The sequence below is a fragment of the Stegostoma tigrinum genome, chromosome 20, assembly GCF_030684315.1.
Source record: "Stegostoma tigrinum isolate sSteTig4 chromosome 20, sSteTig4.hap1, whole genome shotgun sequence".
NCBI classification, from domain to species: domain Eukaryota; kingdom Metazoa; phylum Chordata; class Chondrichthyes; order Orectolobiformes; family Stegostomatidae; genus Stegostoma; species Stegostoma tigrinum.
The window spans coordinates 51,605,273-51,749,451 of NC_081373.1; the positions used below are offsets into that span (position 1 = coordinate 51,605,273).

A 144,179-nucleotide genomic window follows, 5' to 3' on the forward strand; every position below is an offset into this window, starting at 1 on the left:
GGATGTAGGTTGATTTATTTGCTGCCCTTGTCTTTTTAGGAAGCAGAAGTCACATGTTTGGCAGGTGAAGTTAAGGGGTTTTGGTAAGTTGCTGTAGTGCATCTTGTCGATGGTGCATATTGCTGTCACTGTCAGTTGTGGAGGGAGTGCTGATTTAAGTGGGTTGCATTATCCTGGATGATTTCTTTTGGGTGTTAGACCTGCAGTCATCCAACCAAGTGGACAGCATTCATTCTACTCATGAGTTATACCTTACAGATGGTAAGCAAACGAGCATTAGGAAAGTGGGGTGAGAGATACTACACAGTTCCCATTATCTGACCTGTTCTTGTAACCACGATGTCTCTACGGCAAGCTCAGTTCCCTGTCAAGGGTGAGCTGCTATGTTAATAGTAGTGAATTTAGTGGTCAAGTTCTTGAATGTCAAATGGTGATTTTTTGACCATTTCCAGTCATCTGATCTATGTCTGGTATGAATGTTACTTGCCACTTGTGTCTGTAATATCCAAGTCTTGCTCTACATGGACACAGATCATTCTGTTGTTTGAGGTGTTAAGAGTAGACTGAATATTTTGCAATTATCAGCAAATTCTCTGCTTCTAGCCCTACAATAAAGCATGATCATTGAGGAAGTATCTGAAGATAGTTGGGCAATACACTGCCTTGGAGAGCTTGAGGATTGAGGCCTGTGACCAGTGGTGTTTCATAGACATTGGTGCTGGGTACACTTTTGTCATTCACATAAATAATTTTGAGAGTATAGGAGGCATGGTTGGTAAGCTTGTGGATGACAGATTGGTATAGTGGACAGTGAAGATGATGATCTAAAATGACTAGGTGATTTTAATTAACTGGGTTAATGGCTGAGTGGCAGATGCAGTTTAATTTGGATAAATGCAACATATTGCCTTTTTGTAAAACCAAACAAGGCCAGGGCTTGTACAGTTAATGGTAGGGCCTTAGGTAGTGTTGTGATACAGTGACCGAGGGTGTCAGGTACTTAATTCATTGAAATTTTCATTACAAATAGACAGGGTGATTAAGGCATGCAGCATGCTTGCCTTCGTTGCTCAAACTTTTGAGTGTGGGACTTGGGATGTCATGTTGAGATTATACAGGACGTTGGTGAGGCCTTTTTTTTGGAGTACTTTGTGCAGTTCTGGTTGCCCCACTATAGGGAGGATATTTAAATTGGTGAGGATTCAGAAACGATTTACCAGGATGTTGGTGGGAGTGGAGGTATTGAGTAATAAAAATAGGCTGGCATGTTTTTCACTGGAACATAGATTGAGGGTTGGAATTGTCGAGATTTATAAAATCATGAAGGACATAAGGTAAATAGTGAGGGTCTTTTTCTGATAGTGAATGGGTTCAAAACAAGGGGGCATAATTTTTTAAGGTGAGTGGAGAAAATTTTAAGAAGAATGGGTAACTACTTCTTACAGTGGTTTATATGTGGAATAAACTGCCAGAAGTCATGGATGCAGTGCAGTTACAATTAAGACATTTGGATAAATATGTGAATTGTAAAGGTTTGGTGGGATAGGGACTAAATGCAGGTAAGTGGAACTAGTTTAGTTTGGGAATATAGTTGGTGTGGACTAGTTGGATTGAAGGGTCTGTTTCCATGTTACTTACTATGACCCACATGGAAATTATTGATTTCCAATGACTACAACCGTCAGCTGTGCTTGCTCTGACTAACCACTGGCAGGGTTTCCCTCGCTGACTTGAATTGTGCTAGTGCTTCTTAATAGACTCAGTCATAGGCTGCCTTGATTGCTCTTTCTGGCATTTGGAATTCAGCTCTTGTCTTTCTGAATCAACATTGTGATATGATCTAGAGCTGGATAGTGTTGAGAGGTTGGTAGCACTGAGTAAATGCTGCTTGAGAATAATTCATTTTGTTGACTATTTTATAATCACCCTGTTCAGAGGTGTTACAGTGTACCTCTGAAACAGGTGGGACTTGAAAACAGGTATGGACCTTGAGCCCGTTTTAAAAACTGGGTCAGTGGTGTAAGTCTCAGTTGACAGCCAATTTTGAAATTTAATTGTCAACTTCTAAATTGAAATGGTTCTCAATAATATGGCACAGCCACTTCCAATTTGTTTTATACAACCGATGAAAATGAAAGTTTACAATCTGAGGTGGTTAAATCTCACTGGAAAATCATTTCTTGGGGTTCCTCAGCCACTGGTAGCTAGAGTTGGATTTTGGCTGTTTATTGCTACCATTTAATTGTTGAAGGTGCACCCTGCTTCCATTTGATTACTTCTGTGTGATGATTTGATTAAGTTTGCAGAAATTGAATCTGCATCCCGTGTGGGCGTGGTAACATGAAAGTAGCCTGCTCTCTATGTGGATGGTGGACAAACACAGCAGGAAGAATGCTTGAATGTCCAGTTTTGGTGTTTTCATTTTGAGTAGAGTTGATTCTTTTCCCATATCAACTCATTTCTGCAGCTTCTGTTATTTGAACAAAGGCCTACACATCAGTTTAGGAGTGGATGTAGCCAAGTTAATGAAGATGTACCAACTTCACACAGTAGACTTACAGGACTGGTCCACGACATCATTAAAGCAAAACTTTTTGCATTCACCCAAACTACATTCAATGTGATCCTTGTTTTTATAAAGCACATTAATATTGCCCATCATCATCATGGCTGCAATTGGTATGTCTTCAAGATGTTGGTATTTAACAGTAAACACTTAAGCTCACAATAAAGCTTGTTTTCAGCTGTGTCCATTTGTATTTTCGGAGACCTTGGCTAAAGGCATTTTTCAGTTTTTGCAGAAATTAAGTATATTGGTTTCTAATTTCACTTTCATTCCATGGAAGTAGTTTAAAGTTTTTTCAAATGGAAAAGTAATGCATCCCCACTCAAATTGTATAAATCTGAGCTATTTTTCTGAATTAGACAGCTTTCCTTTTTCAATTAAATCTGCGACAATTTATGCTTCAATTAAAATGTGAGGCAGATGCTGTAGTGGATGTCTAACAGAAATTAGGATTTAATTTGCTGGAGAATATTATGTTGCAGAGCTCACTTTTCCCCATTGCCTGCCCGCCTGCCTCCCTAACCCCCACAATGTTCTCAAGTTTCTACTCCACTTTGTTTATTCCCTCAGATGGCTCCAATCCTGAGCCTTTCATCCAAACAGCTGGGGACAGTGCTCGGTCACTCTAGTTCAGAGGAATAAAAAAATGTCTAGTGCCACTGTATCTGTCTGACCCAGTACTGGCAGGTGGTTTTCAGATTCACTAGGATCTCCTCACCTTCCAATAGTTCCCAACTATCCTGCCATTGTTTCAGCCCATGCCATTCCAATCTTGCACATTTAACTCTTCAGCTTCTTTCTTCTGTTGTGAGTAGTGATTAATATAGTCCAGCTGTATGTGGGTGACTAATGGTTAAATTAATTGGACATCTAAGGCAAAGTTGATTGCTTTTCTACACCCTCCCTACGAAAGCAATCTACAAATCCAGGTAGATTGAAGCCACAGGCGGACAAGAGAATTGGAAAGTATAGGATTTAAGGCAACAAAGAACCTGAATTGATGACTGCAATGTCAAAGTATCGAAACACAATAAAATTGTATGGATTCTGTTTTCCACTGCTTGATATTCTTTTCTGAGGAAACAATCACTTCTGAGGAGAATTGTTTTTGTGGTTGTAAATTTCCTTTTGAAAGTTAATTGCATTTCATTTGGAAATTTGAGTATTCAGATTTTTTTCATCATGTGATTGAATCAAGCTTCATTGACCACTAGATGTCATGGTAGTGCTGTTGTTAAAAAAGTGCATTTGTATGCAGTACTTTTGATTAAAAGCTACTGGCAATTGTATTGAAACAAGTCTGCAAGTGTTGGTCCAAATAATGTGTAGCAGTTTGAATCATTCAAACTTTGAACATATTGCGTGTGTAATGAATGTTCTTGTATTACAATTGGATATTTTTTATTCATACAGTCAAATTTATTTTCTCCCATAGAATTACAGTCAGCAGGATTTACTTTAAATAATCGGCCATTTTGACAAGATAGGTAAAGTGTAGAGTCGAACACTGAAGTATAAAGTGGAACAGCACAAGGGCTTGGAAGAGTTGGTCTTGGTAGCTGAGGATTGTCAGCACTTTGGGACATTGGTGATTCTACAGTCTAAACACTGTGTAGTTTATGCCTCGCTGCATTGGGAGCAGTGTTGTGATTTTGCTTGTGAATAGGTACATGGGTAGGTCTGTGCATCATGATGAAGGCCTGTACTCTCAGTAATGTCGACCATCGAGCATGCTGGCTCCTGGATAATGTTCCCAATGGGAGGACTCACTTTTACAAATTGTGGAAATATTCAGGGCTTTTCATTTGTCTGGTTAGATAACTGGGCTTAACATTTCTATGACTTTGTGTCCATCTCAAACTGTTGATACTGTTCTTGAGATTCTGACAAGATTTAACCAGTGGAGCAGTCCCTTCCAAGCCTCTAAATTTTAAACCAAAATGTAAATGCTCAAATAGGAGCAAGTTGTCAGAACTCAGGGCTGCATGTGACTTGTCAATCATAGCTGGATACCCAAATTTAGTGAATGCTCAACTGAAAAGAGCAAACTGTGGGAACATTTTCTTTCCATTCATTTGTGGGATGTTGGCATCGCTGGCTGGCCAGCATTTATTGTCTATCCCTATTTGCCCTTGGGAAGGTGATGGTGAGCTGCCTTCTTGAACCGCTGCAGTCCACCTGCTGTCGGTTGACCCACGTTGCTATTAGGGAGGGACTTCCAGGAATTTGACCAAGCAACAGTGAAGGATTGGCAAGGTATTTCCAAATCAGGATGGGGAGTGGCTTGGAGGGGAACATGGAGGTGGTGGTGTTCCCATATGTCTCCTGCCCTTGTTCTTCGAGATGGAAGTGATTGTGGGTTTGGAAGGTACTGTCTGAGGATCTTTGAATTTCTTCAGTGCAACTTGTAGATAGTACACACTGCTGCTACTGAGTGTTCGTGGTGGAGGTGGGTGCTTGTGGATGTAGTGTCAGTCAAGCGGGCTGCTTTGTCCTGTACGGTATCAAGCTTCTTGAGTGTTGTTGGAGCTGCACCCATCCAGGCAAGTGGGGAGTGTTCCATCACAGTCCTGACTTGTGCCTTGCAGCTGGTGGACAGGCTCTGAGGAGTCAGGAGCTGAGTTACTTGCTGGTTACCTAACTTCTGGCCTGCTCTTGTAGCCACTGTGTTTATGTGGTGAGTCCAGTTGAGTTTCTGATCGATGATAACCTCAGGATGTTGATAGTGGTGGATTCAGTAATGGTAATGCCATTGGACGTCAAGGGGTGGTGGTTACATTGTCTCTTATTTGTAATGGTCGTAGCCTGGCATTTGTGCAGCACAAATGTCGCTTGCCCAATCCTGGATATTGTCCAGATCTTGTTGCATTTGAACTAAGCAGAACACAAAGCCTCAGACAGAAGTGAAGGTTGCAGATATTATTAAAAACTGAATAGAGATGTCTGTGGGTTATTTCTTGGGAACCTACATTTTTTAACTTTACAAATGACAGTTAATGTAGTTGCTGAAAGCTCCTTCCTCATTCTCTAATTTACAGGGCTGGGGAAAATAAAAATCACAGTATGTTTTTAACGTACATATTCTTAAGGTCAATTCCTGACCACTCTTATCTACAGCTCTGGCCCAAACCTAAGAAAGTTTGAGGCAGTGTGCTTTAGGAAGGAAATTCCACCTGGGATCTTGGTGGCCAAAGGTGTGTCAGGTCCTGTAAAAGGCACTAATGATGGAGCAACTACAATTATGAAAGTGCAAATAGTCCATATTGGAGGAGCACATGAATCTGATATCTGCTATGTGTCATATATGCTTTCTGTCATGATGCAATGATTCTATCTCTAGAGAATCATTTATTTGTAGGATTATTGAATAAGGAGGGGTGAAACTGGAATAATGGGAAAACAATGTTAAAATCAGGGTGATACTTTGTCATGCTGCTTGCTGATACATGGGAAATTAAGCAGAGATTTCCTACAATGGAAGTTGAAGCCATCATTTATTCATTCTATTGCTTTGTCTGGACGCAACCAGTTCAATTTGAACTTAATAAAATCTCAGCTTACTGCTTGTGACATCCCTCATCTGCATCCTGTCTTAGTTCATCAGTAGCCTTGTTCTTATACATAACTCCAAGACACTGTCCAATTCATCTACCATCCCTGTAGCTCACTGAAGTTCTGAAGTCATTAACTGTCTCTCCAGAGGCTGCCAGACCTGCGGAGTTTCTCCAGCATTATTTCTGATTTCAAGTATCCACAGTATTTTATCCTTGTAATGCATTCTAATCTGGGACAATGCTTCGATGTAAGACTTTCACATTGTTTTCAAATTTCTCCATGGTCTCATCCCACCTTAATTCTAACACCAGCCCTGCATCTGCGAGAACTTTGTGTCATTTCAATTCTGGCTTTTTGCACATGGTCAACTGTAGGCTTTATATTAAGGTCAGGCCAGGTCCTGAACTCTGAAGTTGCTGCTTTAAATTGCTCCATTTCCAACTTTTCCTCTTTTATAATACTCATTAATGCTTACCTCTTTGGCCAAGTTATTGGTCACACACCATTCACATGCCCTAGTGTAAAGTTTGCTTGATGCTTTGGAGGCATTTTCAGCTGTTTTATTACTGTAAACATGCTACAGAAATGCAAGTTGCTGTTTTATAATTATGACATTGCAAAAGTTATTTTTGATCTGTATCAACAATATTCTAGGAAATTTACACCATGGTACTGACTTATTGACAATTTGCTATTTATAAAGCAATCATTCTTGATGTTTGCTTTGTGACTCATGCACATTTTCTTTTAAAAGAAACAAACTACACTTTAATCATATTGTCAGTTTGTGATTTTTATCCATCCTCTCAGTGCTGGGGTCACTGGTCCTATAGAAATCAAGGAACGTAATCAAGGTGTACGTAATATTAAAAAAATTGTAGAGGCGAGACAGTGGATGTGTAAACGGGCTTATTGACTGGTAGGGAAACAATATTTTACTTTACCTTAAGTCAAAGGTAGATGTTTGTAGTCAAACAGTGTGCTAACTTGGTAAAGACCTCGTCCAAGCCTGCATGACCCAGTTACAATGTTTCTGGGTCACTTTCCATAGCTTTTTGTTTGCTGGTCTGAATTTTATGATCTTATCCAGTTGTGCGGGAGACCAGAGCTTTTGAAACCCATGGTGCGAGAATAAATGAGGGAATGTTGTGGGAACCTAAAGAGCTTGTGGTCCATTTAATAAAAAAAAGTGCCCAAGGATGGACAGTTTTAAGCACTGGTATTGTATATTCATATATACTTTTTGCCCATAAGAAAAATAATTAGAAGTACACTGAATCCAAGAGGCCCTTTTTGTCCTTTCAGGTAAAAGTAAAAGCATGCCTAGGTAGTATCTGAAGAGCAGTGTTAACTTGCCAATGCTTTTTTCCTTCAATCGATACTGTCAAAACCAGATTACACCACTTATCTGATTGTCTGTGTGACCATGATGTGTATATCCCAACTGCTATTGTTCTCTCCCCCGCCCCCACCCCTGCCATTACAACAGAGACTACAAAAGTTTAATGGACAAAAGCACTTTGGAATATCCTCCAGGTCACCAGAGACAAAGATTTATTTGACAACCATTTCTATCAGATTGTGCTAATCAGTTACAATATTTTATTTTAAAAGCCATTTTACAGATGTAACCTAGTGACAATTTATTTCGTACAACTGTGATAACCAACAGCACAAATATTACTTATGTGGAACGTATTTGGTAAGGAAATTATAACAAATGCAAAAGAAAAAAAAATCAGATTCACTTTAGAAAAAAAGGTGTGCCATTTCACATTACCACCATGATACAGTCACAACACTTAATTTTATTGATGCAAAAATTAAAGGTCAATGAGGAGAAAGGTAGAAGGCAAAGTAAACTGCAAACCAAGTGAACCCGCCACTTGGTGCCTGGAGCCAACAGTCTCTAATTTGATGTTACCTTAGGTATTGAAATGTAATTACATGCAGAAAACATTTTTGGCAAAAATAAGATTGAAAACAACTTTAGTACATTAAATATAAACAAAATGCTGGAGATCAGTGGGTCAGTGGACAGAAACGGGTGACCTTTTTGTTAGAACAGTTCCACTGGTTTTAAAGACCTCTGTCCTGAAATATTAAGTTTGCTTCTCCATGGATGCTGCCTGACCTCCTGAAATTTCCATTTTTTAAATGTTAGATTTCCAACATCCACAGTATTTTGCCCTGGTTTTAGTACATTATTTTTCCACTGCCTAAAATAATTCAATTCACTCAAATCTCAAACAGATCAAAACTTTATTGTTAAATAATCCATAGCTTCAAATTTTTTGTAAGCTAATATCTGGGGTATATAGTAACTGTGCAGTAATAACAATTATAGTGAGATAAATCAGTATGACTGGAAAGGTACATACAAAGAGAGCAAACTGTTGAGTTACTCGTGTGTATTTAGGTCCATTCAGAAGCAAGTCACTTCCTTTCATGGATTAATTACTAAGCCCTTCTAGTTAAATAGATTTACTAGAAACTAAATGACATTTTTCTTTCTATTTTATTACAACAAAAATTATATAGCCAACACCAGTACAAAAATAATTAAATATTTATTTTGAATTAAAATGCAACAGTGGCAATTCTTGTCACCAACAAATGAAGTGTCACTGTTGACAGGTAATCTATATTAAAAGTGTTTTAAACCAATCTATAGGCACCACATGAGACCAGTTTGTTACAGCAAGCATGTGTGTTTTTTTTGGACAAGAGAGGGTTGTGCTTCAAATGCAACAATGATTCTTTAAATACACGTGGCAGATTATCCCAAGACAGCCAGCCGTTTGTTTTTACAGTAAACAAGAGAGTTGAGACAATTACACTTGTGGGATTTTAATCTACCTATTAATGCACAGAATGTCTGATTGATTGCTCGGAGTTGATTTCTCCTAGAGATTTCAGGCAACTGCAGAATGGTGCCAGAAGCACCACCTACGTTTTGAGTGATGCTTGTGTAAAGCAACCTCATCCTTCTCACGCTCCTTTTTCACTCGCTGGTAATGGTCTTCTTCTTTAAGGTACCACACAGGCGGCCAACGGTGCTTTTCAAAGTACTCTTGGTTTTCTAGTAAATAAAAATAAAATGAGTTATAAATCTGAATAGTTTATCTGAAAGTTAAGATTCCCATATACAAATCAATTTAAAAGGATGATAAAAATGTTTTTGGTCAATGTAATGAGAATGAAAACCATAATTGTACACCTGTACACAATAAATACTGGGAGCTAGAGGATTGCTGTCTGTAAAGGTTGACCCGTACTTGTAAAAATACGGCAAAGTAATTAACTTAGAAGTATACTTGTGGCAAAGGAGACCAGCCTGCTGTGCTCTCTGCAAGATGAGCTCAGTCCCATACCCTTGCCTGATCTCCGTATTTCCCCATAGCCCAATGATTCCTTTTCACGTGCTTCTCCAATTCACCCTGAAAATCACAATTAAATATGATTCCAACACATTTTCAGGCAGCACATTCTGGATCCTAACCATCCAATTAAAAAAAATGTTTTGAAGACTGTTCTTTAACTTTGATTGACTCTCGATGACCAATTCTTGCTCAAAACTAAAACTACCCAATGGTACAAATCAAGCAAGTTAATAAATATAAATAAAGTGACTTTGAATGTTGATGATTAAGCTATATTTGCTGCTGGTCACTAATGGAGGAGGCAGTTGACTCCAGCAGTTGAATTTACAGAAAACAATTAAATCCAGTTAAACAATGCAACAAGTCTGTCGTGTACATTAGATTGTTGATATAACACACATTAGTCAACAAAATGGAGATCATCTCCAAGGTAACCATTTGAAGAAGAAGGGAATGATCTTTTGCAGGTGTCTTGGACACATTCAGTTTCCATGTAATTAAAACTTTCAGTTAAATAAACATGAACTCAGTTCAGAAAGGTACAGCTGCCAGTGTAACCAGAAGAATCTTATCTATTTACTATTTAACAGAAACAGCATAGATAAAAAGGTAAAGTAAAGGTCACTTCTGTTATTGTGCTGTCAGCTTTGAAGGTCATTAAAACAAATTCTACATGAATTTACTTGTCCACTGGATTTTACAGTGAGGTTATGGCTTTGTGTAAAAATTTGAACCATGAGTTGATTGTTTAATTATACTGAACATGACAAAATATATTGTTCCCTTATTTAGCAGGAAGTCTCCTTTTCTGTAAACTATTGTCTAATGAGACAGAAAACAACGATGAACAATCTACCACAGTTGTTCTCAAGCTCAAATGTTAGAGACCTAGAATAACTAGCTCACTGCAACATTCATGTCTGCAGCCATAGTTGAGGGAACTTGTAGCAGAGAGAGAGTTAAGGAGGCAGGTGGCTGAGCATCAATCGAGAAGAATCTGATGGAGCTACACTGAAGTGAATAGCTAATTCCCTGTCACTCTGCAACTACTTTGGTGCAACACAGGTTGTGTTATTCCAGCAGATCCAATGCCCACATTTCCTGTGAATGTTTATGTGCATCAAGATACTGAGAAGTGGAATACACTTCCAACTTCAGTCATTCCATATTACTGCCAAACACACCTGGGTAGGGTATAACATATACTAGATGTGGATCCACGTTAGCCTTAGCCAGCATTACACTAATCTAACCTCAGATGTGTTGCAACAAGCTTATATTATTTTCCAAGCTGTCACAACAAGATATCACCTATCATCTTGGTTCTCAATAAGAATAATTTGCTGTTGACTTTGATTTTTAGTTATGTGCCTCATAGCATCTAAACAGTTTTACATAAAATCAACAAACAGCTGCTTTATTCTAATCAGTCTGGCTTAGATTCAAATACAGTGCCTGGAGGTGGAAGAAGGGATTACTAAACCTTTATATTACCATGTCTCTGAAATTTAATTAGTCATATGAATAAACCAGAGTAAATATTTAGTTTCTTACCAGGAGATATTGCCTTTATCTCTTTCCTGAACTTGTAGCAAACACTGTTGTAGCTTGTACAAATGTGATGCAAACACCAAGCTGCCAGTTGATGTGCATTATGAAACTACAAGTATACAGAGAACGGAGATGAAGTTTTAAGATCTGCTATAACATGTATTACATAAGATATCTATGTAAAAATGCTTATGCTTATATGAGAAATGGCCTGTGATTGTCCCAGAGGAACTACTGAAACTTTCCTAAAAGTGATAGTTATTCTTCAGTCTCTGCATATTTGGAACTGGAGTAACAACAGTCAGACCATAATTTACATCAATAAATCAGGTACAAATGTAAACTTAATACTATGACAATTTGAAGCAATGGGCCAAAAGGAAGTAAGTCCTTATTCAATCAACTAACATCATCATAGGGAGAGACAGAGCAGCAACTGCCAGGACATGTTTGTTACAGCGAAATATTTAGTCTGTTGACAACACGTATAATGACAGAAGAACATATACAAAGTACAGTGTAGTAAATTTGCAATGCTATTCTGTACAAAAATAGATCACAGGCCAATTTACAAATGTAAAATCATTCCAAATATTTCTGAGAAATAAGTTAATATACTATTCTATAACAAAAATCTTGGGATTTATATTACCTTGTTCATGGCCCATGCATTCTAGTTAGAATGTAACTTATAGCTTTATAAATTAAAGTTTTAATTGTAGAAAATGGAATTGAAGCGGCAAGGTCTATTACACTTAAAAGGATGGGGTCATGTTGCTTTAAGAGGCTAACAGCTTAAAAAAAGTAGCATCAGAAAAAGCAAGTGGGCTTACCGAATTGAAAACACACACTACTTACATAATGCCAGTCCAGAGAAATTCTTGTTTGGAGAATTAAAGTTAAATTTGTTAAATGCTTTGAATGAAATTTGAAAGTCTATAAACCCCATTTGCTTCATCAGATCAAAGAATAAACTATAAATGAAGGATAATAGTCACGATGAGATTAGCTCAGAGCAGACTTTTTCATCATGAAGATGAGTAGCATTTAAGATGATTCTCTGGTTTCAAGATGTCTGTGCTTTAGTTGGGAAGTTAGTTGCATTTTGGAGCTGGGAAATTGCTGAAGCAGAAGAACCACTGTCCTTACTAGATGAAAGACAGTTAGAATTTAGGCAAAGTCACAGGAAACGATGGCTCCATGTCACAGAAAAAGATTTAGGCAAAAATAAGCTCTGTAAGCTATAGATAGTTCCCTGTAGCTGAAAGTGAAACTTAGGAACCTACAGTATTTACTGGACACAGCTGAAAAAGATTGGAGCTTAGAGAAATTAAGTGGCAACTCTGTTAAGCCAGCTATTTGCTAGAAATTAAAGTTGTGTTGATAATTAGATGTAATGGAGTAGTTGGGGAAGCAGTCAAAATTGGAAAGGCTGTAGGATGATCCAGGGCTAGAGTTACAGAGTCATACAGCAATACAGCATGGAAACAGGCCCTTGGGCCCAATCTGGTCCATGCTGACCATAGTGCCCACTCAGTTCCAGTTGCCCACATTTGGTCCATATCCCTCTTAAACCCTTCCCATCCATGTACCTATCCAAATGTTTTTAAATGTTGCTATTGTACCTGTCTCAACCACTTGCTCCAGCAGCCCATTCCATATACGCACCACTCTGTCTGAAGAAGTTGCCCCTCAGGTCCTTCTTAAAAACGTCCCCTCTCACCTTAAACCTATGCCCTCTAGTTTTCAATTCCCCATCACTGGGAAAAAGATGATATGCATTCATCCAATCTATGCTCCTCATGATTTTTTGAATGCCTCAATAAGATCATCACTCACTCTCCCATAGTTCCAAGGAATAAAGTCATATCCTGTCCAATCTCTCCCTGTAACTCAGGCCTACTAATTCTGACAACACCCTTGTAAAATCTTCTTTGCATACTTTCCAATTTAACTATGTCTTTCCTATAACAGAGTGACCAAAACTGTATACGAAGTGCAGCCTCACCAACAATTTGTACAACTCTAACCTAATGTCCCAACTCCTACACTCAAAGCCTTCATTGGTCACGGCAATCTCTGCAAGGATTCTAACTCTTCATCTTCAAGGACAACCAAGTTTCAATGAGATTTAGTAACTCAGTGTCATTAACATTTGGCTGGGATCTATCTGGAACATGTTAATCATTTGAAGTGCAGTTTGTATGATGTTACACCAGTTTGTTAACTTATGTTCATTCTGATTGTTAGAGTCTAAGATAATTTAGGATCGTTATCTTATTTACTGATTTATTTATTATTCCTTATACTTGTTTTGTTCAAGTTTGTATAATAAAGGCTTTTCTTGACAATTTAATTCAATCCTGGAATCCCACTGCTTACTTTTTGACTTAGTTTTTCCAAATTCAATTCTTTAAAAAGGTTATAATCTGGCTTGACAGAACATAAAGATCCAGCTTGTCCAATATTCCCATAACTGAGTTTGTAAATCGGCGATCTCATCTGGTACCATCCACGATTCAAAAGCACAGTTGCTCTATAAACAGAACTGCCAATGCTCCTGAGATGCTGCTTGGCCTGCTGTGTTCATCCAGCCTCACATTTTATTATCTTGGAATCTCCAGCATCTGCAGTTCCCATTATCTCTGCCAATGCTCTTTCAGTTGTGGAAAACTGCTACTGTTCTCCCACTAACTCTGCCTGCTGTTAAAAATCATACCCCTCAAAACTGGTCAGTCACTTTATTGTTTGAAGTGTGGCACAGCAGGGGTTCTGACAACAGAGGTCTCCTAAATTGTTTATTTTGGAAGGGAGAACAAAAGAGCAGAGCATTATTTAAACAGAGAAAAACTTTAAAGCTACAACACAAAGGGACTTGAGGTTACTTGTGCACAAAGCACAGAAAGTTAGCACACATGCACAGCAGGTAATCAGGAAAGCTAATGGAATGTTGGCCCTTATTTCAAGGGTTGGGGTAAACTGTAGAGAAGTCTCACTGCAGGTGCACAAGTGGTCTCACCAGCCCCATCTAGAATACCATGAGCAGTTTTGGTCCCCTTATTCAAAAAACATAATTATTTCTTTGGAGGCTGTTTAGAGAAGGTTCATTAGGTGCTGAGGGATTGGCTTATGAGCAAAGGCTAAACAGGTTGGGGCTCATTGGCGTTTAGAAGAATAAGAGGTGATCTCATTGAAACATGATTTTTAAGGGATTTGATGGATGATTCCCTCATAGGAGAATCTAGGAACAGAGGCCATAGTCTCAGGGTGAGGGAGCATCAATTTAAGACTGAGAGGCAGAGGAATTTCTTCTCTCAAATGACTGAGTATTTGGAACTCCTTGCCATGGGGCGCTGTGGAGCAGAGTCTCCATGTGTATTTAAAGGCCGAGATAGATAGATAGACTCTTGCTCAGTCAGGGAATCAAGGGTTATGGGAACGGGCAGAAAAGTGGACATTAGGAATACCAGATCAGTCATCATCTTGTTGAATGGTGGAGCAGGTTATGGGGAGTTGCGGGGGGTGGGGGGGGGGGGGTGGTGAATGACCTACTCTTTTATTGTTTTTTAATAGTTTAATCTCAGAGATAAAAACATTGACATACAAGGCATGGGCATCCATACAACTTACTGTATTTCCTGGATATCTCCCTCAGAGGGGGCATGGGAGTGGCAGGGGTTGTTGTGAAAGATTGGGGAGCACCTTGCCACTGATTCGATGTGTACAGATTTCAGCTTTTTTCTAAGGTTTAAAAACTCAAATATTTTGCATTTACTTCATGGAAATCAGTCACTCTAAAACTGTTGTCTTTAGAAAATCAAATTTGCAGGCCTCAGTTGTAGTGAGGCTACTGATACTTGAGATTTAGTTTTTCTTTTTCATTTTACACATCTAAATGTTATGGTTTCAAATTTCAGTCCTGAAGATCTGCAGCATAAGATATTGCAGAATCCCTCAAGAATATCAAGGCAGCTCTCACTAAAGAGATTAATAAAAGGAAATTACTGCAGTTATCAACTGTTACAACATTGCAAAACAACTTACACCCAATGAAGTACTCAAGATGTAATCACTACTGCAAATGTAGGAAATGTGGCAGCCAATTCATACACTTGTGGATAACTCTTCTCTGAAAAAGTGCTGTTGTATATTTTTAAATCTAGCTGAGAACCCTTGATTTAGCAAATCATTTAAAACACAGCACCCCCAACAGTGCAGCAATCCCTCAATATCACAATGCCTACTGATTCCACATAGTAAGACATTCATTGCCAATAAATCCCAAGTAACATGCTTCATTTTGCCTTCTTATGGTATTGAGAAATAGTCCAAGAAAGAATGATTAAAATTAGACTTGTATCATAATTGGTTTCTTAGTGCTTTATCTACCATAAGGCTTTATACCAGCTGTCACTAAAGTTCAATAATGTACATCACCGAGGAAATGACCTACTTGCGCCAGTTCCAAGTATGTCAACACTTCCCCATCAATATCATCACCTTCTTTTACTGATTTCAACAACTCCTGCACAGCATATTGTTCTGTAAAGGAGCAACGTAAACAATTACATTACAGAGAAATGGTAAACAAACACAAAATTACTCAAATATTGATTAAATGGAATATAGCCAAATACCATCAAAATAATCTAGAATGTTTCCATCCAGTACATGATATTAAGGAAGTCATTTGGTGAAAAAATGTTTCCAAATCCTCCAAGGCAAACATTGATGAGGTAGGACCAAACAGAATTTGATCTAATCTCTACCTCCAAGCATTCATTTTCCTGTTTTATTTTACAGATGGAATAAATGGATCCTAACCTCCTGTTATGTTACAATTGGTCTCGACCAGTGCAACATTATTTTTGGAAGACTAGTGGTAAAATATTTATTCTGGCAGTCAGAATTATTTCTTGCCTAATGCGTTAAATGGCTTCTTGTCCTTTTTTTAAACACTGACCTGTCAGAGCCACAAAACGTGGAAGGCACAACCTGTTTGCCAAGACAATCAGCTCAATCGGGTCAAGCTTTGAACTGAACGAGAATTGGTTGGTGTACAGGTATTCCAGAACTGCTTGCATGCAAGTCTTGCTTGTGTTGGGAAAGTAGACCTGTAAGTAAAGGCAACATATTTTTATATGACCAAACTTTGTTCTCAAATGCTGTAGAATATATTTGTGTTAATGAAAAGTATTTATATAATATCATATAGATGAAAATCTGCACCAAAAATTTGAATTAAAATCAATTTACAAGACCATCATAAATCTATTCTGTGCCTTGAAAAATGCTAAGACTCCTGCTTTATTACATTTTTCAAATTGGTAATTACATACTTATTGTATCAGATTAAACCAACGTTTGCTAACAGCTGTATGAGAAAGGAAGTTGGGAACTGGAATGCATTACTTGGGAGCATTACTTGGCAGCTGGTCTGCTGGCAGAAAGGACAATTTCTATGCATGTGATTGCAACAATGAGAACCTGTACATATCTGCAACACTTTACATGGAGTTTCTCATGTTATTAAGAACAGTCTAAACAGTTACTGTCAGGAACTGTCTATGGTAATAATCTCAAATGATATCCAATTTTGTTTACTTGAAATGTGATGAGTGTTTTTGCTGCAACCATCTATTCAGGCAGTGAATATCAGGCCCTATAGCACCCTCATGGCTCCTTGTTATTAACCTCTCTGCAAGGGAAAAATGTCCTTTATAATTTTAGGAGCTTCAATGAGAACTCCTCTTTATTCCACAAGAAATGAACTCAGCTCATCCAACCTTTCATAACCGAAATTCCCCATTCCTGGCTACATCCTTGTAAATCTCCTCCGTATCCTCCAAAATGTGATCACTTCCTTCCTATAATGAGATTAATGTATACAATACACTGTCTGTGCTCTAACCAGTGTTCCATACAGTTCTAACAATCTCCCTGCTCTCAGACACTGAGCCTTCACCAGTAAAGGAAAGCTTCTCATGTGTTCTTGACTATCTCATCTACTTGTTGTACTAACTTCAGGGATCTGAGAATACGCAATCCAAGACCCCACTGTTTCTCTACACATCTCAGAATATGGGCACCTACTGTGTATCCCTAGCCTCATTTTTCCTCTGCCAATGCATACACAAGGTTCTCTACATCGAATTTCATTGCTATATTTTTTCCTATCTAACCAGCAGCATTGATATTTTTGGTATAACATGATGTAGAGCTGGATGAACACAGCAGGCCAAGCAGCATCAGAGGAGAAGAAAAGCTGATGTTTCGGGTTGAGACCCTTGTTCAGTAATGAAGAAGGGTCTCGATCCGAAACATCGGCTTTTCCTGCTCCTCTGATGCTGATTAGCCTGCTATGTTCATCCAGCTCTACACAGTGATATCTCAGATTCTCCAGCATTGGCAGTTCCTACTATCTCATTGATATTTTTACCAGTTTTCTTCACTGATCAACAACATGGCCAATTTTTGTATCATCTGCAAACTTCATAATCATGTCCCCTACATGTAACATTACATCATTGATGTATACCACTAAAATCAAAGAATCTAGTATTGAGCCTTGCAAAACTCCATTGTAAACGTCCTTCTAGTCACAAATCTGACTTCCAACTTTTTTCTGAATAAGACATGGCTATCATTGGCAAAGCCAGCAGTTGTTGTTCATCCCTAATTACTTCAATTCGTCGCCTTACTAAACCATTTCAGCGGGCAGTTAAAAGTCAACATATATAAAAATCAATACGTTGTGAATCTGGAATCACACGTAAGCCATACTAGGTAAGATTAGCGGATTTCTTTCCCTAAAGAATGTTAGCAAACCAAGAGGTGATAGTTTTATGGTCACCACTACTAAGACTACCTGTACATTCCAGAATATTTGATAATTAATTGATTTTTTTTAATCAGGTAAAAGCAAAATTGGTGACGGCGGTACAATGATTGTGGTCTACATGGTTATTAGCAAGGCATTTGACAAACTTCCACACAAGGGGCTGGTTAAGAAACAAAAACCTTTGGACTCCATTGTAGAACAGCAAATTGGATCTGAAATGACTACGTGGCAGGAAGCCACTAGTAGGTTTTTTTATGCAAATAGAACGCGACTGGAACCCCAATGGGATTCTACAGGACTCAGGACTTAGTTCCTTGCTTTTTGTAGTTTATATTAATGATTTAGAAACAAACATAAATGCAAAAGAAAAACCAAAAGAATTGCAGATGCTGTAAATCAGGAATAAAAAACAAAAGTTGCCAGAAAAGCCCAACAGGTTTGGCAGCATCTGTGAAAGAGAAAACAGAGTTAACGTTTCGGGTCTGACATTTCAGGGTCAGACCTGAAAAGTTCACACTGTTTTCTCCTTCACAGATGCTGCCTGACCTGCTGAGCTTTATCAGCAACTTTGTTTTTTGTTCATAAATACAAAAGAAGTTAGCAGATACAAAACGTGGGCATGGGTGTGACAGTGAAGAGGAAAGACTGCAGGCAAATAGATAGTCTGCCAAGTTGGACAGAAAAGTGAAAAATGAAATTCAATCTGGAGAATGAGAAATATTTTGGGAGGTGCAACAAAGCAAGGGAATGCTTGCCAACGGAAAATGCTTAGTAGTATAAGAAAGGAGTGCAGAGGAGGTGCAGAAGACCCTTTGAGCATTCTTCACAGAACTTTAAAGGTAGCAAATTAGGTCAACCAGGTGGATAAGGCAGCATATGGCACGCCTTTCTTCTGGTATAGAATACAAGAGCAACAAGGTTATGCTAGAACTATATTCAAGACGAGTTAGACAACTGCTCAAGTACTACTTGCAGTTTTGGTCACCACATTACAGAAAATGTGCAATTGCACAGCACAAGGTACAAAGGAGTCCTATGAAGAATGAAAATTTTTAGCTACGAGGAAAGATAGAATACGTTTTGTTTTCTTGACACAGAGGAGACCGAATAGTAACATATTTAAGGGGTAGCAAATTATGAGGGGCTTAGACATAGTAAATAGGGATAACCTATTTATCTTAGTAGACAGGTCAAAGAATGGAGGGCATAGAGTTAAAGTAACTGGTAGAAGGATTAGAGGAGAAATTGAAGAAACATTTTTGCTAAGAGGATGACAGGATGTTGTCAGTGTGCACAGCCAAACCTTCTACGTATTGATATTTACATCTTAGTGGGTCTGGCTGGTGATACACAAAAGAATGTAATGTATGGTAAAGAAACCTTTAGGAATGTATGTCTTTACTAATCAACTGTGAATGAGGCAGGAAGGGCAGATTAACCGATTTTGTTTTCCTTCTGCTCAAATTAAAGCTTTTGGTCGTTAGTTGTTGACTTGTTTGACTAGTTGCAAGCAGATAGCTCTCCAGTCTGTTCCCTGTACTCACGTTTGAAGGGGTCTCTGAAAACATCTTTATCATAGTAATCTTCTACAGCATCAGGAAGTAATAGCCCTTTCTGCTATACATTTTGCAGGATGCAGTAGTCTACCTTGACATTAGCTGTAGTGCATCTACCCTCGCTTTATGAAAACTTCAGAACGTCCGTAGACAGCTTTATTGAAATTCACAAACTCATGGCCTCAATATGTCTATTAGAGTCTTATTGGCATCATAAGTTTTCACTGTACAATGAGCCCTGTTCACCAAATAATTCTCCTAAAGTTCTAAACTATGAAGAATGATAATGGTAGATTGGATTATGACAAAAGCTTCCTGATAGCTTCTAGTGGAGTGGGCATTAATATGCGCGACAAGATGATTGGAATCACACACACTAACTGGACATCTACTGAATGAAAGTCTTACCTGATCATAAGCTGGTGTTGTTGTATGAAAATTTTAACTGGACACCAGCTCTCTTATTCGCCCTTTCTACTTGTTAGGAATCCTGCCATTCTACTGAAGTAGACTTTCACTGTACTGTTTCTCAAGTACTAGGTCCAAGGTGATAAACTGCAAGGCCCACTTAAATAGTACAGTGACTTTTTAAAAAAATAAGTGTGCTTGTGACTAACATGACAGAAGTCCCTTCAAGAAACTTGAACAATTTCAATAGCAGCAACTAAAAAAAACATACTTAGGTCACTTTCCCTATTATAGACAATGTTGTTCTCTGATGGAAGTGGGCTGCAGGTATTCAACCGGCAGCTGGCTGGACCTCCAAGGCAAGTGAAGCCTTCTGAATCAAAAATCTATAAGGCATTCAGAGTCCATAAACCCTGAGGAGAGAGTACTGATGATTAAAACCACGCCTTTTCTGCCACACTGTAGGAGCCTCAAATGCAGCAACTTCCACAAACTCCTCTTCAAACACAGGAACGGAGGGATTCCCATCTGGAAATCCATTCCCCAGCTCAGCAAGTTACTTTCTCAAGCACTCATTATAACAAGTTAGGTAGGAACAAGTCTTCATAGGAATTCTAGGGCAAGAATCAATGAAGTGAAATCACTGAGTAAACAGTTTCTGCAGTCTCCAGTTAGAAAATCCAAAATGGCCTCTCCCTGTGATATGCACCACTTGGACAGTGTTGTGCTGCTGATATTGAAGCAGTGTCTAAAAGACATCAGGTTTAGTGATGGTATTGTGAGAAAACTGCACCAAAACAGAGGCTCCATGGGCATCTCTACTTGTGTCTCTTGTGGGATAGCAGGGAAGCAATGGAATCTGAGAGGACTGTCCTCTCGACCACCAGGTTTTAATGAGATTTGTAGTGCAAGGATTTTGGGAACACTACTGAGGCAGCAAGACAATGGTGGTATATTTCACTACTTTTAATACCTCAGTGCAGCTTAAAAGAGATGAAAGGGAGAGAGAGAAAATCCAACCCTGGACATCAGGAAGATACTTAGCATCACAACTGAGCTTGGTTCCTTCTTTTCTATGTAATTAAACAAACAGAAGAGGCCATAACTAGGAAAGGAATTGTTGGAACTCCCCACCACAGAGGCACAAAACTAACTGTAGGCATTCCCACCACTACATAAACAAAGGTAGACAAACAGGAGGCTGGAGGAATACAGCAAGCCAAGCAGCATCTGGAAGAGAGTAGTTGTCAACGATTCAGAAATAGCTCTTCTCGAGGACTGCTACCTGACTTCCTGTGTTTTTCCAGCCTCTTGTTTGCCCACTTTGCATTCCAGCATCTGCAGTTTTTTTTGTCTCTACAAAAACAAAAATCAGCTAACACAGGGCAGGCTCTAAAAATCTTCCCTGATCTGCATTGTTCAGGTGCTCAATGTATTATGTGGGGAGCCTCGAAACAAGTTACATACAATACAATGTTAATCCTTTACTCTAATTTACAATACAAGATTACAACTAGTGCTTCTTCTCTAAGAATATAACGCTCATTGCACTAACCTCTTTGTTTGAGCTCTCCAGAAAAGACCCTCCAAACATAGCTGCCATCCACTCACAGCTAGAAATCAACAAAGACTTGTGGCCATTAATACTCCCATCTTCGAATTTAAGCGTTACATCTGCCATTGAAAAGTAGAAAAAAAATTGTTGCTAACATTGTAACTGTAAAAATCTAAATGTAAAATAGCACATTCTAATTGCTTTCTTCCAAGCAGTAGTGACAAGAGATAATTGAATTCTGCATCTGGTACATGCTATAAATACTTGAGATTGTTCGTCCTCAGACACCATGGCACCAAGAATAAAATTATTTAAACAAATTAACCTCTCAACATTCCATCCATTATCATGACTGATATTTAATACAATGCTTAATATGCAAGGAATAGAATTTTGCATGTACACGGTATTCCCTGAAAACTGCACTGTTTACTTGATGAAAGGTCAACTGTGTCCGTATGGTTTTTATCTTGTTTGCTAAATGCTTCTAATGCTTAAGTGAAACCAAAATGCTGCGGACGCTGAAAGGCTGAAGTAAAACAAGAAAATACTTGAGAAACTTAGCAAGTCTGGCAACATTGGTGGCCAGAGAAACTAAATTAACATTCCAAGTTCAGGCTGTTTGAAAGAGTTTGATTCCAAATACGAGTCAAATCAAAAGAAAAAAAGAAAGGATCAGACTGTATACAAGTAAGGTAAGCAAATCACTACAAGCCTCTGGAAGCATTGACACAATAGCTGCAGTATTGAACCAAGTAGTTCTTTCACATAACTTGCATTGTTTCACTGGGACAATTGTGTCATGGACTGTCACCCATATAGCTACATGGTATTCTTCAATTATATAAACAAAGTATAACGGGGTTCCTGAGGTGCAGTGGTAGAGTCACTACCTCTGAACCAGCAGATCGGGTTCAAGCCCTCCCTGCTCCAGATGATGTAACGACATCTCTGAACAGGTTGATTAAAGTATCTGTTAGCGAGCTTTGAGAAGATTTGTAGCTCAGGTTGAGGTTCTGGATCTAAGTTTGCTCGCTGAGCTGGAAGTTTCGTCACCATTCTAGGTAACATCATCAGCGAGCCTCTGGTGAAGCGCTGGTGTTATGTCCCACTTTCTATTTATGTGTTGAGGTTTCCTTGGGTTGGTGATGTCATTTCCTGCGTTGGTGATGTCATTTCCTGTTCTTTTTCTCAGAGGGTGGTAGATTGGCTCCAAATCAACGTGTTTGTTGATGGAGTTCCAGTTGGAATGCCATGCTTCTAGGAATTCTCGTACATGTCTCTGTTTGGCTTGTCCTAGGATGGATGTGTTGTCCCAATCAAAGCGGTGTCCTTCCTCATCTGTATGTAAGGATAGAACATATAGAAAATTACAGCACAGTACAGGCCCTTCAGCCCACGATGTTGTGCCGTGGAATATTCCTAATCCAAAAATAAAATAGCCTAACCTACATTCCCCTCAATTCACTGCTGTCCATGTGCAGGTCCAGCAGTCGCTTAAATGTCACTAATGACTCTGCTTCCACGACTACCACTGGCAAACTCTTCCATGCGCTCACAACTCGCTGGGTGAAGAACCTCCCTCTGACGTCTCCTCTATACCTTCCTCCTAACACCTTAAAACTGTGACCCCTCTGGGCAGTCAATCCTGCCCTGGGGAAAAGTCTCTGGCTATCAACTCTATCCATGCCTCTCATTACCTTGTACACCTTGATCAGGTCACCTCTCTTCCTCCTTCTCTCCAGAGAGAAAAGTCCGAGCTCAGTCAACCTCTCCTCGTAAGACAAGCCCTCCAGTCCAGGCAGCATCCTGGTAAACCTCCTTTGCACCCTCTCCAAAGACTCCACATCTTTCCTATAATAGGGTGACCAGAACTGGACACAATATTCCAAGTGTGGTCTCACCAGGGTTTTGTAGAGCTGCAGCATAACCTCGTGGCTCTTAAACTCAATCCCCCTGTTAATGAAAGCCAAAACACCATATGCTTTCTTAACAACCTTATCCACCTGGGGATAATCCAACTTTGAGGGAGCTATGCACTTGAACACCAAGATCCCGCTGTTCCTCCACACTGCCGAGAATCTTGCCTTTAATCCTATATTCAGCATTTAAGTTTGACCTTCCAAAATGCATCACTTCGCATTTATCCAGGTTGAACTCCATCTGCCATTTCTCAGCCCAGCTCTACATTCTGTCAATGTCTCACTGAAGCCTGCAATAGGTCTCAATACTATCAACAGCACCTCCAACCTTTGTGTCATCAGCAAACATACTAACCCACCCCTCAATCTCCTTATCCAAATCATTTATAAGAACTGCAAAGAGTAGAGGCCCAGGAACAGAGCCCTGTGGGACACCACTCAGCACTGACCTCCAGGCAGAATACTTACCATCTACAACCACTCTTTGCCTCTTGTCAGCCAACCAGTTCTGAATCCAGACACCCAAATCACCCTGTATCCCATACCTCCTGACTTTATGAATGAGCCTGCCGTGGGGAACCTTATCAAATGCCTTGCTGAAGTCCATGTACACCACATCCACTGCTCGACCCTCATCAACCTGTCTCGTGACTTCCTCAAAGAACTCAATAAGATTTGTAAGGCATGACCTGCCCCTCACAAAGCCAGGCTGACTCCCTTTAATCACACTATGCTTTTCCAAATAGTCATAAATCCTATCCCTCAGAATTCTTTCCAAAACCTTGCTGACCACAGATATAAGACTGACTGGTCTGTAATTTCTAGGGATTTCCCTATTCCCTTTCTTGAAAAGAGGAACAACATTTGCCTCCCTCCAAACTACAGTGTAGAGCGAACAGTCAAAGAATGGCAGTTTGTTGTTGTTTTCCTCCTCTTTTGTGCATTTTATGCCAGCAAGGATATTAGTAATGGTCTTGAAGGTTTCCTCTAATTTGTTTCGTTCAGTGTTGACAAAGGTGTCATCCACGTAGCGGACCCAAAGTTTGGGTTGGGTGGTTGGCAGAGCTGTTTGTTTGAGTCTCTGCGTTACTGCCTCTGCTAAGAACCCTGATATCGGAGATCTCATGGGTGTTCCGTTGGTTTGTCTGTAGGTTTTGCTATTGAAAGTGAAGTGGATAGTAAGGCATAGGTCTACTATCTTGATGATGTTGTCCTTGCTGAGGAGGTTGGTGGTGTCTGGTGTGTATGTATTTGGTTCTTAATACACATCAACAAACAGACAAAACGTGCCCAAAAACCATAACCACTCTCCCCTACATCAAAGACATCTCAGAAATGACTGCCAGACTACTCAGACCTCTTGGCATCAGGGTAGCCCACAAACCCACCAACACACTAAAACAGCAGCTAATGAACTTAAAAGACTCTATACAGACAACAAGCAAAATGAACGTCATTTACAAAACACCTTGCAAGAACTGTGACAAACACTACATTGGACAAACTGGCAGAAAGCTAGCCACCAGGATACATGAACATCAACTAGCCACAAAACGACATGACCCACTATCACTAGTATCCTTACATACAGATGAGGAAGGACACCACTTTGATTGGGACAACACATCCATCCTAGTACAAGCCAAACAGAGACATGCACGAGAATTCCTAGAAGCATGGCATTCCAACCGGAACTCCATCAACAAACACATTGGCTCCAAATCAATCTACGATCCTCTGAGAAAAAGAACAGGAAATGACATCACCACCCCAAGGAAACCTCAACACATAAATAGAAAGTGGGACATAACACCAGCGCTTCACCAGAGGCTCACTGATGATGTTACCTAGAATGGTGTCAAAATGTCTGAAAACGAACCTTCCAGCTCAGTGAGCAAACTTAATCCTAAAATATCTGTGAATGAAGTTCACAATATTAACAAGCAAGAGGTGGCTCCGGGCCCTGCCTGTCCCTGGGAATCCGTGCCAGTCTGCATGTCGCAGTGCTACATGAATGAATTTCTCTCCACCCTAACCTTCTGAAACCAAGGTCTGACCTTACACAAAGAATGAAGCAGAGTAAACCAGTGGAGGAACTCTCACATAACGACATTTCAGACGTAATTTGAAAGTAATACACAACATCAAGCTGCACACTGGCACAGTTAGCATTAAAAATCAAATGGAAACCTAGCCAGATTTTTGCTGGGTAAGATTAACATAATCCTGCTCCTCAATAAGATCATGACTGATCCAATTGTGGCCTCAGCTCCATGTTCCTGCCTCCCCATCCTTAATTCTTTTTGCCTTTGATCATTAAGGGGGGGGAAAAATAGTAGTACAAGCAGAAACATAAAAACTCACATTTTTAGATTGGCTTTTAATATAACCAAACTGCCCAAGACATTTTACAGGAACATATGGAACACAGATAGCCAAAGGATAGGTCAATGAAATAGGTGTAAGGGCCATCTTAAAGGAGGGAAGTAAAGTAGCATAGCAGATGAGGAATACAAGGACAGAATTCTAGAGCTTAGGATCTAGGCAGGTGAAGGCACAGTCACCAATATGTTTCATTAAAAGTGCAGAAGTATGAAAGGCTAGAGTGAAAAACAAAATATCAAAAAAAACAAATAAAAGTTTCACAAATTTTGTTATCGGGTCAGATTGAATCAATAGACAGTGAAGAATGATGTTTCTTAAAACATGAACATAGCTGGCTAAACTTCAAATTGCTTTAGATTTTTCCAAGATGTTTTTCCCCAGAATAAAGCTTCTTTTTGCTGCCTGTTAGTCTAATATGAGCAGAATTACTTATTGAAAATAACTACATTAACCATCAAACATTACCTGCCCTTGTAAATACAGGTTTGAATTCAGTAATTTTAAACTTAACAGGGATAGACCATGTTTTTGTTTAAAAAAGTGTTCCAAGGGAATATGCAGAAGGTTAGAAATTTGAAAACCTTACCAGAAAATGTTCCCTTTGCTAAGCATTCCTTTATTCGGTTTGCTTTCCTGACATGAAATGCTTTTGTGATCTCCTGATTCATAAAGGCTTCTTTATTTTGAATATTTTCAACCATCATACGCAAATCAAAAACTTCCAAAAGCTCTGCTATTTGTGCAATTCTCATTAGATCTTTCTCGTTTTCATCCAGCTCTCCTGTGTACAGAAAACATAATACAGCTTCAAAAGGCCCCGGCTGGATTGAATGGTCCATCTTAACGACTGTCATGAGACCCATCCTCTTTGTTACAGGGTTCTCCAGGTCTTCTTCATGAATATGGTTAAAGGCTTTGCTCCACAAAGACAGCGACCTCCCAGACAGTGTTCCCTTCTCTTCTAAAGATTCATCCTCGTGCATATTCATTTTCAAAGTGCTATCACTCTTAGATGTCCTCAGAATGGATGGTGTTGAACCAACACTGATCTCACTACTGTCGTCATCAGTGTCGAGGCTTAAAGTCCTCATCAAATGGTCTTGGCCGAGTTTTACTGGTTTCTCATTTTTCTTATTATGTTTCCAAGATTCAGCAGGTAGATCCAACAAAAACAAGTCATAAAATTTTGATGATGAGGTAGCCAGGTACACCTTGTGAGCATAGATTTTAACCTGGTTCTGGAGTACAAACATAACATCAGCACACAGTGGATTGTCGAGCAGATGGCTCGGTTTAAAAGCACTCACTGGATTATCCGGAACTTTCATTACTGGAGGTGGCGGTTTAGGTGGTAGGAATGGTGCCTGCAGTAAAGGCTTCTGCACCTTCTTTAAATGAGATTTCCAAAACTGAAGATGTCGCCTAGAAATCAGTGCACCTCTGACGGCATTATCAAATACATCCTTGATGCCAAACTGATCAAACACACTCGTTTCATAATAGGGAATCCCAAGTTCTTTGGCTACTTCTCGGCCTTTTTCAGGAGGTAAAATGTCATTGGGTTTTATTGGTCTAGGGTGTAAAACACAACATAAGGAAATTATTTCAACTGTATATTTGCTAACAGCTTCCTGTTTTTAAAGCACTGAAGAAATTTCTGATAAGGTGGTATATAAATTGCAAGGTTTTCTTTCTTTCATAAAAGCTCATGCTTACTGTTAATAGTGATACCAACTTAAATGGAAGCCAAATATATTGCAATAATTGAAAATCCTCATTGCACTTGACAGATGAGTTAATAATCTTCTGAGAGATATATGGCTTGGTTGGGAAGGTTCTGCCATTCAACCCAAAATAGTAGTATTGGTATTTATCTTCCACATATCATTTCCTCAACCACGTACAACAAATAAAAAAAAAACTCTTCTCTGGATAGAATGGAAAAGTATTCATTTTCTCTTAAGTACAGTACAACTTCTGCAACACAGCATGTTGTGCATTTTCTCAGTTTATTCTCTATTGTTGAGCGACATATTGCTACACCAAATAATAGTCATATTATATATAACAGAAAGAGCACACTTCACAAACTAGATTTGTGTAAATTTAAGCTAGTGACAAGTAATGAGTCTATTTTGATTAAATATGTTAATATTTAGGTGGAGAGCAAATTGCAACATTGTAAAAGTATGTGTGCAACAAACAATTCCAGCAAGTTTTCAGAAAATATTTTAGAGTGTTTTTCCAAACACGGGAGACTAAGCATAATCTGTAAGTAAAACAAGGAAAGGCCACTTTACACAAATGGGGACAGAGGCTCATTCCAAATCAAGAAAGGCATTATGATAGGTAGCAACATATTTCAATTAAAAACTGTAAAAATCACATGAAGCTGTATGGACTGCATAACCAAAATCTTTAAAACATATACATATATCCACAGGTTAAAAATATTGTCAAAAATCACAGCCTCACAACCCTGTATTTAAAGGGTTCTTTCTCTCAATTGGAAAGAATGTATTTATGCTTCCTGAAATACAACACTTTGAAATACCATACAGTACACATGCGCTGAATATTCTTCTAATCAAAGGTGAAAAATGTACCTTTAAGTAGTTAATATCGCAAAACCTGAGAAATTAGATAATTCAATAGAAGTTAGTATAACAAATGAAATTAAATATAGTAATTTACAGGTAACATGAAGTATTAAATCAATTTGTCAGTGAAGATGCACTTAATACAGAATGAGAAATGTTACCACTGGACTTGTGGAGGATCCAAATGTATTATCCTGATGCAACAAAAAAAGGACATGTGGAGTCTCAGTAAATTTCAGACTACCTAACATAATTAACTACAGTATAAAAATACATGGTTTTCCAAAGAGCTTCTTTCAAACAGCTTGCAAGATTCATGCATCTTACGATACATCATGTAACTGGTCTCAAACAAGTTAGCCGTTAAGTTCAGGTAATTCCATCAGCAAACTTGCCTTACTACCTACTACAAAGCTTACTTAGCAAAGTTGAAGCTTATGTTCAAGTCACACTGAAAATTTGAGTGACACTCTTAACTTCCTCGTTTCCTAATAAAATTCACCATAAATACATTTTTTGGCCCTCGTTGAGCAAATTCTAACAATCCTATTAAAGGAGATTGCTTTGGCTCTATTCTGTTCAGTGCAAGATGGTGAGCTTGTACAGTATAAGCACCACGTATTGTTAAAATTGATCAAAATTGTATTGGTGTCCTAACTACACCAAAGGACCCTCAATGTAAGCATATTGGTGAGGCTCATTCCTATTTCTGTCTGGAGAACTGGATGCCTAATTCAAGATCCTTTGCAAAATTGTAGCAGGACCAAAAATAATCAGACTTTAGACAGAAGTTTCAATTTTGTAATTTCCATTTCTTGGTTCGATCTGAAAAAAGTTATAAATTAACCCCGATAACTGTATTTTCTGGCTTCAAATGGGTAGAGAAATTCAGATGAAAAATTGGCTGTTATTTGTAACTTTAAGCAAATTCTTCTGACATTGTGACCGAAGAGCCACCAATGCATGTTAACAACCTAGATAAAAGCCAGATTTGCACAGACCAGTTGTTACGTGAGAGCAGGCAGGATGTTAGGCGGCTAGGATTAAGTAATTTGGTTTATAAATCGATAACTGGCTTAGGAGTCTCTCAAAGAATGCAGGGATATTTTATTCAGAGACCGAATAAAGGCCAAAAATAACTTCTATTATGGTCAGCTGACAAAGGCAATCAAGCCACCGGAAGGTCAAGTGAATTTGCTCATATGCATTTCTATTAATAGAATGTGTTGAAAACCTTCACTGCTCAACAATTAAAAGTTTCAAATTCATCTTCAAAAATCAGCTTCTTTAAACTTCAAAGAGAAAGCTGATGTACACCAAAGAGAATCTTCCAACATGCACACCCCCTTCCACTACTTAATTCCACAATCAGCAGATTTTCACCAGATTTCTGGCAGTAGTGAAAATCATGCCCACACATTTTTAAAACATATTTATCGAAGTGGACGGTGGAAGTGTCAGTCTAATATTATATAAAGAACAGCAGTTCTGACAATACGGTATTCAAGACCATGTGTTCCAATCTCTGGAGTGGGATCTAAATCAATAACCTTTAACTCATATACAAAAGGGCTACAGCTGCCACCACTGAAGACCAGGTTTACCTGGCCTTGAACATTTCCACAATTCCCTTGGTGATATGCCTCCTTAACCCCTCTTAACCATCCCACATATCTGATTCTGGTCCATTCAACCAGTCCAATCAAATTGCCTCCTCCATTCTTCCAGTTTCCTCTCTCGTGACCTAATCCAACAATCTTCTGACCCAGACATAGGAGACCAACACCACAGTGAAATCTGACACTTAATACAAGGTATGTCCCAAGGTGCTTCATAGCAGGAAAAGTAAAAATTTGGGCATCAACCCAGAGAGAAATTAGGAACGTGGGCTGAAAATCTTAATTATTAGGTTTGAGAAGATCTTTTAAAAAATTGAGGCAGACGAAGCAGTTTAGAGAAGGAATCTGAGGGAGTAAGACAAATGTGGCTAAAAGGTTTTGCTGCTAATGATGGGAAGGAAGGAAGGAAAGTGGACAAAGAACTGGGCTCAAGAAACTGATAATTTTAGGAACATAAAGGATTTTGGAACCTGAGAAGCAGGCACTACAGGAAGACTGCCAAAGAACTTATGGACAAAGGACATAATTTCTTATACACATACAACCCCTTGCTAACATCACTCAAACTTCTGTCAACTCTTCATTTTTCATGCTGTTTATCGAACATCAAGTACTGGATGAGCAAAGGGTATCAGAGATAATGGGAACTGCAGATGCTGTAGAATCCGAGATAACAAAGTGTGAAGCTGGATGAACACAGCAGGCCAAGCAGCATCTCAGGAGCACAAAAGCTGACGTTTCGGGCCTAGACCCTTCATCAGAGACGGGGATGGGGAGAGGGTTCTGGAATAAATAGGGAGGGGGGGGAGGCGGACCAAAGATGGAGAGAAAAGAAGATAGGTGGAGAGGAGAGTATTGGTGGGGAGGTAGGAAGGGGATAGGTCAGTCCAGGGAAGACGGACATGTCAAGGAGGTGGGATGAGGTTAGTAGGTAGGAAATGGAGGTGTGGCTTGAGGTGGGAGGAAGGGATGGGTGAGAGGAAGAACAAGTTAGGGAGGCGGAGACAGGCTGGGCTGGTTTTGGGATGCAGTGGGGGGTGGGGATGAGCTGGGCTGGTTTTGGGATGTGGTGGGAGAAGGGGAGATTTTGAAGCTGGTGGAGTCCACATTGATACCATTGGGCTGCAGGGTTCCCAAGCCGAATATGAGTTGCTGTTCCTGCAACCTTCGGGTGGCATCATTGTGGCACTGTAGGAGGCCCATGATGGACATGTCGTCTACAGAATGGGAGGGGGAGTTAAAATGGTTCGCAACAGGGAGGTGCAGTTGTTTATTGCGAACCGAGCGGAGGTGTTCTGCAAAGCAGTCCCCAAGCCCCCGCTTGGTTTCCCCAATGTAGAGGTAGCCACAACGGGTACAATGGATGCAGTATACCACTTTGGCAGATGTGCAGGTGAACCTCTACTTAATATGGAAAGTCATCTTAGGGCCTGGGATGGGGGGGGGGGGGGGGAGGGAGGGAGGAGGTGTAGCACTTCCTGCGGTTGTAGGGGAAGGTGCCGGGAGTGGTGGGGTTGGAGGGGAGTGTGGAGCGAACAAGGGAGTCACGGAGACAGTGGTCTCTCCGGAAGGCAGACAAGGCAGATGGAAAATGTCTTGGGTGATGGGGTCGGATTGTAGATGGCGGAAGTGTCGGAGGATGATTCTTAAAATCTACCCTGATGGTTTTCAGTCAACTCTTCTCCTGTGCTTTTACATGGCTCAGTGATAAGTTTTGTTTGAAAACAGCCCTGTGAAGTGCCTTGGAACATTTAACAATATTAGAAGGCCCAAATTTAAGCTGTTGTTGTCATCGTAGAACGAAGAGGCCTATCAATGACAATCCTAACATTTGGTTCATGGGATTGCTTTTACTGAAAAATAACCTGCTGATAATGAAGATTTGCCATTTTTGCATGAATTAATAATCTGTGGTCTCTGGGCTTTCTTGCTCACGATACTCCTAGACATCATATCCAACAACCTACTGATGCGTGAAAGCAAAGAACCATGGCCATCTAGAAGTTCTTACAATTAAAGGCAAGCATGGCACATGTAGCATTAAGAATGCTGAGTGTTCCATTCCAAAGCAAGTTCATTCCTTTTGCGTTTGAAAACTGAAATCTGTAATTCTTCTCAACAGATTCCCAGCACACATTTTCAAAATGAGTGAGAAGTTGACCACTATATCAATGTGATTTTACAGCTACATACATGCTGTCTCATGGAACCTATAGGCTTATCATAGGCCTGCAGCTGGTTCATTCATTTTACTCACCCCTTACCGGCAGCAGACTTCTCATGCAAAATCCCATTTTAGACTACCTGGAATAAATAGTCTCACACCTCTTAACTTGTGTATAGGTAGTCAGAAAAAACTACCATCCCTTCCACTATTGATGTAGGAGGACAATGTGTGAGCTTATGATTACTGTACAAGAACATGGAGGAAAGGTTCTTTCAAAAAAATGAGGTGACAAGATGTAGAAGACAATTTTCTGAAATACTGGTTTTATTTGGAGTGTTCCCGTTTCCTGAATATTGTACAATGGAGTCAAAGTTGTGCATTGCTGTATTTGACTGTATAAATTAGTCAATGGTGGGGAAGACATCATTGTCCACATTTTGTGCAGATTATTTGGGATACAAGAGATGTAGAAAATTACCATAGTGGAGAACGTGAAGCAAGATTGCAACTGCTTGGAAGCTCATTATTGGCTCAAGATGAATATGCTGCTGGCTGCAGCCCCTGTTAAGTGCAGAGTGCTGCAATGACTGTTTGCTGTATTTGATATCTGCAGAATGCAGATAGCAGTGATGAATTTGGCAAGCACGGATACAGAATCTGGATGTTGGGTTTTCTGGACTCATGATTATCATGTCCAGAATGAGCGCAGTTTGTCCAATGTGAACAATCACGTGTAATAGGAAAATTTGATTGCTAAGGAACTAAGTTGGTCAAGCAACTGATCAACTCTTTCACTGATGAATGTCCTGTTGGCTCGTCACATTTTGTTGATGGCACAAATAATTGTACACTAAATCTTGTACACTAAAAGATCCAAACATGCCCCAGTCAGAAATGACTCATAGCAAGTTTTGAGAAGATTTGTAGCTCAGGTTGAGGTTCTGGATGGGAGTTTGCTCGCTGAGCTGGAAGGTTCATTTTCAGATGTTTCATCACCATTCTAGGTAACATCATCAGTGAGCCTCCGACGAAGCGCTGGTGTTATGTCCCGCTTTCTATTTTATAACACTACATTGGACAAACTGGCAGAAAGCTAGCCACCAGGATACATGAACATCAACTAGCCACAAAATGACATGACCCACTATCACTCGTATCCTTACATACAGATAAGGAAGGACACCACTTTGATTGGGACAACACATCCATCCTAGGACAAGCCAAACAGAGACATGCACGAGAATTCCTAGAAGCATGGCATTCCAACCGGAACTCCATCAACAAACACATTGATTTGGAGCCAATCTACCATCCCCTGAGAAAAAGAACAGGAAATGACATCACCAACCCAAAGAAACCTAACCAGATAAATGGAAAGCGGGACATAACACCAGCGCTTCGTTGGAGGCTCACTGATAATGTTACCTAGAATGGTGATGAAACATCTGAAAACGAACCTTCCAGCTCAGCGAGCAAACTCACATCCAGAAGTGACTCATCTATTGTATACTTCATTAAATGTGGCACATTGGCTGGGGTATTTGTTTCTCTTGGCTGTTACAAATTTCATGGTACCTATATTGTATATCCATTTAATAGGTAGGATTGAGAGTACACAGGAGTGAAATTGTTGCTATCCCAGCTTTCACCAAATAGCTGCCTTCCAAATTTTGAAATTGATAGCCAGGGGCCTCCCAAGCATAAAGTTAATACTTTCCTGAATTCATTTCTCTCTCTTTGTACTTGCTCATGTATTCTCTAAAATGTAGGTAATGGCTGCACTGTAACAATGTAAACAAAGTGGGGGATACTTATAAACCTCCTATCCCTAGTTCACACAGACTAAAAAAAATTCAAAATGTAATATCACTTGCCACCTGATTCAAAACAAGCATACCATCTTCTTAAAACATATATAATTGACGTCTACACATTTTCCAGAATCTAGCAGTTTTGAGATACATCAAGATAGTAGCAGTAAAGAAAGTCAGTCTAACTTCAGTGATGGGGAAGCTTCTAGAAACAATTATTCAGGATAGAATTAATAGTTACAAAAAAAAGATGAGTTGCTCAGCAAGAGTCTGCATGGATTTCTAAAGTGGAGATCATGTTTAACTAACTTGTAGGAGTCTTTTTTTGAAAGAGGTAACAGAAAGTTCAATGAGGGTATCACTGTTGATGCAGCGTATATGAACTTTCAGAAACTTTTTGATACAGTGGCACACAAGAATGGAAAGGAAAGTTATAGGTCATGGAATAAAAGGGTCAGTACCAACACGGATACAAAATTGGCTGATGATTAGAAATAAAGTAATGGTCAATGGATGCGTTTGGGCTGCAGGAAGGTTTTGTAGTGGCACATCCAGGGAGCAGTATTGGGATCCTTGCTTTTCCTGGCGTATATTGATGATCTAAATCTTGTTATGCAGGCGGAAATTTCAAAGTTCGCAAATGACAAAAATAAAGTTCTTAATGCAGGAAAAATAATGTGCAATATTACTAATGGCACTCATTCACCTAGAAAGTTAACCCAAGCTTTTCTTGAATACCAATAAAATGGGCTGGCCAAGCATTTAACTAGGTATTCAACGTCTTCAGCACATTTCAGAACAATAAGAAAAAGACTTTGCACTATTCTGAAACAGAATTCCGGTCTGATCCATTTTTATTTTTCTCCAGCTTATCTAATTGGTTCTACTGCCACAGCCAATTGGGGAAGCAGCCCTTAAATACACTGTTCAAATTATACTTGAGCACAGTAGGGTTGACAGATCACAGAAATCTGTAAGGGAGGTACTAGACTAGGAACTCAAGTACATTGCAGTGTTGTTAGTGATTTAGGGATGGGAGAAATTAGTAGGAAAGTGGGTGCAAAGTAAGAAGGAGGAAGATGAACTGTTTTCTACTAAATAGGAAAAATATGGAGAGATCAAAGTTATGAAGATCATTAGAAATAGAAGGGGTTTTATCACCATTTTTCTAGCTTTTAATTCTGAGGACTCTGCACTTAAAATATTAATCAGTCTTTTGTTCAGATGTTCTCAAGTCTGTATGTTTGCTTCCATTTATCACCAAGCTATCACTAACAGGTGAAAGACAAGCACAAAAGTAGTGACTAATAGTGATAAAACCCCTTCTATTTCTAATGATCTTCATAACTTTGATCTCTCCATATTTTTCCTATTTAGTAGAAAACAGTTCATCTTCCTCCTTCTTACTTTGCACCTACTTTCCTACTAATTTCTCCCATCCCTAAATCACAATTTATTCTAATAAATTTGTCTAAAATGATTTCCTTTTCATAAAGCCATGTTGACTCTCCTTGATTAGATTATGATTTTCCAAATGTGCTGCTATTACTTCCTGGATAATGGATTCTGACATTTTTTTCAACAATACATGCCAGTTTTAATTGACCTAAAGTTTGTTGCCTCCCTTCCTTTTGAACAGAAGTGTCACATTCGCAGTTTACCAATCCCCTGGCACTTCTCCAAAATGCAAGAATTTTTGTAAAGTTACAACTAGTGCAATCACTATCTCCTTTGTTACTACCTTCAGGATACTAGGATGCAAGCTATCAAGATCAGGAGACTTATCGGCCTTTAGCCCCGTTAGTTTGTCTAATACTACTGCTCTAGTGATGGTATTTAATTCCTTCCCTGCATTCTTTACTATTAACAAAATACTCAGAGTATCTACAGTTGAAAAGATTGATTTAAAGTATCCATTTAACTCCTCTGCCATTTCCTTGTTCCCTACAATTATCGCCCCAGATTCATTTTCTATGGCCAATGTTAATGTTATTTTTACAAAGTAAGAGAGAAATTAAAAAGCTGTTATTGTCAGTTTTTATATTCATTGTTAGTTTGCCCTTTTAGTTTATTTTCTCTCTCTTTGATATGTTTTTAGTCCTCCTTTGTTAGATTCTGAATTTATTCCAATTTACAGGGCAATCACTGACTTTGCCTCCTCATATGCTTTTTCCTTCACCATAATACTCTCCATAACTTTTCTGGTTAGTTGGTTTGTGTCTCTGGATGACTGAAATAATCTTTGTCTATCATCCAACAGTGTTAATTTTGTAAGCTCATTATGAACTGTCTTTGAAAGTCATTAAATCCATTAACTCCTCCTCTGTTGTTCTCCTCTTCTCTAAGTTGCTCAAATGATGACAGCTCTTGCCTGTTTTCTAGTTTTTAATTCTGAGGAGTCTGCACTTAAAATATTAATCAGTCTTTTGTTCAGATGTTCAAGTCTGTACATTTGTTACCATTTTTGCTATATTATACAAGAGTAGGAAGCACGCTATTCAGTTACAGTATGATGTAAATAGCAAGAGCTTGAAAAAAATCTTGTGACTGTGGACTCAAAACTTAACAGGGAAATGTCCAATTTCACACCCAACCCGGAACCTTACCTTCCAAGAGTGCACGTTAGAAATTTAGGCATAGATGAGAAAATTGTGCATCATACATAACCTCATTTCTGGTAGACAAGCCAAATTTTCCAGTCTATACAATCACCCAGTTTGACCTACATGTGACTCCAAACCATAACAATGCAGCTGACACTTAACTGCCCTTGAAATGGTCCTTCTGAAGAAGGGTCCAGGCCCGACACGTCAGCTTTTGTGCTCCTGAGATGCTGCTTGGCCTGCTGTGTTCATCCAGCTTCACACTTTATTATCCAGGGAGCCACTCAGTTGGGCAATTAGGCACGGATAACAAATGCTGGCTTCATAAGTAGCACACATATCCCATGGTATAGAAAAAATGTTTCGCATTCACTTTTAACCAAGGCATAAGTTAAGCTTAAAGGAAACTCTGGAGATGTTGGAGACATTGGCTGCTTCTGAGTCCTTGAAAAGTTTGGATTTTCCAACACTGAGAGGAGTCAGATGAGAAAGGAACTTATGGAACTATGAAATATTTAATAAAATAGAATAAGAAAAATATGGAGCACCATTATAGCTAAACCTCAATGCAGAACAAAGGGACCTTGTTACTAACAGGTGAAAGACAAGCACAAGATTGCAGTTAGAAATATTTCATGCAAACCATGATCAATTACTGGAAAGAAGACTACTCATTAAGGTAACAGAGACAAAATCTGCAATCATTAGAGTGGCACCTGAATGTTTTTGATCAGTAAAGGATGAGTTACAAGGACATCCATGGCTTATACTAACCTTTGTGTAACAGCCTGAAGTGTAAACTTCAGACGATGCAGTATTAATTAAACTTATGAAGATGCTGGTAAGTTTTAAGGTGTATGTACCCGAATAGAGGTACTGTCTTAAGAGAATACAATATGGGAATGGCTTGTTGGATCACAACTTTTTTTGCCCCAGTTCCATATATTTTTGTACCATAATGCACTTGGTTGAAGACATGGTGCAGAATAATCCAAAATGTCACTCTTGTGACTTATGGGGCTCATAAATCTCCTGTTAAGTGATTTTTGCAAGGTTGAAGGGAAAGTTACACACAGAGACTTCATCTGTGGCCTGTGACAAACAACGCCCATTCATCTGACATGGCCCTTGAAAGAATCCTGTTCAGATAGAGTCTTTTTCCAAGGACCGTACTACTCACATTTTGTTTGAAGCTTCTCTTAGCTTCACCAATATTTGCACGTTGGGCAGAGAACAGCACCACAAAGGATTGGTGCTTTTTTGGCTCAAAGATGAAGACATGGATGATTCATATTCAGAAATGTGAAATAAAAACTACTGTACTTTTTTTTATAATTTAACACAAAGAAAAGTGAAAAGAAGAACACTCCAAAATCTAGTTAAGTAATTAACAGACATTTGCAAACTACATTAGCACTACCTTATTAAGGTTCACATGTTATGCAAGATCTGTTGGTAACTGGCAACGTGAAATAACTGAGGCAGAAATGATCAAACATAAAATGAAAAGCTTACCACAATCAGAAACAGCAGGCAAATAGTTCCTGTTCTAAAGGATGCAATTATTGGGAAACCTTCAATTCTGCACAGGGTACTTTTATCCCCGAGCCAAGCCTTTCAAAATAAGTCTCGTTATTAAACTTGATTTTTATTTTGACTTGGCCATTTGTTATCAATTGTTTTGCTTCCTATAATCTTCCGTTTTTCCACGAGCCTTCTTTGCAACGCACCTGTCTTTTTATCTGTTTCATTAGCTGATTGCTGGGGATTTGGTGCCTAGAATAAATCTTGGCAGTTAACAAATCAGCATTTAGATGGAGACACTGCCAAGCTGGCTTCCTGTGCATTGCTGTGATCAGTGTCATTCTCTGTTATTTACCAACTTATATATCATCTGCAGAGGCCAGTGGCTTGTTATGTCTACTTTACATACTAAATCTGCATCTTAATTTTCTGCCATTAGAAAGGCAACTCACTTGTTGCACAACAACCTGCACCAAAACTTTCCATTAGGATTAGAATTATGTTACGCGCATTTTTACAGAGATGCATGTTCCTTTTATCAAGATCTTTACAGCACAACAACCATATATTACCTTGCTAAGGGACGACGTGCACGATTCACAGCCTCAAGATCAGCGTAACGCAAATCCAACTGACAGCCAACTAAGACAACAGGTGTTCGTGGGCAGAAATGCTTGATTTCAGGAAACCACATTGTTCTCACATGGTTAAGTGAATTGGGGTTAGCAATTGAAAAGCACAGGACCACCACATCAGACCTGAAAACAAGATTGTAACTAGTTAATTTGAATGTTGATGTACAGATCTTCACCTTATTAAAATTATTCACATGTAGCTTTCATCAGTGTGTAATATCTCTTTCCATGCAAAACTGATGACATACTGCAAATGAGCAGAGAATGATACTGAAACACATATCTGGTCATGCACTTCCTCCAGGTGGTAGCAGAGCTAACTTTGCTACATTACCTCATGTGGTATGTCCACAATGCTTGTATGATTAGTTTCCCGGAGGCAGTATTTACTTTGGATCTCATTCTCTGTACAAAATGTTAATAAAAACAAATGTTCGGATTATTTAGTTTTGGTTTGAAAATGAATATCTAAATATTGCATTACTTTTAATTTGAATAAAATACTCCCCCCCCCCCCCCGCAAACAGGTTAATGTTACTTTAATCTACCTTCTATTATTCTGGTGAGTAAATTTTAATTAAATTCTTTTCTGTGAAATAGTAGGCATGATAATAATAATAAGTCACCACACTTTTAAGTCAAGCTCTTTAAAATGTTATATAACTGGGATAAAAATGTCAAAATAAATATAATCAAAACAAAACTATGACAGAACCTTTTATTTTGAAATGATCAGTTGGATTTCAGAAACCAAGGACCAAAAATTAGGAATGTTTACATTTGTTTTTTTTATGCTACATGTGCCTCAAGAGCTCCCAAATGATATATGCACACTATCAGGGCAAATTGCATGCTCGTATAAGCATAATGAATGACCATGGGCAACATGCTGAGCACGCAGATCATAATCTTAATCAATACGCAATACTGATTTGATGCAGTGGAACGATTTTGGAGAACATCATTCCAGCTAATGTCGTCTCTTCATTTTACTCAGCTAAACTGGAGAGAAAAGTCTAGATCCAAGGCTCCCAAAATGCAGTATCTGGTAATTCCCCAAGTTATGCAGAGACAAATCACTCTAAAGAAACATGTCCTCAAAAAAAACAAAGAACCTGCAACACAGTATGCCAATCCCTTGCCAACAAAATGAAAGAGGCCAAGGAAAAACATCAACAACCTCACCAAGAAATTTCATCTTCATTGAGGGCCTCCATATTTAGATATGAAGCTGGCCAAAAGTTAAAATATTGGTGGGATAGACAAAATAAAGATATTTTGTTGAAAAAGCACATTCTGCATAAGTAGGAATCCCCACCAGAACTTTTTAAAAGACATCAACCACTTGTAATTAGCTGCTGGCTGGTTTCTTCTGCTTGTGGCTTTGGGTTTACAACTGTTTAAAGCTTTATATAGTTGTGAAGATGCTGAGGTTGACAGCGCAGATACTGAAATGATGTTTGCTGACTTTTGGATAAACTATTTACTCCCAAATATTAGTCAAAGAGCAAATTTTCTCCTTGGAATAAAACATGACTTAGAGAATGAAAGAGGATGCACAAAAAGTAATAGGCTGCGAGAAGTGTTTTGGGTGCTGAAGGCAGTGAGACAAGGTGCAAAAGATGGCCTTGCAGCAGGGGATCTTTCCCCTGTCCATTTAGCTGATAGACGTAAGGTAACGGTCTTTTGAAGGAGCCTTAGCAAGTTGTTGCATGCAAATTGTAGACGATACTAGTTTCACGCCTAGTTGCACATGTCAAAGTGGTGCCTTCCCAAACTGCTTCAGTCCACATGCTGGAGGTAGACCCACAATGCCATTACAGAGGGAAATCCAGGATTTTAACCCAGTGACACTGAAGGAATGGTGATCTATTTTCAAGTCAGGATGGTGAATGGCTTAGCTACTTTTGCCATTGTCATTTTCCAGTGCATAGATCAATGAGTGGTGGTCCGTCTATTTTCATTCCTTTTTCTCTTCTATCAGTTGTTACAATGAAGTGGCTTACAAAGGTTGTCTCAAAGGGCAGTCAAGAATCAACCACATTGGTGTAATCAGGGTGGCAGTTTCATTAAAGGGCTTTAGCGATCCTAATGGATTTTTCGGACAATCAACAACAGTTTCATGTCATCATTAGACTTGTATTTGCAGATTTTTATGAATTCAAACTCCACCATTTGCTATACTGGGATTTGAGCCCATTTCCCCTCAACATTACCTAGGTTTCTGGATTAACAGTCTAGCAATAATACCACTAGATCATCATCTCCCCATTCGTGGTCCACCATTCAATAAAATCATAGCTGATCCTGGGATTCCACTCCACTTTCCTGCCCACTCCTTATACCCTGACTTTGTGACGGACCAAAAAACCTACTGACCCCAGTCTTAAGCAGGTTCAACAATGCAGCAAACATCCCTTCTGGAGGTAGAAAATTCCAATGTGTCACTCTTGAGTGAAGTAATTTCTTCCCATCTTAGTCCTCACTGATGAGCCCCTCATCCAATTAATTCAGCCTCTTGTCATAGAAAAACCCACTCATCTCAGGAACAAATTTAATGAACCTTAGCTGTACCAACTCCAATGCAATTGTAGAAATTTGTGATTTTGGATACCAAACCTGTACATAGCATTCCAGATGTGATCCCAACAAAAACATTGGACAATTTCAGCAAGGCACCCTTATTCCTATTCTGCAAATCCTTAGCAATAAAGACCAACGTGCCTTTCTAATTGCTTGTATCACTTGCATTGACAGGTTCCACATTAAAGTAATTAGAACATAAACCAAAAGATACACACTGTTTAAAAAATTCCTGCTTTTCTATTCTTGCAAAGTGAACAACATCATACTTCTCTACATTATACTCCATCTTCTATCTTGTTCCCTTCTCAGGTAACTTGTCTTTATCACACTCTTCAGATTGTGGAGGCTTTTGATAATCAGGAGAGGATTTAAATACCACCTGCACTTCTAGCACAATCTCTCTAGCTATTTTTAATCAGCCTGTCAAGAGGTTACGACATGCCTCTGGAGCAGATGGGACGTAAACCAAGGCTCTGACATCAGTGTATGGTTGGTCCAATTAGGTCTCTGATCAGTGGTAAGCACAGGATGTTAGTGGATAAATTCTGTGATTGCAATGGGTTTGAACATCAAGCAAGATAGCTGGAATCTCTCGTTAGGGTTGGTCACCGAAGTACCACTTATCAACTCAAGCCCAATGTGGTCCGGGTCCTGTTGCATGCAGGTACAGCTCCTTTCAGTGTCTAAGGAATCCCAAATGTGAATGATGAACATTGTACAACCAGCAGTGATCATCTCTGCTTCTGTTCGATGATAGAGGGTAGTTCATTGATGAAGCAACTGAAGATGGTTGAACCCAGCTTGCTACTTCTGTAGTGATCCCTTGGAGTTGAGACGATTTGGCCTCCAAATCCATTCTAGTAGGAGGAGGACAATTTGCTACCACAAATCTCCCCAAAATCATTCTACAGCTTTTTTTAAAAATGCCAGACAATTCTGATTGAAGAAATAGCTAAAGTAAAATCAACCAACAACTTACCATGGTTAGACAATGACACCGGATAATATACAGCGCGCTGACACAGTCGCGTTCCCTTCTGAGGCAACTGCATCCGAGTCACCAGGGTAAACCAAAGGTGATAAGGGCTATCTGGTGAACACAGCTGATAAGTGCACAGATTGCACATCTGAGTTTTGGCCAACATGCATACAATGGAAGTGTGATAGAGCAAACTGTTGGGAGTGCTGGGATGAAGTTTTCTACCCTCTATCATCGAACAGAAGCAGAGATGATCACTGCTGGTTGTACAATGTTCATCATTCACATTTGGGATTCCTTAGACACTGAAAGGAGCTGTACCTGCATGCAACAGGACCCGGACCACATTGGGCTTGAGTTGATAAGTGGTACTTCGGTGACCAACCCTAACGAGAGATTCCAGCTATCTTGCTTGATGTTCAAACCCATTGCAATCACAGAATTTATCCACTAACATCCTGCCTCAACCACTCTGGAAGAGCCTTGCAGTGATTAGCAGACAAAGTTCATCAACACTTCTGTTGGTCTGCTGCAATCTGCATAACGTTACCATTACGATCAGATAAGACTGCAATCTGCTATGCAGCAAGTAGCTGAGGTGTAGGTGTTGAGATGATGATGCTGGAGGTTAATGAAGAGAAGTGGCAACCATGATAGCCCTTTATAGCCCAAACTGTTGAAAACTGAAAATCATGTTTTCTAGCATTACACTAATTCACCAATCAATAATATTTCCTTACCACGTCTTTCAAATGGCACTGACAATCAGTGTTTGCTTAAACAAAATGGAAAGGCAAGTTACTAAATAACCATTCCAAATCAAATTTACAAATGCAATTTCACCCGAATCAATGCTGTGCATCCTCTTGGTGCTTAATGCATCCTTGTGGTCATAGTGTGGCTGGTGGAGAACTGCTGACTTATGATGGAGGAAAATACAGATATCTTTGAAGAGATACTTGGGTTGTTCTGGGCACAGGAAGACAGATTATGACATACCCATCTTGTCATGGGTGGCAGAGGTCTGGGCTGGTTGTGTGGCAGACAACACCAAAGGCTCAGGCAGAATAGCAGAAGTGGGAGAAGGAATGCAGATTTTCTGAGGGGAACAACTCAGGCTGCACTCCACTAAGTAATTTCCACCCTCCAGGTTGGTGCCTCAGGATTCCTAATTATTGGAGGACAAATTGTTGGACAACAATGAAAATCTATAAACTTTTAAGCCACAACCACAACAGTAGTAGTCTGAAGTTACACAGCAGAAAATTGACTGTTTTGAGCTTGAGGTTGACAGGAGATTTGACGCAGGTGTTCAATGTCATGGGAGTCTAAACGTGGGTCAAAGGAAGCCAACTTATTTTAGATTAACAGTGAACTCATTGAAAACAATTATTCAGAATGATTTGACATGTTAATGAAGTGAAATTATCTCTTCATCTGAGCTTATTTTCAGAATGAACTGAAGGTAGGAAGGAAGGAAAATATGAAGTAAATGTTTATGTTCAGTCTGTGTTGTGCAGATGAGCTACAACTGACATAAAATTAACTGTAGTGTGGATAATATACACTTATCTACTGGTGCTTCTCTAGTTAGAAACCAACCAACTTTCAAAAAATTGCATGCTGCAGAACATTTCTGGACATTTACCAGAGGCTTCTGACCGAATGCAACAGGGTCAGGTGAACACTGCGTACTGATGCACTTAGCATTTTGCATCTCGCCACTCACTTCCAAGTATGGAATATGCCATCCAACATCAGGGAATATCCTAACCCAACTGGTGAAGTCACATGCAGGCAATTCCATTACATCGAATCCAGAGAGATTCAATTACGCATAAAAAGAAAGTTAAAGTTAGAAGGCAGTAATTGCATTGAGACTCCTCTGAAATTTTCTGACAAGAGTAAACCTTCAGAGACTTGGACATGTCACTCAAATACGAAGATGAAATGGTTGTTTTCAATGAAACCAAAACCAAAGTCTTGTGACTTGGATTATGGTAGGAATGACTTTTTAAAGCCTGCATCTAAGTAGGAATAATTGCTCATTAAGTTCACAAGGTATGGAGCTGGATGAACACAGCAGGCCAGGCAGCATCAGAGCAGGAAAGCTGACATTTTGGGTATAGACGCTTCTTCAGAAGTGGAGGTGGGGGAGGGGGTGGGGTCTCTGAAATAGACAGAGGCAGTGATTGAAGGTGGATAGTGGAGTACTGCTCATTACGTTGTGTGTGTTGGGAGGGGGAGCTCATTAAGAGGTAATTTGGTATACTGCATTTTTGACACTACTTTGAAATGATGTAAGGATGCTTTTACATCTCTTTTCCAGGTTATTTTGCAGATTTGTATGCCTGAGATTGCAAACACAATCAACTTGGTTAAAGTCTTACTCATACCTTGGACCCCAAGAGTGGCCAAGATGACCAGTCGAACCTTATCAGTGGTGGGAACAGAAATAGCCTACACGTTAAGAGACATGCCAATCAATAGGAGCGGGAGATATAGCACATCAGAATCAATGCCCACTACACAGTTTACTGGAAAAAGATCATCTTCATGCACAATTTAAAGTATCATGTGATGATGGTGGTGTACTTGTAATGTCAATGGTCTAGTAATTTAGAGGTCCAGGTTAATGTCATGGATTCAAATCCCACCAAGGCAGCTCTACCTACACATCCTTGGCAGCAAATGAACTGACGAACAGCAGACCATGATCACTGCATCACTGTTGAAGGACCATGGCTATACTTTTGATCAATCCTGGTACTGTTACAGTCATAGATGGCAATCCATTCAAATCTAGCAAGCATTCACGAAAATTGATGCATTTGAGGCTTCAAGTTAATTATTCTTTCCATGGATGAAGACGACATCCTCACAAATGCCTGCAATGTCACATCACTGATGTTTGAGATGAATACCTCCAATGACTTGAGGCACAGTGTAGTTCAAAAGCCTATGAGTACATTGCATGGTTTTGGGCTACTCTGAAAGGATCATCTTCATCACAGGTTCCAAAATGTAGTATCCGTGTGCTGCTGAGCAGAGCACGGAGTGTTGCCTCCTTTATTGCAGACTTTGTACTTCTGTCAATACTATCTGCTCTTGTTTACTTTTGGCGTACGAGTCACAACAAAAAATCCAACCAACTTCTTTACAATTTCTGCCGATGAGAGTATTGGAGCCAGATCCAAATGTCACATCTATGGAAGCAGCTCTAAATCAAGGCACAAACTTGGAATGAAAAGATTCCTAGCAATTAATTTATTCTTTTGCTATGAGGACCCAGCAAATGCCACTTTTGCATTGTACCTTTAACTCAGGCACATGACATTCATGTCTGCTCAAACTAATTGGTCAGGAAATTAGGTATCAGATGCAAATATTGTAACTAGTTTAAAAAGCCAACAACAAACCTGCAATTCTGGGTTTCAGATAGAAACCATCACACTCCTGCCCCAAGTTGCCAGCAAGTAAAAGCTGCCTCCATGTCCCTTATTTTGGCCTCAGTTGAAAGAACAGATTTCTCTGTGCCCTCAGTGGAAAGATTGGTGGAATCCTAACACAAAATGTACACTAGGAAAGGACAACAAAAATTTTTCACAGTATCTTTAATGTAATTTAATATTATAAGGCATTTAAAAGGAGAATTACAAAGTATGACACAAATCCACTTGAGGTATTAGGTCAGATGCTCAAAAGTAACTTTGAAGGAATCAAAGAAGGCAGAATGTAGGAGATAAAAAGGGAAGAAATTTCACAGCCTGTGGTCTAAACAACTGAAGGCACAGCCACCAATGAAGTAATTATGACTGGCAACACGTGAGGGGCACAAATTAGAGCAGCACAGATATGAGGATTGTAGGGTTGGCAATTGAGATTGGAAAGGACAAGATGAAGGGTGGAATTGAAATCAAGGATGAGAACCTTAAAATGAAGACTCTTCCTTGACCAAATGCCTACGTCAGTCAGTGAGCACAGGGAACATGACTTGCTGCAAGTGAAACATTGGCAGCAAATGTTTGGAAGACCTCAGCTACAGAAAAACAAACTGTGGCAGGTACCATGAAGACCACTGCCCACCCTCAGCTGAAAGAAAAATGTGAAATTACTCTTCCAAACATAGATCACAAGACATAACAAATAGTATCAGATAGCCAAAAGCTTTGGCCTGCATAGCAGTACAATGTCACAATATATTAACTATAAAAAGCTTGGAGGAACTGTACCACATTGGAATTTGTTGTAAACGTCTTCATTTCTGCATGGTCCAGTGCCCCTCTTCCTTCTCCACTCTCAATCCCTCCAATTACTACCTGAAATCTGTTTACTTTTCTTACAGTCCAACATCCACTACAACAAATTGGAATTAAAGCTTACAATAAAGAACCGCGAGCACTGGAAAGAAACTGCTATAGAAACTCAACAGGTCTGGCACTACATGTGGACAGCAAGCAGAGCTAATGTTTCAAATCCAATGACCCATCTTCAGAACTGATAATTTTGGAATAAAGGCATTTGTATTTGCAGCAATTACTTCAAACTCTCACACACGGTTCTGAAGAACAGTCACTGGACCAGAAACATGAACTCTGATTTCTCTTTCCAGATATAGCCAGACCTGCTAAGATTTTCCAGCAATGTCAGTTTTTGCTTCTGATTTCCAGATCTGCAGTTCTTTTGTGTTTTTCTTAACTTCAGACGCACTGTTAATTTGGAAAATGTGTCTCAAAAACTTAACTACTATCAAACACCATGCATCACATAACATTTCAATATTGCACACAATAAAGTCGACCTAAACTTTTAACTTTCCTTTTTTCTACAAAAAAAATGTTGCTTACATGAAGTGGAAATGGGATTTAAGAAAGTGCAATGGCAACAAATCAGACATCATTACAATGAGGGCACATTATGTATACGCTGCTGTATAAATTGTATGGTATTATTGTTGATATTGTTAATATTACAATATTCAGAGCCAACGCCTCAAAATATCAAACTGTAATCCACACACATAAAAAGTGAAGAAAGCATTGCAGACTATCGAACCTAGTTCACTTCTCATTTAGTACATGCTACCAAAATATACCCAAGGTACCTGTCATCATTCAGTGATTGAAGGGGATATTTTAGGACTGACAAAGGTGATTGCATTCAAAGTCAACAGAACCACTGGCGACTATTGGTGTCAGCTGTTTTAATAAGCAAAGCAACATCTATAGTTACCAGCAGTTTTGTGCTTTCGGACTTCTCATTTCCTGCAGGTTTCTGTCACATATTTGGTTAGCTACAGCCTGGGCACAAATACAAGAATGATATTTTTATCTGCCATTTTGGGCAAGCATCCAAACTTCTTACACCAGAGGCATATGACTGAATCCTCTTATTTTCTGTTCTCTTCTACAGAGTACAGATTGGGCCTCAGCTTATTTATAGTAAGCAATTCAATTAAAATCTTGCGGGTCATGATAAGTCAAATGATAGTCAAGGAAGTTGCATAAAAGGCTTCGCAACAACTTGCCACAAATGAAGCAATAACCTGAGAATATGATTTTATGTAATTTTGTCTATGAGGATAGCCATAATATGGTGTGACAGCCAATTTTCATAAATGAGCAGAGATTTTGAATTAAATTCATTTTTATAAGGGTCATGTACATTTATAACACAAAAACAAACTTATACAGACACTGGAAATCTTGACTATAAACGAAACACTGGAAATACTCAGCAGGAAGGCAACAACTGTAGGGGGAGAAACACAGTCAAGGGACATGACTTTAACTCACTCAAAATGGAACGACTTGCACAGCATTAAAACTTGGGCAAACGCTTTGGTCAACAAAATTTCATCTTATGTATCTTTTTCACATAAAGTATTTAATCAAGGTCCTGTCTGTCTTTACCGGGAGGTGTTAAAAATCACAGCACTATTCCGAGATAAGCAAGGTATTCTCGGAAAGGTCTTGACAATATTTACATCCCAGTCAACACCACTAAAGCAGATTATCTACTAATTTACCTCAGTACCATTTAGGAGACTTTGCTGCGCACTGTGATTCATTACGCCAGTGACATGAGTTCAGAAGCACTTTATCAACTCTAAAGTATTTTTGTAAGTAATAGGATCATGAAAAGTAGTGTTGAAATGAGAGTCTTTTCTCTTCTTTCTTTGACTGTCATGCTGTACATGCTAACAGAGCTTTGGTTTAATACTTCATTCAAAAAAAAGCACTTCTACTAATGCAGAGCTTTCTTATTACTGCATTCAGGTGTCAGCTTCAATTAATGCATTCAAGTCTTAGCAGTAAGATGTGACGCACAGTACTCTTACCCTGAAGCAAGTTTGGTGGCATATTAGCAGTAACTAGGAGAGTTATTAGCTTTAAAATGTGGTTTGTACTTAAATCTGTTGAATCTGAGACATAGTGGATCTGTTTTGCTTATCCTGTATGATCGCAACATAACTTGTCCACAGTTTAAAAAGTATTTCAAACAAATTGTGTAAACATCCAGCAAGCCATACAGATCAAGAAAGTCTCAGGTTCGATCCTGTTCTGTCCTGCTTTAGCAAATTTCAGCTGAGCAGCAGTAAAGAGTGTTTGAGCACTGGAAAGAACAGGTTCTGTTCTGAATACCTATCTAGGGACCCTGTGGGTTTTTGCTGGTTGAAGACTTAAATCAGTCTTGGTTGTGTTGCTCCCACTCCCCGCCAAAAGATGAAATTACCAGAGGAAAGCTATGAAACTAAATATAAAACAGGGGTCAATGCTTTAAGCAGAGGAGGGAATGAGAAAGGTGATGTAGGACTCCTCAACGGCAGTGTGGATCTACCTAAAGTACCCTGAACGCAGCTCATCATCACATTTTCAAAGGCAACCAGGGATAGGCAACAAACACTGGCTAGCCATCTCGTTCAGAAGTGAATAAAGAGGTCCCCTGTGTGCCCGACCCTGAACTCATATCTTTTGTCTAGATTTACTTCTACCTCTCCAAGACCTCTGTGAGCTCATCTTTCCGATGAAACCAACCTCCTGTTTCCTCAATCCAAATTCTGTGAAACTGCAAATCACCCAATTTCCCCTCCTGGCCCCCATTTCAACAGCTTTCTCTGTGAAGATGTCTTTCCCTCTTCTCTCTCCCCCCTTTAAATATGTTATCAACCCTCTCTGTAACAAAATCTTTGTCCCTACCTCCCAGCTACCAATCTCCCTTTCCCCACAAAAGTCCTTGAATGTGTTGTTTCCCAAGTCTGAATGATCTTTGCCACAACATGTTGAATGCTTTCAATAATGTCACTAAGGACATTTTTTCTGATCTACTTTTGCAATGTTTCTGCAAGTCAACCATACCATCTTCTTTCAAAACTTCACCAATCCTCCAGGCTGGGCGGGACTTCTCAGCTGGTTCAATTCTTACTTATACAACCACAGACAGAAGATCACTTGCAATGGCTACTCTTTCTGCTCCTGCACTGTTACCTTATTTAAGAATGTCTGTAAGGAGAAGCCTGGGAACTACAGTCCTGTGAGCCTGACATCAGTGGTAGATAGGTTTTTGAAGGTGCTTCAGAAAGACAAGACTTGCAAGCATTTGGACAGGCAAGGACTGATTAGGGATAGTCAGCATGGCTTTGTGCGAGTGAAATCGTGTCTCACAAAATTGGTTGAAGTTTTTGAGCAGGTTACCAAAATGGCAGAGCAGTACACATTGTCTGCGTGGACTTTAGTAAAGCCTCAGGCAACATTCTGCATAGTAGAGTAATTAGTAAAGTCTGATCACATGGAATTCAGGGTGAGCTTGCCAATTGAATGCAAAATTGGCTTGATGGTAGGAGACCGAGGGTAATGGTACACAGTTGTTTTTCGGACTGGTGGCACTGTGTGCAGTCTGATCACCCTACTGTAGGAAGGATATTATTAAATTGGACAGGGTTCAGAAAAGATTTACCAGGATGTTGCTGGGAATGGAGTGTTTCAGTTATAAAAGGGGCTGGATAGGCTGAGACCTTTTCCATTGGAGCATAAGAGGTTGAGGGGTGAACTTATAGAGGCTTATAAAATAATGAGAAGCATAGATAAGGTTAATTAGCTAGGGTCTTTTCCGAAGATGGAGGAGTTCAAAGTTCAGGGATGTTTTTTTTAAAAGGAGAGAGAAGAAAGTTTTCAAAAGGTCATGAGGAGCAACTTTTATTTTTACAAGAGTGGTTCATGTTGGAATGAACTGCCAGAGGAAATGGTGCATGCAGGTAAAGTGAGAATGTTTAACAGACATTTGGATAAGTACATGATTTAGAAAGGCTTGGAGGGATATGGACCAAATAACTTGTTTAGTTTGGGAATGTAGTTAGCATGGATGAGTTGGACCAAGGCTCTGTTTCCATCCTATATGACTCGATAAAAATATATTTTTGGGATACAATAATCTAGTGAAACTAAAATGAAATGTTGGTGGTGATGGTTGGGGGCGGTAAGATGTTGATAAAGCATATTAGATGGAATTAAGAAATTTTCTTCTTCATTTTGGGAAGTAAAGAGCAGGATTTGGTCTCGTGCTTCTCCAAAGGTTTACTGCTACTTACCCAAACTAACAGATGTCTCCATTCTACTTACATGAAATGGCAGCAGCTTTAAGGCATAAATTGTCACAAGTACTCCATAGTTCATATGCTAACTCAGAGTGATTTCATCATCCAAGTCCTCTGCATTCATGGGATTTTAAGAATTGGAGTTCTGTAGTAATCAATTCAACATTCTTTATTCACAGATATACACAAATTCCGAATCATTTTTGGTATAGCCAAAAAGCTACAAGTCAAATAATTCTGGATCCAGCTCAGCTATAGCAAACATTTTGAGATGTAAGATAGAATAAACTAAATAAATACCAACAGGAGCCTATCCTGAAATTAATTTAAGAGCAAAAATGGCTGGTAGAAGTCAACTAGCTCATCCGGAAGCATTGGTAGAGAGAAACAGAATTAATGTTAACATTGCAGATCAACACCCTTTCATCAGAATACCTAATTGAAAAGTCATCAACCTGAAACATAAGCTCTATTTCAATCTGCATAAAAGCTGTCTGACCTGAACCTTTACAGGATGTTTATTCTATTTCAGATTTCCAGCATTCGCATTTTACTTTTGCCATCATATAACACCCAATGCTGCAAAGCAGAGCTCCTGACAACTATCCAGGAGAAATCACAGCCAAGGTGGTTCCAACCAATTTTTCAATTGCATGGAAGCTAGTTAACAATAGGGATGGATGTAAACAACCACCAAATAAAATACACATGTAATGCATTGCCCTTCCAATGAAAGCCTGAGAAACTGACAAGAGACAAGCCACCTTACTCAAAAATTTGGACTGAAATTGAAAACTTAATACATCTTGCTTCAATTGACAGGTCAGATGATTTGTCAGGATATAAAGAGTGGCAGAGAGTGACTAAAAGATTTATCAGGAGGAAGAAACACAATAGGAATGTCAAAATGGATAGCAAGTGTTTCTTTAGGCATTTAAAAAGGAAGGGAGTAACTCAAGTGAATGTTAGTTCTCAAGAGTGAGAGAATAGGAGTAGGAGATAATAAGGAAATGGGCAAATTCAATGAACAAATACTTTGCTTCTGTCTTCACTATATGGAGGATACAACAACATTCCAGTAATAGCTGTAAACCAGGTGGTGGAAGGGAGAGAGGAACTCAGCAAAATTACAAATCACTAGAGGAGTGGTATTAAACAAACCTATAGAGCTGCAGGCTAGCATGTCTCCAGGTTCAGATGGGCTTCAGCCCAAGGTCTTAAGAGATTGCCAATGAGGTAAGACCATGAGAAAAATGAGCAGAAGTAGACCATTCAACACATCAAGTCTGCTCCACCATTCAGAGATCTGACTATCCGACTGAACGGATAATCCTCAACTCCACTTTCCTACCTTCCCCCACCCCCACCATAACCTCGCTTCCACTTTTGATGAAAAGATCTGGCTACCTCAGCCTTGAACATCCTCAACAATCTAGACTCAATAGCCCTCCAAGATGAAATTCTCATTTCAGTCATTAACATTTGAATCCTTCTTTTGAGATGTAGGACCTTAGGTCCTACAGTCTCCAAGCAGAAACAACCTTTCTGCATCTACCCGATCAAGCCCCCTAAGAATCTGGATGTGAGTTTGCTCGCTGAGCTGGAAGGTTAGTTTTCAGACGTTTCATCACCATTCTAGGTAACATCATCAGTGAGCCTCCGACGAAGCGCTGGTGTTATGTCCTGCTTTCTATTTATCTGGTTAGGTTTCCTTGGGTTGGTGATGTCATTTCCTGTTCGTTTTCTCAGGGGATGGTAGATTGGCTCCAAGTCAATGTGTTTGTTGATGGAATTCCGGTTGGAATGCCATGCTTCTAGGAATGCTCGTGCATGTCTCTGTTTGGCTTGTCCTAGGATGGATGTGTTGTCCCAATCAAAGCGGTGTCCTTCCTTATCTGTATGTAAGGATACGAGTGATAGTGGGTCATGTCATTTTGTGGTTAGTTGATGTTCATGTATCCTGGTGGCTAGCTTCCTGCCAGTTTGTCCAATGTAGTGTCCAACAAACACTACATTGGACAAACTGGCAGGAAGCTAGCCACCAGGATACATGAACATCAACTAGCCACAAAACGACATGACCCACTATCACTCGTATCCTTACATACAGATAAGGAAGGACACCGCTTTGATTGGGACAACACATCCATCCTAGGACAAGCCAAACAGAGACACGCACGAGAATTCCTAGAAGCATGGCATTCCAACCGGAATTCCATCAACAAACACATTGGCTCCAAGTCAATCTACCATCCCCTGAGAAAACGAACAGGAAATGACATCACCAACCCAAGGAAACCTAAACAGATAAATAGAAAGCGGGACATAACACCAGCGCTTCGTCGGAGGCTCACTGATGATGTTACCTAGAATGGTGATGAAACGTCTGAAAACTAACCTTCCCGCTCAGCGAGCAAACTCACATCCAGAACCTCAACCTGAGCTACAAATCTTCTCAAAACTCGCTACCCCCTAAGAATATTGTTTATTTCAATAAGGTCATCTTTCATTCTTCTAAATTCCAATGAAAACAAACTTAACCTCTCCTCTCTAGGCAGTCCCTCCATACCCGAAATCTGCCTAGTGAACATTCTCTAGACTGCCTCCAATACAAGTAGATCTATCTGTAGACACAGGAGCCCAAAACTGCTCACAGTATCGCAACTCTGATATGATTAGTGCCTTCTTTAGTTTTAGCTAAACCTGCCTATTCTTACAATTGATTCCATTTGAAATAAGGGCTAAAATTTTATTTGCCTTTCCAATCATCCACTCAGTTGGGTGCTAATTTTTTTTTGTGATTAATGGATGAAGCCTCCCAGGTCCTTCTTAAAATAGTTGTCATCTCCTCCATTCTTCCTGCCAAAGTGCACGGCCACAGATTTACCCATATTATATTCCAATCTGCCAACTTTTTGCCTACTCGCTCAACCTGTCCATATCCCTCTGTGCGTCATTCTCACCACTGCCTTTCCACCTATTTGGTGTAAACCCGCAATCTTGGCTATAGTGTTTTCACATACATTGGTGTTACCTTTCCAACATTCTCTACATTTGAGGAAGGTTCCAATTAGACTGGAATGGAGGGTTCCATTTGCTATGTTCAAGAAGGGAGGCAGGCAGTAAACAGGAAACTATGGGCCAGTTAGCTTGATGTCTATTATGGGGAAGGTGCTGTATTTGATCATGAAAGAGCTTGTAGCTGCACACTTAGGAAAACACGAGATAAATTGGGAACAGTTGAATCATCAGATATCTTTGAAGGTACATGCATTGCGATAAAGGGGAGCCTGTAGATATGCTACACTTGGAATTCAAGAAGGCATATGATAAGGTGCCACATCAAAAGTTACTGAAGAAATTAAAGGCTCATGTCTAGGGGTAATGTATTAGCATGGAGAGATATTGGTTTGTTGGCAGGAAACAGAGAGCATGTACACATGGGTCTTTGATTAGCAAAACATGAGGATGACAGTCCAATGGGTGTTTGTGCTGTGGCCTCGACTTCTTAGAATTAACATCAATGATTTAGATGTGGAAGAGAAAAGTATGGTAGCTAAATTCACAAACGACACTAAGATAAGTAAGAAAGTATGTTGCAGACAAATATATATAGGTTGAATGAGTAGCCAAAAATCTGACAGATACAGTATAATGTGAGAAAATGTGAAATTGCTCATGTTGGCAAGAAAAGTACGAAAGAACTGTATTACTTAAATGGAAAATGACACCGAATTTCAAGGTGCAGGGAGATTTAAGTTTTGTGGTATACATAGTCACTAAATGTTAGCTTGCAGGCACAGAACATAATCAAGGCAGCTAATGGGATGTAATTCATTTAGAAGAGCTGAACATAAAATTAAAGATGTTGTGCTTCAGTTATACAGGGCATTGATCAGACCACATCTCAAAAACTATGTGCACTTTTGACCTCCTTATTTAAGGAAGGATGTAAATGCATTGGAAGGAAGTTTTATTATAGTAATACAAGAAATGAAAGATTGGCTTATGACGATAGATTGGAAAGGCTGGCTTATTCGCACAAGAGTTTAGAAAGTGGAGGGGGACTGGTGATTTTATTGAAGCGTATAACATCCTGAATGGTCTTGACAAGGTGGATGTGGAAAGGATGTCTTTCCTTGTGGGTAAATCCAGGACCGGGGTTACCGTTTTAGAATTAAAAATTAAAAGGTCAGAGATGAGGAGGTTTTATTTTCTTTCAGAGGGCTCAGACACTTTGGAAGTCTGCCTCAGAAGGCAGAGAAGGTGGGAGGGATCATAGACAATGTTTGTTACTCAGAGGGAAATCAAGAAATTACAGGAGGAGGTGGGAATGTGGAATTCAAAACACAAACAGATCAGCTATGCTCAAATTGAAAGCTGGAGTTGGCTCAAGGGGCCAAAATCTACTTCTGCTCCAGTTTAGTACTTTGAATTTAGCATTAATTAATAACAAACTCTGATGGTCATAATTGCTTCAGCTTGTAAAGGACAAATAAACAACTTTGAGACAATTTGCCTCAAAACCTTCACTTTGCAGTCTCTCACAGGTGCTGTGTGACCTATGGAGTGTTTCAGCCTTTATTTGGGTCTTTAAATAAACCACACACACATACACACACTGAGTTTTCTTTGTTCCAAATCTGGCATTCCTCATTCTTACTTCAACCTTTATTTCCTCAATCAGACAGAGGGGGCCAATTTGACACCTTCCCCAAATTAAGGGAAATTTTATAAATCTGAGTGATGACAGGAAGCTTCACAGACATGCAGTTCAAATTGGAATTTTGGGTGTGTATAGCCCATCAATTGGTCAGAAGTACAGAGGTAAAGCTCATTGTTCTCCTCCAAAAAAAATGTGTGTCATTTGGCCAGAAGTCATGGGTCATGCGTGCCTAAGTTTCTAATCAGAGCAGCCAATGAATGAGGCTCCTCAACATGAAATAAATTCTCTTTTCTCCTCTTTCGTGCTTCTCTGCAGCCTTCTGGTTTGATAAATCGGCCATTACAACTTCAGAGCCAAGGGCAGTCTCAATTATCTGACAGCTCCCATTCCACTCTGGTCTTTTCTGCATTTGCTCCTTTTCACTGCTCCACCGGGTAATGTTTCCATATCAAGCATTCTTTCATCTATCTCAAACTTCCTTTTTCTTTAAGAAAGGAAATATCTTCTGATAGGCAAATTTTGTAACCATACTTATCTATTACTCAATCCACTCAATTCTTAGAAAGGGCTCAAGTAACTTCTTATTTAATTCTGATAAAGTTTCTTCACTAAATAATAAGTTATTTTCTATTTTCAGGTGCTGACTAACTTACCACGTGTTTGTTTTGATTTAATGTTAATGGCATCACTATGTTTAGAGAACTGAAATATTCCGTTGCAGAAATTTAGACGTGTACAATGAAATGATATTTTTATTTTGGAGAAGAATAACTTCCACTTCTGTACTATCCCATCCACGTCTGCTCCTGACAGAGTCAGAGTCATAGAGATGTACAGCACAGAATAAGACCCTTCAGTCCAACACGTCTGTGTGGACCAGATATCCCAATTTGACCTAGTCCCATTTGCCAGCTTTTGGCTCATATCCCTCTAAAACCTTCCTATTCAAGTACCCATCCAGATGCCTTTTAAATGTTGTAATTGTACCAGCCTCCACTACATCATCTGGCAGCTCGAACCATAATTAAATATTTTTCCAGTGCAGCTGTGAGATCTTTAAGGTGGGCGGCTGGGGGAGAGGGGAGATATTAAAAAATTATTCCTCTGCCTTCTACCCACGCATCATAATCCTACAAAAATATTAGAACTTAAAAGTTAAGTTAAATGTTAGACAGCAATAGTAAGCAAAAGTGGTTTGAAAATTACTTGTAATAAGCAATTACATGATGGGTAATATATTCTAATAGCTTAGTAAAAAGCACTTTTGTTGACAGGGAAAAACTACATTATAAAAAGGTAATTCACACGTTATTCAAGTTTTAAGAAGTTTGATTGCTAGATCTTTTCATTCTACAAACTATTACCAGATTGTCAACATTCTATTTTAAAAGTTGTTTATTTAAAAGTTGTTGCTAAAATCAGAATACAAGCATCATTTAGTAAAATGTCTGTATTGCCTCATGAAGTTTAATAAATCAAACATCAAAATTCAACTTTTAATATTGGTCTGCACATGCACACACGTGCACAAACACACAAAAAAATTGTATGTGGCTTGTTTCCTCCATTTTTGTTTTTTACCTGCCATATGCAAAACGCCTGTCCTTATGGTGGTCACCAAATGTATCCCACAGCCTGAGTGATATGCTTACTTCATCTACAACATCGCGGGAACGCTCCAGCACCTAAATAAAATCAACATTTGATGCAATAAATTGAAAATATTGTAAGTTCAATGATGGCTCGTCAGCAAACTTCAGACTATTACATTCACGTTAACCTGAGAAAGTAACTCAAACATATTGCCAACACGTCACTAAAAACAAAGCATTACGTGTTAATAAACAAAGAGCAGAATTCATTTCATTGAGTAAAAAAATGAAGTTTGATTGCTCCAGTTTGCATATCTCTTACAAGAATGCAACCAACAGTATCAAATATTGGATTAAAGGATGCTTATATTGAGAATCTCAAGATAGTTCTAAAAGGTATTAGTCAGATTACTCAGTTACAATAATGAACATGCTTGCGGTTTTTAGCATCTTATTAAACTTAAACTTAAAATATTTTAATCTTTAATAAGTAAAAGAGCAACTATGTATTTAGCTTTTTATTCCCAGTTTCTCCATTTGTATCCAAACCCGAACTTCAGTTTACAATGAGTAATACATGATATAGATTTACAACTGTTTTATTAGATTTGCAAGTCGACTATTTCTACCGTTGAATCTAAAACTGCGCAAGCACCATGTTTAACTACTAAGAAATAGATTCACTGTCCAATAAAATACTTGTTTTCAGAATGGCAGTCATGAGAGAGATCATGGCACGAAGAACAAACCAAATAATGTTAGAGTATATTCAGAACATAATCTCTGACTTTGTGTATCATGTACATTTTATACTCGTACAAAGTCAAATTTTTGTTTAAAAAAAAAACTTACCTCTTGACAAACTCGATACTGGTCAATTGCCCAGACAGTAGGAACATGAGTGGACAGCAGCTGGTACTGTGTTAATGTGGTATTGCATGCTCTTGCACAGATGAGTCGTGTCTTTCCGACAGCATTGTCTCCAACAACAACACACTTGATAGTTTCAACATTCGGCCTTTCATAATCCATAGCAGTGTCCATTTACAGTAAACTACATTGGAACAAACAACAGAAGGTAGAACTCTTACATACTCGCTCAAATAAATGCTACTTCATTCAGCAAAACGACCAGAACACAGCAAATGTGATCTAATTTAGGTTCTAAGATCGCTCCATTTATACTGTGGTTTGTGCTAATCCACAGGCAAATGTTGCAACTACACTGGTATTTGTCAGTGCATTCAAGCCAAATCCTGCCATGTCTTTAGTCTTTATAAAAACAAGCCTGTCGTGCATAAACACAACACAATTGTTTAACTAGACTGGATTACTTGTCATCCTGGAAGTGGAAATGGCCTGATCCTGCTGACCAAAACCTGCAGTCTGTGTTTATATCAGTCTATTACTCAGTCTGATTGTGTTGGAAATAGAAATAGTAGAAAAATGGGAATGTCTTCAAACTGGTCTTAGCTTCAAAAATGGTCCAAATCTGCAACCAAGTCAATGGCAAGCAGATATAACCTTAATCATGACCATATGGGTGAAAGGGGTAATTTACATCTATCAGTCATCCATTTTTTTGACTGGAAGATGACTTGACACCTAATGAATTGGAGATGAGAAACACCTCAGCTAATGATACCCAAAGCCCAAACGTGAAGTAAGCCATTTGGGGTGCTATACTTGTTAAAAGGATGCCTTTAGCAACAATAAGACACAAACTGGCTTCCGTATCCTTTGCTTTTTCCATGTAGCTGTATCAAGCGCTAAGCAGCTGAAAAAAAATGATCCGGTGAACTATTGGAGGCCGTTCAAAAAATGCCATCAAGATTAATTTCTTTTTCTGATGGACTCCAGTGCACCCAGAACCACCCCAAAACAGCCAGTTCAATGCTGATTAAAGATTAGACCATGATTTTGTCCAACTCCATGCTAAGCCCTAGCATAGTCACCAGATCAGCATGAGAGCTGCCCTATTCCCCACCTTCTCACAACCAATGAGCTGCACTGCATTTGGGCAGCTTAACAGCAACCTGGGATTCAAGCAGTCATCCCATCTGTTTTGGGCTGAAAACAAAAACACCCAAATAATTTTTTGTTGTAACAAATCGCCCAGGAAAATTAAATCGTGAGTCATAGGTAGTAGAATTTATAATGACAGGTAAGTTATATCATACAGTACACACTATTATCTACAATGTTGCTTGAAAAGACATCTCATTTTGTCTTGCACCTATCAGGGCAATTTACAAGAAATGGCAAAGTAAAGAGAAAACAATCTTTTTCTTTTTGTTCCTTTTTATACCGTTCATGAGAAAAATGATGACTAGATTGCAAGTAGATTCTAATCGATAGAGGTGTTGTCATGGAGGATGTACTTGTTATACGATGACTAACAGTTAACTTTGTTCAAATTTAAACCAGGCATGTTGGCTCGGATTGGTAAAGGCACTGTCCTGAGGAATGATTTAGCTAATGGCTGTCACTTGTTCCAATCAGTTTAAACGGCTGCAAGAGGTATATACCTTCTTTTTGTCTGAAAAGAACAGAGTCACGCGAATTAATGCATCAAGCTTCCAACACACACAAATATGTCAAAGTGCAAGCCAACTGAACACATTCAAAGTTATTTTGAAAACGTCGGCCAATAAAAATTTGATATAATGAGAATCATACCATCATATTCAACATTGTGTTTTGAGTTTTGCAAACTTGGGTTGGTTTGAAACAGCTGAAAAGACACGATGTTTGACATTGCTTACTTGGGACAGACAGACTACACATCTAGCATTCATATACCACATTAACAATTGGTGTGATGAACACAATGTCTTTGCGGCTTTGTGATAGCATCCAGTTAGTGGCTAACACCACTCACATTGCTGCTACATTAAGTACTTTTTGCAGCGTTACATAAGACAAAAAACATTCCTTCTCTACCCATTGTTGCTTCTTTATAAAAAGGCTGCTGTATCACTGTTTTACTTCTCATCAATAATTTGGCACGTTGAGAGAGAAAATCTCTCAAAAGAAGCTGTGTTGGAAAACAGATGCTGGGTAAAAGAAGAGACCTTATCAAAATGACCAACACTTTGATGACCTAGAAACAATGCAAAGGGAATATGGAAGGGGAACACTGGAGAAATTGACTTAAACTGCTGAAGGCACATCACAATTAGAGTCACTGAGAAGAAAGAGTACACAATAGGCAAAATGCATGAGAACTGAGAGTTTGAGGCGGAAGAGGTTACAGATGTAGGGAAGCCACTATGTTTAAGTGATTTAAAGACAAAAGTACAATCATTAAACTGAAGATATTAGTGGAACAGAAATCAATGTTAGTCAGGATGCACAGACAACTGGAGGCAACGGACGAGTGTGACTTAGCAAAGGATAGAATATGACAGTTTTTTTTGGATGAGCTGATGCTTAAGAAAGAGTAGTCTGGGAAGATAGCAACAAGAACCATGGAGTGGTTTAGTTTGGATATGTGAGCAAGTGAAGTTGACTGCACTTGATATCAAAGCAGCATTTGACCAAATGCAGCAAAGAGGGTATTGAACAAAATTGGAGTCAATTGGAATTAGGGAGAAAACTGTTGGTTGGAACCATACCAAGTATAATTGAAGATGGCTGTGGTTGTGGCAGGTCAAGCACTTCAGCCACAAGACATCACTGCTAGAGCTCTGCAGTGTAGGGTCCAAAGCCCAAACATCTTCAGCTGCTTCTTTGATGGCCTTCTCCCCCATAAAATCAGAAGTGAGCACGAGTCACAAGTGTGATTGAACACTCTCCATTTGTGTGGCTGAGTGCAGCTCTAAAAACATTCAAGAAGTTTGCTTCCATCTAAGAGCAAAGTCTGCTTGATTGGGATCTATCTAACATGTTCAATGTTCACTCCCTCCATCACTAATGCAGAGTAACAGAAGTGTGAACCATGCACCAAGTGTCCTGCAGTGACATACCAAGGCTCCTTCAACAGCACCTTTCAAATTTATGATCTCTACTACTTAGAAGGTCAAGAGTAGCAGATGCACGAGATCACGACTTTAGGAAAGTTCTCCTCTAAGCTACACATACTTCCTGACTTGAAGTTATCCTTTTGTTCCTTCACTGTCACTGAGTCAGAATCTGAGAATTCCCTCATTAAAAGCAATGTGTATGTACCTAACATCACATGGTCTGCTGGAGTTTAATGAGACAGTTCATTGCCATGTTCTAAAAGTTTAATTAGGATAGGCAATAAATTCTGATTTAGCCTGCAGTATCCAAATCTCATGAACCACAATGAAAGAAAAGATGACAAAGGAATAATGAAGTGTTTCAGCAGTAAGATGTCTCAGATAGGGACAGAGGTGAATGTCAGAGAAAGAATAGGGAATGGAATTTAGCTCAGTGTCTGATTAAGCCTACATTGATGGGCAAGGAAAATGGAGAAGGTAATAATTCCATAGTCAATGATTTCAGTCTTCCCAAAGTTTAACAGAAGGAAATTAAAGCACATCAAAATGACTGAATGTCAGAATCAATGTGACACCACAGAAGCAGTACAGTGGTGTAGCTTACAAGTACTAAGATACATGTCAAAGCTAACTTGATACTCACAGATAATGTTTAAAGGGAGAAGTATATGGGTGATAAAGTGGAAGGGCCTCAAAATAACAACTTCAGTACTGTCAATAATTCTCTGTGACATGGGAAGCGAGAATTGCATGAATGAAGATCATACTTTTCTGTCAAAACTTGCTTTCACAATATTCATGTTTCTCAACATCCTGATATTTTTGTAACACAAGAACCAAATTTTCTTTAGCTTTCAGAAGTTCCAAAAATATGATTTGGGTTTTTCTTAGTAATTAGCAGTAATATTGCAGCACTTTGAAACAGAAGCAGGAAGTGATGAGAGGTGGATTAAAAACTAGAAATATATCATGCTTGGAAACATTAGTCTTACTGAGAGAATCCTGCTTAAAAATAAATCAAGATGTCTTAAACATAAATGCATGCTGAGAGCAGTAGCTTGCTTCTTTTCAGCTAAGGGCATGGCTTTGGCAAAGTAAATTAATTAAAAATTGAAGTTGTGACTAGGCCTCTGAAATAAAATGAAAGGTATTTCAAAAAGAAAGGGCATTTTATTTTTTTTTTCCTAGCCTCTCATTTTTACATCTTTGTTATGTTAAAATAGTAAATCCTTAAATCAAGAAACAAGGGAACAGATAAAAATTTCAAAAAAAGAGAGAAATTTCCTGTATTTTAAGAAAAAAAATGAACAGGGAGGTTTGATCATTCTGTTACTTATGCTTTCATAAGATTTTTGTTGGAAATTCACCTGTTTTCTCATATCCAGTTGGTCTACTGTCTACCACAGTTGGTATTTATTGCTACATTTGAGTATTTCAGATGTGTGTGATGCTAAATTTACACATGGTAGATGTAGCACTTAAAAAGGTGACAAAGCACTTCCTTAAAGCATATGCACAAGCAGCAACAGACAAAACAAGATAGGGAGAGGCAGTCACAACAGTGCTAAAATTCAAATAACTCCCACAAATGACCCATTAAACCTACTTCTTCCATTATGAAAGTGAAGTATTATATGAATTGATCGATTAAGCTTAATGTTATTGTAATTTCAAATAATTTACATAACAGAAGCAAACAGCTAGTTGAGGCAGCATATGAGTGTCCAATCTGTGCACAATTTCTTCAACTATGACAGCATTAAGTTCCATTCCAGTGGCAAGAACAAGATTCATGACATCACCAGAGAGTGAATTTTATGATGCCAGTATAGGAGAAGTTACACAAACTGCCCATAGTAACAATCCTGGAACAAACAGGACATCAAGAGTAGCTAAGTTACGCTGGTAAGTGTTGGATAAAAGCAACTTCTTTGCCCACTTATCTCTCCGTTGGCATGGAGAGGTGATCACAAGTATGAAAGTCATACAAATTCAGAGTCAATGGAAAAAGTGCCTTACATGCTCACCTTGAAAAGTACAAAAAAACTACAAAAAAAAAACAAACAACAGTTGTGTGTGTGGTATAAATAAGAAACTTGACTTGAAGCAGGAAAGAAACTATGCATTGTTCATCAAATAACTAATCTGGGTGCAAAAGAATTTTGTCGTATAATCTTTTGAGTGATTTAATAAGAACCACTGACTCATGCTACACACAGCACTAAAGTTGAAGTCAGCCACAAAGACACTACTTGTAAACTGCTGAACCATTACTGGTTACACTACAGACAAAGAAATTACAAAACCCTTGCTGTTAAAAAGAGCTTCAGTGCCAATACAGCTTCATAGAGGCAGATTGTAGTCAGCCTCACCCCCAGTACCAAATGGTCATTGGAAGGAATAATGAAATAAAGGTTAGGTGCAGAAGTTGAGTGGCACTGCTGCCTCACAGTGCCAGGGATCTGGGTTCAATTCCTCCCTCGGGTGACCGTCTTTGTGAAGTTTGCACATTCTCCCCATCTCTGCATGGGCTTCCTCCAGATGCAGTGGTTTCCTCCCATAGTCTGAAGATGAGCAAGTTATGTGGATTGGCTATGCTAAATTGCTTATTGTGTCGAGGAATGTGCAGGGTAAGTGCATTAGCCATGAGGAACATAGGGTAGGGCTGTGGATCTCAGTACTCTTCAGAGGGTTGGTGTGGACACAATGGGCCACACAGATTGCTTCCAAACTGTATGGATTCTATGATTCAGTGCTTTCAATCAGTGAACAAGGGTGATTTGGTGGTAAAGAAGTAATAACTTTGTTATTGTTATTGTATTACAAACAGATAAGTAATTAATCAGTCAGTATTTAATACAGGGTACCAGCAGTTATATAATGATCAATTCCTCAAACCTCATGCTAGATTTGTATCAATATAATTATTCTGCAGTTTTCTTTTATTCACTAAGACAGTGAAAATTATCCTCCTCAGATTTAAAATTATTCCTTGTGCTAGCCTTTACTGCTTTGTTTTTTTGTGGGGGGTGGTGGGTGCGCAGGGAAGAGAAGGAGTTCCACACCTCTACTACCCAGTCATGCACACAGATGGACTGTCTCGGATGGCTTGGGTCCTCTTGACTGAAACATCCCGAACAATGGAAAAGATTTCTGTCTACTTTTCCCAATTCCTTTCAAAATCATAAACAACACAATCAAAGCAGTCTTTACCTTGCAATAGCCCAGGAAATATGAACACATTTTATGCAATTTATTCACGCAGTCTCACCACTGGGCCGATGTAACATTCTGAATAGTCTGCACTGTGCTCAAACAATATACAGTTTCTGAAGGTGCCCTCCCTCCCAGAATTGCTCAAGTACACAACATGTGGTCTAACTGGTGCTTTGGTTTACTGCAGCAAAGCTCAATCTTTTTATATTCTCTGACTTTGGTTGTAAAGTCTAACATCCCATTAACATTTCTGACTAATTTTTGAAACCATTGACAATATTTCAGTGACCAGTGTACTTGGAGCCCTAAATCCCTTTAGATCTCATTATTTCCTACCTTTTCACACTTAAATCGTAATAATGTCTATTTTGATTTGATGACAAATTGATGAACTTATCCATACCTGCATTGAAATGCATCTGCCACAGTTTATCAATCTGTCAATGTCTCTTCGTACTTTCATACTCTTATCTACGGTAGTTATCCTGCCACCAATCTTTCATATGTATCTTCTTTCATATGTAAATATACAACTTGGGCAATATGCTTTACAATCATTTATATAGAGCGAATAGCTGAGGATGAGAAAAGATCCTTGTGGAAGGCCTCTAGTCTATTACTTCAAACTCCTGGATTTATCCATCATTCAACATTGTCTACTGTCTAACCAAGTCAATAGCTTGCCTTCAATTCCATGACTATAATGTTATCTTACAGTCTCTTGATGAGGAACCTTACTAAGTGCTTTCAGAAGGTTCATATAAACTTCATTGATAGACATTCTCCATTTACTATTTTAATTACCTCCTCAAAAATTTTGGTTTTGTTAATAATATACACTTTCCAAATCCATGCTGGCTCTCTTTAATCAGCTTAAGTTTCTTAAAGTGTTCAGTTACTCTATCCGTAATTATAGATTTCAATAACTTATTGAATACCTATAAGAAAGGAGACACCCTTTTGCAGGTCTATAATTGGTTAAATACAATGTTAGATGCAGTCTAAAGCCAAAGATCTGCAAATACATTCCTGGAATGTCTCAAAGCATTCCACAACTAGTGAAGTGCTACTAAAACAGTTACTGCAGTAAAGTAGGCAACATGCAATTTACACACAACAATAATGGTTGGAGATCAGAAGAACTCCTGTGTTCTTCTTCAAATGGATATGGATTATTGACAGCTACCTGAAGGGCAAACTTCTGTTTAATGCATCAAGAAACAGTTCCTTTGATTGCAGCACTGGAGAATCAGCCTCGGTATGTGATCAAAACTCTGGAATGAATCTTAAACCCAAAACATTCTGAATCAGGTGCAAGACTGTAACCATTAAGCCAAGCCTGACAGTTTTTAGCTACCAGAAAATTTGCTACGAACTGTGTCCCGCCTCCTGGTTATTGGTAATACAACTATTTTGCAAGATTACTGATGTAGAAGAAAGCTGAGCAGGAATTGTGCTCCAAGTCCAGCAATGAAGACAGAGCATGTTAGTGTGCTCTACCAGAGCAAATTATAACACCTTCCTCCACTACACCAACAAGTTTCAGGCAAATTCATATTCTCATAATGCAGAAACCGGACAAGTCTTTGACAACTTTTCATACTACTATTGCATCGGCACAGCCCAAAAGAACTTATATCTTAATGCCAACAATAGGAGAAAGAAAGTGACAGATTAAGTGACAGACAAGAAAGAAAGATTATCCTGTTTGGCCATCCCAAAGATTTTCCTTAAATTGTTTAAAGAAATATCTAAATCTCCAATTATGATTGACCTCTTCCATTTTCAGAGGTGCTCTTATAAGTATAGGCAGACAGTCTAGTTATAGCTCCAGCAGAAAGGGTTTGGCAGGGACAGTGCAAATAAAAGCCAAAGATTCAGTGGGTGAACATATTGCACAGCATGGCACTTTGACAGCGTCCATCTCTGATGGTTCAGGTGAACTCAGCACCAGCACTACTGACTGGCGCAGATCATTTGGCTAGAGTTAAAAATGTGCAGACTTCTCAAGGGACAGGATTAAGTTTGGCTGCTATGTTGCAATAACTGAACAATGTGAAGACACAATTAGCTACATTACTTCAATGAGGTAACACTGGAGTTGTAGTACCTGTAAAATTACCCCTGCAGAATTCTTGAACTTTAGCAGACAAGGGAAGAAAACAATGGTAAAACATCCCAGGACAAAATAAGAATTATTTGCATGTGGCACAGGTCACTAGAAGGGCTATTTTTAATGTCCATGGGAGAATGAAACGTGAGTTAGTATGATGGCCAATGCCAACAGTGAAAAAATCGCTCCCTCTTTTCCACCAACAGAATTAACGTTTATAAGCCAACTGAAAGTAGAACGATGTGTTTTACTAGGAGCTGTCATTGTTGGTATTAATTCTAAGGACTTTCATGGCATACATTTCCTGCCTCAAGGGCAACATCTGCTGTGGTTCCTGGACAACAACTTTGCAAAAAACAAGTGTGATATTTGGTTCAATTTACAATACTATAAGCATTGTACTGGATTAAAAGCCCCACATTATTCCTCTAGAAATAATTTTATTCGGGTTATTAGTGGTCACCACATTACAGGATGGATGTGTCTGGTCACTGCGTAATAGGTAGGATCCGATATCTGTGAAGGGTGTGAAAAGGAGATTGCCAAACACATGTTGTCTGCGATGGAGCAATTTAGAAATAAAGACATGCTGAATAAGGTTGGGGTTGTTTCCTTTCGAGCAGGGAAGAATTAGAGGGGACCTAATTGAGGTGTATAAGATTGAAGGGCATGAACAGAGTGGCTAGAAGGCAGCTGGTCCCCTCAGTTGAAGGGTCAATAATAAGGTAGCCTAAGTATAAGGAGTAAGGTAGGAGGTACAGAGGAAAAGTCTTTTCATCCAGACAGTGGTGGGAATTGAGAATGCATTGTCTGGCAGGGTAGTTGAGGTGAGAAATCTCACAACCCTTTAAAAAGCTTGGATATGCACTTGAAATGTCACGGCATTCAAGACTATAGGCCAAGTGCTAGAAAGTGGGACTATAGTAGATTTAGTGCAGTTTTCTTTCATACATCTAAAGTCTCATTTAATTCCTACTGCCCCAAACAATTTTTTTTTGAGTATTAATACAGAAAGTAGATTATACATCCTAGATAGAGAGATCTGTTTAGTGCTGTGCGCTGTGCCCAAATGCATTGCTGTTAGATTCAGTTAGCGTAGAACAGCCATTATACTGCCTAGAGCAAAGTTCTTTGACAATTTAAACACTTCACATCATATAATGCTCATCTGTGCATATGTACTCACCCAAGTGGCTTCTGGAAAATTCTCCCTGATGAAAGCTATTTCTGACTAGGCCATGCAGCACATCTACATCAGCATAATCTGCATTGTTAATAATTGACAGGTCATCTTTGAAAACAGTTGAGTTCAATATTATCGTATTACATGAAGAATAAACCACAGATGGAGATATTGTTACAGAATTACAGTACACAAATAGTAATACTTTGATACTTTTAATTGCATGACTTAGACTTCGTACAGTCAAATAATATACAAAATGCAAGTTAGGAGAGATGCTGCTCAATAAACTTCCTCTTTATTAAGAGGTATTGATGGATTTAAAGTAAATCAGTTAGAACTTCATTAAAACTCCACTGAAAGGAATCTCATAAGTGCGATATCACTTTCTAATTTCCAGGTTTCCTAAGAATAGAAATGACTTGTTATATGAAGGGTATTTTAGAATACATTGACAGTACAAGTTAATGGCTTCACACAGATACCAAACATGTGTAATATAATTCTGTTATCAAAACCTGAACTAGAAAGGAGTGAGTGCCCAGCCTTGCAAGTGCGTGTGCTTTGCACATTTGACAGATTAGAGCCAGACTCATGTTGCACTTGCAAAATAACTGAGCGTAAATCATTTTGAACAAAGTTTACAGTTCTATTCTAAAATAATTCTAAAGCAAAATTAAAACAGCACCTTAACAACTGACTGTAGCCATCCAATGAGGTGCCTAAAACAATTACTGTGACAATCAGCTGTGAGGCACAATTATGCACCATTAGTGGCTGTAATAATGCCCAGGCTGGTGCTTTAAAATGCAATAATCGTGCAAGGTAGAACAGGTTGGAGTAAGGAAAGTCACGTGTACAAAAAAAAGTGCCATGAACTTTACTGGAAGGATTTGGCAAGATATAAGTTATGGAACTAATATCTATTTTCTGTCATTCCTCACTCTGCTGTTCCAATAATGCACTAAGTATCGGATGCATTGTACATGAAAGGAGATGACAGGAAGGTCAATCTGTATTCATGACTTAGAGAAAGGGATTGAATTTAACATACCCAAGTTTTCTGACAACACAAAACTAGGTGGAGAATTAAGTTGTGAGGAGGACACATAATCTGAAATGGGACAGGTGAAGAGCTGAACAAGAAGATGGTGAATAGAGTATAAGGTGGAGCAATGTGATGCTACGCACTTTGGAAAAAAGCAGGGAAAGAAGATTTTTGTTTTTAAATCGGTGAGCAATGATGTTAATGTTGAAGGGGTTTGGATACTTATACACAAAAGGCAAAGTTAACATGTAGGGACAACACATAACAAGAGCATTCGAAAATTTAAAAATGCAGAAATTGATCATATGGCTCCCTCAAGGCCGTTCAGCGATTTAATACAATTAGGGCTTAGCTTCTCCCTTACTCCAGTTTCTTATCTGCTCCCCACATATTTTGAATTCATGATAGATGAAAAATCTGTCTGAACAGCCTTAAATACAATCAGTGATGAAACAGCTACATCCCACAAATGAACAAAAAATTCCAAAGATTTGCATCAGCCTTAGTGATTGAACTTCATCCTTAGTTTTAAATGATTGAACCCTTATCCTATAGTTGTAGCTCCCTGTCAAAATTTCCCAGCAGGGGAAACAATTGAGTCTACCCTGTGAATCACCTTCAGATCTTGTATGTTTCAATGAGATCACCTCTCACTCTTCCAAATTCCAGATAAGATAGACCGAATAAACTGGGCCTCTTATCTAGGAACCAATCTAACGGCCATGATTTTTACCAATGCTGACAAAAGTATAACCTTTCTTCAATCACACAGTACTCCAGATGTTATCTTACTAATACCCTATACAATTATAGCATGCCTTCCTCATTCTTGTATTTCAGTGCCCCTGCATTAAACATCAACAACTTTTTGCCTTCCTTGTTACCCGCTGAATCTGCACACCAATATTACATTCCTTCTAGTACATCCAAGCCTCTCTGAACATCAACATGTAAAGTCTCATGCTTCTTAAAAACATGTTTTCTGTCTTGCTACTGACGTGAATGATTTCCCCACAATATACTCCATCTCCCACCTTATTGCCCATTCACAATCTGCCTGTATCTTTCAAGGCCTATTTGTGCCCTTCCTCATAGCCTGCTTTCCCACCCAAATTTATAAGCAAACTTGAATATACATTACTCAGTCTCTTCATCTAAATAATTAATTATAAATAGCTGATCCTTGTGGCAATGCACTATTATAGTCTTCTGTCAAACACCATTACCATTTCACAAATCTTGCTGGCAGTCTGATCTTATTAGGAGTTGCAAATGGACTGCAGCAGTTCAAGAAGACGGCTCAGTTGCACTTGGAAAAGTGAGGCTAAGTGTAGGTAATAAATGCATGTCCAGCCAGCAACACTCACATCCCATAAGTGAATAAAAATAATGCATTAAGACTTTTTAAATAATAGATTCCAAAAATTTTGCAATAACGAGCGTCAAGCTAACTGGCTTACAGTTTCCAATTTTCTCCCTCCCTTCGTTCTTGAATAGCAGTGTTATATTTGCTGACATCCACTTTTCTGGCACTGTTCTAGAACATAGGAAATTTTGCATAATCTAATCAACGCATCCACTATTTCTGAAGCTCCCTATTTTAAAACATCAGGATATAGGCCATCAAGATGTGATAATTCATTAAAGTTTCTGGCCTCTTGAATTTTTCCAAAATTTATTCTCTGTCGATACTATCTTAAGTTTCTCACGTGTATTAGCCCCATTGGCTAATGGTATTACTGTGATGCAATTTGCGACTGCCTTATTGAGCCTTCTGCATGAAGATGGAATCAAAATATGTGTTCAATGTCTGTCTGATCATTTCTTCATTAACCATGACTATTTCTCCTGACTTGACCAAATAAGCAATGTTAACTTCAGTTACTCTCCCTTTATATTTGATATTATAAAAGCTCTTACAAACTGTTTCCACATTCCCGGCTGTCATACTTTCTTATTCTATTGGCAATTCATTCTATCCATACCCTTCATGGCTTTATAAATTTCTATAAGGTCACCTCTCAGCCTCCAATGTTCCAGTGAGAAAAGGCCCCAGCCTATTCAGTCTCTCCCTACAGCTCAAACACTCCAATCCCAGCAATATCCTTGTAAATCTTTTCTGAGCCTTTTCAAGTTTAATAACATACTTCCTATCAAAGGGAGATCGGAATTGAATGCAGTGTTCAATAAGTGGCCTGTCCAGTACAGCTTCAAAATGACCTCCCAACTCCTATACCCAATGGCGAGTTTTGAGAAGATTTGTAGCTCAGGTTGAGGTTCTGGATGTGAGTTTGCTCGCTGAGCTGGAAGGTTAGTTTTCAGGCGTTTCGTCACCATTCTAGGTAACATCATCAGCGAGCCTCCGATGAAGCGCTGGTGTTTCTCAGCAACAAACCAAAAGAAACAGACAAAACGGGCTCAGAAACCATAACCATTCTCCCCTACATCAAACACATTTCGGAAATGACTGCCAGACTACTCGGACCACTTGGCATCAGGGTAGCCCACAAACCCACCAACACACTAAAACAGCAGCTAATGAACTTAAAAGACCCTACACAGACAAGCAAAATGAACGTCATTTACAAAATACCTTACAAAAACTGTGACAAACACTACATTGGACAAACAGGCAGAAAGCTAGCCACCAGGATACATGAACATCAACTAGCCACAAAACGACATGACCCACAATCACTAGTATCCTTACATACAGATGAGGAAGGACACCACTTTGATTGGGACAACACATCCATCCTAGGACAAGCCAAACAGAGACACGCATGAGAATTCCTAGAGGCATGGCATTCCAACCGGAACTCTATCAACAAACACATTGGCTCCAAATCAATCTACCATCCTCTGAGAAAGAGAACAGGAAATGACATCACCAACCCAAGGAAACCTAAACAGATAAATAGAAAGCTGGACATAACACCAGCACTTCGTCGGAGGCTCACTGATGATGTTACCTAGAATGGTGACGAAACGTCTGAAAACTAACCTTCCAGCTCAGCGAGCAAACTCACATCCAGATCCTATACCCAATGCACTGACCAATGGAGAAAAGCATGCGAAATGCCTTCTTCACGTCCCATCTATCTGCGACTCCACTTTCAGGGAACTATGCATCAACAACTGTTTCTTTGATCAGCAACATTCCCCAGGGCCTACTATTAATGCAGAAGTCCTGCCCTGGTTTGCCTTATCAAAACACAACAGCTTACATTTATCTTAATTAATCTCCATCTGCCATCTCCATCAAAGGCCCAGTTGTACTGAAATAACTTTTACTGTCCACTACACCACCTATTTTGGTGTCACCTACAAACTTACTAACCACATCTCCTATATTAACATCCAAATCATTTATATAAGTGATAAAAAGCAATGGACCCAGCAGCAATCCTTGTGTCACACCACTAGTCACAGGCCTCCAGCCCAAAATACAATCCTCTACCACCATCCTCTGTCTCCTACGTTCAAGCAAATTTTGTATCCACATGGTTACCTTTCTTGGATTCCACATGATCTAACCATACTGACCAATCTACCAGGCAGAATCTTGTTGAATGTCTTGAAGTCCATATCAACAATGTCTACTGCTCCACCTTCATTCTTCTTTATCACTTCTTCAAACTGGAGCTTTGGAAGTTCATGAGGTTATTGAGGGTGTAGATAAGGTGAACAGTAAGGATCTTTTCCCTGGAGTAGGGGAGTTCAAAACTATTAAGTATATTTTCAGACAAGAGGAGAAAGATTTAAAGATACCTGAGATGCAACTTTTTCACTCAGAGGTTGGTTCATCTTTGGGGTGAACTGCCAGAGGAAGTGGTAGGTGCAGGTTGTTACAACATTTAAAAGGCATTTGGACAGGTACATGAATAGGACATGTTTAGAGACATGGGCCAAATGCAGGCAAACGGAGCTAGTTTAATTTGGGGAAACTTGGTTTGGCATGGGCGAATTGGACTGAAGGGTATCTTCATGTTGTATGACACCATGACTTATTGCAAACAAATTCTTCAGACGGCCCTAGATCAAGCAGACTAGTCAGTCCCTGTCGGAGATATGAAGACTTGCATACCAGCACCTTGTCCTAAGCAAAAGGAAGTACCAGAAAGGTAAGAGGCGAATGAGACACCCGACGTCTCCACCAGGTCCTCAAGCCTCTCATATCAGCAGGAAAGATTTGCCTTGCAAGAGAAGTTGCAATTGCCTTCTGCTCCAGCAAGCACCTCTAAAGGATTTACCATGGACAGTGGCTCCTCAGTGTTATCAGAGTTTCAGATATTTGCAATATAGGAGATGGGAGGAGTCCTGCATCATGATGGGGCCCACCAGGCTTCAGACCAGACTGAACAGCAGCTGTAGCTCTTCCCAGGTCAGAGGACAAGGTCAGCAGCCCACCTCCACTGCAGCTGGTAGCAAAGAGGGAGCATCGTGCAGAAGTCCACACAAGAGATTTAAGAAAATACACTAGATTCACTTGGGCTTGACATGTGACTAGACAATAATTTGGGGTTTCCACGTAATGTAATGTAGCAAATGTCTGATTTTGTTTATGAAAATTTCCATTCCGTGTTATCGTCTGGCACTGCGAGGGAAGGTTATGCATGACTCAAGGGCTGTCTGGGATGATGAGGGCTTGTGTACTCATCATTTGCAAATCATAAATACATCAGGTGTTGGTGGATGACAGGGGTCAGAGTTTCCAGCAGAGATGTGTGGCTTGTGTGCATACCCGAACTGAGGTTCTAAGATGTAAATGGCTAGAGTGGTGAAGGTAAGGAGGAATGCATGACTTCAGTACTTTCTGTGCTTCCATGTACCTAAATTCTGTTGCCTTTCAAATTGTCTCTTGTGTCTAGAAGATATTGAAAGTGATCCTCTTCTGTTTCCTCCTTGTCAATGGATGCTTTGCACACCACACTGATGTGAGCATTGCTCATCAAACCAGCATTTATTGCACATCCCCAACTGCCTTTGAAAAAGGGATGGCCAGCTGCATTTTTGAATCACTACAGTCCACCTGGTACAGGTACACCCACAAGTTCCAGGAATTTTGATACAGTTCCTGGTCAGGATGGTGTACTGCTTATAGCAGTACATTCTGCTATTGGTAATTATTTCATCTTTGCTGTGGACTACGTTCAGATAATTCTAAGAAATCACAGCAATAGACAAGTTACTAGCATAATCCTTGCAATGGAAATGTCCACATATCGCTTTAAGACTTTATTAAAGAGTGAAATCTTTGGAGGCGAACTTGGGGTGTAGGGGCATAACCAAGCACCTGGTGGTTTGTTTCTGAGTGGTCACCTTAAGGGATTTCGAACATACTGTCTCTTTCACCAATGCATTTCTTGGTTGCTTTCCATTTCACTGTTGGTGTTCAACAAAGTATTTGCCAAAATTCGCTTTCACAGGCACGTTTGCTCTCTCAGTACTTAATATGAACTATGAATATCCTTTCTCCCCCAACAGCAACTCCACTCACCCCCACCCCCACACTACTGCATTAATGCTGCCCCCTCCACACTTCGCTTCAGTTCTGATGAAGCGTCAGAGATTGCTTTTCTTCCATGGATGCTGCCTGACCTGTGATCTCCAGCATTTTTGGTTTTCACTACAGATTTCAACATCTGCAGTAATTTGTTCCTACCTGTGCTGTCAAAGGAGCCTTGTTGCAATACATGTTGCGCATAGTAAATATTGCTGCCATTGTGCATTGGTGAAGGATTTGAATGTTGAAGGTGAGTGTTGATGATACATGTTGTTGTGTCCTGGATGGTTTCAAGCTTCTTGCCTGTTGTTGAAGCTGCACACATCCAGGAAAATTGGCATTATTTCATATGCACTTCATTTGTACTTTGAAAATTGTGGACAGGCTTTGGGAGTCAAGAGGTGACTTACTCATGACAGAATTTCCAGTCTTTGACTTGGCTTCTTGCTGCAGTATTTGTGGCTAGTCCAGTTCAGTTTCCGGTCAATGATTACCTCCCAGGACGTTGATAATGGGGGATTCAACAACAGTATTGTTATTGAATGTCAAAGTGAGACAATTTATCTCCAATAAGCGAGAATCTGTCATTGTCTGGCACTTATATGGCATGAACATTACTTTGCCTCTCACCAGTGCAAGCCTGGATATTGTCCAGATCTTGCTGCATAAGACACACCAACTACTTCACTATATCAAAAGGTGCTGAATGATGTACAATGATCAGTAAATATCCTCACTTCTGACATCTTCAGCACCCAATGCCTCCCCCGCCTGAAGCCCCAGATTGTAAAAAGGACAGCAGATCAGAATCCATGAGACTGGGACATACTGAAGTATGCCACCTGATTAGTTTGACCAAATCTCATTTTGAGGAAACTAATGGTCTGGTCTATGTTTACTGCTTGTCATGCATTATAACATTTCTCTGTCTTGATCACTGGCTTCCTCTTTGGTTTCAACAGCATTTTTTTCAGCAGGTAGCCATAGTAGACACTCAATGGAGGGGAATTGTTCGAAAACGTGGGAGCAAGTGTGATGTGACTGCATTCGGACAATGAATACATGCCTGCAGGATCAACTGGTCACAGACCAGGGTTCAAAATATATGGAGACAGAGGCATATTCATCATCGCTGAAACATTATCATTGGCCCTGAAAAAGAAAAAAAAAGACTGAGATGGCAAACTCAAGACAGATCATGCCCACACAATGTTACCATACTTTATGGCTGTTCTGGTCCAGGGCTGAACAACTGAAGGTATGGGGACAGGTAGCAAGAAAACAGGGTACCGTTTGATTGGAGGAGTATGACAGCATGAGTCAGAATCAGTGAGTACCTTCTCCTCCAGTTGCAGATTTTGTCTCTTCATCCCAGCTGCTCCAGTACCAGGTTTCATCCCTCCTGTACTTTTGCTGCTCCTCCAAACAGAAGATATGATTGGAGGTGTAGGAAGGGCAGAGGGTAGTAGACCCATCACTGGAGGAGCTGAAGTAACTAATCTTCACAATAACCCATTTTGACCGGAGACTTTCAGCATTATCCAAGACGAGGTCTAAGAGAAGAAAAACCAGAAAACACAAGCAGCATTCGCTGGAAACACAGAAACCAAGACTAGAGGAGCAGGGGCAAGGTCTCCAAGCAACAGCAGCAGCCTGTAATGGCCATTACATTTTAATTTAGATGGTGATGGCATTTTTGGATTGGAGAAGAAGCAAGATGAAAAATCAGCAACCTTGTTTTGGTCTTGCACTAACTTTCCTAAAATATTTGAGCCTGTCCTGTTTGTTCAATTGAATCTAATCTAATTTCGTTATGTTTTGGAAAATTCGGATTTTCTATTGAGGTAATGGACAGGGTGTTTTTGAATGTTTTAGTTGGTTTTGAACCACTTGGCTAACTATGTGTTGCCAAATAACATTGTTACTTTGAAAAGTGTGTTTTTAAATCCAGCACTAATACATTGTTAGCATATTATTTTGATTTGATTAATATTTCACTTGAAATTGATCAAGCTGTTATATACTGTAGAGTCTTTTCACATCTTGTCTACCTAAAGAACAAAAGCCTGGAAAAAATTCACATGAATACAAAAGATAATGTTACAATGTGAATGCATCACTTAGTAAAAGGAGTTAATGAGAATGAAAACTGACCTGCTGGAAAGAAAAATCAATAAGTAACCCTTGAGAAAATATATTTAAAAAACTCCAAATAAAGATTTATTTTAATCCTTCACAGAAAAGTTGGATTTTGAGGAAATCAGATATATGGACAATGGAGGAACAAAATCCTTCTGATTAATGAAGGCTGCTTGCTGATCTTGGGAGTATCGATGGTCACAAATGCAGTCTATGAGACTTTGCAATGGGGAAAGCCAAAAATGGTACTTCAGCCTCTGGCACTCTCTGCCTGACCATCCACATTCGTTCAGGAATTGATCCACTAGTTGACCACTTGAAAAAGGAATCTGTCACTATCATGATGTAAACTTGAGAATTACTAGAATCTAATAACAACCAGTTGAAACAGAGCTCACATCCTCCTCCATCATGTTTCAGAAATCAGCCATGGCCTCTCAGAGCCGATTCAATCTTCAGTGACATTGCTACTTCCACATCTCAAAGCAACACATCCATTGTCTGTAGACCCGGATGACTGGGTGGCATCATCTCCACACTAGCCTCTGTTCATGGTCCATTCCCCATGAGACTGCCTCTAAGCTGACCAAAATGCACACACCTCTGCTTTTCTTGGGTTCTCCCTCCTTGGAGGGCCTTCTTCCAGAATGAACAATATACCTCGGCATGGCCCATCTGATGGGAGCACTCTTCACACAGTTTCTGCAACATTCTCCTCTCCAACTGCTTTTCAAATCCATATTCGGCAAGCTCCAGCCACGAGACCATTCATTAAGTGGGCCTTGACCCTAAATCATTATTATCCTATCATTTTGGTAGAGAAAAGGCTTACTGCACGGATGCCAAACACAGTAATACCATGCTGATGTTTTGCTGTACTTCAGAAATTACTGATATTCTAATCCTCCATCTCAAAAGGTGAGCTTAATGAAAAATTCAGAAGTCCTCTAAAATAGGGTCTCACTGACTTCTTAACCATTTTAGTTGCTTGATATTTATTCATTTTCAAAATGTGCGCATATTTATAAAGTAATCGATTTGTAAAATTGCATTGCCATTGTGATCAGGAGCCTGAACCAGTTCAGTTATCCTTCTACTTGTCCCCTTCCAACGGCTTTTGTCCCAAGTTTCAGAATTTCTTCTTTGACTTAATGATGGACAGCTACCTCCAGACAGCTTGTGTTCTGACATGTAGATGGTCTTGGAGTGCCACTGTAATGTTTAATGCCAGCCTAATTGCGTAGGACAGGTCTTTAGGAGAAACTTTAGCTGGTCTTCATGTCAAGAATATTTGGTGGCAGATTTGCTTGAGGCCAAAATGATTTCCTTCCCCAGCCCTTCAAAATATTTTGTCCTGGACCTCATTCACAGACTCCTTTGGTGAATCATTACAAGTCCAGAACCTTAACGAGAAAAGTCTGAACACTTAATCTGCAACAAAACTTTCCTGTGTCACTGAAGGAAACATAACAGTGGCTTCCATTCCATTGCTGTCTAAATCGCAGTAGACCATGTCCAGGCTGGCAGTGGTATCCACTAGAATTCAATTAGAATTAGTGCCCTTTGAATTTTACAAATAATTAAGTTGAAGATTCCTTTCAGTCAATTGGGACTATATCTAAAAAATAGCTCTCCTAGGTACCAGAGACCGCGTGTCACTGAATTGTCCCTTGATGAAGGTGGCATGTAGAGCACACCAAATCCCCACCACAATATCACAATATTTCTCAAAAGCAAGATCTTCTACAAGATGGTGCTCAGGTTACAAATAAAAAGCAAGCACAAGCAGAAAAGAGGAAATGTGACCGAAAATCCTGTTAACTCTATCAGCCATTGGATGACAGCAACAATAGATTAGAATGCCATGCTGTACGTACGCATGTCACTAGTTAAAATAAAACAGGAGCCTAACAAACAATTGGAAAGGATGGTATGAGGACCTACACATGAATACTGCAAGTGGTGGTTTGGGTACCTCGAAATTATTTGTTGAAAATTTAAAGAAATACAATAGTATTGGCTCAAACTGAAAAGCATTTCTGTCTATCTTGCAGTATTGCAAGTTCAGTAGCTAATTCCTGAACATTACTTAAATTCCCTTCCTCTATTTTAGTTTTACTATTTGTTCAGTGACACACAAGATGACGATTTGCATTTAACGGAGTAAACATCAGATGAGCATCTGGTGAGACTCTGCAAGTTTGTACTGCAGGGTAAAAGTAAGGTTGCTAAAGGACCAAAGAGTAACTTTCATTTGAGGGACAACTGGTGGTAGTTTAACCCAAGGTCACCACATCTCAGGCAAGGGAGCAGTTGAGCGGGTAAACGCAGCCAGTACAGGAACTTTACCCATGCTGTTGGCATAGGCCTACATCATAAACTAGCCATCCAGCCATTGAGATAACCAACAGTTTTCCAACTCAGTTTAGACACCTTAGTTTCTACTTTAAGATCCCATCACATGTTCAATAATCAATTTTTGTACATGCATATAGTAGCACTGTAGGTGTAAATATTTTAAGCTATAGCTAAAGAAAGCAGTCAAGCCAAAACTTACATGCTTCAAACTCATTTAAATAACAAAGATTTTGAAGACCCGCTGCATGACATGCGAGCAGTTTTATACATGCATAGGCAGCATTCTTTCATTCATACAGCGCAATTGAAATATGAGCACAGTTTATGACAAATATGAAAAATGCGAAGAAATGTATTTGTTGTTGGACGGTCACGATAGTGGAGCAGTCTGTGGCCAACTTGAATAATGCATATATTACATCCCAGTTGTAACGTGGACAACAAACAGGACACAGTGCAGGTATTCTTAGTGCCGGCAACACAAACATTGGCAGTCATTATGGCTGCCAAACAATAGTTAACAGATAAAAACTGAAAGAACTGCAGATGCTGTAAATCAGGAACAAACCCAGAAGTTGCTGGGAAAGCTCAGCAGGTCTGGCAGCATCTGTGAAGAAAAATACAGGAGTTGATGTTTTGGGTCCGGTGACTCTTCCTCAGAATGGTTCTGATGAATGGTCACTGGATCCAAAATGTTAACTCTGATTTTTGATTCACAGATGCTGCCAGACCCGCTGAGCTTTTCCAGCAACTTCTGGTTTTGTTGTTGTTGACAATAATTAGCAGCCTCATTTAATATTGTATTTCGCCCAGCAGACCTAATAGAAGACATCATAATTCACTGCTCAGGTACAACTTTGATCAAGACATCAAGATCCTTTCATTTCAAATAACTGAGCCTAGTATTTGTACACTTGGTTACACCTGACATCATATACAGTCATTATCTACTCTTATTTCAATGGTTGTAGTACTGGTGGAGCAATTAAACAAAATCACATCATATTCGATCAAACTTAAGTAGCTTGGAACTCACCTTTCCAAAATCAGTCAAATGAACTCTGACTACATTGTCTGCAACAACACCAAGAATGACAGTCAGCAATGCATTAGTACTCAAGCAAGGCTTGCTTTCCATTTTAAACATTACCATTGGTAATAACAATTAATTAGCCTAATGGAACCTTTGCACAGAAAGTATTTTCCCTGAAGAACAAGCTGGCAGAAATACAACAGGTTGAAGGATGTGATAAACATGAGTCCCAAGTTTATTGCTCAATTGCCTAACAGTTGCACAGGTGTCACACTTAATGCCAACGGTAATCCCTTGTTTTGTTTCTCGTGAACATTAGTTATTGCTTGGCTTCTCTGATTTTCCACCAACCTCTTGTTTTTCGAAGTGATAAAAGCTCAAACCAAAAGATCATGACAGCATGGGTCTTGGATTTCAAATTCTCCATGCACCCTAAAGATTCCACAGCAAAGAAGCAGCTGTAGATAAGAAATACTTGCAGTGCTAAAGGAAGGGGATCTGGAATTGGAATTTGGAGAGTTGCTCCTGCAGATAGTCTGCAAAGGGCAGACCTTCTGGTAGGCAGACCAAACAGCCTCCTTCTGTAGAACAACCATTCCGTTATACTATAGAAAACTAGCTTTTAAATAATGTTGTTAGGCAACTGGTACAGACATTCAAAATGATTCCTCCAAATCCCCGCATCCCCATTTCACACTTCCCACCCCATAGAGAAGGCATAAACCCAATCAAAACAAATGGATCAACGACACTGGTAAAAGAGGAATTTCAAACATACTGGACCATCCCACTGTACTGTCAAGACAAAAATATATTAATTTCTAAAATATAAACTAAGGTTTGACTCATATCAAATGTCCTTTTTACAGTAAAATCAAACTGAACTTTAAATTCCTACATATAAGACAGTGAGATTCTTCACATATTCAGCTTTCCCACGGCTATTTGCCAACTGTGCTTAAAGTGCAAAGTCAGCCCTCTGAATAATACGTTTGTCATCAGTTAAGCCCTTCGTTTAAAATAACTTTTTGTAAACACACTGCTTGGAGAATGATTTCTATCAATCGTTGCTTTATTGTGGATCGTCACATTTTGAGATGACGAGAGAATGCAATTTTAACACTTAAACCATAGTTTAATTCTAGATCATTTCACGGACGATCCCACCACAAGTTGGCGAACGATATGCGCTTCTCGAATGATGCTGCCACATCCAGAAACAGCTAGATTCACAATAATGCATGCCAGATATCTTGCGCAGATTATGTAACGAAGATAGAAATGTTCGATAAAGGAAAAGCACGAAAAAAATGCTGAAATGGCAAATTATTTTCGATGACAAACTTTATGACTGTGATAAATATTTATCTAAAATAAAACAGCGCGCCAAGTTGAAAAATTTAAAAAGTGGTGACTCTGGATTGAGTCTGCAAACCAGGACACGAATTTTTAAAAAAATGCTTTGACACCTGATCCCTGAAGGTGGTGGGGACGGACGCGGGGGGTGTGGGGATCTACCCCGGGCGTATCCGTCAAGTCAAAGCTGGCCGATCGCGATCTTTTCTACGGAGGTTGACAGCCCGCGTCAGGCACGGGCAAGCTGGGAGTTTCCAACGCACCCCCATCCATCCTTCCAACACTCTGGAGTTGTGGTCCAAGGCTGCGGTGTTGCCAGGACAGATGTTGGCCGCTGCCCGGCAGCGGTTGCCACAGTAACCCAAACAGAGTGCACGCCGCTAGCCCTTGACACCTGGGGGCCAATGGGGAGGATGTCAGGGCCCCTGAAGCGCAGACCCTTCAACCCCGTACAACGGCAAATTCACCCTGACAGACCGGAGCGCCCCGGTCACCGCTCCGACAGCGACGGCACAAACTTTCAACAGTTGTTTTTCTTTTTTAAAAAAAAACAAAACCACACACACCTCTCCAACTACTCCCAAAGGGTTTAAGCTTCACCGTGGCACCCCTTCTTACCGTGATCTCCTCAAGAGTCCGCGACACCACTCTCTCTTCACCACCCACCCCCCAAGGCCTTCCGACCACAGCAAGGTAATGGGGGGGGGGGGTGTGTGTGTGCCGGGTCAGAGTTCTCGGTTCATTCCGCCTCCGTTGCTGTTTGGCTCGGACTTGCTCTCGGTTCCCTCTTCGTCCCACCCACCCCACAGCCGTTGTCAAGGTGGGAGATGAACGGGGATAGCATCGAGTTTCCACCACCGGCTCTGTGACGGGAGGGGGTGGGGCGCGCGACCGCGGGACAGCCCGTTCCCGTGCGACCCAGCGCACGCGGCCTCCACCGTCCACTCAGCCCCGGGCGCGAGCCAGCGCGCGACTCTTTGTGACGTCAGCGCCCGCCACCCGGCCCCCATTCATGAAAAGCGTGCGCGCTTGTGTAGCTCTTGTTGAATGGCTTGTGTGCAGGCAAGAATGTGACAAGCCTTGTTCGCGCCTAACCGGGGGCAACTTATCCTTCTTGCTTTTTCTTTCGGCCACCTGGGAACCACCCGCTGACACATTTGTGCACTGCTTTGCCTTGAACATGCAACTCACTTTTAATTGGCAAGGTTTTGTGAGACAGTTCCTGTGCGTTCCTGACCCGCGCAGAATGTGCTGATTCTTTTGTCATGGCAAGGTTTAGGGGCGCAGCTCCTTCGTCCTGTGCAGTAAGAGGAAAGCTCACAGAACACAGAGTTTGTAGGCAGAGAGATCAAAAGATCATACAACTAGTGTCAGTGGAGTCTCAGATAATAAGTCTCTGCTGGTGACCGAGAGTGTTAGACGTGTGAGTGAAGTTTCAGCAGCTGAATAACTAGCGAAGGTACGACCTATAATCCGATTAAGTGAAGCAGAGTGATAATGACACAAAAATAAAAACAAGGTAGTGCTAGAGACAAACTCAATAACTGGAATAACATGATAGGTGTAAGAGTCACGTGTCGAGGGTCTAACCAAAGTAATTAGTGATCCAAAACTGAACAAGCTAATTACGGTAGAAAGATCATAACAATTTACCAAGTTGATGCTGACAGTAAGGAAGATTGTACCCGTACATAAGTGTGGTGGGATTACATGTAGCACGACATGAACCCAAGATCATTGTTGAGGCTGTCTCCATGGGTACATTACTTGGCTATCAGTCTCTATCAGTGATTGTGCGATGTTGTGTATTTTAAAGTCCACCCTGGAGGACACTTATCCGAAAATCGGAAACTGAATATCCTTCAGAGATAATGGGAACTGCAGATGCTGGAGAATCCAAGATAAGAAAGTGTGAAATGAACCTGAGATGCTGCTTGGCCTACTGCGTTCATCCAGCTTCATTCACATTTTGTTAACTGAATATCCTTGACCGCTGAAGTGTTTCTGGATTGGGAGGGAACAGTTCTCTCTTGCGATTGTTGTGAAGTGTCCACTCATCTGTTTTGGCACCTGCATGCTCTCACCAATATATCATGTGTTGGGGCATCCTTGCCTGCAGTGTCTGAGATTGACAACATTGGCTAAGTCACATGAGTATCTGTCATGTACGTGGTGGGTGGTGTTCCCATGTGTGATGATAGTGTCCATGTTGATGATCTGACATGTCTTGCAGAGGTTTCTATGGCAGACACTACAACAACGGATGAATGGACACAGTGCAACAATTGCCAGACAGGGATGTTCCCCCTCAGTGGTGGAACACTTCAGCAGTCAAGGACATTCAGCCTCCCATCTTTGGGTAAGTGGACTTGGAGATGCACAACAAAGCAGAACTGTTGAGCAGAAACTGGTAGGCAAGTTCTGGACCCATGAAGACAACCTCAACTGTGATTTTGAGTTCATGTTGCGCTACATGTAACCCCACTGCACTGTTCTGCACCTGTAAAATCTTTCTTACTGTTCTGTTTTGACAGCATCACTCTGGTAACTTGTTATGATCTCTCTACCTTAATTAGTTTGTACAGTATTGAATTAGTTATTACTTTGTTTAGACCCTCAGCATGTGATTTTTATACCGACCATGTTATTCCCCTCTCCCTCACTAAGTAGGATTATAGGTCATCCCTTCACTGGTTATTCGGCTGTTAATACTTTACTCACTGTCTAACTTTACTCACTTTACTCACTCTTGGTCACCTGCAGAGACTTATCATCTGATACTTCACTCAGCCGTTGTATGATCTTTTGATCTCTCTGCTCTGATCGCTCTGCCTATAAAGTCTGTGTTGTGTGTGCTCTGCTCTCTCACTGCACCGGACTAAGGAGAAGCTTGTGATTTGAATTCAACGAGTTGGACTATAATCCACCCAAGTCCAACACCGGCGGGGCCTAGGCTGGAAACGTCAGCGTTTGTGCTCCTGACAAGCTGCTTGGCCTGCTGTGTTCATCCAGCTCCACACTTGTTACCTTCACACCCTGATTCCTTTGAGTAGTATCGGAAGTCGCATCATCGTCCAGATATCGGGTGCAAGAATAAGCAACAGAATCGTGCACTGAATAGTGCACGAGTGAAAGTGTCATCAGGGGAAATTCGTGTCGATCTTCTCCAGCTTCGCTTATCCTGAAAAGCAACGTCAACATCCATACATGTCTGGCGCAATATGTCGTTATTTGGGGTTTACTTAATAAAGTTGTACTTAGAACATTCAAAAGTCAAATTCCTTACCTACTGCCCGCATATGTTGCAAACGCACTTGTGTTTAGGTCCAGTTAACAATCATAAACTTAGCGGGACTCTTACTTTCGAGTAAACGAAGTGACTTTGAGTCCAGACCATTAGTAGGAGGGACGTTGCGTTGGACGGTCATTTTACTCGACGTTCATTTGTGACACATCAATTTGGAGGAGAATTTAACCAATTTGAAAATCGATGTTTCTTCGGCTGGTCACCGCTCTCAAGAGCAATTACGCAAAATCCAGAGTCCAAAAGGAAACAAATTCCAAGTGTTTTATTTGTGGAAGGGGACAAATGCGATTGCAAAATGCATACCGCTACATTCCAGTATACAATGGCTAAACTTTGCCTTTGCAATCGCTGACCCACTCTTTTTTAGCCACTTTACAAGACGCCCTTATCACCAAAGGCTGTAACTGTCAAATTTCATTAAGGGGAAAAATTCTGCCTGCAGCCATGGACTAGACTCATTGAAGTACGTCTGTCACCCACAGGCATTAAAGGATTTGTGCTTCCTCAGTTCAGTCTTACAGTCTGGACTGCACTGAAAGACGAGTAAACGTTTCAGATACCACTAATTGTTACCTCTTTCATTGTGTTGTCACCACCTTTGAAGATTAGACTTTTTGTGAATGGGATTTCATCCAGCTTTAAAATTACTTTGCAAAAGCCTGGTATATGTACCAGCTGCCCCTAGTTATAAAAATAATTGTAAGCCAATAAAAGAGCTCTGAGCATCCCAGGGCAAAACATTAAATCTTAATGTAATTATCAAATGGCAGAGTCATTAAAAGGGGTCAGAGAATGCAAACATTTTTCATCAAACTGTAGAAGCTCACAAAGATTATGTGACACAGTCTAATCAACCATGCTTCAGACTAAATGTATGTTTTATTTATAAACTGCTTAAATATTTGAGCAGTAGCCTGTTTTACCCCCTCCTCTTAAATCTGTTGTGTTAACAAAATAGACGCAGGTCTCTAATACTATTTCCACTCAGCCTGCTAATCTGTTTCTGTGCAAATACTTATTCCTGTTATTCTGTTAAACAGCTATAATGTTTGCTATGTAGAATGATTCTGATTCATTGTTGTTACTAGATCATTCAGTATCTCATCTCCCTTGTTGGCTCATTCTCAAAAAAGGAGAAATATTTTCAGGTCAAGTCATCTCATGTTAATCGTTCAGGCATGAATAGTCTGGAACATTGTCAGTTTAAGTCCCACTCCTGAGATTTAAGCATATACTCCAGGGCTGATGCTCCAGTATAATATTAACAGTGTTCTGCACTGTTGCGGTGTTGAATTTGAACCAGATATTAAACTGGGGGAACAAAGTGTGAAGCTGGACGAACACAGCAGGCCAATCAGCATCTCAGGAGCACAAAAGCTGATGTTTCGGGCCTAGACCCTTCATCAAAGATGGTCTTGTTTTCCTTCTGAGGTGGAAACAAATAACCCATGGTATTATTTCAAGGAGGAGTAAGGAGTTCTCCTGTGAGGGAGTCAAGGGTTATAAAGACAGGCAGAAGTTAGGAGTTAAGGCCACAATCAGATCAGCCATGATCCCATTGAATGGCAGAGGAGGCTCAAGCAGCCAAAAGGCTTACTTTTTCTATTTCTTAAATTTTTATGTTCCTGGTGCCTTGATCAATACCTATCCATCAGCCAACATTTCTAAATATTTGGTCGCGTATCTCAGTAGAACTTTGTTGCGTAAGAAATGATTGCCATATTTTCTACATTACAATAATCACACTTTAACAAAAACACTGTACTTTGTTTGTTGTAAAAAAATTTGAAACATCCTGAGGTTTTGAAAGGCACTATTAAAGAGTCCTTTTATTTTAAATAACTCAATCCAAGTCTGTTTTTTTCTTTTGTAAGAAGAACCAACTCTGAGTCTAACCCTTATGGACTGAACTGAAAATATCAAATGTAAACCAACAGATGGAAATAATTTACACTTAAATGGCAGTTTAAATAATGTACTGAGGTTACAGTATTTGGAACTAAACACTTCCAGACCCAATAAAACCAATATATTGCCCTGTCATAATTGTTTGAAAATATGATGATTGATGGCCAACACTAATCTGAAAGATTTTATGGAACTAAGCCCATCAGCAGATCTCCTAGTAAAGATGGAAGTGAAGTAAAATGATGGAAGCTTTCTGTCAATTATTAACAAAAAACCCAAGTGATACATGCAGTATAAATAGCTATTTAGCATTTTTGACAACATGGAAGCACTTTGTTCAGCTCCTATGGGACAAATGTGTTTCCAATACTGACTCCTGACTGCTCACGCAGACTTAACCTGACAATATATGTCAATAACAACTTGCATTCATATGGTGCCTTTATAATATTTAACATTTCAAATCACTTTACAAAAGCGTTATCAATCGAAAATTGACACTGAGCCACATGAAGACAGAGGTGGTCAGGCAATCAAAACTTCGGTCAAAGAAAAGGTTTGATAGAAGAATTAAAGAAGGAGAGAGATGAAAAAATAATTTAAGGGCAGGAATTTCAAATTTAGAGCCCATACGGCAGAAGTCATGACTCCCTGTATTGGAGTAAAGGAATTGAGGGTTACACAAGAGACCATATGCAACTTTAAAGTACAGTTCAATGCTGAACTGAACTTCAGCCCTAACACTTGAGTCAAAACCATGATCAAGATAACCTTCTTCCACCTATTTCACATTTGTGTTTCTGTTTAACCTCACTGCTTCTGAAAGCCTCATCAACAAGTCATTGCATTTATTGCAAAGCAAGTTCACTAAATCATTTGGAGAGAGATTGGAAAACACCAAGCAATGGAGCAGAAGAGAAGTCATGCGAAGTAGCTTCTCTTGATTTCTTATATAATATTCTCCCAACCTCTATCTTACATTGGCAACAAGTGCTATTTATATAATTCTGAAACCTGAAAATACAGATTAACATGAGTGATCAAAGATGTGGTTGTACCAAAGAATGGACAGTTCAGATGACCAACAGGTAATTCCAAAGCAAAGAAATAAATTCTCCAGAACTCTGCTCCTGATATGCAATGCCCACACATCTATCAACTCATACTCACTGAAGTCCATTTCCCACTCTCCACTGCATCAGGTTTGAAAGCCTAGTCAGGTTTTAGATCCCTTTTTAGCACTGATCTACCTTACGTTGATTAACCTTTCCAATATACACCAATTGTTCCATCTCCCTGGTCTGTTGGACACCCTCTGTACCCTAACTTCTAATCTATATATAGAGCCATCACCATGCCCTAACACACTGGAGCTCTCTCCCTCAAGTCCTCCATCTTGACACATTTCCCAATCTTCAAAATTCTCCTCAGCTTCAGCATCTTCAAAAGCATCTTCAGTTACTTCTTGTCATTTCTCTCCAAATTTTCTGATCTTCTTTAAAGTATCTTTGGATATTTGTCCTATGAAAGTCGTAAGTATTTTCTATAATTGAAGAAAATGAAAGTAAACATTAGGCAGAAATTGTAATGGAATACCTATACCTTTTCTTCATTTATTCTTTCAAGGAATGCTGGCGTCACTGCAAGGCCCTGTGTTGCCTCTCCATTGTGGCTCTTGAACTGAAGAGTTTACTGGGTAATTTTAGAGGGCAGTTAAAAATCAGCCACATTTCTTGATTCTGCAGTCACATGCAAGCCAGATAGGAAAGGAAAGCAGATTTCCTTCCCAATAAGACATTAGTGTGCCAGATATGGGATTTTACAATAACTGGTAATAGTTGTCATGGTCATGTGTTTATTGTCATACATGCAAAGCTCTCAATTTCAGATTTATTTAATCGAATTTAAATCCACCAGGTGCCATGGCACAAGTTGAACCCACAGCCCCCTCTGGATTATTAGTTCATGATATTACAACTATGCCAACTCCCCCTTACTCCCACCTTTATTATACACTTATAGTTCAATTAATCTATGCATTTTACAATTCAATGCAAGTTCCACATTTCATCAATTCAGTATTGGCCGACAATGCAAATTTATGTCAAATTAACCGATTCTAATTGCAACCAGGCTCTGATCTTTTCAAAAGTTCTGTTGATGAGGCAGAGGAATATTTGATTGTGCTCCCTACTTCCTTCCAATCATAAAACATGTGAAACATAGGAGAGGATGTTCTACGCATGTTTTTCAGTCCCAATACAAAAAGCTCTGCTTTCCTCGAACCAGGGAAAAATGCACATACAACAGTATAGGTCCAAATTTTTCCCTCTCTCAATGCAAGTGCAAACCACATTAAAGGGTACCCAAAACATCAATAAAAGTTACAAATGCTGGAGGTCTGAAATTAAACAAAGGAAACACTGGAAAAATTTGGAAGATCAGGCAGCATAAGTGAAGTGACAAAGAGAATTAACATCCCATGAATCCAATTCTTCAGAAATGAGAGGTGCTAACTTCTAACATGCAAAGTATATTCTCATGTGAAATGCTGAACTACTTACATTCTTAGTGTATTGAAGAATTCTGCTCCACTTTCTTGAGTGGAGTGGGATTATCTTTTTGATGGGAGAGGGTGTGCTGTAAATTTTGGATTAATTTCAGCACCATAGACTTTAATCACATTGGATGGAACGGATAGAGGCAATGAAATGACTTTGGTGCGGGCCTGGTTCCAGACTGGCTAAAACAGCCATTCACAGAATAAGGGCGAGGGTCCTTCTAACTGCCTATCTCTCATCCATGACCGGTTGACCCTACTGAGGGGAACATGTAGTCAGTGCGAGTGAGAACAAAATATAGGCAACCGTAGACTTGAAGATCATTGTACTGCAATTTAGAATTGTGTGAGTTAGCTTATTTAGAAATCGTGTTTGTTGCCATCTCGGGTGAGTGGAGCTATTTTTCTGTTCGTAACGATCTAGTGCCAACATACTAAATAAAAAACCAAAAAAACTGCGGGGGCTGTAAATCAGGAACAAAAACAAAGTTGCTGGAAAAGCTCAACAGGTCTGGCAGCATAAAACAGAGTTAACGTTGCGAGTCCGGTGACCCTTCCTCATTACTCAGAACTCAATTCTGAGGAAGGGTCACCGGACCCGAAGCGTTAACTCTTGTTTTCTCCCTCACACCTGCTGAGCTTTTCCAGCAACTTTGTTTTAGTACCAATATACTGATCGAGAAAATAAAAAGTCGCGGTTGAGGGTAATGGCACTGCAGGAGATCAGCGCACTATGGAGTGCCACAGCTGAAGTTGTGATCATGGTACTTTAAACAAGTTAGGTATTCAGGAAAGCGAGAATCTGCCTTGTCATATCTCCCCGTACTCCCTGTTTTGCCAAACACTCCTTCACCCCCTTTTCCCGATGAGATTCGACTAGCTTCCAGTCTAACCTCGCACTTGACGAAGGAAACCTGATGGGATTGGGGCAACTCCCGGAGTATACGAATGAACTCCAGAAGAAATGTGTACAATCTTTTATTTTAAGAAAAGTCACGTTTCTCTCACTTGAGCGTGCCTGTTTTGTGATCCTGGAAGGATTATATCGTTCTTCGAACTTTTGTAAATTCCACGCAAACCAGCTTAAGCATTTAAATATGAAAGGCTCTGGAAATAGTCCTGTGAATATAAGCATCGCTCCACATTGTCCCAGCGATTTTTGCATCAGTTTCTGACCATTTTCCCACGTAGATAAACCTTCCTACAATCGTTTTCGTGCACGGTTATTGATACCGCCAGCAAACAGTGTGTTTACTTTTCCATATAACCCTAAATGCACTTTTCTATTACCTTTGGTACTGTACACTTTATGAACAATATAGTAACACACACCAAGAGATAAATATTCTGGCAACACAAACAGGCTGAGCTATAAATATACTGCGGGATCGATATGCAAGTGCTCTCTGCACGTTAGGGTAATTTCTGCCAATTTCATCCCATTTCCAAAAGGAAGTAATCCATTCCCAAAACAGACCTGAAATATGTCAGAAGGCCTTTTTTGCTTCTCGATAAACATCTTGTGTTAAGTGCAGCTTGTTCCATGCTGTAATTTCTCCTCTGTTTGAAGCTGAGGACATAAGCTCTACATGTGGTCTTGGTCAACATCAGTTCCTCTGGTGACGTCAATAGCTCGTCTCCGCTGACTGTAAACGAACGGGCCCCGATTAAAGCTCGCTACTTTTTTTTCTAGAACAGTTTGATGCTGTCAGTTTGGGTTACATTATTTGCGCTGCCCTTCTGAAAAGTTGGTGATTCTGTTCGTGACTCCAGCCCGCATTACCTTCAGCTTTCTTGAGAAACCAAAGAAAATCTCCACACCGGATTTTATACTTTGGCTTTTGCTGCACTCCTGCATGACATTCTCATAAAAGTAAAGATTATGTGAGCGGCTGTTTTGCATCAGTATGGCTGCAGAGCTGTCATATTTCGCCTGCCTCACATTTACTGTCCTTGAGCTGGATGTGGTTACGAAGCAGCCGAATTTCTGACTGTCAGCAACAAAGATGCAATCTACTTTTTTTTTTGTTTGAATCGCTTCCTAGACTTAGGGTCACAAAGAAGATATTTCAAATGACCATCCCGCTATAGTCATGACATTACAGATGAAGGCAATATTTAATTACCAATATAAAAACGTTTCATAAAAGGTTGGACGAAACTGTTGAAAAGCCATTGTGTCAATCTAATGACAATTATAATTATGGCTGTATAATATTTGTCTCATTGCAACGTTTGTGTCCGATGTGTGATGCACTTTGAAGCGGAATATTAATGAGAGTTAAGAATATAGCAGGGTCATAGCATTAGCCAGAGATCAGAGCGAACATAGTTTAAAAATACAACGTTCAAATACTGTTTCGCTTCACTCTTGCAAAACAGCAGCAAGAGGTTGAATATCTTGGTTCGGTAATAAGTCAGCAGAACATCTGTGTATAATTAACATCATGAATGCTATTGTGCAATTTTCAATCAGCCTAGAGCTCTTGTGAGACACGTTGCCCTTCTAATCTCATGTTAGGACAATGGTCCAGTTCTATTAACGGACAGTCTTGTTTATTAATTGACCTGTGAAAGATGATTCACAACAACAGCTTGCATAATAAAATGTCCTTACTAAAGTCATAAACTTGTACAGCTTGGAAACAGACCGTTCCATCCAACTCATCGGTGCCTACCAGATATCCTAAATAAGTGTAGCCCCATTTGCAAGCATTTCGCCCATATCCATCTAAACTCTTCCTATTCATATGCCCATTCAGATCCTTTTAAATGTTGTAATTGTGTCGGCCTCTAGCGCTTCCTCTGGCAGCTTACTCCATACATGCATTATGCTTTGCATGAAAGAGTTGCCCTTCAGATCTCTTTTAAATCTTTCCCCTCTCACCTTAAACCCATGTCCTCTAGTTTTGATCCCCCTACCCTAGGAAAAAGACTTTGAATATTCACCATATCCACCCTCATGGTTTGATAAATTTCTATAAGGTTACCCCTCGGGTCCAATGCTCCATGGAAAATAGCCCCAGCCTATTCAACATCTCCCTACAGCTCAAACCCTCCATGCCATCCTTGTAAATCTTTTCTGAATCCTTTCAAGTTTAACAACATCTTTCAGAGTGCAGGAAAATCAGAATCGAATGCAGTATTCCTAAAGTGACCTAACCAATGTCCTGTAGAGACACAACATGACCTCCAAACCCCTATACTCACTATACTGACCAATGAAAGCAAGCATACCAAATGCCTTTTTCACTCATCAATACAGTGTGGAGCTGAAGGAACACAGCAGGTCAGGCAGCATCAGGGGAGCAGGAAAGCCAACATTTTGGGATGGGACCCTTTATCAGGACTTACCTTTTCACAATCCTGTCTACCTGCGACTCTACTTTCAAGGAACTATGAACCTGCACTCCAAAGTCTCTTTGCCCAGTAACACTCCTCAGGGCCTTACAATTAACTGTCCAAGCTCTGCCCTGATTTGCCTTACCAAAATGCAGCACCTCACATTTGTCTGAATTAAACTCCATTTGCCACCCCTTGGCCCATCAGCTAATGTGCGAAACAAAACATGCCCAAGTTGCTTTGTACAGTATAACCAAGCAAAAATAGATATATTGTCAAGCAAAGAGGCAAGGATTATCAAAGGAGGAAAACATTGGTAAGGCCAGACTGTATATAGGGTGAAGTCCAAAAATGTCATGCCACTCGGATCTCATATAGGTCAGTGCGCACAGGCATGCGAGTGGTACTAGACACATGTTCATATATGGGCAGTAGAGTTTTGGATGAGCTTAAGTTTACAAAGAGATGAGGATAGAAGTTGAACCAGAAAGTCATTAAAATCATAGAGACTAAAAATGTCAAAAACATGAATGAGACACATGCTAACAAGACAGTGAGGAAGATGGATGATCAACAAAGTGTAAGAAGGTGGTCTTTGTTAGATGTAGGATATGGAGGTGGAGGATCAGCCCAGTATAAAATAGGTACCAAAATTATAACAGCAATGTGGCTGATTCTTAATTGACCTCTGGGCAACTAAGTATGAAAAATAAATGTTGCAGCAATGCCCACTTCCCATAAACAATTAAAAAAAGTCTTTGGTGTCTAGACCATGGTTATACATTTCATGCAGGTCCACAGCTTCAGCAATGAAAAGTGTAGAGCTCTGCTGCATTTGCCCTGCTCTCTACTTTAGAAGCAGTTTGTCAGGGTGGGCAAATATTGGAGAATACATAACATAGGGAGTATAATGTTAAGATAGTGATCATTGAGGGCTGAGATTAGGAGAAATTTCATCATTTACAGTGTTGTAAATCTCTATTTTTTTTATCCCAGAGGCTTGTGGGGTACAGGCTGGGATAGATAGATTTTTAGTCCCTCTGAAAACCCGTGGATATAAGAAGTGTGCTTCAAACTGGACTTGAGTCATGATATAGATGATGATTGCCATAGGTCCTACTCCAGCTTACAGTTTCTTTTTCAGGCTATTCTGGCTACTTTCAAAGATAACCTCCAGAAGGTCCCAACCATCTTCTGGTGTCAATAAAACTGGTTCGTGATTGAATTCCTCAACCCCCTTTGGCTTGATGCAGTATTCCACCACTTCCTCAGACAGGGACCCAGACCAAAATCCTGATAAGCCTGCTTCCAACATTTTTGGTGCACTCCTGTCTGGACTCTTCATGCAAAGAACACCACAACAGGACAAAAGGCAGCAGGATCAGGGTGCTCTAGCCCGTCTCATGTATATGAGAACTGTGAGCCTAGTGTAGGTGCCAGCCCAGTTATGCTTCACTGACAACATATGCCTTCAAGAGGGAGTCATTTTCAGGACTGGGATTGAGGTAAGCCTCCTAAAAGAGAACACCTGAGGGGGGTTGGAGAGGAATTATCCAGAGTATTTTTCCATCTTAGCTATTATTTTTTCTCTTTTTTAAAAATCTCCAATTTGGTAAATGGCTATGAGACAAGATGAGGTAGCTATGAGAGATGTGACCTTTTGGACAAGTAATCTGCATACATTGTCTAACCAAGCTAGCCACACTTCAGGTCACTAATCTGACTGCCATTTTGAGTAATTGCCACTGTGAAAGGACCAAAACAAAGGGAACCAATTGTAAAGGAAATGACCTGTCATCTTAATGTAGAACCATCAGTTGCTGTCAGTCTAAACACAGCAACAACTTCCTACACCGGATGTGTAAATGAGGCAGTACGGAAACAATATTGCTAAGCAATTTACTACATTATTCTAATCTGTTTCCAATGTTGGGCTATAGATCTGCTTTGATAATGCTGTTACCTCAAGGATTAACCCTGTTGTTTGGAATAAAAACAACACCAACGTGTATTTATACAGCACCTTTAATGTAATCGAACATACCAAGGGACTTCACAGAGGGATTATAAAATATGACTGCATGATACAGAATGAAATATTAAGGCAGATGAACAAAGGTTTGGCACAACGAAGTAATATCTAAAGAAAGAAAATTAATTTGAGAGGCAGAAAAGTGTAGGGTATAATAGCGTTCAGGCAGCTGAGAGCATAATATGGAGCAAATAAAATTCTTTCAGAGACTGGACGTGAGCCTATGTTACCCTGCTACCTTGCACTAATTCATACCAGTGCTGCTATCACTTTAAATATGATTTATGGCAGCTCAACAGGTGAGAAGGAGGAGAAGGCGCCTCATCTAGATGATCTAGATCATTTGAGCCAAATGGGTGTTGTGATCTCTGGAGAGTATGATATCTTTAAAATATAGATTTGAACCTCTGTCAGCAGCTGTAAGAATGAAGCAACAAGTTTCCATGTTTTGAAATTTTTACTGTAACAAAAGACTAAAAGTACCATTGACTAAAGAGCATATTTATAAGCAACTTACACTTTAAATCTAATAGTAGAAAATTTCCCTTTTTTTGCTTGGCCCAATCGACTTTACATGATCCTTTAAGTAGGCATTCATTCCTCCTGGAACTCGTCCAAGGTGATTCTTAGTTCCCGATGGTTTACAACTGTAATTTTCTTTTCTTGGCCTTGCAATATTTAATCTGAGAACTGTCTTTCACAGTGAGGACTTTCTTTTCCCTGGGGATTTTACCCCCAGCACAATTTTCCAGCCTCGTTTTTCACTTCATCATAAATCTGGTTTACTTAATCTGTGCATGAACTCTCTTTCCGAGTTCTGTTTGGGAAATCACAACATCTTGCTACTTATAGGTACTGTCTCTCACCCAAATCCTGAATGTCCCTTCATGCCCAGGATGTAACATGGATACTGCCAGTAGAAGAATCCAATGTGACACCTTTGCTGTTCTCTCCCATGTCTTCCTGGTCTATTAAATGGTTGGTACTAGAGTGGACATATAGAGTCACAATTTCATGGCTGTGGTGATACAGTGTTTTGTGGCTCCACATTGCTTGGGCAACCAACATACCAACAGTAACATACAAAGGTATGACAGTCTTCTGGGGCAGATTAATTGGATGAAAGGGTGGCCTCTTTTTTATAACAAAGTGTGGAACTGGATGAACACAGCAGGCCAAGCAGCACCTTAGGAGCACAAAAGCTTTTGTGCTCCTAAGATGCTGCTTGGCCTGCTATGTTCATCCAGCTCCACACTTTATTATCTCAGATTCTCCAGAATCTGCAGTCCCCATTACCTCCGATACAATTTTAGTCTCTTTTTTATCATGTTTGTATGTTCTTATTCCATTGGTCATATTTTGGACATCCTGAGTTTGAAAAAGGTGATACACAGAACGGTATGTGTAAATCTGTTTTCTTTCATTGGCTATTTATGATCCTTGCTGATACCACATAAATTATGATATCTTGACCATCCCACCGAAAATCATATGATATTCTGAGAGAGCTTAAGAACTGCAGCCAATTTGTGAAAATCTTGGAAGTTCCTTTTTAAATTCTGCAGGCAACCAAAACTGTTTCAGGAGATTATCTTGGTCCTAAAGTCCTTGCACTATCTCTATTTTGAAAGTAGTTTTACACAGCATTATTTTCCCTTTATGACCCCATTAACATAAAAGTTGGGGCTTTATTTTTGACACAAGGCTTCTGCACCTCCACCCATTGTGAAAATGTCACCTCCAAGCTCTCCCAGCCTATCTAATGTCGAATAGCTCTCTGGTCCCAGTAGCATCATTGAGAGTGGAGTTCTCTGCTGGGACTGTAGTTCGCCCCAAAGGGAATCATACTGCAATGGAGAGCTAGATTTTCAGGGAAGTCAGGATTGTTGCTGAAACCAGCTGCAGGGTCTGCTGAGGGGTTTAAAGGCTGGCTTGGAATAGCGGGAGTGATTGGAAATGAGGGTCATAGAATATAGAGTCATGGAATCATACAGCATGGAGACAGACCCTTTGGTGCCACTCATTTGTGCTGACCAGACATCCCAATCTGACCTAGTCCAATTTGTCAGTATTTGACCTGTATCCTTCTAAACCCTTCCTATTGATGTATCTGTTTGGATGCCTTTTAAATGTCGCAATTGTACCAGCCACCACCACTTCCTCTGGCATGTACCACTTTCTGCATGAAAAGGTTGCCCCATAGGACCCTTTTAAACCTGAATAGTGTTTAAAACATAGTTGTAATTAGAAATTGTAATTTTTAATAGAAACAAATTTTCAATAAACAATGCAAATAGTTGGCTATATTGAATGATCAAAGTAAAATATTTCAGCAAGTCATGGTTCATCTAAGAGAAGAAACTAAAAGTAGTTCAAGTGTATATTTAGTACAGCTCACAAGCATAACTGCTTAAGTCAAGGGGATATAACAGTGTTGTGCTGACCTACATTCAGTGGCCCAGTATCTAAATCTGATAACTGCAGCAATCAGGATAGCCAGCCCGCCTATGCAGTGGAGATCACACATGCATAAAGATCAGGCCATTAAAATGGATTATTTTTCAATTGTTCCTTTCATGTGGAAAAGAAATGCACTGTGATTATTTAGGAGTCACCCGTTGCTTATGAAAAGAGCTATAAATATGTCGGAGGTGGGTGAATTAAAGATGCTGGGTTCAGCAGGTTAGACAACATCTGGTGTGAGAGAAAAAAAAGTCAATATTTTGCATCAAGGACGTTTTTATGTCAATAAAAAATTGTTACAAATGTAGATTGTGGAAGATTAAATGTTTTATAATTTCATCAACTCCTTATTAAATTGAAGCCCGATATTCATATCAGGATAATCATAGCCCTAAGGTGCAGGGGGCTGGTTTCTATTAATAATTTTTCCAGAGGTGAAACATATGGTGAGCAAATATCTCATATGGTCAATGTGCTACCTGATTGTCAAGATTGATGCCTTGACTGTGACAAGTGCATGTGGTTCTATACAAAAATGTTAATTTTGGAGATAGATACAGAAGCTACAATATACAGTGGGTGTCAATTGTTATCTTGCAAGTTATAGCATGTTTCAGTAGGAATACAATTGCTTTCTGTTTAGTGGCACTATTATAGAAATACAGAGAGAAACACTTGAACTTCTGGGGACTTTAATGTCTCAAACTGTTTTACAGACAATGGGATATTTTTGAAATGTGACCAATGTTGTAATGTAGGAAATGTAGCAGTCAATTTAGACTTGGTAAACTCCCTCAGTTTCACCCAAAACATAGCACCTCTGACAGTGCAACACTCCCTCGGCATTGCACTGGAATGTTAACCTTGATTCTCTTACTTGTGTTAGAAGCGGTTTCCCACTTGTGTAAACCCAGTTCATTGAGAGTGGCGTTGAAATTGTATCTGTGATAATGGGAACTGCAGATGCTGGAGAATCCAAGATAACAAAGTGTGGAGCTGGATGAACACAGTAGGCCAAGCAGCATCTCAGGAGCGCCTGTGCTCCTGAGATGCTGCTTGCCCTACTGTGTTCATCCAGCTCCACACTTTGTTATCATTGAGAGTGGCTATGGCTGACGGGTAGAAAAATTCTGCTTTCAAACCCAGAGCAGCAGCTCCTCCTGTGCTTTGGGTCTTGTCGAGATGGACAAGGGGTACTGATAGCCTGGGGCTTGTATGTCAATTTGACGCTGAGGGGACCGTATAGAGATTTACAAAATCGAGGAGCATGAAGAGGGTGAATAGCTAATGGATTTTCCCCAGGGTAGGGGAGTCCACTACTAGAGGGCAGAGGTTTAACGTGAGAGGGGAAAGATTTAAAAGGGACCTCAGGGGCAATTTTTCACGCAGAGGGTGGTATGTGTTTAGAATGAACTGCCCAAGGAAACAGTGAAGGCTGGTACAATTACAACATTTGAAATGGGTGCATGAATAGGAAGGGTTTAGAGGATATGGGTTATATGCTAGCAAATGGGGCTAGATTACTTTAGGATATCTGGTCGGCACGGATGAGTTGGATCAAAGGGTCTGTTTCCATGCTGTACATCTCTTTGACTCTGAGAGGACTAGAACATACAAACTTCTGACACAGAGACAGCAAAATTACCAAATGATCCAACATTGACAGGTGAAAGATCACACAGGAAGGCATGCAGGCCATCACCCCTGCAACCACTCTTTCCATTTAGTTCTGCTCCCTTTCTTTTCTCCATAGCCTTGCATTGTCTTCTCCTTCTTGTGAAACATAATTTGCCCATTAGTGATGTTGAAGCACGTAAATGGAAGTATGGTAAGGATTAATCCTATAGCAATAATATTGAGTGAACAAAGCATTGCTTTTATGAGCTAGCACTGATAACTGCATCAGAGTCAGATCATATCTGTGGCCTATTGTGCGCATGGTCCTTTATTCCTGAGTTTACATATTATAGTATTATACGGTATTTTCTGATACTTGTTGTTCTGTGTCCCTCCCAAAATAAATATTAATAATACTTAATGCTAATTCCTACTAGTGACACTGATGGTGCTGTTGGTGAAAAAGATGCAGCACAACTATTGCTCGTTCCTTTTCGCTGGCTTAAAATCCTGGAGCTCCCTTCCTAACAACAATTTGGGTGGACCTACACCAAATAAACTGCAGTACTTCAAGAAGCCAACTCACCACCACCTTCCCAAGGACGATTAAGGATGGGTGATAAATGCTGGGCCAACTAGTAAAGCCCATAGCCTTGAACAAATGAGAAAAGATGTGAGCTCAAGTGTTGGTTTGAAAAGTAATGCAAAACAAAATAACAAAAAGGTTGGAATATAGTCACTTCTGCTTGTTCTCCTAGTGCATCTCTGCATATTCCTTGGGTATGTATATCAGGCAGGCAGGGAAGATGCACCAACCGCAATTTTTATAATTAATTAGTAAGTGCCTGCCTTTTTGTAGAGGTTGCTCCTTGCTTCCAGTGTTGTGTTTGTCTGCAATCAGCACATAACCTAACGTAGCTGGTCTCTCAGCATCTTGGACATCCACTCGCTTTTCTGATCAGATTTGCTCAGTTCCATTCAGTAAACCAAACCAGAAAGCACATAATTGTTGGAACAAAACAAAGAGAACGCCGCTGTGCACCTAATTTATTTTGTCTGAATGGAGGTTAGCAAAAGTAGTTATTTATAAAAAGAGCAGTTATATGGTATTTTCCACTGCAAATTCATTCAACAATGTCCATTTGTTTCTTTTAAAAGATAGAAAGTGTTTGAAAAGAAAAATATCAAAGGATGTGGAAAGCAATCAAGTATCTTGGATTAGATACAGTGGATTACAGGGTGACACGTCAACACTGACTAGTTGGGTCTGTTCCTCTACTGTGATATGTGATACATCAAAGATTTGACATTACTATTGATTTATCTTCGATGGTGAAGGGGAAGGTGAAATTTTCTTTTCATACTGAAAGGCCTAAGAGAATGTTGATAGCAGATTCAATAACATCTCTCAAACAGTAATTGAGTAAAGGGAAAATTTGCAGAACTATGACGGAATAGCAGGGAATAAATTGAACAGTTCTTTCAAAGAGTTAGAACAGACTCAATCAACTGAACGACTCCTTTCTGTGTTATATGATTCTGTGACATCTTCACCTTGCAGAGTACACACTAAACAGAAAGGCCTCCAGTATTAGAGATAATGGGAACTGCAGATGCTGGAGATTCCAAGATAATAAAATGTGAGGCTGGATGAACACAGCAGGCCAAGCAGCATCTCAGGAGCACAAAAGCTGACGTTTCGGGCCTAGACCCTTCTCTCTGATGAAGGGTCTAGGCCCGAAACGTCAGCTTTTGTGCTCCTGAGATGCTGCTTGGCCTGCTGTGTTCATCCAGCCTCACATTTTATTATCCAGGCCTCCAGTATTGATAGCTCTGGACAGCACATGCAAATGTTAGTGTTACTTCATTTCAACAAAAGAAGGACATGAATTACATTTCTTATCAAGTTTTATTTATAGCATGGAATTCCTACGGTGTAGAAGCAAGCCATTTGGCCCATTAAGTCCACACTGACCCTCTGAAGAGCATCCCACCCAGAACCCACATTTCCCATGGCAAATCCACCTCACCTATACATCTCTGGAAGTTGTGAGCAATTTAGCATGACCAATTCCCCCTAGACTGCTTTTCTTTGGACTGTGGGAGGGAGCTGGAGCACCCAGAGGAAAGCCACACAGGGAAAACATTCAAACTCCACACAGACAGTCACCCAAGGGTGGAATCAAATCTGGGTCCCTGACACTGTGAGGCAGCAGTGCTAACCACTGAGCCACTGTGCCAACCTCTGCCAGAGTGTTTCACATCCAATCACACCCAATTCCATGAGGGTAAAATGATACATGACACAATCCTTTGATAAAGTCCAGGAACTGTCGTTAGGGGGGATTTCAAAGATTCTCTGTGAGCTTTGCATTGTTCACAGTGTTCCATTATACTCTGACCAAAGCACAGTAATGGCATGACAACAAATCAAGATCTATTAGTAGCTGAGCTACACCACCTACTGCCACTACAGCCCTTTTCCAGATAGGAATAGTTGGACAATGGGATTGTTATTGGACCAGCAATGTAGAGTCCTGGGATTGTACCCCAAATGCACTAAGTGAAATTCCACAACAGCTGAAGGAATTTAAAGTCAATCAATTAATAAATCTAGAGTAAAAATCCAGTTATGCTCATCATGAAACTGCTGGGTTCTTGTGAAAACCCATCTTGTTTGCTCTTGGCATTTCAGGGAAGGAAATCTATTGTGATGAAATATCACCAGTCAGAAACATTAACTCCTTCTCTTTGCAAATGCTGACTACCATGTTGTGTATTTTCTGCATTTTCTGTTGTGATTTCAGATTTCCACCTGCAGTGCTTTGCTTTTGAGATTGAATCTGCTATCCTTACCTAGACTGACCTATATGTGACACCAGACTCAGCAATCAACATCACAGGTGGCTCGGTGGCTCAGTGGTTAGTACTGTTGCCTCACAGTGCTAGGGAAATGGATCAGACTCCATTCTCAGACGACTGTCTGTGTGAAGTTTGCACATTGTCCCTGTGTCTCTATGAGTTTATTCCGGGTGCTCCAGTTTCCTCTCAAAGTCCAAGGATGTGCAAGTTAGATGGAAATGGCCATGCTAAATTGCCCAATGTGTCCAGGGATGTGCAGCCAAAGTGAATTAACGTGGGAAATGCAGGGTTACAGGGTTAGGGTAGAAAGTGGGTTGGTGTGGAATGTTCTACGGAGGGTTGGTGTGGACTCAATGGGCCGAATGGCCTTCTTACCAACTGTAGGGATTCTATAATCACAGATTCTGTCACCAGCATCCCTGTATCATTCCTTCCCATCAACAGGACAAATTCATTGGAGCTGGGTATATAGAGTGGTGTATAGTCAGAATCGAGTGGCTTTGGAAGTCTTCAACATTGACTCTGGACATGGTGAAGTCACACGGCAACACGTCAAACATGTGCAAGGAAGCCTTGCGCTGATTCCTGTCAACCTTCCTCCCTCAGTTGCTGAACCAATGCTTCTCTATGTTGGATAATACTTGAAAAAAGCAAGTGGACAGAATTGGGTTCTGGGAGAGGGACTTCCCAAGGTGGTCGAGTGCTGAAGGACATATATGACTGGCATTGTCTCAGGCAACTGGTGAGGATATCAAGAAGAGACAAAAACCTACCTGATCTCATCCTTACCTTTGCAAACTCTTGACAGCATTGGTAGGAGATACAACCCCAAGGAGTGGAGACAAAGTCCAATCTTCACACCGAGGACCATCATGTTGAGTGGCATCACCACTCTGCTGATGGCATGCATACTAACTAGTAGCAGCGTACAATGGACAGAATTGAGTGATCCCATAACCACCAGATCAACCATAGGCAATTCTGCCACATATAGTTGTGAATAGTGGGGAAGAATTAAACAATTAACATAGGAGGAGGCTCCACAATATCATCGGTTTCTAATTCCAAAAATAAGTTTTATTTAAGAAAGATATCTACACACACACACTCAGTTCGGTTCGGTTCTGTTCAGTAGCACATAAGGAAACAAACACTGGAATTTGATTCAATCCAACAAAACATAAAAAATCCATCTCTTACTTCAAGAAGACTATATTTACCAGGAGGGTCTGATAACTGAACTGACCCCCATTTAACTTCAGCAGGAGGACTTCAGGCAGTGGAAGGATCAGCACTTTAGTGCAAAAGTCAAGGCTGAAGTATCTGCAAGCCAAAAATGCTGAGTAGATAATTCATTTCAGCAGTTTTCTGAGGGTTACTAGCATTACAAAATTACAGTCTCCCACCAGTTCAATTTTTTCTGCATGATACAAAGAAATTGTTGAATGCACTGGATACAGCGAAGACTCAGGCTGGACTGCTGAAGACATGTGCTCCAGAGCTGGCCGAGTCCCTACTCAAGCCTGTTCCATTACATCTGCAAAAGTGACTCATGGATTGAGTGGGTTATCATTGAGGATGAGGAAAGGCTGTACCAGGGTCGGCTTGTCTGGCTTTGAATCTATGCCATAATACACGGACCCTGTATTAAAAACTGGCGTGTGATTGACTTTCTTGTCGTTCCTGAGCTCTGAAGGCATGGCTCAGTAAATCTCAGGGCTCACTTCAGCTGCCTTGGTAGGATTTGAACTCATGTCCCCAAAGTATAAGCCTGGGTCTCTACATGACTCCACTATCATTGTTTCATCCTTGCCCTCATTGGGAAAGACCCAACTGTCCTTTGGAGCATTGCTGACCATCTTTATCCCATGAAGAAAATCTTTTGACTCACCTTTTGAAGTTTCCACTGGCAGTGAGGAAGTTTTCTCTGGATGAAACAGCCACAGTGGCCATGTCCATTAACCTGTAGGTGATTAAAATTGCAACAGAGCAACGGTACCCCAAAGGGCATATTTAATGACATCTTAAGCACCCAGCACTAACATTGCCATATTCAGCTGTATCAGACTGAGTAAAAGAGCCCCTGAATCAGTCAGAACAAAGGTGCTGGGAAAAAAAATGTCAAACTGAAAATATATACCTCAGCCTTAAGCTTTACAGCGTATTCCATATGTATGTGAGCTGTCTTATATTTTCATGACCTGTGGGCATGATTAGCCTCATCATTTCTAAACACTCCACAAAATAAAACAGCAAACAGTGGACCTTGACAGTAAATATGCACAAGCAGTTCTTAAAATAGACCTAACGTTCTGCACAACAAAACCAAATTAGCTGATGACAAGCAGAGAATATCTTCTGTAATCTGCATTCCAGAGTTTGGCATGAAATCAATAATTATTTTGCAACTTTTTATAACTTCCATGAATCTGTGGAAGTTTATTATTACTCTGTTCAATAGTAAAGTCTTGAATTGTTTTCTTTGGTACAGAAGAACTTTTTGAGTGGTTTTAAAGAGGTACAACCATTATCCAAAGGTATTTGGCAAGACATTTTTTCCATTTTGTTCAGCGGAAGGGAGAAAAGACAAGAAAACCATTTCTAGCACAGCAGGGTCCAGCAAAACTGTGATGGTGTACTTTGATGCAATTTGCCGACTCACATTGTGTACAAATATATTATAAACAAATCATTGTCTCCCAGTTCATAAGATCACAGTTTTGAAATTGTCACTTGGTATTACAGAGTGTCAAAATTGCTGAAAGAAAAGACATTTTGCCAAAGCTTTTAGCCTTGGACATATCAGGACAAATACAAGAATGTTAAATTTCAAATGATTGCAATCCTCTATAGTACAAGAAAAAATGCTTGATGTTGTATAAATGAGACACCGAATCATGGAATCATACAGTATGGAAACAGACCCTTTGGTCCAACTAGTCCATGCCAACCATGTTCCCAAACCAAACTAGTCCAAGTTGCCTGAGTTTGGCCCATATCACTTCAAATCTTTTCTGTTCATGTACTTATCCAATGTCCTTTAAATGTTGGAACTGTACCTGCATCCATTACTTCCTCTGGCAGCTCCTTCCAAGCATGAACCACTGTCTGTGTGAAAAGCTTGCCCCACATGTCTATTTTAAATCTTTCTCCTCTCACTTTCAAAATACGCCTTCGAGTTTTGAACTCCCCTATCCTTGGGAAAAGACCCTTCCTAGCCACCTTATCCATGTCCCTCATGATTTTATAGAGATGCACCTCAACATCCTACTCTCCAGTGAAAAAAGTCCCAGTCTTTCCAGACTAATTTTTGAACTCAAACCCTCTGTTCCTGGCAACATCCTGGTAAATGTTTTCTGAACCCTCTCCAAATTAATAATATCCTTCCGTTATCAAGCCTAAATCTCACTGCCCTTTTGGCTCTGCGCCTTCTTTTAAGGCTGTCTTTAAAATCTACATCTTGTAAATTTTCTTACACTCTGTCCTAAAATCTTTGGCATGTATTAAAATTGATCTGATTAGGTGCCTGTCAAGGGTCTTGGGATGTTTAACCATTTTAAAGGTTCTACATAGATGCAAAATGTTGCTGTTAATAAGCAAAGAACATATTAAACATGTTTACATGCAGACAAGAAAGCTTTGAATGAAATTGTCACTGCTATTCTTGTGATAATCTCATTTGTTGTTACATTTTCATCAAATGACAAGTACAATAGTTCAGTGCAGTTACAGCCATAAGTAACACAGACAGAAGCATATTGACTATGTCCTGTTTCTGAAGGGGTTCATCTATCTTTTCACTAATCTACAGTAGTATAAATTCAACTTGTGCACATGGGGTTAAAACAACTGTTTTCTTCCAGTCAGTATGATAATTTCAGTTTCTACTAACCTGATATGATAAATATCCCTTTGCAGGTTGCATGTTGCACTAACAATTTCTCATAAATTATAGAGATCAGCGCTAATGTGAATTACCGTAGCATGACACAGCATAGCTATGTCCATCTTACCTACACTATCAAATTATTACACCACAGGAGTCCTCCTTTTTGATTATTTATCCAATTTTTTTCTGAAAGCGTATTATCTGAGAGTAAAAGACGACCCATTTAAGACAGGGGTGAGGAGTAATTGTGTCTCCTGGGAGAAGTGATTCTGTGAAATTCTTTACTGCAGAGGGCTGCAGAGGCTGGTTTGTCAAGTGTGTTGAAGACGGAGATAGATTTTGAATCAATAAGGGAATCAATGGTTAGAGGGAAAAGGCAAGAAAGTCAAATTAAGGATTCAGATCAATCATGATCTCATTGAATGGCAGAGCAGTCTGAATGGGCTGAATTCCGCTCCTGTAACTTAAAGTCCAGGGGAAAGTGGCTATGGAATTTATTTCCATCACCCTTTGAGACTGTGTGTTCCGGATTTTAATAACTCATTACATGATCCATGATTCTCCTAATTTATTTTCTTTCTAAGCAGTGATTGGAAAATGAGGGAAGGGATAGTGCAATGGCTTAATTTACCAATGAGCACTCTCTCCAGGTGAAATGCTATGCTGGGATCAGATTCTTACAATCTCAGTGATTATAAAATTCAGACGGGATTTTGTAGGACGATTTCATTTTGGTGGCTAGTTTTTCTTCTGTCAATGTCTGAAATAGAGACCTATGATTGATGGCATTTGGTGCTGTCAATGTAGTAAGGTTCACTCTTGTATCAATTCTAATACATGTACATTCTAAGTGATAATCAAGATGTTAAAAATAGTTGGTATGTATACTATGGAGACATAGATTTTTGTCAATATTTTTGCACTACAAAAATTATGAAAAGAAATCACAACAAATAATCTGCAATTTCATTGAGTATTAATTACGAGTCCATATGACATTTATTCCCAGACAACATATTCCCCACACTATTCTTTCAGATGGCTTTTAGTCAAGAAACGCACAGTTTTTGCGAACACTGTTTCCTATGCTTTACCAAAGCAGAAGAAAATTAAATTACACAATTATAATAGCTACCATCGTATGTTGGCAGGACACAAATTGTACCAACCAGTACAGAAATCCTTGAACCTGGTCGCTGGTGTATTGAAGAGCAATTGACCTGAACCTTACTATCACTTATGACCCATATTCCTCAATTCGTATTCCTTAATACCTTTACTGCATATATCAATATCAATTTGCTTCTCAAAAGCTTTAATTAAACTCACGCTCCAGTGACCCTTGAGGGAGCAAGTTCAAGATTTTCATTATCCCTTGTAATTAAATCTTGAATTATCTCCATCTAATGTTACGATCCCGACTCCCAGACCAGAGGAAAGGTGGATACTTTATTTGGACCAAGATAGAAGGAACTGCAGATGCTGGAGAATCCGACATAACAAGGTGTAGAGCTGGATGAACACAGCAGGCCAAGCAGCATCAGAGGAGCAGGAAAGCTGAGGATTCGGGCTTAGACCTTTTTTCAGCTTTCCTGCTCCTCTGATGCTGATGGCCTGCTGCTTTCATCCAGCTCTACACCTTGTTACCTGTTCTTTATTTGGACAGTATTTAATGGAGGCAGTGGGGGAGGGGTGCTGGTTATGTGTGTGTATGTGTCAGCAATGGGATCTTGCCAACTGGTGAGAGCCCTACATGCCTCATTTTGGGAAGGCCTGTCAAATTAAATGTCAGAGTTTATACATTTTTGTTTTCCCCTTGATTTGCTTTTATTACAATTTGTTCTGGTGAGATCAAGATGAAAAGAATTGTATCTTTTTTTTCCACTCAAGCTCTGCACTACTAATCAGCAATTTAACTTCCTGTTGTCTGGCCTGCCTGCTCACACCAAGGGCATCTGCCCCTGCCATCAGTCCTGATGACATTCTTGCCCGCAGCTCCCATTCCCACTCTCCCAGCTTACTGGAAATCCAGTGTACACTGCCACCTCAGGGAACGCCAGTAGCTCCCCCTGCTCATGCCCTTACCCTCTGTCCCTCTTTCTCTCCCATCTTTTATCCAGGAGATACTTAAGAAGATCATGAATCTGTGGAGTCCATTGTGCCTGAACATTGAGGCTGGGATACGGAGTAAATTTAAGGAGGAGAGAGATTTATAATTAGTAATGGGTTGAAGGATTATGGAGACCAGGAATGGAATTGAGGCCGAGATGAGATCCGTTGTGAATGTATCAAATGGAGGAGCAGGCTCAAGAGACTGAATTGCTCCTCATTCTAATGTTCTTATGTAGTGTTCCATCTGCCAGCAGTGATTAAAAATTGTCACTATGGTACTCGTGAAAGGAACTAGGAATGTGAGAAAATGGGACAAAAATCAGTGGCAGTGAAGCCAGAGAGGAGGCTGAATCTGTCATTGCATGTGTCATCAGCGGCTGAGTAATTGACTGCAATGGTATGTGCAGTCCTTTGATTATTCCAAGGACATCTGCATCACTAGCTGTACATTTTGTAGCCAAATCATTCTTGAGAGTGGAAGCCATGCAACAACACAGTCGTTTTTTTAAAAATTATGATTAGTCGAACGCTTCTTTCAGTAACCTAATTTGAGGAAATTCTGCCAACATCAGAATACTTTCTACAAAGGCTTGTCTGCATAGATCATTTAACTCAATTTTGAGAACTTACAGTTCCTTCTTTTCCCAATCATGTTGATCTACAGAAAGCCTTTTAAAACATTATTGGATTAGAAAATTGCAGATGTGGCATTTCAGTGATTGTTTCCCGTACAACATTTGATAGATCTATGTATTGGAGCTGAGGATATGTAAGAACAGTGATCAAACTATGTCTATTCTGAATTGACTAATTTTGGGATATTGTTTTTTCTGGAGAAATCTAATGTGCAAGTGCACCTACTGGGCAGAATGCAACAAACGCAATAGCTCAAATACTAAGGGTGAAGTTCTTTCTCTCTGAGGTTAAAGAAAGGCAGCAGGTGTGTGGATGGCAAATGGTCTCTCAATAACCAGGTTGAACTTTCCGGTATTTTGCTTTATTCTGTGTCCTGGAAACAGCTTGCTATTAGGTTGCCTCTGGCCTCTCCAGACCATTGATAATGGGAACTGCAGATGCTGGAGATTCCAAGATAATGAAATGTGAGGCTGGATGAACACAGCAGGCCAAGCAGCATCTCAGGAGCACAAAAGCTGACGTTTCGGGCCTAGACCCGTCAGCTTTTGTGCTCCTGAGATGCTGCTTGGCCTGCTGTGTTCATCCAGCCTCACATTTCATTATCTCCAGACCATTGCCCTGTTTTCCATTCATTGATACTCCTCAGAACACTTACCCTCATATTCCTCCAATCACTCTTCCATTTCACCCTCATTCAACACGTTCTCTTTATGATGACTCAGATTGTGGAGGGACAGTACACAACGATCATATGGGGCACTCTGTCTGGATTGTACTGCATGGCGTCAACTGACCCATTCAAGCATTGGACCCTCATCCCTAGGAAGCATACTGGTTCCACAATGGCCCTTGCAGAAGCATGGCCAGCATTGTACCTTAGCTCTGCGTCAGACTGAGGATTTCTTAGATGGGACATGAGCCAGGTTTGGAGGGGGTGGTCTTTATTTACTAGCAATGATCCTTTTATGGGCCAAGGGTCTCAGAAAGAGGCTGGTACCTCTGAGTGCTCCGGTACATACAAATCACGGCAGCTCCCTGGTTATCTAACACAGATCACCAACATGTGAATCACTAGCATGGGATGGGACGCATCCTAGATTGGTGAGACAGTAAGGGAGCAAATTGCCCAGCCGTTGACAGAAATTTTTCCAGCCCCTCTGCACACAGGTTTAGTCCCAGGGGACTGGAGGATTCCAAATGTGATGCCAATGTTTAAGAAAGGGGCAAAGGTTAACCCAGGAAACCACACACCTATCACCTTGACATAGACAGAAGGAAAACCGATGGAGGTCATAACATGGCGTAAGGTAAATATACACTTAGAGAAAAATAAGTTAATACTAGACAGTCAGCATGGCTTTGTCAAGAGCAGGCCACATCAGATAAATTTGATTGGGTTCTTTGACAAGGTGACACAGGCAGTGGATGAGGGTAGTGGAAGTTGCTTTCAGAAAGCATTTGATCCGGTGCCACGCTGCACATTGGTTAGCAAATTAGAAATATTTTGGGTTGATATGACCTTGGCAGCACGGATTAGAAGTTGGCTAAAAGAGAGGAAACAGAGGGTAGGTATAGATGGGCATTTCTCAGATTGGAAATGAGTTGAAAGTAGTGATCCCCAAGGATCAGTGTTGGGAGCCTTGTTTTTGCCGATTAACATAAGCGATTTGGAAATGGACGTTGACGGCAATATCTCTAATTTTGACGATGGTAATAAGCTAGGGTGAATAGTGACTTTTGAGGATGATGCTAAGCGATTTCAGAGGGACGTTGACAAGTTGGCCAAATGGGCAGACACTTGGCAGATGAAGTTCCATGCAGTGAAATGTAAGGTAAGGTATTCTGGTAGAAGAAACATGGTGGGACAGTACAGGCTGAATGATACAAGTTAGAGGGAGTACAGGAGCAGAGGAACCTTGGGGTGCATGTGCATAATTCCCTGAAGGTAGCCAGGCAAGTTGAAACAGTTGTTAAGAAGGCTTATGGGATCCTTAGGTTTATGAGTAGAGTATAAAAGCAAAGAAGTGATGCTACACCTCTACAAATCATTGGTCAGATCATAATGTGTTCAGTTCTGGGCACCTTATTTAAGGAAAGATATCAAACCCCTGGACAGAGTTCAAAGGAGATTTACTAGAATGATACCAGAAATGAATGATTTTCGATACAAGAAAAGCTTAGAGAAATTGGGTTTCCTTGGAGCAGAGATTAAGAGGTGACTTTATTGCGGTGTTCAAAATTATTAACAATTTGACAGAGTAAACAAGGACATTCTGTTTCCACTAGTTGGTACATCAGTAACTAGAGTCACAATTTCAAGGTTGTCAGCAAAACAGCAAGATGGAGTGAAATGAGGAGAAACTTCTTTGCTCAGAGAGTTGTTCAGGTTTGGAATGCATTGCCTGGGAGAGTGGTGGAGGTGGGTTCTGTCGGAGGTTTCGAAAGAGAGTTGTGTATGTATTTGAAAGTGATGATGTTAGAGGGCTACAGAGTTAGGGCTGGAGAGTGGGACTAGCTGGATAGCTCTTTCGGGAGCTGGTACAGACATGATGGATCAAATGGCCACCTTCTGTACTGTAAAATTCTATGACCCAATGTGCTGCTACGGTCACAGATCAGTTGAACATGAAAGAGTCAGAATCCTTTTATTAGTTGGTGATAGGGTGTTCTCAAAGCTATGTGCATACTGTTGATTAGCTCTCTGCACCGTTATGCAAACATCGAGGGCTGAGAATCCTGATGCCCCAGCTATTTGATTGGCCACATCAAGGGAGAAAGGGATGAAGAGGCGGGCTCTGGCAAACATTGACAATGATGCACCTATGTGTCAATGACTGTGAGATGCCAAGGGACCATCCCTGCCACTCACAAATGATCTCCTCTAACACCCCCCTATTCTGTTCCACCTCAGTAATAAAGTCATAACAGGCTGGCTGTTTGTCAGGATGTGGCAGCTGTAATGTGGAGACATGAAACCCTTATCATGATATGCCTTGGACAATTGAGATGACAAGCCTGTGATGGGAAGTGCCTTGTGAGTTTGAGTGCTGTTGATGACAAGGCGCTAATCAGTGGACACAATATAGTCCTAATGAGTCCTTCATGAGTGAATGTCTGAGTTGAATTATTTGAAGAAAAATAAATATTTTAATCAACCTGTTCAGCCATATCTCTATGATGAGGGAGACTGAAACTAGAACCTTCTAGCCTGAGATAGGGACCATCCCACTCCACCTCATGCGCCCTTTTTGATTATTTGAAGATTTGTTGGTTCCCTTTTGTTTTGATTTTTTTGTTACACTGCACCTGGTTGAACTAATTCACTGGGTAATTCATTAATTTGGTTGTGGGCTTGTTCCAAAACAAAGAAAAAGATCGGCATTGGCTCCTCTGAAGGCACACGTTCCAGCAATTACACTGCACCCGCTTCGAGAAAACAATATATAGTCTTCCCACTTTGCAAGCAGCTCATTCCAGCTCCACATCTTATTGTGCAGTTGAATTTCGGTTCAGCACTTTTCCAACTTTGCATTTGTGTGAGCGATTGAAGGCTCTGCCTGTGACCCACAATTTGCTCTTGTTCATTTCTCCTATTCTTGTTGCCATCCATGCGGCACCAACGACCGTCAAGCTTCCTGTAATTTTGGTTTAGCTCATTACAGTACTATAAATGTGCCCCCCTTACTCCAGATCCCGTGGTTTTGAGGTTTCTGTTCCCTTGCTTGTCCTGCACCCTCTCTATATTGAAGCAGGGTGACTGTGACCTGTCTTCACCACTAACTTTGAGACCACAGTACACAATCAGGTCCTATTCTAACCTTCTGCAATTGTCTGTACAGTACAATGAAGCAAGCCATGAGTGATACCGGAACCTGCCTGGTGACAAGCAGATTAATGCTCGCAGGCTGACGTATTACGATTGTCCGTTTGTCCAGATGGATTGTCCAGGGTGACCATTGTTATTGACCATGGAGAGACCTTCTGCACATTCCAGGCGCCAACCAACCCCTGTGCAAAAGAAAATTTGCCTCTCATATCTCCTTCAAGTATTCCCCCACCCCTCACCTTAAACCTATGCCCCCTAGGGTTTGACATTTCCACCCTGGGAAGAAGACTCTGACTGCCCACCCAATCCATTCCTCTCTTAAGTTTATTTACTTTATCAGGTCACCCCACAGCCTCCGATGTTTCAGTGTAAACAATCCAAGTTTGCCAAACCTCTTTTTATACTTAAGGCACTCCATACCTGGCAACATCCTCTCTGATGAAGGGTCTAGGCCCAAAACGTCAGCTTTTGTGCTCCTGAGATGCTGCTTGGCCTGCTATGTTCATCCAGTTTCACACTTTATTATCCAACATCCTAGTAAACCTCTTTTACACGCACTCCACATACTTCCCATAGTGTGGGGACGAGAATTGCACACAAGACTCCAAATGTGCCGAATTAAATTTTTATGCAGCTGCAATGTGACTTGCCAACTTTTATACTCAATGCCCCAAAAAATACAGGCAAGCATGCTATATACCTTCTTAACCACCTTATCCACTTGTGTTGCCACTTTCAGGGAGTTATGGGCTTGCACCTCAAGATCCCTTTGTACATTAATACTCCTAAGGGTTCTGCCATTTACTGATAAGCTTCCTCTTGCATTTGACCCCCTAAAATGCATCCTCTCACACCAGTGTGGATTCAACTCCTTCTGCCATTTCTATGCCCAACTTTCCATTTCCTGCTATATCCTTTAATAACCTTTCTCAACCTATCTACAACTTCATCAATTTTTGTGACACCTGCAAACTTACAAATCAAGCCACCTACATTTTCAGCCAAATCTTTTATTTTTATCAGAAACAGAAACAGATTTTTGTAGAACATCACTGGTTTAGTATCTCCAGTCAGAAAAACACCCCTCAACATAAATAAAAACCAAAAGAACTGCGGATGCTGTAAAACAGGAGCAAAGTCAAAGTTGCTGGAAAAGCTCAGCAGGTTTGGCAGCAAATGTGGAGGAGAAAACAGAGTTAACATTTTGGGTCCGGTGACCCTTCCTCAGAACTGTGGTACCCTCGGTATCCTGGGATAGATACCATCAAGCACTAGGGACTTATCTACCTCAATGTTTATTAAGACACCCAATACCTCCTCCTTCTTAGTATAACATGCCCTTGAATACCAACATGTTCGACATACTACGGAAACTAAGCCCAAGATTGATGGGTAAGAGGGAAGGCTAATGAAATGTTGACTTTTACTTAGAAGGGAATGAAGTATAAAAATAGGGAAGTCCTCCTAAAATTTTACAAGGCACTAGTTAGACCACTCCTAGAATTCCATGAACAGTTTTGGTCCCCTTATCTAAGGAAAGGTATATTAGCATTGGAGGCAGTCTGGAGAATGTCCACTCGGTTGATCACTGATGTGGAGGAATTTTCTCATAAAGAGTAATTTGAGCCTGTACTCAGTGAAGTTTAGAAAAATGACAGGTATTTATTGAAACATACAAGTTTCTCAGGAGTCTTGACTGGATAAATGGAAGGTTGATTCCCCTGCTGAGAGTGTATAGGACCAAAGGCATAATCTCAAAGTAAAGGGGCCACCCAGTTAGAGATGAAGAGGAATTTCTTCTCTTAGAGAGCAGTGAATCTGTGGAACTCTTCACTGCAGAGGGCAGTGGAGGCTGGGTCATTAAGTATATTCAAGGTGAAGAAAGACAAATTTTTAATCAATAAGGGAATCAGCACTTATAGGGATAGGGAAGAAGATTGGAGTTGAAGATTATCAGATCAGTCATCTCATTGAATGATGGAGCAGACTTGATGGGCTGAATGGCCTACTCGTGTTCCTACATCCCAAGAACGTACATTAATGATTCAGCACATTCTGCATCTACCAGTCTCTGTTCAGCAGAATTTCCGAAGATAATGTGGTAATGAGGGGAAAGATTTAAACCTAACTCTTCAGTTGGGAAACCGACAGGATCAAGTACAGTTCCATGATTGCACCCTACCCAGCTTTCCCCACCTTTGAAGTCAGGCAGTAAATCCAGCTCCTCACCAATGGTGTCAAATTTTAACTGGTGATGAGATGGAAAACAGACATCATTGGTGAGGTTTTAACTCACTCAAAACCTATTCACTTGCTCAGAATTAAAATCAGGCCTTATGTTTTAATAAGCACAAAATGAATGTGCTATTATTTTTTATTATTTCAGCCTTGGCTCAGTGAGAGAACTCTTGTCTCTGGGTCAAACTACAGTCCAGTTACTAGGGCACATTCTATTGGCTGAGACATGAAAGTTCTCCTGCCAAAGATGTTGCCTTTCAGAAGATATGTTACAATGATCCCTTATCTGCCCATTTAGATTGGTATGAAAGGCTCTAATGTTAAACTGAAGCATTGCAAAAGGATTTTCCTGCTGCACAAAATGACACTTATCCCTTGGCCAACATTGCCAAAGCATATTAACTGTTGGCTAAGATAATGAAATGTGAGGCTGGATGAACACAGCAGGCCCAGCAGCATCTCAGGAGCACAAAAGCTGACGTTTCGGGCCTAGACGCTTCATCAGAGAGGGAGAACTGTTGGCTCTTGGGTCCAGCTACCTGCCCATTGACTGCCACCTTTGTCCAAATAGCAAAAGTAATTTTACTTGATAAACAATTTATTAGCAGTCCCTAGGAGATTAAAAAGTACTGTTAAATGCAAATCCCCTTTCTATCTTTCTAGTGACAGCCTGACTTTTATGATTCTAAGTGAAAAGTGCTGGTTTTGTGTTGTCATTTTGGGAATCAAATTTTTGCAACTTCTAAAACACTGGGAAATGAAACAAGTGATATGTCAAAACTTCAACTTTTTCAGATTGAATATGTCTTGAAACTCTTCTTTCTTTAGCTGCCTTTTAACAAATGTCTCGCTTTCATGCTTTAAAAGAACGGTGGGTATTCCTATAGCTTGAGTGAGCAGTTCATGTTCCGCTGCATTTCCTGGTAATGATTTGCTTTCACAAGTCAGTATGTTTACGTCCAGAGCTGTGACGAGCTGTCAGATCTTTTTGGGCTTTAAGTTCATGCAATTCATCTGCTTTTGTTTGTTTCCTCAGTTGGCATTCTTGTTGCTGGCTGATGTTAATTGCGAGGCTCATGGCTGCGGTGTTACGGCTCCTCATTCTTCAGCAAGTTCAGCCCTCAGAGGTCACTATTTTCCATCTGTTGGTTTGGACACCGTGATTTGATTCTTCCTGAAGAGATGGCAATTTGACGAACAAGGCCTTTTGTTGCTCTCTAATCTTATTAAGGTCTTAGTGGCTAATTGTTGCTGTTCCCAAAGCTTCCCCAGCTAAGGCTCTGGCTCAGTGGTAGCACTCATAGCTATGGCATGGATTCAAGACCCACTCTCTGAGCTTCTTCAGGTCTAGGCCCAAAACATCAGCCTTCCTTCTCCCCTGATGCTGCTTGGCCTGCTGTGTTCATCCAGCTCTGCACCTTGTTATCACAGATTCTCCAGCACCTGCAGTTCCCGCTATCTGTGAAATCATCTACTTGTATTCTTGTTGCTGTTTGTAGGATTTGACAATGTACAAAGCACCTCCTATGTTAGAAGACAGACTACCTAATTGGCTGTAAGATGTTTTGGAACAATCAGAGGTGATGAAAGATGCTTTAGAAGTGAAAACCCTTCTGTAAGGTTGGATAAAGTTATATAAACCAGGGTGAAATGATTTGATCAATATAGCATTGCAAACATCCCATGTGATACAATTACCCTTTGGGTGTCCTACTTTGCATACAATATATTTAAGAAGAGAAGTAAATTAGAAAATAAGGATGACAAAGAAAAAAATAAGCAAATTCACAAGCACATTGAAATCCTGCCTGTCATATATGTAACCCAAGCTGGTAGAATTGTACCTTTAGTCAGATCTTTTAAGGTAAGGCCTCTTCTGGAGTACTGTGTCCAGTTCTGGTTTTCCCATTATATAAAGGATATTATTAAGTTGGAGAGGGTTCAGATGAGATTTAACAGGATGTTGTCAAGAATGGAGTGTTTGAGTTATAAGGAGAGGCTGGATCGGCTGGGATTTTCACTGGAACAGAGGAGATTGAGAGGCGACCTCATAGAAGCTTATAAAATAATGAAGGGTATAGATACAAATGTCTTTTCTCTAGGCTGGAGGATTTCAAGGCTAAGGGGCATATTTTTATGGTGAGATGAGGAAGATTTTAAAAAAGACACAAGGGGCAATTTCTTTTTTAAAAAGACATAAAGAGTGGTTCATGTGTGGAATGAACTTCCAGAGGAAGTGATGAATATGGGTACAGTAGCAACATTTCAAAAACATTTTGAGAAGTTCATCAATAGGAAACAATTGTAGGGAAATGGGCCAAGTGTAGGCAGGTGGGACTAGTTTAGTTGGTCAGCATGGACTGGTTGAACCAATCTGTTTCTGTGCTGCATAACCATTTAATGGTGGCATTATAGCAGATTAGCTCCATCTGTGCCATTAAAACTTGCAGGTGATTTAAATATAGAACAGCTTATTTATTTCAGTCAAGTGACTCTGCTACATGTGGAACAAACTTGAATACAGATAAACTGGACTGCTTTATCTAAATCTCACCCACATTGAGTTGCCAACTTCATAGAATTAGCCCAGTATCTCCAGGAATGCCTGATTAATCTTCAGGACACTAATACATGCAAGCCAAAAACAAAAGGAAAGGTCTGAAACTAAAAGGCCAGGCGGCATCAGGAGAGCAGGGAAGTTGACGTTTCGGGTAGGGACCTTTCCTGAAGAAGGGTCCCGAACCAAAATGTCAACTTTTCTCCTCTGCTGACACTGCCTGGCCTGCTGTGCTCCTCCAGCTCCATGCTGCGTTATCTCTGACTCCAGCATCGGCAGTTCCTACTATTGCTGTCTAAAACTAAAAACAACTTTTTTTTAAAGAAATCTTAAGAATAGCTGAAGATGTTTAAAAGTGTGATTTAACTGGCAGCTAATCATCTGATCAGCTTTTCAATCTAAAGGCATGTGACGGGAAAAGGCACACTACAGAAAGTCTTTCTTCTGTTGTCTATGAAATATTGTGTATAGACACTTCAGCCAGTTTATTGCTGACATGTTACAGAAACGGCTGTTACGGATCGCTGGCTGGCTGAAAAACACATTTATAACCTGCTCTGGTGAACTGGATTGAGCTGCTCGTTTTCAGGCCTTCTTAGGATAAGGGTGGGTCCCATGCAGATTCTTCATTGGCAGAGTTTACACTGAATGACTAGCAGGTGTCTCTTCTTACACTCCCCTTCTGGAAGGTCCTCTGGCCTCAGCCAATGGCGTCACAGCGCCCAATGAGGTTAGACGAGGTCATCCTAGGTGTATCCATACTTTCTGAGATATTATTACTCCAGGGAGCCAAGGAGACTGGCCAAAGCTGGTAAATATGTAGACATAATGTGTCTCCCTATTATTCTGGCTAAGTATCTCTTAATGAGTTTTGGGTCATAACGACTATGAATATAAGACACAGATCTGAGCTGATCCCTGGTGGCTCTTTACATGTGATAACCTTGACCTTCTTTACATTCTGTCACGCATTGCTTGCAAAAACTGTTTAGCCAATTTTATGTTGGGCCTAGTTACTTCATTCATTGGCCATGTGGTTGCGCTTCCTCAAATAAAAGCAGGATACAGTGGATGCTTCAAATCCAGAATAGAAACATAGGCCGCTGTATATACCTAGTTGTTCAGGCAGCATCATAGAATCCTTACAGTGCAGATAGTGGCCATTCAGCCTGCACTGACCCTCCAAAGAGCATCCCACTCCATCACTAATCCCTGTACAGTAAAGGGCAATTTAGCATGACCTGCACATCTTTGGATTGGAGCGGAAAACTCATGCAAACACAGGGACAACTTACAAACTCCACACAGACAGTCACCCAAGTTTGGAATTGAACCTGAGTCCCTAATACTATGAGGCAGCAGTGCTAACCACAGAGCCACCATCCCAACCAGTTCAGGAGAATAGTCATATTGTATTTCACAAGTTTATTCTGTACTCTCTCCACAGATGCTGCTAAACCTGTTGAGGCTTTCCAGTATTTCTGGTTTTATTCTTACTTCACAAACTTGTTCATGTCCTTCAGCAATCTTACCCATTCATACCTCAATTTACCACGTCCCTTATTTTAGCATCAGCATTGAACTCCAACATCATTCTTATTTTCCATCTGTCCAAATCACTTGTAAGGTGCCAGCACAAATCCCTAGGCTACACAACTGTCAACATCTACCAATCAAAATAAACCTATTGTCACCTTCCTAATGCTCCCTATCCCAGCTCAGTATCTAAGAGTATAGAATTCCTGTCAACAACAAAGACCTTGCATTTCAGTGACATCCTTCACAATACCAGAAGCTCCCACAGAGTTAGTTGCCAATAAACGTTTTTGAAAATGCAATATAGAACATTAGTGTACATATATCAAAGCCTTACAAATAGTAATGGAATTAGTTACATGACCATGTAACCTATTATAAAAGTATTGATTGATGAATAAATGGTGTTCTGAATATTCGGAGAGCATTCACTCATATTGTGTTTTCTCCTCCACCCAAGACCTTGGCTGGATGGTACAGGCAGCAGCCATTACGTCCAAGGTGGTACTACTGAGTGCAGAAGAGGCTTGGAGACCGCTTTGTGGAGCACCCACGCTCGGTTTGTGACAAACAACAACACCTCCCAGCCACGAACCATTTCAACTCCCCCTCCCACTCCTTGGACGACATGTCTATCCTGGGCGTCCTCCAGTGCCACAATGATGCTACCTGAAGGCTGGAGGAACAGCAGCTCATATTCTGCCTTGGAACCCTGCAGCCCGATGGTCTGATAATGGACTTTACAAGTTTCAAAATCTCCCCTCCCCCTCCTGAATCCCAAAACCAGCCCCTCTCGTCCCTGCCTCCTTGACCTGTCTGTCGTTTCTTCCACCTATCTGCTCTTCCTACCTCACTGACCAGCCCCCACCCCCACTTCCTATCTACTAGACTCACCTCCACCTCCGTGACTGTCCGTCTTCCCTCCCACCTACCCGCCCATCCCTCCTCACTGACCAACCCCAATCCCAACTCCCTACCTACACCCAGCTTTATTGGCTTCATCCCCATCGCCTTGACCTGTCTGTCTTCTCTCCACCTATCTGCTCCACTATCTACCTTCGATCATCGCCTCCCCCCTCTCTATTTATTTCAGAGTCCCCTTCCCCTCCCCTATTTCTGAAGAAGGGTCCAGATCTGAAACATCAGCTTCCCTGCTCCTCTGATGCTGCCTGGCCTGTTGTGTTCCTCCAGCTCCACACCTTGTTATTACAGAAGAAATGTTGATTTTTGATTCACCAGCGGATCTTGATGGGCAGGACTTCCATTCCTCAGGTCCAGGATCCCAGGGGAAAACCCATGGCTGGCCTATTGAAGGCCTGAATGGTACAAGATGCGTACACTTTCCTGAAAGTGGATCTCCAGCCATGATCTATATCACCTCCACCAAATACCTTCCATGAGTAACACATTCCTGTGTCATTCTTCTGCCCAATATTTTAATATCCCTTCATAAAATAACAGTTACAAAAATGTGATATGTGTTTGTTAACTGTCTGCAAATGCCAGAAATATTTAGATATTGTTTGAATCTTCCCTCATTACATGGGATGGAGTCTTTAGAAAAACTGCTGATTGTGTTGTGAATCAGAAGTGAGTGTTTAAAAAATAAATTAAGTCGGGGAATCTTTTTATCATTTTGAACTGGATTAGCAATGAGTTTTAGCTTATTGTGAGGCTATGTTTGTTGTATCATCCACAGTTGTAATGACGAGTTTGTTTGCTAATTTGCCCATTGGTGTTCAGTGGAGCAGGCTTGCTCTGGAGTCACAGCTTATGGGTTTAAAGCTCACTACCAGAGGTGCTTCAGTGCATTAGTCTCTGAATATTCAGAACATCATTTAATCATCAATTAATATTATTGTAATAGGAATGCTGCATTGTTAGATGTGGCATCTTTGAGCTGAGGAACCGAAGTCTGCCTATTCTCAAGTAGATCTATAAGATCTTATGGCACTATTCTAAGCAGAACAGATGACTTGCTTGGGCGACGATGATTCACTAATTAATGCCACTAAAATACTGAAAATGTAATTGTTTACTGCATTGCTGCTGATGGGACCTTGGACAATGCAAATTGACTGCACTGTTTCCAACATTACACCAGTGACCACATTTGAATTGCATTGCACTGATTGCAAACTGTTTGTATTTCCTAAGGCCATGAATAGTGCTGTCAAAGTGCAAGTTTTTTTTGGTAAATCTAAGGGTGGCTTTTATTGTTATGTTTTTATGGGGACTTGGTCCTGAATTTATTCTTCAATGAGCAGTATTAAAATTTATGACTTATTTTGACTGTGGATAGAGATCCTCCAAAGTTTCCTTTATACAGAATGCCTATATTAGTTTGCCAAGGCTGAGTGAAAGCTTGGTCACATGCTGACAGATGACTCCAATTATGTTTCCACAGATGTCTATAATGTGTCTCAATAATGCTGACTCTCTGACTCAGTACTGACTGTGATAGTGTAAACTTCACAACTTTGATAACTTGACGGATTGAAAGAAACAGCGAGAACTCTGTCTGGAATAAACTGGCAAGGGACAGGGACAAGCGGTTAATACAGCAACTGAAAACAATTAGCCTGGGAAAAGAGAGAATCGAAGCTATATGAACACAACAGTTCTAACAATTGCTTGACAAATGACTGCTTTATGCCAAATGGACAATTGTTTGCTCAGCAGAAGAAGTTGAGGAGCTAAATGCAGGAAAGCTATATCTTCAAACAGACAAGCCAATGCCAAATGTAACAAGGAACAAGGAAGCTACTCATGACTTCTGGGTGACCTGTGGCCAAGTGGTATTGGCACTTCAGAGTGACAGGGACCCAGGTTTGATTCCAGCCTTGGTTGACTGTCTGTGTGGAATTTGCATGTTCTCTCTGTGTCTGTGTGAGTGTGTTCCAGTTTCTTCCCCCAGTCCAAATATGTGCAGGATATGTGGATTGGCCATGCTAAATTGCCCACTGTGTCCAGGCTGGGACAATTAGCCATGGGAAATATAGGGGTTGTGGAGAGGCCCAGATGGGATGCTCTTTGGAGGGTCAGTGTAGACTGAATTGTCTGCTCCCACATTGTAGGGATTCTATGAAGAAGGCAAGTTGCAGAATTGCAATATTTTCGATGAAAGAATCATCAATAGTGTCACACCACAAACTCGAAAGAGAGAAAATTGTATAAGAATTCAACCCCTGGATTCCTTGGGAGCAGAATTCCAGGGAACAACACTGCACAAGGATCAAACCCTGGACACCCAGAGACAGACATTGTTGGTTGGAATAATAACTAAATTCCACCATTATTAGCCAAGTTTAGTAGTGAGCCTTAACCTGTTTATATGAGGGGTATTATTTTGGTTGCTACACGTAATAGAATTTAAATATTTGTTTCAAGTTCTAATTGTCTGTGATAATTCTTAATAGACAGACAAATTCAAGTAAGTTTGAGGTAATTTACACACAACATGACAGACACCAGTGCCCGAAGTGTTGATTGTTGTTAGTTTTGAGCAGTCCCCTGGCTCACCTTTGGCTTCAATTGTTGAAATGGATCAATATCTTTGATCAGTTAAAATATCAGCCAGAAGTTGCTCAAGAGTAAATGATGAAAGTTAAATTAAAATGTGACTGACTGCTACCATGTGGCAGTATTTTAAGTAAACCTTCTGGAGAAGAAAGGCACATATTTTATTACTCATTCACAGTTGAAGTCATTGCAGGTTTTTGTAACCATTGTAATAATATATATTTTAGAACTTTCAGTGGAGTCCCACCACTTCCTTCACCTGCCACAGGCAACCACCTGTATTGGACAAATGGCACTAAACATTTGCCATTACCGAGAGAGTAAGTTTTGAAATAACCACTTATGATATATTAAATACTCTGACTATTTTGGGCTGTTCATCAAATGTTTACCCAGCATTTACCCATTTAAAAAAGCTCTGTTTAATTCAACCAAAGTCAAGTCTTCCAATAGTTTCAATCAGCTGTTCACACTTTGTGGCAGGGCACTTACCTCATTGATGAGATTTGGAATGCAACCACTAACAGATAGGAAAGATAGTTGCAAAGTGAGATTTCTTGTCTTCTTCAAATATGTCGGTTACTTTGTATTTTGGTTTCAATGCCACCGCACAGTGTGGGAAAATAGCATTAACACCAGCACGCAGGGCTGGCTGTATTAGTGATGTGGCAAGCCACTTTGTAGCTAGAGTGCAGTGTGAAGGTTTACAAAATCTACAGCAACTAAATTGAAATGGGAAAATTGTGCGAGATATCAATTTAGGACATCCTGAGGTTTTGAAGGGTGCCATGCAAACATCATGTCTTTCTGTAAATCTAAATTATTACAAAGGATTTTCAGCAGGCCATTCAGCCAAACAGCTTTGTACCTGACACGAGCTTCTTCCCGTCCCTCATTATCTCACCCAATCAATATATCTTATTGGAGTCTTTATCATGAACTTATGCATCTTCCCCTAAATGTATCTATCTTATTTGCATGAAGTGTTCAACTATTTCACATTCACACCTCTCTCTAGGTAAAGAACTTCCTTCTGAATTCCCTGTTGGAATAATTATGAAAACTAGTTCTAGTTTCACCAGCTTCTTCACATTAATCTATTAAGAACTTTCAATATCTTTAAGACCCATCTGACTTGCCTCCATTAGTCAGAGCATTGAGCACAGGAGTTGGGAGGTCATGTTACAGATATACAAGACACTGGTAAGGCCACTGTTTGGCTACTGTGTACAGTTCTGGTCACCCTGCTGTAGTAAAATTGCTATTAAGTATAGACTGAATGGTCTGCTCCCACATTACAGGGATTCTACAAAGAAGGCAAGTTGCAAAATTGCAGTATTATGGATGAAAAGATCATCAGTAGTGTCACACGACAAACTCAAAAGAGAGCAAGTTGTCTAAGAATTCAACCCCTGGATTCCTCAGGAGCAGAACTCCAGACAGCAACACTTGCACAAGGTTGCAGAAAAGATTTACAAGGATGTTACCGGTACTAGAATGTAGAACATTACAGCGCAGTAATCCCTAATCAATTTATTCTTTACTAGATGATTATAAATCCTATCCCTTATAACCTTTTCCAACACTTTACCAACAACTGAGGTAAGGCTCACTGGTCTATAATTACCAGGGTTGTCTCTACTCTCCTTCTTGAACAGGGGAACCACATTTGCTATCCTCCAGTCTTCTGGCACTATTCCTGTAGACAATGACGAGTTAAAGATCAATGCCAAAGGCTCAGCAATCTCCTCCCTGGCTTCCCAGAGGATCCTAGGATAAATCCCATCCGGCCCAGGGAACTTATCTATCTTCACCCTCTGTAGGATTTCTAATACCTCTTCCTTGTGAACCTCAATCCCACCTAGTCTAGTAGCCTGTATCTCAGTACAGGAGGGTTTGAACTATAAGGAGTGTTTGGATAGGCTGGGACAGTTTTCCCTGGAGCATAGGAGGTTGAGGGGTGATCTTATACAGGTTTATAAAATCAAGACAGCATAGATGAGGTGAACATCCAAGATCATTTCCCCTGGGTAGGGAGTCCAAAACTAGAATACATCGGTTTAAGATGAGAGAGGAATGATTTAAAAGGGACTTGGAGGACAATTTCTTCACACAGAGGGTGGTGAATGTATGGAATGAGCTGTCAGAGGAAGTGGTGCAGGCTGGTACAATTACAACACCTAAAAGGCATCTGGACAGAAGGCTTTAGAGGGATAGGAGCCAAATGCAGACAGATGGGACTAGTTCAGTTTAAGAAACCTGGTCGGCATGGATGAGTTGGACAGAAGGGCCTGTTTCTGTGCTGTATGACTATATGATTCAGGTCATCACAGAGTTCTCTTTCAGAGACAAAAGCCCCAGCTTGGTCAATCTAAACTGATAGGTATCACTCTCAAGTCCTGGTCTCATGCTGCTTTCACATTCTTCTCATGTTTTAATATCAGTTTGTTGTTTGAGCTGTCTCTTTCATAAGTTTAATGGACAGTGTGAACCTCTTCAGAAATCAGGTCAGTCATCTCGGGAGTCAACCCAAGGAAAGTGATGGGCCTGGATGTCGTCTCCAGCCGTGCATTCAGATCCTGTGCAGACCAACTGGTCCAGGTATTCACCGACACCTTCAACCTCTCCCTCCTGTCAGCCAAAGTCCCCACCTGCTTCAAGAAGACCACCATCATCCCTGTACCTAAGAAACCACATGCAATGTGTCTTAATGACTACTGCCCAGTGTCTCTAACCTCAATAATCATGAGGTGCCTCAAGAGGATGGTCATGGTCCACATCAAATCCAGACTCCCAATCTGCCTCAAGCCCCTAGAGTTTGCCTACCAACATAACAGGTCTACAGAGGATGCCATATCCCAGCCCTGCACTCATCCCTGGAACATTTGGACAACAAAAGACACCTGCATCAGACTCCTGCTTGTTGACTACTCAACTCCCTTCAGCACTGTTATCCCCTCCAGACTGATCTCAAAACTGTGTGACCTTGGTCTCAGCTCCACCTTCTGCAACTAGATCCTCAACTTTCTGACCCATAGACTACAATTAGTGAGGGTAGGTACCTGCACCCCCTCCACAATAACACTCAACACTGGAGCCCCTGAAGGATGTGTACTCAGCCCCCTACATTACTCCCTGTACACCCATAACTGTGTTGCTAAATTCCAAACAAATGCCAACTACACATTTGCTGACAGCACCGCCATAGTGGGATGTATATCTAACAATGATGAGCCACAATACAGAAGGGAGATAGAGAGCTTGGTGATGTTGTGCGATGAAAACAATCTGGCTGTCAATGTTGGCAAAACCGAAGCAGCAATCATCAAATTTAAAAAGAAAGGAGGAGAACACGCTTCCATCCGCCATCTCCAATGGAACTGAGGTTGAGAGGGTGAAGAGTATCAACTTCCTGGGAGTGATGATAGCCGACGACCTGTCTTGGACTTCCAATGTAGATGCGACAGTCAAGAAGGCACAACAACCCCTCTTCTTCCACAGGCAGCTCAGGAAATTTCACATGTCCATAAGGTCCCTCACCAACTTCTACAGATGCACAATTGAAAGTAAACTGTCCAGGTGCATAACGGCCTGGTACGGCAACTGCTCTGCCCCGGACCATAGGAAACTACAGATGGTGGTGTGCACAGCCCAGGCCGTCACAGAAGCCAACCTTCTATCCACGGACTCCATTTACACTTCTCACTGCTATAAAAAGGCAGCCAACATCATCAAAGACCCATCGCACCTCGGTAACGATCTCCTACAACCTCTTCCATCAAGCAGAAGATACAGAAGCCTGAGCACATGCTCGAGCAGGTTCAGGAACAGCTTCTTTCTGGGCTTTATCAGACTGTTGAATGGACTCAAGCCTCAAATAATGTACACTGAATGCCTCTAAGTCTTTTTGATCTGTACATCCTTTGCTTGCTGTGATCTGCCTGTACCGCTCGTAAACAAAGCTTTTCACTGTATTTTGGTACATGGGACAATAAAATCAAAATCAAGTCATGTGGCATATTCAGGTTCAAACCCACACCAAATAAGAAAGCTCATACGTTTATTTCCAAATATGGGCTTTAGCTAACAAATGGTACTTTTTGTATTGCATTATTAGATGAAGCATAAAAAATGTTATTGTTGGTATTAAACGGTGTTCTGTGTCCCTGACACTAACTGTGGTGTGATGCAAATAGGCATGGTACTCAGTATTTAGATTCTATAAATTGTAATGTTCTAAATATTGTTTGACTGGCATCTGCTGACTCTGTGAAAATCCATAGGTTACACAAAGTAGTGAAGGTGTTTGTTGCAATCTTCCCAACAGAGAATAGTCCATGAAGAGTTCAAGATGTTTTGGATGCATTACACAAAAGTTAATCTGAAATGAGAGACAACAAAGTGTGGGGCTGGATGAACACAGCAGGCCAAGGAGCATCTCAGGAGCACAAAAGCTGACGTTTCGGGCCTAGGCCCTTCATCAGAAAAGGGGGAGGGGGAGAGGGTTCTGAAATAAATAGGGAGAGAGGGGGAGGTGGATCGAAGATGGATAGAGGAGAAGATAGGTGGAGAGGAGACAGACAAGTTAAAGGGGCGGGGATGGAGCCAGTAGAGGTGAGAGTAGGTGGGGAGGTAGGGAGGGGATAGGTCAGTCCATGGAGAACGGACAGGTCAAGGGGGCGGGGTGAGGTTAGTAGGAAGGAAATGGAGGTGTGGCTTGAAGTGGGAGGAAGGGATGGGTGAGAGGAAGAACAGGTTAGGGAGGCGGGGACGAGCTGTGCTGGTTTTGGGATGCAGTGGGGGGAGGGGAGATTTTGAAGCTTGTGAAGTCCACATTGATACCATTGGGCTGCAGGGTTCCCAAGCGGAATATGAGTTGCTGTTCCTGCAACCTTCAGGTGTCATCATTGTGGCACTGCAGGAGGCCCAAGATGGACGTGTCGTCTAAGGAATGGGAGGAGGTGTTGAAATGGTTCGCAACTGGGAGGTGTTCTGCAAAGTGGTCCCCAAGCCTCTGCTTGGTTTCCCCAATGTAGAGGAAGCCACAACAGGTACAGCAGATGCAGTGTACCACTTTAATGATTAATACCACAGTAATATTATCCGAAATGAGGCTATTTTATAGTGATAGCGAATATTGAGTCGGAAATTTGATTTAGAACATCAGTGATGAGTGGGGTTTGGAGGTTGTGAATTAGAGCATTGAAAGGTGCCCTTTGGCCCATCATGTCCTTGGTCATCAACATCTGTCGAGACTAATCTCATTTCATAGCTTTGCATGCTATAGTGTTTCAAGTGCTCAACCAAATACTTCTTAAATATCACAAGGATTCCTGTCTCTACCACTCTTTCAGACATCTAATTCCAGATACCCACCACCCTCTGGGTGAAAAGAAAATCCTCAAATCCCCTCTAAATCTCCTGCTCCTTTCCTTAAAACTGTGCCCCCTGGCTACCAACTTTTCTGTAAAGGGGAAGAAATTCTCCCTACCTACTCCATTTATGGTCAGTTTTGTCTTTATAGAGAAAAATATAATTCATTTCATAATTAAATTGAAACGGAATAAATGTTGTTGTAGCACACTTATTTTGCACCTCTCTTATCATCTTCCCCTACCACACCGATCAAACAATCATTCTTCCAATCCTAACATCTGGTTAAAAAGGGAAGATGGTACGAGCAGTAATTCACTGGGTTAGTAATCCAGAGGCTGAAGGTTAATGCTCTGGGGACATAGATTCAAATCCTACCATGACAGCTGGTGGAATGTTGACTTAGTTATTAAGTCTAGAATTGAAAATCGAGTCTCAGTGATCATGACCATGAACCACTATTAATTGTTATTGGGGATGTTTGTCTCTAGCCCACATCCTTTCTCATTTCAGTGAAGCAGCTCCACAGAATGAGCTTTGAGGTCAGTTGATGTTTTTTTTTAAAATTTGACACTTACCAACATTTACCTCAAAGACAGGTTTCCACCCATTCTGTGGACTAGGGATACACAAATGGAAGGAGTTTTGTTTCTCAAACTGACACTCAGCAATGGAAATAGAAAATGGAGTCATGCATGGGGAAAGTGTGCAATAAAATGTGGGTTTTTGAAAACAAGATATAAGGTGAAAAACTCTAAAAAAAACTTCTACTGAATATTAATACATTTTATAGTGCAATTTCACACTCTCTGCTTAAAGATGGCTGCATGTGTGATCACTTCAGAGAGCAATGGGATTCAGTAAATGATGAGAAGTGTGGACAAATAGATTGAATTTGGACAGTTTGAAGAACAGGAAGTAATTGAATTGAATTGAATTGAATTGAATTAGCTTTAATGTCACATGTAAACCATTTCTTGACAGCACATTGACCAAATCGAATTGGCTGAAGACTGGTATCTATGATGCTGGGAATACTGGGGATCGCCAAAATGGAAGATTGCTGAAAATGCTTCAGCCTTATCTTTTGCACTGATGTGTTGGCTCTTCCATCATTGAGGATGGGGATATCTGGGTATCCTCCCCCTCCAGTGAGTTGTATAGTCGTCCACCACCGTTGATGAACTGTCAGGGAAAATGTGAAATTGTTCACTTTGTAAAGGAGAACAAAAGAACAGAAAGCTATGGGCCCTGTCGGCCTCATTCGGGGCATTTAAGCAGCTATTAGATAGGCATATGGATGATAGTATTAGGTAGGGGTGGAGGTTAGATAGACCTTAGGTTTCGGGTAAAAGTTCGGCACAACATCGTGGGCCAAAGGGCCTGTACTATGCTGTACTGTTCTGTGTTCTGTGTACTCAAATGAAAAGTTCATAAGTTGCCACGTACAGTGTCATTTTAGGGACAAAGATACCTAGTTACAGCTTCTACAGTTACAGATTAGTTACAGTGTAGCAATGTCACTGACACACAGTCCCACCTTAGGTATAGAGTACTGAGGTACAATTCTTAGTTACAGAATAGAGAAGTGAGGGGAAAAGAGTTATGTTACAGCTGTATAACATAAGGGAAGATTTGAAGCATTGAGCAGCAGATGGCATTAATAACATAGATAGCATTGCCAGTGAACAGTGGCCAAAGAAGAAGTTGCGTTTTATTTTTCATCTGATTTATTCATTCGTAGATGTTGCCCATCATAAACTATCCTTGAGAAAGTGGTGGAGAGCCAGTCACTTGGGAAAGATGCAATCTCAGTACTGTTGGCGTTCAAGATCCAGAAGTTTAGACTCAGTGATAGTGAAGTAATACGATAATATGGTTACAAGTCAGGGCTATGTGTGATTTGAAGCGGAATTACAGATAGCTGTGCCCCCATGTGACCAATGCCCTTGTCTTTGATGTCCTTTAGCAGGGGCAGGTTTGGATGGCACTACTGAAGAAGCTTTGACGAGTTGTTGAATCTTGTAAATAGTACATACTGTGATACAGTGTCTTAGAGAGTGAAAATTTAATGTGGTAGTGGTGGTTAATTAACCAGATTGCTTTGTGTCAAATGGTGTCAAGGTTCTTCTTAAGTGTGTCGACTCATTCCCATCCAGGTAGGTAGATGGTATTCTATCACACTCCTGACTCTGCCTTGAGGATACTGAATGGGGTTTTGTAGTTAGGAGATGACGTACTTGTTGTGTGATTCCTAGGCTCTGAGCTGCTTCGGTAGTCATGGTCTTTATATAACTGCTCCAGTTTAGTTTCTTGTTCGTAGTAACTCCTAGGATAGTAATGGGAGGGGATTCAGTGACTGATTATGGCATTGGAATAGAATAGAATAGCCTTTATTGTCACGTGCACAGAGTGAAAAAGGAAGTGTTGTTACAGATTTTAAAAAATTTATAGATTAACATGGGAACAGTTGAAAGAGTCCAGACTGATTATCAGTGCTAAGTACTTAAGTCGCTCCATGCCCTCTGGCCCCAGAGCCATGCTGGGTCCATGTGCCAGCCTCCATCCAGGGCTTGCTCCACTGCTGCTCTGGGAATTGGCCCATTCCCTTCACTCCACTGTGGGAGATCAGCCCGTTCACTCCACTGTGGGACTCGGTCCGTTCACTCCACTGTGCAACAGGACCTGGCCCATTTACTCTGCTGTGTCACAGGACCTGGCGTGTTCACTCCGCTGTGCAACAGGACCTGGCCCATTTACTCTGCTGTGTCACAGGACCTGGCGTGTTCACTCCGCTGTGCCACAGGACCTGGCCCATTTGCTCCATTCTCAACGCCTGTCTCCACATAGGGCAGTGGAGGGGTGTGGGAGAGAAGAAAAGCTACGAAGAGGAGCAAAAAGAAAGAAAAGGGAAAGGGATTGGTGAGCAGAGGACCTCCAACTGGAGCATCCTATTCTGTTGCCATAGAGTTAAGGGCAGATAGTTACAGACTGTCTGTTGCTAGAAATTGTCTTAATTTCGCATTTGTGTGGCACAAATATTACTAGCCACGTATGAGCCCAAGTCTTGATATTGTGCAGACCTTGCTGTGCAAATTGTTTTAACTCTGAACCATTGCAAATCGAATTGAACATGGTGCGAACCATCATCACTTCCAACATGATGATGTGGTCAGGGATTAATCTAGGAGCACCGGACAGTATCTCACAGAAGAGATGGAGTTGATATCGGCAGGTGGAAGTTGGGTGAAGCTACAAACTGTCATGGTGGAATATGGAACTTGAGGTGATAGCCATGAAGGAAAGGGAGGAAGACAAGACATCTGAATCTGCAATGATAAAGAAAGGGTGATAATGCTTTGAGTCAAGACTGTTTATGATTTGAAGGGAATCCCCATGTTCCCATGTAACTTCTGCCCTTGTCTTTTTCAGTAGCAGATGTCACAGGTCTAATTTCATCTTGAAATCTGAGTGAAGATGACCATGTGCTCCTCAAGATGCTAGAGGTGAGTTTGACTGCAGAGGGGGAAGGGAATCAAGTGAGATAATAGGTCCCTGAGAAAAGTAGATTAGATTGTTCTTGCTGTTGAGGATAATCCTGACATGGAAAGGAGTCACAGGATGCTTGACCCTGCCTTACTCAAAGTACTGACCAAATTGTCCAGAAAGTGTTCTGATAAGCAAGAAAAGCACTACCATTCCCCTTCTAAATTGTCAGGTAGATCCAATGAAGAAAAGCCCACCAGGGAGCTGAAGTGATGTGAGATGGCCTCCAACTACATTTAACACCCATTTGGCCTTAATGCACCTTTTTGGTTGACAAAAGTGTGACAGATGTGAGCTGTTTTTGGTCTCCCTGTTTTACCTTGCAGGCTGCTCCTGTTAGTCTAACTACAATACTGAAAGGTCCAGAAATTTCTACCACAGGTATCATCTGGGATTGTAAACCAAGATAACAAAGTGTGGAGCTGGATGAACACAGCAGGCCAAGCAGCATCTCAGGAGCACAAAAGCTGATGTTTCAGGCCTAGACCCTTCATCAGAGGCCCGAAACATCAGCTTTAGTGCTCCTGAGATGCTGCTTGGCCTGCTGTGTTCATCCAGCTCCACACTTTGTTACCTTGGATTCTCCAGCATCTGCAGTTCCCATTATCACTGGGATTGTAAACCCTTCGTTCCAGACTATCCCAGGGCTTCGATTCATGGTAAAATGTCGAGCAGCTGTAAACAAAATGGGATTGTGTCCTCTATATTAAGGAAGTTCTTTACTTTTTCATCTCAATGGCATGAGACAGCTTTAGAAGTGTTTTCTCTAAAACCAGTTCCAAGTTTGTAATCATTTGCCAGTAATTGGATGTTGTATAGTAAATAATACCCGTGAACTCAAGCTATGACTTTTCAATGCTGAGTTGAGCAACTTGCACCTGTGTTTAGACAGTATCAAATACAAGAGCAGTACAAACCTGCTTTTATGTGTTCATACGATTAACGAATTGTCACTTATGTTTTTCCTGAAGTTAATAATTCTCATGAACAACAGCGAAGAGTAAAAACAAATCTGATAACTCATTAACTAGATCAAATTCATTCTATCTTGCAACAAAAATGCGACCTCATCATTTTTCATTAGGTCATATTCTATAAAAACTTTCTTTTTCATAGGTGCCCAGGTATTAGCTCTGGGGAGAATACAGCCACTGTGTATTCTCCCCACTGGGATCTGGAAAGGGTCATCAGCGGAAAAGGTAAGTGGCTGTAAAACAACAAAATTGTCACAACTTGGCTTGGATATGAACTGATATGGTGGAAAATGGCTAATTACCAGTGTTTGTTCATCATATTAAAAATAATGAATGAAGAAGGGGACTGTGATATTATAAACTTCAGAACTTTAATAACTGCGCCTGGATAGAAAAAAAAATCAAAGACAAACTGTTACTCATGAAAAGAAGCAGCGATAAATCTGCCTGGAATAAACTATAAAGGGACAAGATCAGAAATTGCTGGAAATTCTCAGTAGGTCTGTCATATTCTATGGCGAGAGATCAGAATTAATGTTTCAAGTCCAGTGACCTTCCTCAGAACTGTTGGCAGCTAGGAAAATGTTGATTTTTATGCAGACAATGGGGTGGGGGAGATGGTAAGGAGTCAACGATGGCGGGAAATAGACCCCAATGAGAGTGAAGGACATTTGGACACAAAGACAAATGAGTGGATGATGGGTAGCCTAGGAGAATGATTAGCTGCTAATGGGCACCGTTAGTTGTTAACAATGTGTTATGTGTAAGAGCAGATGATGTGATCACAAAGACCTGGTTTGTGGGGGTTGGGGTAAGGACATGGGGGAAGGTGCCTCAAGCCCTAAAGTTGTTCAACTTGATATCGAATCCAGAAGGCTGCAGAGTCCCCAAGTGGAAAATGAGGTGCTGTTCTTCCAGCTTGCAATGAGCTTCACTGAAACACTGCAGCAAGCCTATATGCTAAAGTGTTAAGGGATTCCCAGGAGTGTTTCACAAGTTGGACGAGCAGCAGCAAGGATTCACCAGCACTGTTGTTGACAGGGGCCTCAGCCGTCTGACCCATCTCCTGCATTTTGGCCCTCACCCCCTCTCTTTCCTCCCGCAACAGTGATAGGGTCCGCCAGTCATCATCTACCATCCCACCCGTATCCATACCCAAAGGATAATTAGCTGTCAATTCCATCACCTCCAGTGAAATGCCAATGTCAAACACATATTGCCCTACCCCCTCTTGTCAGCCTTCTGCAGGGACTACTCCTTCTGGAACACCCCGGTGCACTCTTTCTTCACTCCCAACACCCTCTCTGCCACAGCCCCACGGTACCTTCCCATGTAATTGCAGAAGGTGTAACACCTGCCCATTTACCTCCTCCCTCCCCAATATCCAAGGGCCCAAACATACCCATCAACGAATTTCAACTCCTCTCAATTTCTTAAGGAAAGAGAGGGTGCCATGGGTATCTGCATGGGCCCTAGTTATGCCTGTCTCTTTGTGGGATATGTGGAACATTCCTTGTTCCAGTCCTATTCTGGCCCCCATCCATAACTCTTTCTCCAATACGTTGATGATATCATCGGTGCTGCTTCCCACTCTCATCTGGAATTGGAAAACTTCATCAATTTTGCCTGTAATTTCCACCCTGCCCTCATATTCACCTGGTCTATCTCTGACTCCTCCCATCCCTTCCTTGACATTTCTGTTTCCATTTCCAGAGATGGACTAGCCACTAATATCCACTATAAACTGCCACTGTTACCTGTATTATACATCCTCACACCACTTCCTGTAAAGACTCCATCTCATTCTTTCAGCTCCTTTGTCTCCATTGCATATGTTCAGATGAGGCTAACTTTGACAAGGGAGCCTCCAAAATGTCCACCTTCTTCCTCAACTGAGAATTCCCCAGCTTTGTTGTCAACCGGGCCCTTAATCGGATCCCGCACTTCTGCCCTCACCCTCTTCTCTCCCCTCCTGCAACAGCGATAGGGTTACCCTTATCTTTACCCACCATCCCACCAGCATCCACATCCAGAAGATCACCAGACGCCATTTCCACCACCTCCAGCAAGATGCCACCACCAGACACACATTCCCCTCCCCTCCCTTGTCTGCCTTCCACATGGACCGTTCTCTCCAGGACAACCTGGTCCACATTTCCTTCACCCCCAACATCTCCCCACAGCCCTATGGCACCTTCCCCTGTAACCGGTGAAGGTGCAACACCTGCCCATTTACCTCCTCCCTCCCCAGTATCCAAGGGCCCAAACATACCTTCACCTGAACTTTCCAGAATCTAGTCTACTGCATTCGCTGCTCGCAATGTGGTCTCCTCTACATTGGGGAACGAAGCGTAGGCTTGGTGACTGCTTTGCAGAACATCTACATTTTGCTCGTAAAAAAGACCCTGAACTATCTATTGCCTGCCACTTCGATGCATCACCCTGCTTCCTGGTCAACATCTCTGTTTCTGGCTTGCTACAGTGTCGCAGTGAAGCCCAAAGCAAGCTGGAGGAACAACACCTCAATTTCCGCTTGGGGACTCTACAGCCCTCCAGACTCAATATTGAGTTCAATAATTTTAGGGCCTAAACTCTCCCATGTCCCAGCCCCCTCCATCCCACGCACCAGGCCTTATTACCACACAGCCTGCCATTACACACCCCCTGTTGTTAGTCACTAACAGTCCCCATTAACAACTACTCACCCTCCCAGCCTGATTGTTAGCAACTCCTTTGTCTATCCAACTGTGTTTCTCTCTCTTTCCTATCCTATCGTTTACTCCCCACCCCACCCACCTCCCTATGTTTTCCCAGCCACCATCAGTTCTGAGGAAGGGTCGCAGGACCCAAAAACATTAACTCTGTCTTTTCCTTCACAGGTGCTGCCAGACCTGCCAGCAACTTCTGTTTTTATTCCTGATTTACAGCATCCGCAGCTCTTTTGGGTTTTTATCTTGTCTTTCACAAATGTCTTTTAACTCTTCACATAACTTGCTCCCATCAGGTGGGCGGCATTAAAGTCGCAAACTTTGTGCCTGAAAATTGCAATCTGGCCAAAGCAGAATTCCAAGCCGTGCCCATGGCAACTCTGCAATGAGACCTGTGCAGCAAGACTGCCATAAATTATTAACAAATTTAATTAGACACTGTCTTTAAAAGGAGCTCGAGTTTCAAGCTAGTTTCACTGGAACATTTTATCTGTTTTGAGAAGACACATTTACTTCAGGCACATGTAAAGTCACTATACTGTACATTTGGAGATCTTCTCAAGCAGTTTAAATCTATGTTGCTCCCCACTAACCCTTCCTAAATACCTCAATCTAACCGAGATATTGGCAAATCCATGGAAATAGAGCAGTCCAGATTTGCCTCTCCAGACACCTGGGAAATTGAGAAGTCACATTTTAATCCTTCAAAGACCACTACAGTGATTCTAAATACTAAATGCAATATGCATTCAAATTTCACTTCACTTGTATTCACAAAATCTTTACTGAGAATTTGTGGGGACCACTGTCACAGTGAGCAGTGACAAGCTGCTATAGAGCTTCCATTCAGCAATTCTTTCCTTTGATGATTTTGACCCACTAAACTGTAATCTGGGAAGGAGGGTTTCTTAAGTGGAATCTCAAAGTGCAGCCCCAAAGTGAACTGATGCAGCAAACTATCTTTATGGATCACTTTTCTATCCTTAGTACTTGCAAAACACTTTACAGGCAATTAAGTACTTTTAAGATATAGACACTGCCTTGTGTAGAATAAGCATGGCAACCAATGTTCACATAGAAAGATCTCACAAACAGTAAATAAAATTATATTGTTGAGCACAGAGTCAGACATCGAAGATTAGTATCTTGCTCTTTTATGTTGAAGACGACAATAATTCTTCTCTGTCCATTGAGGAACATAGAAACAGGAATAGGTCATTCAGCCCTTCAAGCCTGTTCAATTCTGGCTAATCTGTGGGCTTACGTCGTATGCCTGCCCTTGGCCCATATCCCTTAATGCTTCTGCTCAGCAAAAATTTATCTGTCTCAGATTTAAAATTAACAGTTGATCCTGCATTCACTGCCATTATTGGAAGAGATTTCTCGACATCTGGAACCCTTTTGTGTGTAGAAATGCTTCCTAACATCTCTACTGAACGGCCTAATTCTCAAAGTATGCCCCTGACTTATACAACCCCCAACCAGTGGAAATAGTTTATGTTTATCTACCCTGTCTTTTCCTATAATTATCTTGATGATCTCAAACAGATCACCCCTTAACTGTAGATCACTGTAGAGAAAAGAAAATTTGTGTAACCTTTCCTCATAACCCCTGAAGTCCCAGTATTATTCTTGTAAACTTACATTGTACTCCCTGATCTATCCTTTTTCAGTCTAAAATGGATAACCTCAAACTTGCTTATCACTGAGTTCTGTATGGGGAAGCAATGGTCTGATGGGGTTGTCGCTGAGCAATTAATCCAGAGACCCACTCCTCAGGACCTGACTTCAAATCCTGCATTGACAGGCTGTTAAATTTGAATTCAGTTTTTAAAAAATCTGGAACTGAGACTCTAATGTTGACCCTGAAACCATTGTCGATTATCTGAAAAAAACTAACGTCCTTTAGGGAATGTAATCTTCAGTCCTTGCCCAGTCTGGCCTGCATGTGACTCCAGATGTGATTGACTCTTAATACTTCTGCCTTCTGGCAGTTAGGGATGGCAATAAATCCTGGCCTACCCTGCATGCACACATCCCATGAATGAATTAAAAACAAAATCTTGCACAGTATTACCCAATTACTTAACCTATCAACATTCCTTTGCAATTTTATATTATCGTCTACAATGCCACCTAACTTTGTGTCATCAGCAAATTGGATATATGACTTTCCATGCCATTAACCAAGTCATCAATAAGTAATGTGAATAATTGAGGCCCTAACACAAATCCTTATGGGGCACCACTGGTCACATCCTGCTAGTTTGAATATTTACCCATTATCCCTTCTGTCTGTTGCCTGCCACACAACTAATTTCCCAGACAGGTCAGCAGTTTTCTCTCAATTGTGTAGTCTTCCATCTTATGCTGTAGCTGGTTCACTCGCCGAGCTGGTTCATTAGTTCACAGACATTTCATTACCCTGCTCGGTAACATCATCAGTGCAGCCTCCAGTCAAACACTGTTGCGTTTTCCCGCCTGTTATTTCAACTCTGGGGTCCATTGGAGTTGATTACCTCATCTTCGGTTTTTCCTCTCAGCGGTGCACCTACATCCCACAAATGAATAAAATTGAAAACACATCAGAAATATGGGAATCAAGCTCAGCAGGCTGTGTGTTGTTGATGTGGGAGAAGTGGTGGGTTCTGAGGAGAAAAATTTCAGTTGGCAAGATGATTCAAGGATGAAAGAGGGGGTTGAACAGAGAGAAAGAGGCATGGAACCGAAGGCACTGACAGTTATAGGGTGCTGAGTGGAGAATGGGGAAGCAATGAATGACCAAGATTAAAGTTGAGACAAATCTAGGAGCAAATTCTTAGTGTGGTAAAATGCATTGAGGGCTTTGCAAGGATTTTGAGTTCACATGTCTTGTGGATGAGTAAGGAGTGTAGCTGAAAATGGTTAGTGCTGGGAGGGTGGGATTTAGTGTGACAAAAGGGATGTGTGCCAGAACAAGGCAGAGTTTAAGCAAGTTGGAGAATGAGAAATAGATAGGAATAGTTGAGTCTGAAAGTGGACAACATTATGCAAACTGTTTTCTGTGGCAAGGCAGAAGAGAACCAGGCAGTGGTTTGCAGCAAGTGGTGAGGGAAATGTTGTGGGGTTCAAAGCTCAAATAAAGATGCAACAGGATTCCACAATTATAGACACCTTTAGAATGTGGTCACCACGAGGATGGAATCAGTGAGTGGTGAGAGACTGGAGCCTGTGAGCAATAAGGGAAATGAAATGGGACGTTTTGAGAAAAGAATCCCCGCACACTTTGGGAATAGTGGGAGTTTCAAAAGAAGTTGGGATGAAAACACATTTTTAAGAACCCAGTAGGAGTACAAAGATCTGGGTGAACTTATATCGTCTTGGTTTGGTGAATATTTTTTTCCAGATTCTGTGTCCTGTTGACACCCCCTGCATTCCAATCACTGAATCTATTTCTGGCATGCTTAAGAATGGACTCATCAAAATTTCAGTGCACAGCTGAGAGGCAATGTCCTTGCTTGGAATAGCAAAAGTGCTGTTTCCTCATTACAATTCAAGAAAAAGATGAGGTGTGCAATACGCAAGAACTTGAGATATCAAGAACAGGAGGGAGGTCCATTATCCGTTCAGCGTATTCCTCGAATAGTCCTGCTTTTTGGCCCAATTCCATTTCAAATTCCAAAATTGGCTTTACGTCTTCCAACGTACCTGATAATTTACTTCAATTGTTTTCTTCATTCTTTGAGCAGTCTGTTTTCCAAAGAGCGAGGAGATTCAGTAGAATAATAAACTGTTTTGATCAAGTAGATGGACAGGAGTAGGTTCTATTGGGAAGAGGATAAAGTTTTATTAAATTTGGCAAAATAACGGTGGGGGGGCGCATTGGAAACAGGGGAAAAGTGAAGAGGATCGTTTTTGATCTCGAGTTGTTGTGAGCTAGAATACATTGGTTAGAGGAAGCAGCTCCAATAGTAACCTTCAAAAACAGAATTTGATAATTACTCAATGGGGAAAGAATTCCATGGGCTTTAAAGAAACAGCAGAGGAAATGAGGCTAAGGACTAGATTTTTGAAGAGGATAGAGACTATGAAGAATTTTTAAAATGGCCTATGCTCTATATTAGCCAATCTGGCTGACTCCATTGTGGGTATGGGCATAAGGTCAGAACTCATTATATATGCTTAGTTAAGGGCCAAGACTTCCATTACTTTGGTGAAATATGTGCACAATAGAAAAAGAATTGCTCGATTAACAGATTTTAAAAAAAGCCTATGCTCAGTGTTGATTCACTCAAGCTCATGAGCACCAAGTGCTTATCATTTCTTGTATTGATACTTCAAAGGCCCGGATAATTTATTCTTTTATAGCATTGTTGTAGAAACATGTTTTGAGAAATTTTGAGAAGGGGCTTTTATTTAAGCGCGCTATTGTTATTGTGGGGTTCATGGTTCTGTGCAGAATGTATTTTGGATTAAAGAGCTTGGAAATTCTATGAGTTAGCATTGAAGTTATGAGGGATCATTGGAAGTGGGGGTGCCATGGGGTAACGTGGAGGATATGAGAGGTGAAAAGGGGAATGGGATGACATGGAAAGAATGAGGAGCCATTGGAAGTCTCTTGGGTAATAAGTTTGCATAGTTGGAGCATGGAAACTGAGTGATGGTCCTTTCAAACAGCCTACCCTGACACTCAGCAGTTCCCATGGCTACCTCTGAACCGCATCTGTGGGCGTCAGGTCCAGTAGCATCTTTCATGTGGTCCCTTTGGAGCAGAAGTTGCTCTATTCTGGGAACTTTCTCACCTGGCAAATGCACCAAGCCAGGAAGTTTCACAGTTTGAGTTACCATCCTTGATGGTGGAAATGTGATCTGGAGGTGGGAACCAGAAGATGGGTACACTGATTAGGCTGATCACCCTTTTCTGTCCTTTACTTCTTATGTTCTTACAGGTCATATTTTTCAAAAGAGGAATTGAGCTTTTGTGCAAAGAAGGTACAAACTCAGTGGGAGAATGAGCCGAGAGGAGGATGCACACAGATATAGATGGAGTTAAGTGATTTAGCAAGAAACAGTGTATAATTTGGGGGGGGAGTAAAATTGTCCATTCTGATAAGAAGAATGTTAAAACTGAAGATTTTGTCAAAGATGGGAGACCGGTCAATGTTGGGATTGGGAGAAATTTGGATGTCATATACCAGGCAGAGGAAGTTGATATGCAGATGTAGCAAACCAGCAGGAAGGCAAATGCCATGTTGATCTTTATTGCAAAGGTTTGGAATACAAGAACAAAAAAGTCTTACAGAAACTGTATAGGGCTTGATGAGATCACGTCTGAGGTACTGTGTACAGTTCTGTTCTCCATACCTAAAGAATGACCTATTTTTCTTAGATCTAACAAAAGCTCCCCAGACTGATGGTATATGAGGTTTGTCTAATGAGCCTACACTGCCTGGAAGTTAGAAGAATGAGAAGTAATTTCATTAAAATGTACAAATTTCAACAACATGGGGTTGCAGTTGAGCGAAAAATCATTTAGCTGTAAAAGAAAAAAAACGTCTTCATTCAAGAAATTGTAAATTTTGGAATTCTTTACCCTACCCCCCAGAGATACTGAGTTACTGAGTATATTCAAGACAGAGAGCACTAGATTTTGTTTTGGAACCAAGATAATTAAGGGATATGGTGATAGACTGGCAAAGTTGAGTTGATGCAGAAATTCAACTGTGATCTTACTAAATGGTCGTTCAGTATCGGGGTAGCATAGCCTTTTCATAGGGTCTTTGAGTCAGGTACAGAAACTACTCATAGTCCCCTTTCTTTTCTAATTGTGCACTTTTTACAAAGAACTGGACAGTTTCGGCCCTGTATCATTGGTCTATATACTTTAACATAGTTTCAGAATTTTGCAATTAATCACTCTGACCCCACTGGCTAGACTTGCAATATTCCACTTTTACTTTATTAATGCCAGTAAATGCCTCAGTGAATCCTGGTTATACCTTCCTTTTTCTGTGAAGCTTCACATTTTCTAACCCTTCCCACATTTCCTTTACATGGGGAAATATTCATTTTATTTCTCTCAACACTCTTCCCAATGCATGAATGGCCCTTTCCTGAGGGGATTGCTCAATGTGTTCAGTCTGTTGGCAAGTCCGGGTCTTGATGAGTGAGTGACAGGCAATTTAAAATATGATTTATAATTTGCAAGTTGCAATGTAATGAAACAAAAATATTCCAAATTCCATTTTGTTCCAATGCTTTAAATAGAAGAAACAACACGAAAACTGTACATGAATTTAGCATCTGAATTGTTCCATTTCTTTCTCAATCTTCTCTGTTCGCTGATCGAAAACTACCTCTGGCCACCTTGGTTTCACATGTAAAACATAGCATCCAAAGCCACTACGAGAATTTAGCAATAAGTAACAAGTCAGAATTAATGATTCACTGACAGTGAGGGAAAAATCTTGCAAACGTAATATGTTTGAGCCTGACATTAAATTTGAGAAGGAGAAAGATCACTCACTACCCAAGCCCTTCTGAACAATGAAACTTGAGCCTGCACTGATCAAAGTGAGCTGCCGAACAGGAGAATCAACAGAGTAAATGTGCAAGATATTGAAAGCAACACCTGTTACAATAGAACACCCATAAGACTTGTAAAGTCAAACTATTGCCAACTTATGAGGTAAAATGCAATATAGGATTAAGGGGTTACACAGATACCAAGAGAAGTATTAATGTTGCGAAGTGGGAGAATTTTACAAAATAACGAAGGAGCATTAAGAAGGTGATAACAGCAAAGTGGAAACAGGGAGCAATATATAAGTGATGTGAAGCCGAAGAACAAACATTTTTAGCAATATGTAAAGTGTAATATAGTGACTAAAGGCGATGCAAGTCCATTAAAGACCCACACAAATGATCTTGTTACAAATGTGATGATGCTGTGGCTTTAAGAGGTATATTTTGTCCTGTTTCCTTCTAGAGAGAGACTGGGGAACAGGTACCAAGCAGTCTATGAGAAGATAAACAACATGTAAGGCCTTGGGGTTTTTTTAAGTTAGAACAATAGAAGCAGCCTGAGTGGGTGGGACAAGTTCTGACAGAACCAAGATCTTTAGTTTTCAACAGTTGTTGCTGAGGTTTCAGCAGGGTTGGAAGGCAGTGAATCTCCCCTGGCTACTACACACTTTCTCAGAATTGCCTTCTGATGTTCCTTCCTCCTGGACTGGACAACTGCATCTGCGACAATTTGTTTCTGAATTTGCCTTTTGCCCAAGGTGTGTTAATGAAATGTTACTATGTTGAAACAGTTAATTAGTAATAGTTACTATATCTATTATTCCGTTAAGTTTCTCAACAGAGTTAAATTATTCCAATTCCTTCTTTTTTGTTGTATTTTAACTACAGTGAATGAATAAAGTGTGTTTTTCTTTAAATCCAGCAGTTTGACAAATTGAATGGCATCTGGAATTGAACATCCTACATTTGCCTTTAAAATAAGAAAAAGTTAGGTTCTAGACTATCTTCAGAATATTTTGAGGGGATTTGGTCTGCTCCATAACCAAAAGAATAAAGTCATTGCAGATTTATTACACAAGGATTTTATATTAGTTTTCAAGAAGGAAATCTGTAACTAAATCAATCGTTGTCAGGCTGGGCCTGGTCTGGTGTCATTGCCTCCACACTTGGTCCTGGGGAAAGGGGGAAGTCTCACCTTTACACCAAACCATCCACCAGGTTCCTGCCCACAAAGAAGGGCACTTGCTTACCTCCTGCTTACCATAGATACATTCAGGGCAGCTTGAACTGAGGGCGCTTGTCTGGATGCACTCCAGGCTTTTAAAGATGGTGCCGAATGCTGTTTAATTCTGGGATATCCTGGTAGCAGTGAGTTGCTCTAGGAATGGTAGGTGGTAAGATCAGAATTGAGGGATGCCATAGGGACAGGGTAGGCAAGTTAATGAGATGCGTTTACTAAGAGATAACAAGGAATCTCTCTAGAAATTGCGACAAATGGCACTCCAAAAACCTCCATGCAATTCATACTTCACTATGAAAAGTCAGATTCAGTCCATTGGTTCTATTTAAACAATCATCCAGTTCCCTCCTGAACGTTTCAATTTAACCTGTCTCCACCACACCTCCAGGCAGTGCGTTCCAGTCCTAAACAACTACCTTCTTTTGAAAATTACTCTAAATCTGTGCCCTCTCATTCTCAACACTTTTACAAAGCTTCTCCCTATCTATTTTATAAAGCCACTTGATGGTTTTGAAAACTTGTATCAGCTGTCCTCTTCGCCTTCTCTCTCAAAGGGCAACAATCCTATTTCTCTCATCCACCTGATCACTAAAGTTTCTCATCGCTGGAACCGTTCTTGTGAATATCTTTTGTATGCTTTTGGATACATTTACATCCTTCTGATAATGCAGTGAATAGAACTGTACATACCACTCCAGCTGAGGTCTAGATAGTTCAATATCGTCTTTTTGCTCTTGTACTCTATATCCCTATTAATAAAGCCAAGGCATTGTATTTATTTTTTGCAGGATTTATGAACTGCTCTCTCCACTGGTCCTGTCACCTTCAATCATCTGTGCACTAATGTACCCAAGCCCTTCCTTTTGGGAGGTGAGGCAGTCGGATCTGAGGAAGATATCTACAGAGAGTCATCAATCCCACCATAATGCAAAAAAGCAGATGCGAATGATATCAGTGCTAAGCAAGGTAGGCAATAGGTTCTTGACTCACAACAGAGAGAGAAGCTGACTTTTCAGTGAGCATCTTTTAATTGATTAAAGCCTACTCCATGCTCGAGTTTTAACAATGTATGCATTCGTGGTAAAGTTAATTTACAACATGAAATAAAACAACAAAGATAAGTGAATAATGTAGCTAAATAGTTAATTGAAAACTCATCAAGAAAGGCATTACAGGTGATGCGTCAAAACTTCAGTATGTGGGAGCTCACGGATACCATTTTGATCCAAGGCAAATATATGGTGGTTCAGGAAGGCAAGTTGTCATAGGGCAACTAGGGATGAACTATTTTAAAAAAGTATTTGAAGCTCAAGCAGTTTACGAGCTGTAGACTGAACTACAGACACTGCAGTACATCATGTTACAGGATTGTTATAATCGGGACACAGTCATTTCACTCAGGACGGGCTGTTTTGATATAGTCAGTGGCCAAAGAAAGGAGGGTATGAATGCCACTTAGCCAAAAATATAAACACAAACAAGAGAAGTTTCATCAGATATTTAAATAAGAGAAAAGTTAACACAGTCAGTATTGGTCTTATAGAAAATAAGTTTGGGGAATAAGTGATGGAATTTAAGGAGATGGCAGATGAATTGAGCAGATATTTTGCATTGGTCTTCACAAGAGAGGATACAAGTATCTTCCTGGAAATAGTGGTGAATTAGGAATTGAAAGGGATGGAGGAGCCCAAGAAAATTACAATTACTAGGGAAGTAATACTGAGTAAATTGTTGGAAATGCGAGTTGACAGGACTCCAAGTCCAGATGGTTCTGGGAACTTGACAGCAAAACTTTAATCTTATCTTTGAAAGTGATGGGAGCATTCTGAAGAAGGATCACTAGGCTCAAAACGTTAACTTTGCTTTCTTCCCACAGATGCTGCCAGACCTGCTGAATTTCTCCAGCAATTTCTATGTTTGATTAGGAGACTGAACTTTGATCTCCTGCCTAATTACGTTCTCCGTCCGTTTTTCTGCATGCTTTGGGCTGGCCCAGATATTTCGTCCCATAAGCATTTCTCCATGTTGACATTGAGTTCAGACGGAACATAGGTCATCAAGAATTACCTAAGTGCATAGACTAAATGTAACTGGAAATGTGTTTTTTTAATTATTCTTTATACAGTGAATGGATGACTAACTTTGATGTTGCAGATTAATACTCAATTGTGTATCGGGGTTATCAGCCTTTGCAACGCTGACATCGTAACTTTAAATAAGCCAATTCATCCATTTTCCTTTTGGTTAATCTTTTAAACACATGTTAGTTTGATAGAAGTGAAACATCTCTGAGTCACTTTGTCTCCACGCAGAATAGACTGTCTCCTAATTTACCATTTGTGCATATTTTAGTTGATTGCATCTTCACAGGGATTATCTGCTATGTGCAAAGGATTTTGTTCAAAATGGTTCT

At 40.4% G+C, this 144,179-nt stretch overlaps 1 protein-coding gene across 5 annotated transcripts; it reads right to left on the reverse strand.

Moving 5' to 3' along the window:
- Nucleotides 1-7,668: 7,668 nt before the first annotated feature.
- rhobtb1 (Rho related BTB domain containing 1) lies at nucleotides 7,669-81,963 on the reverse strand. Of its 5 annotated transcripts, none has more exons than XM_048551405.2 (11): nucleotides 81,633-81,963; nucleotides 75,466-75,681; nucleotides 57,950-58,151; nucleotides 57,087-57,190; nucleotides 38,619-38,804; nucleotides 26,309-27,294; nucleotides 21,416-21,534; nucleotides 16,019-16,169; nucleotides 15,509-15,597; nucleotides 11,059-11,164; nucleotides 7,669-9,203 (listed from the first exon to the last, which is right to left on the reverse strand). In XM_048551405.2, exons 3-11 carry the CDS (start codon nucleotides 58,139-58,141, stop codon nucleotides 9,037-9,039), a joined length of 2,100 nt encoding a protein of 699 aa, XP_048407362.1. In that variant the 5' UTR covers nucleotides 58,142-58,151; nucleotides 75,466-75,681; nucleotides 81,633-81,963; the 3' UTR covers nucleotides 7,669-9,036. The 5 variants fall into 5 exon arrangements, with proteins under 5 accessions (XP_048407362.1, XP_048407361.1, XP_048407360.1 ...); XM_048551404.2 differs by lacking the exon at nucleotides 81,633-81,963 and adding an exon at nucleotides 79,662-79,699; XM_048551403.2 differs by lacking the exon at nucleotides 75,466-75,681.
- Nucleotides 81,964-144,179: the final 62,216 nt, after the last annotated feature.

Excerpts from the sequence above, each read along its gene's own strand:
- rhobtb1 (XM_048551403.2), bottom strand. The coding sequence starts at position 58,141 with ATGGACACTGCTATGGATTATGAAAGGCCGAATGTTGAAACTATCAAG. Across the intron at positions 38,805-57,086 it reads AGGCGTTTTGCATATGGCAG|GTCTGATGTGGTGGTCCTGT; the intron begins GTAAAAAACAAA and ends TCTTGTTTTCAG. Across the intron at positions 16,170-21,415 it reads TGGAGAGCTCAAACAAAGAG|GTCTACTTTCCCAACACAAG; the intron begins GTTAGTGCAATG and ends CTTTACTTACAG.